The 124,097-nt window shown below is 34.6% G+C and overlaps 7 protein-coding genes across 7 annotated transcripts; 2 read left to right on the top strand and 5 right to left on the bottom strand.

The window, feature by feature from the left end:
* Positions 1 to 13,177: 13,177 nt before the first annotated feature.
* On the bottom strand, positions 13,178 to 13,636 carry LOC128237641 (acetylcholinesterase-like). The gene has a single exon (XM_052953232.1). It carries the CDS (start codon positions 13,634 to 13,636, stop codon positions 13,178 to 13,180), a length of 459 nt encoding a protein of 152 aa, XP_052809192.1.
* A 12,291-nt stretch (positions 13,637 to 25,927) lies between these two features.
* On the top strand, positions 25,928 to 28,041 carry LOC128238361 (bile salt-activated lipase-like). The gene is made up of 2 exons (XM_052954210.1): positions 25,928 to 27,409; positions 27,682 to 28,041. The coding sequence occupies exons 1-2, from the start codon at positions 26,403 to 26,405 to the stop codon at positions 27,971 to 27,973; spliced, it is 1,299 nt and encodes a 432-aa protein (XP_052810170.1). The 5' UTR covers positions 25,928 to 26,402; the 3' UTR covers positions 27,974 to 28,041.
* Positions 28,042 to 33,526: 5,485 nt separating this feature from the next.
* LOC128237053 (MAM and LDL-receptor class A domain-containing protein 1-like) lies at positions 33,527 to 39,266 on the bottom strand. The gene is made up of 4 exons (XM_052952241.1): positions 39,024 to 39,266; positions 37,524 to 37,673; positions 33,884 to 34,009; positions 33,527 to 33,736 (listed from the first exon to the last, which is right to left on the bottom strand). Exons 1-4 carry the CDS (start codon positions 39,097 to 39,099, stop codon positions 33,612 to 33,614), a joined length of 477 nt encoding a protein of 158 aa, XP_052808201.1. The 5' UTR covers positions 39,100 to 39,266; the 3' UTR covers positions 33,527 to 33,611.
* A 2,893-nt stretch (positions 39,267 to 42,159) lies between these two features.
* LOC128237538 (uncharacterized) lies at positions 42,160 to 51,855 on the bottom strand. The gene is made up of 7 exons (XM_052953129.1): positions 51,701 to 51,855; positions 50,166 to 50,324; positions 47,556 to 47,681; positions 47,195 to 47,407; positions 46,731 to 46,878; positions 45,289 to 45,512; positions 42,160 to 44,931 (listed from the first exon to the last, which is right to left on the bottom strand). Exons 1-7 carry the CDS (start codon positions 51,774 to 51,776, stop codon positions 44,549 to 44,551), a joined length of 1,329 nt encoding a protein of 442 aa, XP_052809089.1. The 5' UTR covers positions 51,777 to 51,855; the 3' UTR covers positions 42,160 to 44,548.
* A 9,103-nt stretch (positions 51,856 to 60,958) lies between these two features.
* LOC128237537 (uncharacterized) lies at positions 60,959 to 88,262 on the bottom strand. Its single transcript, XM_052953127.1, has 5 exons — positions 88,223 to 88,262; positions 67,899 to 68,022; positions 64,038 to 64,579; positions 62,990 to 63,148; positions 60,959 to 62,619 (listed from the first exon to the last, which is right to left on the bottom strand). The coding sequence occupies exons 1-5, from the start codon at positions 88,241 to 88,243 to the stop codon at positions 62,482 to 62,484; spliced, it is 984 nt and encodes a 327-aa protein (XP_052809087.1). The 5' UTR covers positions 88,244 to 88,262; the 3' UTR covers positions 60,959 to 62,481.
* Positions 88,263 to 96,724: 8,462 nt separating this feature from the next.
* On the top strand, positions 96,725 to 104,485 carry LOC128237640 (uncharacterized). Its single transcript, XM_052953230.1, has 5 exons — positions 96,725 to 96,809; positions 102,392 to 102,511; positions 103,948 to 104,067; positions 104,296 to 104,419; positions 104,482 to 104,485. Exons 1-5 carry the CDS (start codon positions 96,734 to 96,736, stop codon positions 104,483 to 104,485), a joined length of 444 nt encoding a protein of 147 aa, XP_052809190.1. The 5' UTR covers positions 96,725 to 96,733.
* A 4,024-nt stretch (positions 104,486 to 108,509) lies between these two features.
* Positions 108,510 to 121,790, bottom strand: LOC128237536 (integumentary mucin C.1-like). The gene is made up of 4 exons (XM_052953126.1): positions 121,572 to 121,790; positions 120,320 to 120,445; positions 111,187 to 111,393; positions 108,510 to 109,571 (listed from the first exon to the last, which is right to left on the bottom strand). The coding sequence occupies exons 1-4, from the start codon at positions 121,645 to 121,647 to the stop codon at positions 109,324 to 109,326; spliced, it is 657 nt and encodes a 218-aa protein (XP_052809086.1). The 5' UTR covers positions 121,648 to 121,790; the 3' UTR covers positions 108,510 to 109,323.
* Positions 121,791 to 124,097: the final 2,307 nt, after the last annotated feature.

The raw sequence follows: 124,097 nt of genomic DNA, 5'->3' as shown, positions 1-124,097 counted from the left end.
CAACAACAATAGAAAACTATTTTGACCAATGCAGCTCAGAAGCCACTTGTATGGGCGTAAACTGGAACGCATCCGGCCAAAGGTTTAAACTGAAACAGAAAGTATCAAACTCATACTACATTGAATCCACTGATTGGGCTTGGTACACTCGAAACTGTTTTTAACACTTGGTGTTTAATAAAACATATTTGCTATTAATGATTATGCAAAAGTGTTGATACTTTAATAATTTTAGTTTCTGTTTTCTTGAAATATTGTTTGTTTCGGGATGATAGACATTGAACCTAGTGCCCTTTAAACAAGATTAATCTTAACATTGTGTGGAATAGGTCTGTCTCTGTATTTCCTATTATATTATTGGTTCCTGTATGAGTGCACATTATCGTTGAAATCCCTTGACGATGTCATTTATTAGATCAGGGGAAGACATGTTTGACGAAAAGTTCCGCTTCTAAAGGCAGGCAGTTATTGTGTTTAATAACTTCCTTTCTTGAAATGATGTATTACTTACGCTTTTATGGTATGGGAAGAAACATAACAAAATATTGCGTTCCAGTAGTAGTTTTTAATTGTTGATTTATTTTCGAAGAAAGAACAACTTGATTGTTGTTACGTTCTCAAAAATAATGCAAATACAGTATATATTTTTGCTTTTGAAACAGAGGTCATATTTGTCAAGATAACCTTATGAAACAAGTTTGTATACATATATATATTTGCACAATAACTAGCAGATGTTTATTTCTAACAGCACATACTATTACAAACATAATTCATTAGATAACATTTTTCCTGTACAAAAGGTTTGCGAAGTTAAGGTGACCAGTGGATTATTATCTAGAAGCACTACCAACTGGGCGTTTTTTAAATGTACTAACCTTCACACAAACTACAATTTAAAGACAGTACCTTGCAATTTAAATCAAAGTTTGAGTATTGAGATTGATATAGTCTCTTATGCAATTAGAAAAAAAACAACATGAACCCATATTCAACTGTGAAACATTCCTCTAAGAAAACCAAAACAAATAAAACAAATATCCCCTTTAAAAAAGAATTTAAATTTAGCAATTCATTTTTAATGGCCTTAAGCATTGAAAAAACCAATCAATCCAAATTATGCAAACAATATATAATCTATAGAAGATACATCATACTCTCGTTTGAAATTTAAGCGTCGAAACGATTTGTATAACGATTGTCTGATTAACAAATATCCTATTACAAAATATTACAAGAAACAGAAAACTAAATTGATTTCCGTGACCAATTAAAAGGACACCGATAGAACCTCGACACAAAATGATTAGCATCGGGTTTAATCTGTCTTCACAATTATTTTTTTTTTAAATTTAAATACTTGTGAACTGCAACATAAGCTATCGTATACTGTGTCTGGATATTATATGAAGAACAATGACTCTTCATTTGTATTCATATGTAGTGTAATCCCGAAAGCATTTATGCTGCATTTGCAATAAGCAAAATATCCAGAACTAAAAACGTTATTGTCTCTACTGCGAACAGCACTCCGTATGGCGTGGTTTCCTTGAGTGCTTTACGCAACTGGTTAAGCTTCACCAAAACACGTCCAACTAAAATCCCAATGCTTCCGAGCAATCCGCCGATATAGTCGTCTCGAAGGTCGGTAAACATATTGCTGAAAACTTTTTTACCAAGAACTAATACGCAGCGTTTAGCAGCCACGAACAATACAGTAAGAAGGATAATCTCACATACAGCCAAAGTCATGTTTAGGATTACTTCGCCTCTAAGGCACCATTCCTCCTTTCCTTCATTGAAACAGATTAAAACGTTCAATACAAGCTGCACTACAAACGCGACACATTTAATGATTGAAAACGCAAGGAAGATGTACGCGCAGTATTTTAGTGTGCTTAGGCAATCCCTCTTTTGTGATAGTGTAGTCGAATTCCCGCCATTGATGTCTTCGTTTTCAATGGCTGCCTTGATCGTTTTTGTATTGTCAATGGTTTGGGTATAGTTTATAAAATCAAAAACAATTCCAGCGATAGAAAAAACAGCCCCTGCCACTACGATGGATATAAAAAGCCGATTCATATCTAGAACTAGACAATGCGTTAAAAGACAACGGAGTGTAGAATGGAAGTCCGTTTTCTAGACAAGTCGAAAGTTTACGCAGGGCTTTTCCTGAAATGGAAAGTAGAAAAGAAATCTAAATGTTAAATTATACATAAAAAATACAGCGAGGATCCCTTCGACTATTTCTACTATAATCTCAATTTTTAAACTTAAACTTAGCGACTCACCAAAAATGAATTCCTAAAGTATTCTTATCACCACAAAACAACCGATAAGAGCACTAACAACAGTTTGACAATGACGGTATGCACATATTATAATGAATAGAAAAGGGGTCTTATCAATGTGATAAAGAGACGAACAACGCGTTATGGCACGGCAAAGGCGACATTGTTTTATTGTTGCTTTGTTTCAATTCTTACTCTTAGACTCATTCCACTTGAATGGCAAACATTTTACCGGGGCAACACCGAAATACCGTAAAAAAATAATAACACAATGACTACCAATTGTTCTTTCATGAAACGGGTTTTACTAAAATGTGATTATGGTCTGATCTGGTAGAACCAGTTTTTCATTCACTGTCATGTTAAGAAAAAGAAAACAACACATATAACACTGAGAAGTCACTTCCGAATTAGTGTTATGTACCGGACAAGGACATTATTATGATCATTTTGGTATATTTTTCTATTTAAGTTTTTTTTAATTAATTGTACATTATTAAAAGTCTCTGTTTAAAAAGCAATATCCTGCATTTACTACCTCGTGTTATGTCTACGTTCTACCGACCTAGACGGGTACGACCTCTGTTGTCGGGTGTTTACAGTTAACATTTTATATCAAAGTATTTATTTCTTGGTCGAGTAATATTGTTTTTTTATATCACCGAATAATACATATTTAATCGTGAAGTTATAAATTTTTCTAACATTCTGCATTACAAATTGATACTTGATTACATTGTATATCAAAACTTTGCTTTAAGTGTTCTATTGTGTCGTAAACTTCATTTAAATTTATGACATTTGATATTTCTTTTATAATCAAATATCAAAAGATTTGTTTATATATTAAGCGTATCGAAGATAGGAATGAAATCGTTAAAATATATTGATAAAAAGAGAATAAACAAAAAAGAAATGTGTTCGAATGCTGATTATCTTCATCTTTTTTAAAAGCTTGATGATTTTCTTATTTTTTTTGTTTTATTGTAATAAAAGAATATTGCAACAAACAAACTACCTGTGAAAAATGTTTTGGAACTTGAACAGGATGGCTATCAAGCAGTATGTTCTAACAAGTAGGTTGGACTCTCCTCTTACATGAACAGACAGAAATGTGTGTGTAGGCGTACTTATTCATGTTCTGGTATACAATATTAGACATTATTATTCTCGTTTGACCTATAAACAAACCGCCCTTCCTTCGGTCCCGACAGCCATGGGCGAAGCAAAATATTCATACTTATTAACTGTTGTTTTCTCATAAAACTGATAACCGTTTTTTTTTCAATTTGGTTCTTTGCTTGTTCTTAAAATTCATATTAGTTTGCAAACAAAATGAGAACCAATCCCAATTTTAGGTTTTTCCGGTTTGGTTTCTAGTGTTTTCATCACCACATTGTTTGTTTGCGAATTTAATGGGAACCAGTCGGCTGACATTGATAATTATATTTTTGTTAAACTTTTATTTTTGTCAATTAAATGAACATATATTTTTCATTCAAAGTAAATTATAGATACATGTAACGATTTTTTTAAAAGGGGGGTTATCATTTTAACATGAACTTTGGTAATGATAAAAATGGCTTCAAGAGAAGTTAATCAAAAACAAGAAATAAACAACGGCCTATTTAGATGGGACCGGAACGGTAGCGTTCGCAAGTGTGGCGACTACAGCTCAGTAGGCTTTGCAGGAAAATACAGCCAAACCAAGAAAAGGAAGAAACGACTACGACGAAAACAAGGAGAAAAGTGTCTTCCATAATTGTGCGTAAAATAGTGCCAAATAAGAAGACCATCTTAAATATGGTGAATGACCCGAATGACTACAAAGAATTATTCTTTAACATATACTCAAATAACAGACCGTATGATAGAACGTTATTACGATACCGGATATTGTAAACCTACGTCTAAAGAACCACGCCAGAGAGGAGTGGCGTCATGTCATATGAATGGACGAGACGTACATCCATTGACATGATTTGTCGTCAGTGGGCTGACAAGCCTACATAAGTACTTGGAGCAAATATAAAATGCTGGTCGTTATGCATGCTGGATCAGAATATGAGTGAGCAAATTTGATACTGACGTTGAAGTCATAAAGCGGCGATTATCAGGTCAACACGAACTGTAATATTACCAAACAAATGGTTGCAAGAGAGGTATATCCCGCACTTGCCACCGAGCAATAAGCTTTTGAATTATAACGTCCCCTTTTGCAGAAATCTAAATACCAATGTACCTAAATCCACTGATTTAAACTAGATATGTGATACAATTATTTTCTTAACTTGATAAATAGGTCTGAAGATAAAAGTGTGAGGGCAGAAAGAAGTTAAAAACTATCACAAATTTAAATCGAGCTTTCCATTTAATTTATACAATTCTTTCATAAGTCTAAACTGATAAGGCCTCACTGTAAATATGGAGGCATTATCAGTTTAGACTCATTAAGAAATTATATGAATTAATATACATGCATATATGTGCAGACAGAGTGTAGACATAGCTGATAAACACCTATATTTCACCTAAATTACTAACGTAGCAACAAGAAATGTATGTATCGCTTAAAATCAACAGCACATTTTGATAATAACAACCGTTTATGGTCATTTACAATTTACAATTATTTGAGCAGCAAGTTTGGTATAGAAGGTAAATAGATATGAAAGTCATTTTCATAGTACTTTTTATTTTGAGTTAGTGCCTTTCTTCATATCTCCTGTTGGTCTTGTGTGGCAGCTGTTGTTTAGATTAAGTAGTAACTTATATCCATAATCCGTAAACCTATATTACATAATCATATAATACGTTTTATATCTTTATATTGATTTGTTTATGGTTGCATAGCAAAGCATCATAACCCTTTTCAATCATGATGATGGTAAAAACGTTATTGTGCACTAACGTATGTATCGATACCTACGTTATCTGTTTTTCTCACTTCAGAATGGTGAAATTACGTAGTGAAGTTAGAAGGCCTATATGGAAATGCAAAAGGCGAAACGTACAGAGTTCCTAGAAAAGGAAAATTCAGCGCCAGAATAATGTACCTGCAGAACATAAATAAAGGAACCGACTAAGGAGGCTTAAAAATCATCAGCAACAAGAAAGAAATAACAATGCCACTGCTGAGACGAATAGTTTTGAAACATTTAACACAGAAAGTGAGCATAATAGAGAGCAGAACGATGAACCCGGACCAAGTGTCCTAATTTGGAAAGAATAATCGTGAAATTGCCAAACGTATAAAAGTGTATAAAGACAACTAACACATGTGCATTGAGTAGAGCACATAGAACAATCCTTGATATTAAATGCTGATGGTAGAAAAAATAAAGTGTAAGAAAAGAGCAATGAGTGAAAGAATCGAACGCATATCTAAGAAAGCTACACTAACTCAGTCAGACACGAGCCACTTTAAACCCAAAAGACTTACAGTTTTACACCATCTACAGTAACGGAACCAAACGAACATGTTAAAAGTGATTGCAACAGTGAAAGAGTTGCAGAGAGAATGAAGAATGCCAAACAGATGTTCAAGTTGCCTTAAGCAAACGAATGTGTCTGGTGCGATGCTGATGACAAACTGTGTGTGAAAACAATACAGCCATCTGGAAAGTCAATGCAGCTCTTTAAGCTGAATCCTGATGAGAAAGAAAACATCTCAAAAGATGGAAGGATGATGATTTGCTGTTGGTGATACTTACGTTACTATCAGCCATCGGAACATGTGTAAAGTGTACTTAATGGAAATTGTTTGGTTGTTTGATGTTTCTCTGTTACTGTTAGAAAACCTTTTGAATATTTAAATGTAACTGCGTTCTATTTCTAAATGTAAAATATTCATGGTTGAAATATTGTAAGTCAAATTTAGACATGTTAATCTTTCAAGGCGAATGCAATCTGTCTATATATCTTGAACTTATTTTTTTTATTTTCGCGCAGGTTATACGAGCGTCAGTAGCGATTTTTGGTGAACAGCAAAATAAAAAACCTGTTTCAGTAGCAATAATGCTAAAGCCATGTCTCTTTTCGCAATATTTTATTGTCTAATGATAATTATTTAGCATTATAATTCTACCAGAGAATGGACTACTCTAAAAGTAGACATGGTAAGCAATAGTCAATTAAGATTCGAAAACATCTGTTTGGGCAAGTATTCAAGTTTCCAAACATTATAAACGTATGCATCCATATCTCCGGCGTTATTATTCTTGAGTTATGCCCCCTTTTGACCGAAATATAAAAGTCGATTGATGACGTTCAATCGTTTTCAAACAAATTTGTTCGTTCGTCATAAAACTTAAGTTTTATTTAAATGGACGATTAAGGTATTCTAGTACTTAATGCTACCTTCACTTACAACGATTTTCTTTCTAATCCTTATGACACAAATGCGTAAACGTACACAGATCCTTACGCTTTTGCCATTTTTATAAATGACTTAAGATTGGTTGCGTGTAATAACGAGTCATTTACGGTTTATTACGAGTTATTGCGCTGTATCAACGGCAAGAATCTGCCGTTAATTCCGTTTCTACGGATAAATACGAGCTAGATATGACATTTTACGAGCTTTTTATTGATTGTTACGAGTGTATTACCGAATGGTACGATCCATCTAAGTTTTAAAATGTAAATTAAGACCGCTTTACGTGTTGTTACGAATAGTTGCGAGTTGGTTACGAGTGTTTAGGTTGCATTATGATTTTTAAGAAAAGAATGCAATTCTCTCTTTATCATTCGACAACTGACATCAAACAAGACAACATGCCATATGAGAAAAACAGATTAAGGTTATATCAATGATTTCTACAATTTCACCTCTGAAGAGGACTGTTCGATTTTGCAGCTTTTTTACCTTTCCTTATCGTAAAGTATGTATTCGTTACGTACTCATGACTACACTTAAAGTGCTCGTATTAACTCTCAATAATCCGTAAAGCAATTGTTACACGTCGTGAATAAAATTGTAAACATCACTTAAGCACTCGTAATAAACCGTTAACAAAGTGTTGACGAGACATTTACGGATTACTGCGATAAATCTATGGAGGAATACGTGTTGTTTCGATCGGAACGATACCTACTGATTTTACAAGTTGTTTACGAGTTATTACGGAAAATATAATCCGTGGACAATCGCAAGAAATCTTTTTACATGTTAAAAAAATTACCCCCGGATCCTCATGATTGTCTGCGAGTAAAAGAAATTGTGACGATTTGTGACGAGTTAATATATAAATATATATAGAGAGAGATAATTTATTTCCTGTAAAGAGACATGACATATCATAATCAGAACATAATACAAAGAAACATATAGAACAAAAAAATACATAAATTATATACAACAAACAAATATATCAGATAAAAATGATAGCTATAAATATTACATTTATGTATGGTACTAATATATAGTGAATAAAACATTGATTTGTAATTTCATTTACCTTTCCCCATTCTACGACGTCTTATTGGTATTTATACGTTTACATACTTTATATTTTTTTTGTTTATATTTTTAATTTAAACCGTGCAAGCCAAAAATAACCTATACGACAAAAAGTCTAGGTCATCTTCACGGGAGTTATTTATTTGTTGTATCCGTCTTTATACATGATCTTAATGTATTTCAGTGCCGCTTTGAAAGCCTCGACTCAAACGGTGTCCTCTATAGATAGCTGGGGAAAACCAGTTAAAAGTTCGAATAATTGCTCATCAAGTTTAAGATGGCTGCACTAAAGAAAAACTTTGGCACTAAGACATTTACATTTACATAACGCATATCCATAAATTGTTTCTTAAAGAGCCCGAGATTTTACAAAACAGTATGTATTTTGTGTAAAACCATTTGTTCTGTAACTATTTCACATTCTTAACACAAAACTTCTTGAAAAATATTCACTAATAACATTCTACAATTTTACAGCTGGTCTCTATACATGTTACTAAACTGACACATTACACAAGGTTTCATATTCACAATACGCTAACTTAAACAATCGTAGGTTCATATCGTTTTCCTGTGATATTTTGAAATCGGTTACTACATTTGTAATAATTATAGGCACTTGTATATAAGGCCCGGATGCAAGTGGTTTGCAGTTCCGTAATCAAAGAAGTATTACTAGAATAGTAGGTTACTGAAAGTTTACACTATATAAGAAATGAATTGCGGGCTTGATTTCATTATCGGGGTATGAACGCAATTGGGCTGGTCAAAGTGTGTGGAGTCCGAAGAAGGACTCCACACACTTTAACCAACCCAATTGCGTTCATATCCCAAAAAAATGACATCAAGCCCGCAATTTATTACTTATATTTACACCAATATTTCATTTTTTCATTCAAAAATTGTTAAAAAATACTTCATTTCATTTAAGAAAACCATTTCGTAACCCTTTTTACCCATTCTGTAAATAGAACGACTCAACTTTAACTGGAAACATTTTTTTCTAATTACGTCACAATAACGCTAAAAAAGAACAACCACTATAAATCACCTTTAAACGTAAAATTGAAACACTACATGTTGATATCCACTAATTGTTAAATGTTATCATCACTTCCCCAAGTCTCAGTTAAACATTATCAGTTTCAATCCCTAAATGTTCAATAAAGCAAATTAAGCTGTGTTATTTACATTGTCTATGTATACACCGGTAGCACTACAACCTTCCTAGGTATCAACCCCGGTTCACTACTTGAAACCACACTCTGATTGGTCGGCTGTGTTTTCTTTCGGCTAGTTTAGCTCTGGCTGATCTCGGTCTGCTCCGATAAGTTGATGACTGGCCACGTGATCGGGTTCGCCACGTGCACTAATAGCACTGTTAATCGGAGTACCTGAAATCAATGACTGCGAAAGTGTCTGCGAATATGTCAGATTACTGATGCTACCAGTCGTCTACGTAAGAGTCTTAGTTCATGTCATAGAGTAAATCACTGACTAGATCGTACGTATTACTTTCCTCTGATCATCTTCTAGCCCATATATAGTCACATTACAACGTTTCTCCCTTGCTTGTAGGTCTATGAGCTTATATGTTAAAGTTGTTATTTTATCGTCATTCTGCTCAATTTTGTGTATCACCTGTTCAAGGCTGGCCTCTACCTGTATCACAGAGTTTTGAGCTTTTCCACAGTGTCGATTTTTGTAAATAGAACATTTAACTTACTGTCTGTACTCATGGTCTGGAAAGAGTACAGTTCGACACTACCTTTATCTGCACGTTTACGCTTCGGGTTCCTCTTGTCGCCGACGACCCGCCATTGTTCTCATGCTCTTTCTCCCGCGCTTGAAAATAAATCCTGGCTCTCCTGGTATTGTGTCAAATCTAATTCACTGAATTCCATTGCCTTAGATTCTATTTCACTTTCAATCAACTTGATTTAGATCCACTTATTAAATTAATTTTTCATTGAAAATCCATTTTTCACTACAGGTAAAAATTCCAATGTGTACTGTCTGCCATATTTAATCCCTTATGAAGCGAAAGGGCACATTATGTTTTATTCGCGTGCCTTCCTGCGTTCAAACAAATGCTAAAAGGAGCACTCAATGTATTTTTCTCGTCGTTTGTAGCACAATTTAAATAAATGATCAAAGCTTATCAATATCTCGCATTTTCTAATTCTTTTAAAAAGATAATGAATTATTTGATAAATGCTTATAAATACATGTTAGACAAACATGATATAATTTGTTGAAATTAACGCGTTACCTTCTGATGTTTCTGTACGCGTGTCGTTGCCACTGTCATTATACCAATGCATAACAGGTTTTTGATTGTCAGTGGTAATGTTTGCGATTTCTTCAACAAATACACCATACACAATATCCGTTAGCGTGATGATAGTGTTTTTTCGATCATGCATTAAGGCCTTTCTCTAACCGTACATAAAAGCGCCGAACGTGTTGAAAGGCTGTTAGCGCGACATGCCTGATTTTACTTTTTTACAATTCTCGCAGGCAATAACAATTGAGTCCAAAATATTTAAAGTGCCCCCAAACTGTTACTAAGTGCATGTCATTAACTAAGGATAGGTAATGTAAACTGTTCTTATACCATAAGCTAGTTTCATATCATTAACTGATACATCTATATGTACTAGGTTATATCATAATTGCTTTCATCTCCCAAGTTCATTGCTAGTGTCAAGTCAATTAATTGAAACCCGATATTGGCTAAGGACGTTTTCAATAGTTTTAGTAGGTTAAGTTAGGCACTATGTTTTAGCTAACAGATTCCCATTTTATGTGTAACTATCTATACTTATATATTCTTATCTGATCCGCAAAAAGATTTATTTCAGAACCTTCGGCTTGCTTTCAAATTCACATGAACGTTTTAATCTTCTGAACGCATTTAATAAGGTGGCCTTTTATTCGCATTATTTTAAGCCGCATAACAGTAGATCTGATACCTGATTTCGATTTGCGGTACTCCTGTCTTTAAGCCTGTGTCCTAAAGCTCAAAATAGCCATACTGAAGCAATCATCACATGATAGTTAAATAAAACATTTCGCACTGTTTACATCTGAGCATGTAGGAAAAGTTGTACTGGGGAGTAAAATATCAAGTTAAAAAGCTATTTTTATTTATGCTTTCATGTGGTAAATAAACCTATATAAATCATACGTCATGTATATTTTACTGTTTTAAGGAAGGCAAATAACGTTTTGATATAACTCACTTTGAAACTGTCAGTGCACAGAAATCTTCTATACGATATCATGACTTCTTTTCCGGAATAGCTTGTCTCTGTCAATAATTATTGCGCTTTTGCAAAATAATACCAGACAACCTGATTATACTAGCATATCAAGCACAAAACTGTCGCTTTCAGTAACAAAACAATTTTATTTAAAATCGTAAACATAGAAAGTTCAAATTTTTTCACACGTGATTGTTCGTCGCGTGAAATTATTACTTTCGGTATTCGATGATGCAATATTTCAATGAAAACAACATGGACAAACCCAGGACTCGAAAATTACACAAAACAAAACCATGTTCAGAGGCATAAAGAAAGAGACTAAACGATAGGTTCAACAACAGTTGCCACAATAACCACAACCACAAGCAATAACCATACCAATCACCAACATCACAACATCATCCGCCACAACAATACCCAACACCACAAGCAAAACAAGTACAACACTTATCACCACAATATCACACACACCCTCACCTACACCAACAACCACGAGCAAAACTACTATCACACCAACCACCATTACAACAACACCTACCACCACCATCACCACCACATCTATCAAAACCTACTACCCCACTTCATCGACGACATCAACATCTTTGATCATAACAACAATACCTCCGGCGTCTACATAAATCGTTACTCCATGTGAGAATACAGCTACTTTTCAAGCAAATGCGAGTTTGGCTTGTACCAACGGCACATGCCAGTGTACAGACTGGCTTCATCGTGGCCCTTCCTTGGACATGTGTATGACAGGTAAACTTATTAAATAATAACCCTTCTTTTGAAAGTAAGGGCAAATGATTTTTTGTAAAACAAGAGTATCGATTGAAGCGATTGATGCTCCACAAACACCAAATTTCAATAAAAAGGAAACTATTGTTATACAATTTGCTAGTAGAAGGTGAAGGTGAATGGTTGTAGCATCATTATACACAAGTTGTTTTTTTATAACATGCATAGACATTGGCATGTTTGGGAATAAAATTTTATGGTAAATTTAAAATAATGAAATCAAACAGCAGGAATTAAAACCCATTAATTTCAGCAGAAGAGATACACTGCTTGAATATGGAACTTTAAACATTTTTAATGGCATTCATCTTTATTCAAAGAAATTGTCCAAAAAAGAACCCATTTCAGAGAATATCAGGTTAAGAGGAGATAATTTAAATATGCATGGTAGAATTATGAGTCTTTGGTACTGCACCCATTATCGAAAAATATCAGGTTTATGAAATAAAAAGGGAAGATAGATAAAAGTATGAAGGTTCTTGTGCACTGCATTTCCTATCATTGTCGGAAACCGGTTGGTCAGGGAAGGGGGAAATGGAACATGAAGGACTCTCCGTCCTGGCCGGAACCTCCTGCGTGAAGAAGGAAATTTCCACAGCAGGAATACCAAACTGAAGATCTCCATGAATATGTGCGTACTGACGTCGTAGATTTTCGTAATTATACGGATCTTTACAGTCTGTGTTTTCAGAAGCGATTAGCGGAACTACTTTGATCGAAAAATGACCAATTACGAATGAGGCGTCTGGAATTAGGCCAACAAAATCTGAAATGTTTCCTGGAAGCCTTCGTTATCTCCCCTAGTACTGCTTGGATATACCACCTTCGTACTGATTAAACTCGTTCATGAAATCAATAGTTCGGAAAAGTCAATTTCTTCGATTTTTCTGTCTGATGAAAGATTTTGCAACTCTTTAGGAACATATTTGATAAAGTCATTGGCAAGAACAGGATCAAAGTTGATATATGCAAGTCTTGTTACATTAACATTCCGATCAATCACAACTTCCATCAGTTTATCCCTGTCTTAGACATGACATAATTCCTGCATTACTACTTTCCGTACAATTCACCCTCTCTGCTGTAGCATTTACCATGTACGTTGTATCGCTTGTATATTTAATGAAACTCAAAGACCCAACACCGCTCTCAGATATTGCCCTTTGGAATATATTTCCATTATTACTCGGGGACATTGATCGAAGAGCAACACCTATAACCCCTGCAGAATCCCCGAATATCATGGTTCGCTCCCCGAGTCTCCTCCAAAATATCCTGTGTTTTCATTTACCCATTCTAGTGCAAGTCGCTGATCTCAGAATCAAAAAATACCCGGGCATTTTTCATCCATGGTGTTAAGGATTTCCAGCGACCCGACTCTTTGATTCAACGTTAACATAATTGACGAGTTTCTCTCCGTTATATGTGTCTGCAGAGCTTGAAATGAAAGCACCTCCATATATAAAGACTATGACAGCGCGTGCCTTGTCAGGAGCTGGGGTCTTGTCCGGAACCCAGATGTTAAGGTACAGACAATCTTCGTCCTCTTCTCCTACTTTTGCATTGTCCGGAAGGAATATTTGTTGACACGTGCTCTTGTAAGCAACTGCTTCGTTTGTTGTCGCGCTTAGATTTCCGTATGAAACCGGTTTTTTCCATCGTAAATTGCCGACTGGTGGTTTAGCATACGGAATACCAAGGTACTTTTTAAATGAACATTCTACTCCTTCAATATTAATTGTCGGGTACGGGGTTGTGACGATACGATGTTTAGCTTGTGAAGATGGGACTTGAACCTCAGAGAAGGCAAACATTTACCATATAACAGGTTGAATCTAAAAATGATGAATACAATGTTAAATTGAATCTATCGTTGCAACGCCTCAGTGTGTTTTTTCAGGTGCGTGAAATGCATAGTGGAGAAGTGTTTAACAACAGTTAGAGTTCAACGTACTAGTTACTTTAAAATGCAAACCAATTATAAGCTTAAAATGCATAATGAAACGTTTCTTCAAAAGTGACAAACCTGTGCATACGAGACCTGGTGTTTAATGTTAATCTTGCCTATTCAAGACATACAGAATTTATTTATGAAATATACTTGTTAACAATAACATAACATATCATAACATAACATACAATAATATAACATAACATAACATAATATAACATAATATTTATTGTAGTACAAGATCTTCGGCCCAAAATACAATTGTCAGAGATGTATACAATAATGGTGACAAGTTATACAATAATACAAACGAATCATGAGACGCATTATGTACAGAAATAAATGCATGCCCTATTTCATGATCGTGGTAGATTTTGTTAACATATTTATATACATAAAATATCAATTCAACATTTACCAAACAGTGTTTTTTGGTCAAGGAAATGTTAAACAATTACGATTTGCACTCTATATTGTAGTTGATTATTATGATGTCACATATTTGATCTTAAAATGTACTTAAGAATAGGCTTTACCAATTCTTAATTTCATCGACATTAAGAGAAACAAACTGCATATGTTGCGTGAGCGACTTGCCGTTTCCCTTTACGTAGTTGAGAGTAAAATACACACACATACATTTAACCAATCAAATTATACTTGGACTGTATCAGTTAACATGACACAAAATACATACTTAATGGATAACTTTGTACAAATCGTGTCCAATTCCACCTTTCCTTCAGAAAAATACCCTTTTCTTAGAAACTTTCCGTTGCACAAAATATACAAAACTTAAAATATAAAACTATAAAATCCAAATTATACTGTTGACAATTAAACAATTTTCACAAACTATGTACTTTGAGTATCATAACGAGACAATATAAGAAACAATGTGCACTTGAATGATAATGTGCATTTTGTGGTTTCTTTCCGTTTGAGCCTTCGTCTTCTCTCCCTGAATTGGTCCTTCATTCGATATAGCCATAGCATGAGATTATTGTACCAAATGGTTAATTTGTTCTATCAGCATCCATACTGAATCATATTCATCAAAGTTCGGAACATATACTCATAAATATGCCTTCTTTTAAGAGTTGCACAATGCATATCCTAATATAGTAAAACAAGAATTGGAAAGTTTAATAATTCCCTCCAAATATTGAATTCATGAAACATCACGTACCGGTAAAACGCATAGACATCTATCAAGGCAATTGCACAATGTTTTTTTAGAATATGTTAGGAACATATAAACTATTTAACAATACAGTATCATATGTTAATTAGTACATTTCAGACCCAAGTTACTGGCATTATTATCTATTCCGAAGGATAATAAACGCACTTTAGTTGATTTCATTTATGTTGCCCTATAAGACCGTTACGACCAATCATCATGTTAGACACAGAAGATCTACAAACTTATGCACAGTTTCGGGTGTACCACTCCCAGCCGGACGACCCCATATAGTAGGAAGACGGAACTTCCTGTTTCAACCTACATCGTTGCGTGGATGCGCTCCAATTAACGCCAGTACAAGAGGGACTAGCGTTACACTGGTTGAAGCAATTCTCCAGGGTCGTTGGGCTTATATCTAGGATATGATATTCGTCCACATGATCTTGCTTGCTCGCCGGGTATAGGTGTCGCCAAACAAAGAGGGACAAACTAGAAGCAAAACATTTTTTTGTTTAAAATTATGTTACTTAATACAATAATAGTTTACGAATTTTAATCATGACCCAATTTCTTAAGGCTTTATCATTTTTTTAAGCTTACGGTGACGATTATAAGTGAGGACATTTTCTTCAGGGGGCATACAATATCTGCAATGTTGTATGCATAAAGGTATGATATAACTTAATACCAAGTGCCCGGAACTGTTCCAGGATGAGCTCTTTAATTTTTAGGCTAACCCTACGTCAATATATGGTTAACGTCTGAGTAAAGCAAACAAAAAACTGATTGTATATTTTAAATTAAGTCCAATACATAATCAGAAGAAAACGTATATGAATATCTTAGAGATTAATATACTTTCTGTTGAAATAAAATTTCGCCAAATTCTGGACTATTTAGAATTTATAAATGGGGTTAAATTTTAAAGTAAGTGAATTGTTTTAGGAATATCATGACATACTTTTTATTGTTTTAATCAATTGCATTGAACATGGACATGAGTGAATGAATGGTTGTCATAGACGTGAGACGCGAGTAATCGTATTATGTTCCAGCCCGCAGTTTATGTTTTGTTTTACTTTGACATATATAAGGAAACTAGTATCTTATTACCTTCAGGAACACAAACATGTACCCAAACTGCCAATAAAAATTGACACTTGTATTGTTGTTTTCTTTTTTATTTAAAGGATAGTTTGCTATGGAATATCCTGTGTTCGTGCAACGTGCTATAATTAAGATACATGTAGAATGCTTAGCATTTTGACAATATGATTCAAAATACTAATTATATGCCGTTCGCTGCTCTTATTACGATATGTTTGAAATACAGTTACCTAAGCCATTTTCTTTTGAATTAGATATTTAATTTATAATCTTATTATTCACGATGTCGTCCCTCGAACCGATAAGTTTCTAATTCATAGAGTTCTATTCACCGCCGTCTTTAACAAAGTGACTTTGTCATTGGAAGGGGACGAGTGTGAAACACAGAAGCGTTATTGGTTTTAAATCAGTAAATTATGTAACAAACTAAAATAAGTGCGTACAGACGGAGATTTACTGGTTCAGATGTTTCACCTAAAGCACTCTGCCCTTGGTCTTGATTTGAAACTAGGCATCTGTGTTTTCATCTGTAGTTGCGCCCGGACTACTCAAAGAATAAATACCAGTTTCTAAAATACGTCTAAAGATACACAGACATTAACCAATATTGTTGTTAATCACTCAACGTCCATTAAAGATGGACTTTAACAAGTATTTGACAACATCTGAGATTTCTTTCCGGTTTAGGGATTTATAAATCGCTGCAAGTTTTTCTTGCGTAAATAATATCACAGAAAAGTACTAATAATCGTTTATTTACATTTGATAAGAAACGTACATTTTAAGGAATGACCAATAACAAACGTTAACCCTACAAGGTGAAATATAAAGGGTGACAGGACCTACAGAATGTAAGAGAGAGACGGGAGTGAAATGTTAATTCGCCACATTTGTTTCCACGGAAAGTCCTTCATTCGTACATGCCTAAGCATTTGAAGATAATCCATAACGTACCTGTTGTGCAAATGTTCGATCCCGGGTCATATCGAAACCAGTCTGTACACTGGCACGTACCATCGATGCAGTCCGAATTCGCTATAGCTGTACAATATGCTGAAGACGCACATGATGTAACTTTGGACGTAAATAATGCATCAGCAGTAGTAGTTGTGGAAGTGGTAGTGGTAGTAGTAGCAGTTGTTGTTGTCGTTGCTGAAGTTGTTTAGATATATAATTAAAACGAACTGATATACAGAGAGTGCAATTGGGACTAAAAATGTGTGGAAATCAAAGCAACGTTTAATGACAGCTGTTTAAATGAGAACGTCATTTTCGTACAATTTACATTTATTGACAACCGTTGCAAAATACAACGTAAAATTGTACAGCATCTGGAACGATTTAAAGTTAACCTTATTTGCTGACCCATACAAAAACGATTGGATACTGGGATGGTATCCATAAAAGAAATGTATAAGTGATTTTAACCTTAAAGTATGTTGTTTTTTCAAGTAGGTCAAAGAAAATAATGTATTTTGGAAATTCTTCATTTTTTATTTCAAATGACTAAAAAGATACAAAAAGTTAGGAAATCGACTTTAGTTAGGAAATGACTTAAGAAGTTTTATGAATACCGCCCCTGGTTTCTAAAATAGTAAGTAAATACATTAGGTGCTTTATTGTTACCTTCCAGCTGGTAATAAAATCCATTGCGGCTAGGGCAGCCAATGGCATCACGAAGAGTTCTGTCAAAAATGTAGCAGTCTCGGGAAGCTAAATCATAGAATAAACTTCTGCAACTGACTAACTGATTGCATTCAGTTGCACAAGACTGCTTATTTCGTTTGCTTACAACGTAAATCGATTGATGTGAACATAAATGTCCATCAAATGCAGGATTCCTTTCAAACTTATTTTCTACAAGGATCAGATTTGTTGATTGATCGCAGTTGTAGTGTAGTGGTTGTTGACCAGAGCAGTCATGCTTTTTACCTGTGGAGTTTAAAATTGTCATTATCTTATCTAAACAAAGTTTTTTGCCTTTAAAACTATAAAAAATGGAAGTATAACTAGTATAATACTGAAAGTGATCAAAAGTGGATTACAAAAGGATTTGCTTGTGTGTTTTTGAAGTGTTAAACTTTTAAACCATAGCTATACATGTAGTACAGGTAATACAGTGTATACATGTATATAGAGCATATTGGACATTGGATTTTGGACAGTGGTCATTGAGTCTATTGGAGTGATTTGAATTCTTTGTATGTATACAACATACATGTAACAAGATGGGAATAGACATAGCACTCTACCGGGCACGTGTAGGAGCATTTATTCAACCTTGTGCTAAGCTAAAGAAATGCCCGACTGTGTATACTCCGTACTCAAAGTCATCTGACATACACATGATAACTTTTATGTGCTGCAGTTTAATGCTATTCTGGTTTACGTGCGCCAAGGGATTACTGCTGGCAAAGCATCTCATTGAGGAATCGGTTTCAAGTTACGAGCTTCATGACACATGCCCCAGTGGCATCAACAGTGTCACCATTGAGCGTCAATATAAACAAACCAATACATGTCCGATAGTGAGCAATTCCTATTTGTCGTATACCAGTCGTCTTTTGATGTTGTCCTCAGACGTGGACCAGAATCCATGCCCAACCAGTGAGACAGACCTTATACTTTATGATATAGAAGCAGCGAATGCAAACCACGTCACAAATCACTGAAGTAAAAGATGAAATCTCCAAATTACGTCATGATGTTTCGAATATCCAGACTGAACTATGTAATGTTAAATCTATTTGTAGAGATCTAGATAAACGCCAAAAGGCAACAGAAAATGATCTTAAACTATTAAATCCAAAGTTGACGACATTGAATATTCTTCTAGTGTTTTTGAAGCTGACTTAGGCCATTTGGCAATCAGTGATGAAACTAATCGAGACCATATTGACATTATTATGAAGCAAATGAACTCAATAGAGCGCGAGTCGCGTAAAGGTAATTTAAGAATTTTCGGACTAGGAGACGAGGAGCACGAAACATCTGATGATACCAAGTCCAAAGTTATAAATTCTGTGTTGAAAGGTTCCCTCCCTGATGATATAAACTTTGATGATGTTATAACTTTTGCCAAACGTTTTGGAAAATATTCACAGGACTCCCCTAGAATGATTCTCGTAAAGTTTAAAGATCATAATAACAAATTTGAACTGTTTAAGTTTAGAGATAAATTAAGGCTGCATGGTGTCAGAATAGCCAACGATCTTACAAGCTATGAAAAGTTACAATTAGATGATCTTAAAAGGTCTGGTAAAAAGGGTTACTACAAGAAGGGTACTTAAGTTGTGCTTGACAATAACGTTCAACCCCGAGTATTCAGGCGAGCAACCAGGCGTCAAGATCAGCAGGTACAGCCACCTCAGCAGGATGACCTGGAGATCCAGCCAGACGCAGAAACAGCTAATGTTATAGACTGGGGGGAGGGGTCAACGCTCATTTGTTCGGAAACTTAACGTGGAAGTTTTGTCTTGGAATATTTGTGGAATTTATACTAAGCTGAATAATGCTGATTTTATACAATATTTATTTGCGTTTGACATCTGTCTCCAAGAAACATGGTGTGTAATGACATTCAACATATTCTACCTGGTTATTTTTGTTATTTTTGCCCTGCGAAAAAATCTTTGAAGGCTGGGAGAAATATGGGGGGTGTAGCATTTTTTATAAAGGATTACCTAACTCAGTATATTAGCCGTGTTTGTGAAGATTTTATTTACGGAATATTGATAGTTATTGATAAAGGTATATTTTGTCCTGATAAACAGATTCTTTTAGTGCCATGATATAATCCACCACAAGTGTCACCATTTTATACGGATAAAACAGTCAGTGGTTTATCTGAAATTGAAACATTGTTATGTAATAGCGAATATAATTTGCAGGCATATGAGTTGTTACTATGTGGGGATCTAAATGCGAGAACTGGTGTTTTAAATGATTTTATTAACATAAATCTAAATATACCAGTGTTTGCTCAGCTGGAATCTATTTTTGAGAACGATGTTATTACAATGAGAATTTCGAAAGACAATACTGTTAATGCTTTTGGAAAAGTTCTCTTACAGTTTTGTATAACTTACTAATTATGCATAGTAAATGGACGAGTTGGGAGTGATAAAGGTGTTGGTGATTTTACGTACTATGGAGGTATTGGGTCAAGCGTTGTGGATTATTTTATATGTAGCCATAGCTTGTATGAGATTTGTAATAATTTCAAAGTAGACGCTAACCCTGAAAGTGATCATATGCCATTAGTTTTGTGTCTTGATAGTATGTTAAAACCAGATGTTAAAGATAAAGCCAAAATTATTTATAGTAGCAAAATTTGTATAGATGAAAGTAGTTATGAACATTACCAAGATGTGTTAAGCCAAAGTATACTTAATGGTGAATTCAAAGCTGTTGATGATATGTTAGAATTAGAGGATTTTGATACTAGTACTTTAGTCTACTTTAGTCGAAGAATTCCAAAAATGTATTTTAAATGTATCGAAAGATTTTGTTAAGCAAATAAGGAAAACGAATAAACGTAAAGTAGGTTTGAACTGGTTTGACAATGAATGTAAAGAACTTAAACGAAACACTTTACGTAGTCTTAGATTGTATAGATCAACAAAAATTATGGCTGATCTGTGTGATTATAAGGTAACGAGGTCTAAATATGTGTGTTTGTAAATCTAAGAAATAACTTTGCCTGAAGCGCATTGGTTTAGATTTAGAGAACTCCATGCCAAATCCTAAGCAGTTTTGGAGTAAAATAAAGCGTTTAACTGGCAGACAAAGAACTGATCCTGATATAAGTGGCGAGGAATGGCTGCAGCATTTTAGGACTTTATTCCAATCTGTTACTGACACTGAAAATGTACCCCCTATTATTGACAACTTCTTTAATAAAGTGGATGGTTCAAATAATGTCATCTTAAACTCCAGGATTGAATCTGATGAGCTAATAAAGGCAGTGAATGACCTAAAGTTAAATGACCTATAGCCGGAGAGCTATTGCCTGCACATTTTAAATATGGTCTTTTCTATTTATTGCCATATATGTTACGTATTTATAACCAAATATTTACATCAGGTCAGTTCCCGAGAAGCTGGACGCTATCTATTATTATACCAGTGCACAAAAAGGGAAGTTGTAATAATCCTGATATTTACAGGGGTATAGCCCTTGTTGATGTATTTAGCAAAATATATATAAGCATTTTAAACAGAAGACTTACCTATTATACTAAAGTTTATAACTCCATCTCGGAGTCGCAAGCAGGATTTAGATACGGTTATAATACAACTGATAATGCTTTTGTTTTATATTCTGTTATAAGCAAGTATTTAAGTACAAAGGGAAAGAAGTTATATGTTGCTTTTATTGATTTTAAAAAAAGCGTTTGATTCTGTGGATAGGGCAAAATTATATACAAGCTTATTTAGACAAAATGTTAAAGGAAGGCTATTGGGTGCTATTCAATCAATTTATGAAGATGTCAAAATGTGTATTAGATGCAAGGATGGAAAAACAGAGTGTTTTGACTGTCCAAGTGGTTTAAGACAGGGGTGTAATTTAAGTCCAGTATTGTTCTCACTTTTTATTAATGAGTTGTATAGTTATATTGAACAAAGTGGTGTGCATGGTGTTGAGCTGTCCCCTTTTGATATTGAAGTGTTTCTACTTATGTTTGCAGATGATGTTGCTCTGTTATCTGATACAGTTGTAGGTCTACAAAAACAACTAAATGCGCTAAACTTATTTTGTGCTGATACTAAGTTGCAAGTTAATACTAGTAAAACAAAAATTGTTGTTTTTAGAAGAGGTGGACAGCTGGCAAGTAGAGAAAAATCAAAATATAATAATGAAAATATAGATGTTGTATCAGGGTTTACTTATGTGGGTTTATATTTTAGTTGTACATTGTCATGGTATAAGATGGCAGAGAATTCTGCTCTAAAAGCTAAGAAAGCTTTACATTGTCTTTTTAAAGGCATTGCATCGTTACCTTTTGTTAAGTCTTCAGTGTTGTTTTTTAAATGTTTGATAATATCACCTATTATGTTATATGGTGCTGAAATTTGGGGAATGACTTCAATGAATGCTATAGAAAATGTCCAAATATATGCATGTAAAAGGTATTTAAATGTATCTTCCAAAGCTTGTAATGATGCTGTTTTAGGTGATCTAGGTCGTTTACCATTACATATATATGCTTCGAAACGTTGTCTTAAATATTGGTTAAAAATTTTGAAACTTCCTGATGATAGATATGTAAAGTTGTGTTACAATATGTTAAAACTGTATGATAGTCTAGGTCATGAAAATTGGGTTAGTGTATTGCGTATGAATCTGTCTAGGAATGGTTTTGGATATATTTGGGAGTCAGAGCAAGTAGTAAATGAAAGTGCCTTTCTTAAAGAATATGTAACGAGATTAAAAGATCAACATCTACAGTTATGAAGTCAAACTTGTTCTGAGAATATGAAACTTAATAAATTTTACATGTATATAATATCGTGTTTAAAGTCAGAATTATATGTGATCTGTGTTACAGTTGATTTCGTAAATGCTTAGCAAATTTTAGATGTTCATCACATCGCATTGGTATCGAAACAGGCAGTCATACCGGAATTAATAGGAACCATAGATTTTGTTTATATTGTAAAAATGTTGTTGAGGATGAATATCATTTTGTTATCAAATGTCCATTGTATAGAGATATAACAGAAGTGTATATACCATCTAAGTATTATGTTTACCCTAGTCTTCACTAGTTCTTTCTATTAATAGCTACAAAACATGAAGAAATTTTGCAAAAATTAGCTATATATTTGTATATTGTTTATATGTATTTATGTATGCATATCTGTATATGGGCCGGAGGCCTTCATACAATAAATATTTTGAATCGTTGAATCGAATTTTGAATCTGTACACTGGTAATATTCCGTGGAATAATTGTAAAATGATCACCAAATTTCGCATTTTTGAACCGTATTTCTTCTTATTGCTTCAAATTTTCAAACTCTTTCACGGATACGCAATTTGCATCAGTACAGAAATGCAATGCCTTGTAAAGTTGTACCAAATATAAACTGGTGTTAAATAGAATATATTTGTATAGGCCACACGTGCTACTGAATTTTTTACAGGCGGTAAGTGTTTCAGGAAGCCACATGCATTTGAACAAAGGCTCCTTTATCTGTTTGATCAATTTAACTTTAAGTAGAATGAACAAAATCTATATGTTACATTACCGTCTGAGAGATTATTTGTTTTGTTGGAAATAGTGTAAACACACTTCCACCAATCGACATTTCCGTCCTCTGATTTGTGACAGACAATTACGTAAAATTATTTCAATTGAAGGAATATAAACCTAAAACACTAAAATCAAGAATTATCATTAGTAAATGTAGGGGTATACGCCTTCGCTGTGACTGCGAATACTATTCAAGAATCAAATGTACATTTTCAAGTTTACAAGATGATCCAATTCCTTTCGGATTAGTATGCACATCTATGTCATTCTACTGTATATGTAAAACAAAAAAATCTCTGACATAATTTGAAGTCATTTCTGATGAGTACATGAATCGAAAATTATTTTGGAAACAAGTTAAACCACACATATATGACTGTCATTAAATTAACTATATCATTTTATATTGCAAAACCAAAAACTATGTGTAAAACAATCTAGTGTATTGTCCTGAAATATTATTAACGAGAAAATGTCTGTCCCGTGTTAATTGAAATTAGCTTAAAATGAAACATGAGAAACAGACTTGCTACAGTACTCTAACCTTACAAGAGTTTTTTTAAATGTCCATGCACATGTCTATATATATGAACAATGGACATGTGAAAGAGTCTCAGCGTAATAGTTTGATTCTTCCATGGTGATGATATATACAGTAACGTTTGTTTTTCTAAAGTGAACAGTCTTCTCTTTTTCATTTTGGAATAGGAAGTTGATAACAACACAATTATTTTGTCTTATAACACTATAAACGTTCTGCTGTATTATTTTTTTTAACAATATTATGATATAGTATTTGATAAACCAATACAAAATTTTGAATCTGAAATGTGCAGTCCATACTTGTCCACAGTAGTCGGTGTTCAATTTTGTTTTAATTTCATTAACTACATGCAAGTTTTATTGTTGCAAGGCAGTGTCATATTGATACCATTAATTTAAGAAATGATAACGTATTGATTTGTTCGTGGGTTAATACTGTATGAATGCAGAAAGGCAAGCTTGCAAATCCATAGACACATGTTACATATGCTTTGCATTGGAGAGCATTTATCGGCAATATTCATCAGGAATGGCTGATAATTGTGACGTCATATATCATTGAATAAATGACTTCGAGCTTATTGAATATAAATTATTATGCAAATCAAGACGACACGTCTCCTGTATACACTGAGGTAATCGAATCGTATAAAATAATAATTGAAGTGAAGTCGTATCTCTGTTTACATACTGTTTTAAAATAGCGTACCGAAGACAGTTGATAGCATTAAAACATTTAAACATTAATGTGAATATTTCGATTTCCTGTTATTTAATCAATATAGTTCGCCAAATGTTTCGAACTCAAATAGAGAAACAACATTCCATATTGATATTAAATTTCTGTGATTATTGCTTTGACATTAACACAATTTCTAGCTGCAGTTGAATATATTTGGTATTGCTGCATACAGTGTATGTAGTATATTAATGTTTACAATTGAACTGGGCATTCCATATATCGTTACATTTTTATAAATGTTTTAAATAATGAAAACGAATGTACACTTTTATGATATATTTAAGAAATATAACACACCACTGAGGGTCATATGACATTATAAGGACCGGCCAGTCAGCCACCGAAAGTGTATATTGACCGAGGCGTTAGCAGAGGTTCATTTACCTTTGGGGGCTGACTGACCGATCCTTATAATGCCATATGGCCCGAAGTGGTGTATTATATTTCTTATATTATACCGAACATTTTTCATTACCATTCAATATTTTTAAAGCGATTTAAATGTGTTTTATTGAACAAAGCTAATAATGGTTACTTGTTTCGTCGTTGTGAAAATTGCAAGCAACACTCACCTGTTTTATGACGTCAGCGGTCCATATTACATTTTTGGCGATGTCCGGACCGGCCAAAATATAATATGGACCGCTGACGTCATTAAACTCGATTTTCATCAAAATACAGTAATATACGGACCGATTGAGTTTATATATACAAAGAAGGGACACATTTATGTGAGGTATAATATACAGTAATAGAGGTGCATCACTGATAAGTATTTCATAAGGATTATAGAAGCGGTTGCGAGTGATTATCATCAATAATGTCAGAATACAAATATCAATCGTTATCACTTAAGCACACATTTGATAAACAGGTTAATGCAATTGAAGATTGAGAAGAGCAAGTCTATGTTCCATTTACAGCCCTTCATGTTTATCACTCTCGCAGATATTTTTCTATTTAAACCCACAAATAGCAACTTGTTAATTTTATATGTAAACCTCAACTGTATGTATAGTTTTCAGTTCTATTTAATATATAAAGCACAATTAAGAACTTGCCACACCAAGGTCGTTTAATTTTTCGACTAAGATCTTTATTTAACCCGTCCTGGTTAAGTACACACTGACTGAATCTAGGGATAAGCTTAAAATCTATAGCATTGTAGTACTTTATACGGAGTGAAAACGTACGGGTCATATTCAAGCACAGTTTTAGAAAAGTTAAGGTTGAATGATACAACGAGTTTAACTGCATTATTCAACGGATCGCCAAAGACACACTAACAATGATTTCCATTTTGATAGCATGTAGCTTGGTTCTTACAATACATTGTGCAGATTTGAATGTATCGACGTCGGTTGGGGTTATTCGCGGTGTTGAAGCGACAATTAACATTGAAGGAATTAGATATTCATTTAAAAAGTACCTTGGTATTCCGTTTGCTAAACCACCAGTCGGAGATTTACGATGGAAAAAACCGGTTTCATACGGAAATCTGGGCGCGACAACATACGAAGCAGTTGCTTACAAGAACATTTGTCCACAAATTCATCTACCGGGCGAAGAACAAGTAGGGGTAGAGGACGAAGATTGTCTATACCTTAACATCTGGGTTCCGGACAAGACCCCCGCTCCCGACAAGGCACATGCAGTCATGGTCTTTATATATGGAGGTGCTTTCATTTGAGGCTCTGCAGACACGTATAACGGAGAGGAACTCGTCAATTATGGTAACGTCATCTTAGTAACGTTGAATTATAGAGTCGGGCCACTTGGATTCCTGAGCACCATGGATGAGAACTGCCCGGGTAATTTTGGATTCTGGGATCAGCGACTTGCACTAGAATGGGTAAATAATAACATAGGATATTTTGGAGGAGACTCGGGGCGAATCACGATTTTCGGGGAATCTGCAGGGGCTATAGGTGTTGCTCTTCAATCCATGTACCCGAGTGATAGTGGAAAGATATTCCAAAGGGCAATATGTGAGAGCGGGGTTGGGTCTGTGAGTTTCATTAACTATACACGCGATACAACGTACATGGTGAATGCTATAGCAGAGAGGGTTAATTGTATGGAAAAAAGTTATGCAGAAATTATAACATGTCTAAGAAAGGTATCATGGAATAAACTGATGGCTGTTGTGATGGATCTAAATGAAAATGTAACACGACTTGAATATATTAACTTTGATCCTGTTCTTGACAACGATTTCATAAAATATGATCCGAAAGAGTTAAAAAAACTTTCGGCAGACAGAAACATCGAGGAATTAGAATTTTTCCGACGCATTGATTTTATGAACGGCTTTAATCAGTACGAAGGTGGGGTATCCATGCAATACTTCACTGGGGGAGATATGGAAGCCTTCCAGCCTACATTTTCCGATTTTGTTGAACTGATTCCTTACGCAACTTTCGTGATTGGTGAGATTCCGATCGAGGTAATTCCGCTAATTGCTCATGAATACACAGACTGGACGGATCCGTATAATTACGAAAATATACGACGTCAGTACGCACATCTTCACGGTGATATACAGTTTGGTTTTCCAGCCGTGGAAACTTCGTTACTTCACGCAGGAAGTTCCAGTCAGGACGGAAGATCCTTCATGTTCCATTTCCTCCCTTCTCCAACCAACCGGCTTCCGACAACTCCCACCTGGCTGCCGGGAGCTGACCATGGTGATGAGTTGGCCTTCGTTTTTGGGCTGCAGTCTGATGCTGGGATCAAACAGTGGGAATTAGACCTGTCCCGTAAAATGATGAAATACTGGTCAAACTTTGCAAAGACTGGGTAAGACGACCTTGACTTGTGATAATACGTACATGTGTCATTTTGTGTAGTAAAAATTAGTTGGCACGAATTATAGTTTTATCATTTACAATAATACATTGATGAGACACAAAATATTTTAGCTATTAATGAAAAATAATATGTGTATTTACGACAAATAAGCAATATATATTTCACACATTTTACCCTGACATCCATGAACCTCTATCTTTCCAGTGACATATTTAAAGAAATTATGAAAACAAAGTTAACATTATGATCAACTTTTGCAGAAATCCAAACGCCGAAGGCCAGGATCTTCTATTCTGGCCGGAGTACACACATTCAAAACAAGAATGCATGTCCTTTGACAAGACCATGGACAATGACTCGGTGGAACAACACTTTTATGCAGAGAAGCTGGAGTTCTGGACAAATGTGTTTCCAACTACCATAAAAGCGCTAGAAGGTGACCGAACTTGTCCTCCCATCGATGGTCCAGTTAACGGTGTTGGAAGGTCTGTGACCAGAACAGGACACGCGATGTTTGTTCTTATCTTGTTGTTTGCTTATGTTCTGTATTAGAATCTAACCCGTCTCTCAGATGCTGTGAAGACGATCGAGTATATATATATTAAATATTTGTAGTTATTAAATGTATCAACCACTCTTGAAAAATAATACTAACGAGATTATCAAGGAAGGCCAAGAGTGTTGAACTTATAATAACTGTCTAAGAATAATCTCATTCAAACCTAGAATATCGTTTTCAAACTTTAGATTTTGTATGTGCTTGCGAAATAGCTCTCTTCTAGAACGTATTCATTATAACAATATGTTCAAGTTGGAAGTGGTTTAGCATAATATTTCACACTCGTAAAGAAGATAATTTCATATTAAGTGTTCATATTATATTTTTGTACATTTGTCACAGTGGAAAGGGCGGCCACGCCTAACACCAAAGCGAACTGTTTATGGCAAAAAGTCAGCAATAATAATAATATGTTATAAGCACTCTCTATCCCCATTCTAAACGCATCATACAGTTCTTGACTGCGACCTCTTTCTATAAACCCAGTATCGGCTTCGGTTTGTCGTTAACTCTTTTTTTCATTCAATTTTAACAATAAAGTTCATTCATCATTGTTCATCTTTGTTCTTAATAAAGTATTATCATTTTATTGGACTAAAAGTCAAACTGTTTCTCATGTTTTGTAATTTCAATAATAAAGTAAATGTTTAACTGTAACGCGTGATTCAGATGTTTAACGACGCTATTACAGAAATATCAACACTAAATACATTCCAAGAACTAAAGAACGAATTCTCAAAATAAAGCTTCATTCCAAATATTAGTGTTCTATTTAATTATCAACTATGAGTAAGACCAGAATGTAAGGTTGAAACCCTCACCGCATGTTCTCTTAGCAAATGTAATGGTTTCATGCTAAATCGTTTGATTTCTGGTTTACAAGGCGAGTACATAAATCGGAACAGTACCTAAATAAGGAAAACCCATTATAAAGTGTTTTTCCGATCAAAATCAGTTATTTACGATTTTATTCAATTAAGACGATTGCTTCAGATACAAGTTCCAACGAACACGATTGTCCGATAAGTAATTCAAATACTGTGATCATTTAAAGTCAATACATGGCACGCGGTGAGAAAGACTTCATGCTTGCCACAATCACAGCACACTGGTACAGCCTGTATTTTACTGAAATCATCAAAATTTACTGACAAAAACGACAAAAAAGACAAGCTGGAAATAACATCAATTATTAATTTACCTAAACAAAATATGGAGTAATAGTTTTAAAAGAATACATGAAAATAAATAACGAATTAAAACTGTTCCATATTTAGGTACTCCCAAGTCGAAATGGCAGTCTTTGATTGTGCGGTGAATAAAGTACTTTTCATGCAGATAGGTAGTATCTTGAAAAATGCCATTTATATCAACCAGCTGGTCTTGAATCCTAGTATGCTGATGGAAAATTTTGTAGTTTTGGTGCAAGTCTAACCAAAATTATATCACAAATAGTGCCGAAAGTGTTCCGATTTAGTTACTCAAAATGTACAGTAGAGATGAATCGTACGACCCAGCAAATAAATGTTTATCGATTGGAAAGAAATAGTCCGATGCCAAATTCGAATAAATTACCGTATTTGGCTTCTTACAAAACACATCTCCAATAACTATAAGAAATAAAATGTGTGCAAAGCTTTAAGGTCGACCAATATGATTTATAATGTACATACTTGTTTGTAAGGGCAAGCCGTTAAGAGAGAAGTTTAAAACAGAAATGTGAACTTTGTGGTCACAAGGCGAATACAACACTTATTATTATGATGGAAGTTTGTACAAGGTATAGTAGCAAAGTTGCATTGTGTTTCCACACTTATTAATATGATGGAAGTTTGTACAAGGTAAAGTAGCAAAGTTGCATTGTGTTTCCACACTTATTATTATGATGGAAGTTTGTACAAGGTATAGGTGCAAAGTTGCATTGTATTTCCATTATGAGTGAGTACAAACTATATTTTGGAACAGGGCGATAATGCGGTGTGTTTGACGTGCATTTCATCACTCTGGGTGCGATTTGCAGTAAACAAGGTGTTAGTTTTGATGTCTGCATTTGACTATGTTTGTCTGATGTTTGTCTGATTATGTATAATCTGTGTTTTTGGAAAAGGTTTTGCTGTAACGTTCCATGCAATAAATATACCAGTCCTTTAAGAAAATGCCTGACACTCCGCATAGGAATATGAAAATGGAGTTGTTTCAAATATTTGTAGGTTCGAGTAAATCAGTCAAATAACCAACAAAAAATTGATTAGGGGAGATGCAACTTTAACCGAAAACAATATTGTGTACAGTTATTAAATTTGTTAATAACTGCGTTAGTTGTTCTAATTTTAATAGACACAGAAGAGAAATTCACGTACATTCTTAGTTGTTACAATAGAAATGAGGTTTCATAAGGTTAAAATACCGTTTTTGCTGCACATTTCTTTCAAAATAACAACGGTATCCTTCGTAAGAACATTTGTTTTGGTATTTCTTAATCATTTTCGGCAAATTATCAATTGTATTAATTATTGTATATCGTATTACGGAGTAAGAGTGCATATTTAAGAAATCATTTTATTTACAAAATATTACACGTTTTTACAAGAATAATGGTAATTCAAAACATTGATGTCTACGTTTCAAACCATTCCGAAGGCCACTTGAATTTATCATCTATGTATGCACGTTGTAATCACAGGGAGAAGCCATCACATAATCATAGGATGGAGGTTCGGACAAGAGATGGTAGTGCACTTGAATTGTGTATCCATCGTTGGAGGGTAAGAAGCATGTCTCCGAATAAGGCGGAGGTTGGTCGTCGGGTTTGGGATGTGTTCCATCACTCTGCAGGGTATTTGCAGTGATAACAGTGTATGCATTGGTTTCCACATCAGATTGTGTTTGGCTGATTTGCTGTCCTGTTGCATCTTTCGAACAGATTTGATAACGATGCAAACAATATCCACAACAACATAGACTGATAGAGAACATTCCTGCAGCTATCGAACTGCATACAATAATCAAAATGTTGTTATTCGTATGACTCCCAGGTTCATCTAAAAATACAGCATAATGTTTAAGAGTTCTGTGAATTAAACTCAAACTTTAACTGACTGTAAATATAAAATGAATTTATAAGAGAATAATCTGTTTTGCAATCTCAAATGAAATACTAAAATATGTGATTACGCCGATTTATTTCTACGGGATCATTTCGGACAATCATCAAATCAATAAATATAATGATTTAATTATCTCCAATCTGTTTGGTTTAAACAATATTTATTTCGATGTAATATTTACAATTAGTTTAGTTTAACAAATTTGAGCATAATCAACGTTAACAAAGACCAAATATGTAATGCATATAAACAACGAATATGTTAATTATGCACAAAACAATAGTGTAAACAGAATTGAGAAGAAAGCCTTAAGGCGTATACTATGTCTCGCTTCTGTAGGTCATATACACTGCTTAGGCTAGTGCGCAAGTTGCGGTGACTCGAATAAATATAATCTTATAGTCGTATTGTGTAAACTATTGTCTGTTTGCATCGCTTCGGGAAAGAATCTCAATCAAATAGATAAAGATTCAATCTTAACAATAAGGTCCACAATGGACACCTCATGGACAACCTATTAGTTAATCTCGCTTAAAGCCAAACAAATTAAGGCCTTATATAAATGAAAGAGAGACACAATCCCTCACAAGACAAGAAACACAGTGACTAGAGTTATCAATGGATATTGGAATACCTTCTTGTAAAGAAGCCGGTGTAGTCGTTGTGTCTGTCCTATTATAGCAGGAAACTCCAACATCATCAGAACGAGTGCAGTCGTTTAAATCATAACGTGAACGTCTACACTCCTCAAGTCTCCTTTCAGACCCATTACATATAACACGGTTTAACCATATCGGCTGTGTCTCAGTGCCACGCTGACCCCATGGCAAACTTAGTATCTGTGCATTATTCCTGCAAAACGAGTAAGTTTATGATAATTCATTATCAAATATATAGGTAAATATAATAACTAAACCTTTTTACAATTCCCTCTTCTTGTTTTAAGGTTATAATACCGCTGAAAATTACGCTAATATTTTCGTAGGAACGGTACTAAAACGCCGGAATGCTGAGGGTGATGGTGCTTTTTTATTCTAATTTGATTTGAACGTATACACTGTTCCGATATATAATACTATCAAATGACGTAGTATTTTAAACAAATATCTATATAGAAGAGTTGTAACTGCTGAACCATTCGTACCGTTGCACATATAAGTAAATGTAATCGTGTGATTTTGGGATTAAGGTAGCACACCCCCAAGAAAAACCTCCACTTGAAAGTGTTAAAATTTAATGCTTTAGCCTCGCTATAGGGAGTAGATAAATACCATCATGCTAGAAAATACACTTTTGCTTTCAGGGAATCTGGAAAAACGTGATTGGTTAATTCGATTAGTTTGTGTTGGCTATTGCGGGTAAATTCATTTGATGCTTATTTGAAAGTATTCTCCTCGAATACCATAGATGGTCTTTCCTATGTATGTGTAGCTTTGATTGATTGCATTTGGGTCATTTTTTTATTAATGAAAATATACTGTGGTGAAACAGTTGGTTTGCTAACGTGTACGAATAGTGCTCAGCTTCAGTTTTTACTTTGTACGAAAGTTTACCATTAATTTGTGTCCACTATCGGTTGGACACCATATATGAAAGCATGGATTGGACATTATGTATGTGAGAATAGATTGGACATCATTTTTGCGAGCACAACTTGGACAAAATGTATGCCTGCATAGGTTGATCACTTTGTCTACTTTTTTAGATTATTTACAAGGGCACCTCCTTCACTTAGGCACATTAATATACTTTATCAACTATTACCAATAGCAATAAATCTATCATCTTTGAATCAATCCCCTGCGAGAATGCCTTTTAAACTCAGCAAATAATATACTATTATTCTTGTCAACCTAACAAACAATGTGATAATCTTGTTTATTGGTACTATATTTGAAACATTTTGACAATTAATCATTTTGTCAAGCTTGTCCTTGTGGTTTTAATTTTATGAATACAATAGGTTTCTTACGTAGCAAATCCTAACATTCTGCAAACAACCGTGGCAAAGAAAATATCGTCAGGGTCCACACAAACAGTCCCCCACTGACCATTTATCAAAACTTCGACTCGCCCGGACATAGGTGTTGGACCGTCTACAAGTTGAATATTTTGAATAACTGAAACGATATGCGAAAATAAAAGTATTTTGTTACAGACATTTTCGAGTATATATAGTAAACATTGGATAGGACAGCGATGGGACACGCTTACAATAGGTTAGCTATGAACTTGTTTAAGGCAGTGAGATCAAAATCAATTTATCAGAGACACACATTACAAAACAATTATGCAAGTATAACAATATGGTTATCAATTATGTCAGAGATCTGAACGCTCAACGCAACGGAGTGATGAACTCACCGAAGAAGTTAATTGAAAAACGTATATAACATGACCTACATGCACGGAAACTGTTACATGGTAAATACTTACAGTTGATATGATTAACAGCAATATCATCTACTGCAACTTTATTGTGGTGGAAATTTTGGGAGAACGCTCTTTCGGCATCAAATGTCACTCAAAATGGCGATTCTATTCCGAAAACATTAATTTGCTGATATTCCCACGTGTCTCTCTTCATATCATTAGATTTCCAGAATAGATGATACTTATCTGATGTATTCAGGAACACTCTAAAATTTCCTGAAAATAATATTTAAATCTATTTGTGGCAATATCCGAATTATTATTGTTTTTTAATCAAATTGGCATTAGAATAATTGAAATACATCGTCGGAATTAAATGATGAGTATTATGGTCATTAACTACTATTCAATACATTCTTGTACCGGCATCGGTGTTTATAAAAGCTTGAAATGAGATAACAACGGGTGTCTTGATCATCACTGCTTGTCTCAACATTGCTCTGTGTCCGGCCGAGTGACGTCCAAATGATTCAATATACGCACAATTATCTGGAAAAGACAATACTTTACCACCAGTTTATTATGAACGTACACGTGTATGGTTGCAGAATGATTTAAAACCGTATACTCCGCAAATCTAGTTCCAAACGAATACCACATTCATGAGAGGTGTATGAATTTCAAGCAACTATCATTTTACAACAATATACTAGCTCTCTTTGAATCCAAGAACGAGAAAGTAGGACTATGGAAGTTTAAAATTGGTTATGGTTAAAAAATCTGTCTACAAGGTCCGTACACGTGCAGGGTTGCAGAATGATTTAATACTTTATACTCCATACTTTGAACACCATATCACATTCATGAGAGGTGCACGAATTACAAGCAACTATTATTTTAAAGTCTAAAGACAAGTAAATGGCATTTCAAATGGCTTTTGTAAACAATTTAGGCGAAACGCAATCGTCTTCACTTGAACAAAAGACGAGCGCAATGCCATGTTGCACCGCAGAGATGACCAAGTTATTCAAACCCAACAGTTTAGAAGGACATTTTGTAAATGTTTATACCTAATTCATCCGTTTTATGCAAATGCATTGTATCAAATGCATGTGTCTCTGTGAATAACCTTTATCTCGATGTATTTACAACTTAGTGTCTACGTCTAGATGGAAAGTTCATAGTTTTCATAGCTTAGTGCATATGATAACGTATTCAAATGTTTCGTTTTATTAATTTATTGATTTGTACAACTTCTTTTTCTTTCTATCATATTTAGCATCATAAGAAGACCATTGAAATTAAAATTTGATAATAAATTTACAGCCGTATGAAAATTGCAAATAAGCATATAAAAGAACTGAATTGTACGCAAGACCATCAAAAGAAAGACCGCGGTATTGCTATCCTGCGCCGGATGTACGAATAAAGCCACTAAGAATTCTTTTCAAGCTCATTATAAATGAGTGCAATGGTACTCAGGGGGATACAGGTATTCCGTATCTGCAATGGTTTAAGTTAGAATTTTTGAATCTTAGCTACAACATGGCGGCGAAACGTTAAAAAAAGATTTTTTTTGGCTTGGGAATTTTTATATATTGTATACATCATGAGGCGCATTCGGTGCTATTATCTCCATTTGTCTCACGGCCTTTCATTTCAAGCTAATAAGTAACGGAATTAAAAACTAATCTGATGTTTTCATTTGTAGCATGTGAGATTTTGATAATTTAAAGGTAATTTTAGCTATTTTTTTGCAATGGTTTATCCCTCAACATTATTCAAATATAATGTTGTTGTTTTTATTTCCTGACGCTTTCTTTACAGTACAAGAGCTTTCATCGTCACTTTTGTTTAACCACCTAAATGTATGTTGATAACAGTTTATCCACGTTTGGGCATCAGAACTGAATACAAGTTGACAAGCATTTATTAGTAATAGCAATTAAAAATAGCGACATATTGAACTTGTGAACTTTTGTAATATAATACTTCCATATGTTAAATGCTTTCTATATACATGTACTTATATATAGGTTCGTCTGTTCGAGTGTTCGTCCCTATTTTACAAATGTTTACGAAATAAGCATTTAATGTTTGCTCCCCCTTGCCAGTTTGACTCTAGGAACAAAGCAATTGGACTGATTAAAATGGTAACTTTATTGATATGAACCCTGCCCATTTATAACTCTACTGTTTATACCAACGGACATCAGTTAAGAATGTTGACTTAATAGTTTATAATACCAGACTTTTACTAAACTTAAAATCTATCATATGCAAATCATGTAACCCTTGTCTTGCGAATTGTTCGTTTGGCATATGTTTCCATGTGCTAATGTGTTAAAGTTATGATGCGTTATATTTTATCAAAACATGCCTTGTATAAAAGACTCACACATAACGAGAATTATATATAAAAAATCATTTAAATTGTAAATGACTCTTAATGTGAGAGTCCTTTTACAGCCCTAGAGTATTTTTCATTTTTGACTACAGGCTGATGGAATGCACACAGCTCCAAGTTTTGAGTTAAAGTTTATTCATTTACAGTAAATCAATACTGCTTTATTAATTATACCAGTCATGATTATAATTGTTTAAGCATTAACTGATTCTTTATGTAGTATTGACTAACGCAAGACAAAATAAGGTAGATTCCTTTTCTATGACTAAAAGCGCATTGATTGAACACCTTAAAATGGTTCATATGGATAACAGTTCACAGAAAATATATTATTAGAAAGTGTCTCATTAGATTTCATATGATATCTTTCGTATCATACTTTTTATTTTTTTTTAAATGTTTTTTTTTTGTGTATGAGAAAACTGTTTGTCACTTTTATTTTGTATAATAACATTCATTAAATGGACTAGACACTAGATGTTACAAGACTTACATAAAATTGACAACATGTGTAAAATTCATAGTATTTTGCATATTAAAGGGACTATACACCAGATTGGCACCATTTTGTCCGTAGCGAATCTCATTTGATAAAATGTTTTAGTCTTTAATATCACAATTGTAAACATTTTATACCAAAATGTAAAAAATAATCGAGTTGGAGACCGGGTTCGAACCGGTGTCGCCAAAATTGTAGTCCAATTTTGTATCCACTGTTCTACGAAGGTTTACCCTAAACAATTGGAATAAGTAAGCTAAAGACCTAACTTGGTAATATTACGTAATAACATCGACTAGCCAATCACGCATTACATTATTATATTGATTTATATTAGGTATACATTACTTATAATATTTTGTAATTGAAAAATACGAAAAAACTGCGAAAAACGAATTATTGTAAACTATGTGGTACTTCGGTTAGTATGTTTAAATGCATTGTACACATCGATACCAAGTTTATGTCAGTTTTCGACAATTTTCTTTTTTTTTCGATATTTCATTATACGGTGTTTAGCCCCTTTAATGTATCAGATCGCTTACGAGATATGCACCTTTTGCATTTTGGGGGCTTTTTCCAATGCGAAACTAATAGGTTTGTCTAGCACGTACATTCCAGAAAGTTTTAAAATAGCGTCGTTTTATTTATCTGTACTTATCACGTGACTTTCACATGCTAAGTATACACACTTCATGGCTTCCCGGAAGAACGGAAAATGGAAGGTGCCGGAATAGAAGCTTTTAAAATAGGTTGACTCAGCTGAAAATGACAGCGAATTGCTAAAATGCTTATTGGCAGCTCAGTGTTCGCTATTTTAAACCGATAAACGGCTGACAGGGCGACAGTGTTTACGTTTATTATTTTAATCTTGAAATGATGTATAACATTGGCAAATCGGGGCTTGTTGTAAGGAATTACTGTATTTGACCATTTCGGGACAAGTCCTTTTAATAAATATGAATAATTAATCATAATAATTCTTTTTTATGTGTTACATGTTAAACTGTGTATTATACTGTTTATCCATATCAAAGTGTAACCACCTAATTGTTATTTTAATTTTGTTTGATTTTATAAACAGTTTTTATCATGGGTCATATTGACTTGAATAAAAAAAATACTTGTATATGTATTATCTTCTTAGAATAATTCACCTGTCGTATTTTGTTGTTGATATCCAATTCCATTTTTGTTGATGTTCCCGTGTATAAAATAACTACAATCTCCAAAGCTCCAGTCAATGTCATCTTCTTCCAGGACATTCCTCCACCCACATGTGCCCGTTTCAAACGAGCAGATGTCGGCTGCCAATGAAATAAAAATATTATCACTCACTGTTGGTTACATATCTAAAATTTAAAGGTGATAAGTTAAATCATATAACTAGTTTAATATAAACACAAATAAATAAAAGAAGGGTGTCACCGGCAGAAGCGAAGCCGTCACCGCCAGGGGCACAGTCGGACACCACGATGCATCAATAACACCATCCTGGACATTTTCTTTCGATGAGGTTTTGTAACATACGACAAAAGCTAAACTCATGGCAAATTTTGGCAGCATTTAAACGCCCATCATAGGCTTTACAAGGGTGGTTTTGGTTGATATCAGCTAATATTTGAACAATATGTTTGTCAGCAGGTTATATCTCTAGGTAGTAGGGTACTGAGAAGGTTTATAACGGCCCAATGCAACCTGATATTTATTGCTTTATTCGTCAATGTGCACAAATATTGTTTATTACTTCAGGAGGAATCACGTGACTTAAATGGGTTCTTGACCAAACTTTCAGCGTTTCCGTTCTACAACATTTCGTCGAGTTGAAATTTTGACCAAGGTCTGCATCATTACAATACAAGCAAATCTAGAACATTTCACAACTGTAAAACCAGAAAATAGAATAGTCTTTAATATGCTTAGATATTTGATCATATTTTTTTGTCCAAAAGTGTTTTAGGAATTAACGTCAATTACTTGTTTGTTTGTGGCTGTGACCCGTGGTGACCCGTGTGTGAACAACATTAAGTCACGTGATTCCTTACTTGAGATAACCATCGAATGAATTGTTTATTTTTCAGACACTATGGTTAGCCTAGCAACCTGGCAACGTAAAGATAGTTGTTAATGCTATTGATCAGAAGACGAGTATCAACAGTAGACTTTAGATATCCATGTTGCTTAAATATCTTGTACAGGTCTTACAAAATAACTGCTTGACATTAAATCGTGTGAGTCATTTTATTTCAGAAAATACACTGTATTAGTTGTTTTTTCTCCAATTTTAGATGTGAACTATGTGAATAAATATAGCGTTTCATTAGGATTTGAAAGTGGCCGTGGCGAATTATATCGTGATATAATTAGCCAACAAAAATTCGGATCATAGCTTACTTTGAACAAGTTGTTAAAATAAATAACATTCATGCACGTTTATACTATATAAGCATTACCTGTGCACTATTGATAACCATAAAAAATCTGAATAATAATCTAATAACTGTTTATCTGGCTGTGATTGGTTGGCGATGTCAAAGAATTCCATGCTCGGTATTTATGCTGAGCAAACCGTTTATACTCGGTAAGCTTCGATATGCAATTGTCTGTTGACAGGTTATGCACAATGAATCATGTTTAAACAAAGGCATTATGCTTACCTTTAATACATTTTGTTGAAATCAGTATAAACACAATCCACAATGGATTTAAACAGTTTTGATATGAATTATCCATTCTATAAATCCCATGTAATAAAATTGTGAGGCGATTCTATATAGAAACACATATCTTAATTTAAACTCAGAAGAATAAACAAAGTTGACACAACTCAGGTAAATATATTGATTGCTAGATTTGTATTTCTCCTCCAATATCTATACGATCCACACCCATGATCTCATTTGAAAGGGTAACCTGATACTCACCGATTCACACAAATAATGCATTATACCACGCATAAAGGTTACACTATACTTGCTCGGGTTGAAAACATCTCAAAAGTCTAAATGAATCATACGTCTTCTGATGCCGATAATTTAACCTTGTTTTTTTTTTAAAAGATTGTAGTTGGAGTTAAGATTAACACATTGAGATTAGTTTGTCGGTTTTCTAGCTACCAAACCGGTGGTCAGTGGTTCGAACTGCATACTAGGTGGATGTTGTTACAGGTAAAATGTCATTCAAAGACTCAACTGTATTTTGATGAGGTATCTCAAGAATTGGACTAATGCGAAGAAACTGGAAAAGGAGAAATCGTCTGGCGTTTGTTCAAATATACATACTCAAGCATTTTGGAAGATATAAAGAAATATCGACATATTTTTCCTTTAAATGTATTTAAAACGTATTCAAATACCTTTGGAGACATCCTGAGGAAATTTACATCAATATAAAAACTACAACTACTTAATACATTGGATTATGCACAAATAATTGATGATTGTAAGAATTGTTCGATATGTGGATGAATAAATTAAGCAAGTCAAGTTTGTCATATCGATAGTTATGTTCCTACATTAAGAAAACAGCCTATCTCAACATAATTTAAATTCTTAGTGCTCGAGATATACGGAAGCATGTTCAAAATAGTCTTTAATATGCTAAAAATAGTCTAGAATTGTTAATAGAACAGTGACTTATAGGTAACTTGAACTGATAGTCGAATTCTGATTTGGTAACAGCTTCTTTGTATGAAGAAATTTAAGCATGATCGTACACGTTATTTAAATGAACTTTCCGAACAAATAAAAGGATGCAGTAATTGTATGGTGCCGTATTGTTTCCATGAACTGTCGGATACGGAACGGTATATATAAAGGTATGGAAGGTATATATGGAAAAATAAATCAAATGAGATATTTCATATTGTTTACATGGGGACACTTGTCATAACACACTATTAGGTAAGTTGAATGACATATATATGCGCATAAGCGCACTCGGGAGAGCCCGGACCATATCCTTTCGAGAGGTAGGTCTTTGTTTGACCAGTGTCGTGAAAGAGTCGCCTATTTTCGGCGTCCCCGCCTTTGTCATGATATGTTTCGTTCGCGAGATGGGTTCAGGTAGGAAACATTGTCTTATTATGCGATGAAAATTAGTTCACCAGTTTTTACTGGCCGCGGCTTTCTGTATGCTACCTATAGGCATTTTGATGCGCATATTTCTGAGTGCAACAGAGAGGGACCGGACCGGGTCCTTTTGCGAGCAGGTTCGAGTGTCAAAGAAAGGCAGCCTTGGTAAAGACTGGGATGCAATTAGTACACCGATCTTAAGTGTCTGCCTCGTCAAGTGTACATATTGTTAAACATGTTTGTACGCATGTTTCTGGGAGGAAAAAGGGCCGTGCCAGTTGAAGAGCTGGGTCAAATGTAACGGGTAAAATCGAATGGCTTGATCAAATTTGAGGTTGAACGGTGGGCAACTTTGTTTTGATCTGGATAATAATGATGTCATTTGTTTCAAGCGTCTGCACCTTCGTGTCTAAGTACATCGAAGCATTTTGCTGCGCATCTTTCGTCAAAAGACTGGACTAGTCCTATTCGCTTTCTGGATAGAATTCTACGGTATTCAACATTGTTTTCACCTGGAACGTAATAAGGTCACCAGATATAATCGTCAATGCCTTCCTGTATATTTACTATTTGGTGCTCATTTATCGGCGAATGCCAAGGAGGATTGGTTCCTATCGCTAATAAACCTTGTTTTTACGTGGGAAGTGAATAGGTCATTGGTTTGTAGCTTACGCGGCTGCCTGTAAATGTTCATATGAGATGTATATTTGCCAACGCATTCGCGAACCGGGAGGATCGATTGTCGAAAGCTTGCAATCTGTGATCGACATAATAAGGTCACCGGTTTTCAGTGCCCGCGTCATCTTTAGCCATTTTGATACGCATTTTTCTGCGTATCCGCGCACCCTAAATCCGCAAGCTACATCAAGGTTCAAAGGTAGGCAATCTTAATATACCATTGGACTTAATAAGGTCGCTGGTTTACAGCATCCGTGTTTTATATACCATATGCAAATATGGGCATAATGGTTCGCATACCTTCTTTTCAACCCGAAAACCTAGAAGGTCCTGGTCTGGTAACGTTCATGTGCTTGACCGAATGGCAAAGGTACGCAATATTCGTGTCCCCTAAACGTCATTATTCACTAGTTTTCAGCATTCGCACCTACTTGTATATGTGTTGTAAAATGTAATTTATGATGCAAAACAATGATAAAAATATTTTCCGATTTGAATGTGCTGCAGCATATTAATTGTGTTGTTTTGTAAACTGTTAGTTAATATTGCATGAACACAGAAATGAAAAGAAAACAGGTCCAAAATTCTCGAAAAAACATAAGCATAACAGGCTTATGTGTCTTATTTCATGAAGCCAAATTATTTGCTGATACTTGACTTTTTTAGATATTAACAAAAAAAAATTTATCATGATTATTTTTAAAATAATTTTTAAAGGGTTCAAAACTCATTAAGATGAGGATATTACATGACTTTTACAAATACTTAAAACATGAGTTAAGCTTGATCCTTTTATAAAAGTTTCGGTAGAGGCCAGGAGTTTACAGAGCGTCAAAACCAGTTTATACCATACGATGAGATACCAAACTTTTCATTCGGGTACTTAATAAATTGATTACGCCCTCGGGTGTATTTTCTTGTCGCTGGTTAATTATTCAATTTAATGTTAGCATCAATATGGATCACAGTATTTCAAATGAGATGACTTCAAAACATCACAAATGGGCTATTTATTTATTTATTTAAATTCACGGTTATCGAGGAATAAAACATATTATTGCAATCAAAACATAATGGCATTCTAAAATTACTAAAGGTTGACTTAAAACATTCAATTAGGAAAGAGAAGGAAAATGGAAAGCGTTTTTTTCAATTAAGAGAATGCATTTCTACGTATAGTAAGTGTTTTCTTATTGCGTATGTCGAGGTGTGTGAACTTACGCTTTTGCAACTTATATATGCCGTTACAGCTACGTTTTTGTATTGCAATCACTTCCGACAGGAATGTTAACATGGCCAAAACACACAAAAAAACGTTCACACGGCTGAAGTTTGGTACTTCACTTTGTAATGACATTGAAATGTTTTAATCACTGTACCTTTGTACACGGTGTCGTTTGGAGCAGCTCCATAAAATTCAAACAATGGCAAGTTGAACAAGACCAAAATCACTGAAATTGCGGATATCCCTTTGGTAACATATATGTCAACGACAAGATCCCTAACAGGATGACAGATCCCGAGATACCGATCTATTGCAACCAACAGTAATATTAATCCAGACATAGCCAAAGTCACATGAAATATGAAAGATGGAAATATTTTGCAGGCTATAATTCACGTTTGAGATATTGCTTGCAAGAACATTTGTCAACAAATTCATCTTCCGGGTGAAGAAGAAGTAGGAGAAGAGGACCAATATTGTCTGTACCATAACATTTGGGCTCTAGACAAGACCCCGCTCCCGACAGGGCACACACTGGAATAACCTTTATATAGAGAGGTGCTTTTATTTTAGGCTATGCAGACACGATTTACGGAGAGGAGCACGTCAATTATGGTAAATACATCTTAGTAACGTTGAATACTAGAGTCGGGCCGCTGGGTTTCTTGCGCACCATCGGTAAGAACTGCCCGGCTAATTTTGGATTCTGGGATCAGCGACTAATTTCCAGTTTTATAGAAACTGAGAACGGTAGTGTTAAGTTTTTAAATAATCGTATGTTTAAATTTTCTGCTACTGAACTTGTTTCTGTAGTTTTTCACATAAATATTGATGTAATAGCAGTTTTGTGAGTGCCGTGTTGAAGCTGTTATAAGTCGCCCCGCACTTACATTTAATGTCGTTATAATTTCCAGTTTTACACATAAATATTGCACTAAAATACAATACCAATTGACAACATAGGATATTTTTGAGGAAACTCGGAGCGAATAACGATGTTGCTCTTCAATTCATGTACCCGAGTGATAATAGAAATATATTCTAAAGTCAATATCTGATAGCGGTGATGGGTCTGTGAGTTTCATTAACTGTACACGCGATACATCATACATGGTTAATGCAATAGCAGAGAGGTTTAATTGTATTGCCAACAACTCCCATATGGCTGCCGAGAGCTGACCATGGTGATAAGTTGACCTTCGGTTTGGGTCTGAAATATAAGCCTGAGGTCAAACAGTGGGAATCAGACCTGTCTATTAAAATGATTAATTACTGGTCAAACTTTGCAAAGACTGGGTAAGACCATGACTTGTAATGATTTGTACATGTGTCATTTGTGTAGTTAATATCAGTTGGCACGAAATCACTTTATTTTCAAAATGCGCAATCTATGGCTTGCTCTTTGTGTATTCATGATGGGATTGTTTTGAAAATAACTTTTTAACAACAAATTACAACTTAATAAAGATTTTCTCATCATTAACAAAAAATTATGTTTGCTCTTATCTTGCTGTTTTGTTTTCTATATTAGGATCAAAAACCGTTCCCCAAATGCTATGAAATCGACTCTTATTATAATTTTGTAAAAATGTTTGTAGTAATTTAATTTTTGGTCATTCGGGATACTGAAATACGCCCCAACATCTCTTGAAAACGAATACTTAAGACATTATCACGAAACGTCTACAGTGTTGCACTCATTTCTGTCTAAGAATAACCTCAGTCAAACCTAGGCTATCGTTTTCATACCTTTGTTGTTGTGTGTGCTTTCGAAATAGCTCTCTTCCAGTATGAATACACAATCATAATAGTATGCGCACCTACTGTCCCCCGACACTGTGTATCGTTCACATTTCTTATTATTTAAGTTTTAAAAATATGTCCTTCATCATTTTCTATCTTTGTTCTTTATGAAGAATCATCATTTTATTTGAATAATAATCAAAATGTCTCTAAAGTAATTAGGATAATTTCAATAACAAATTAAATATTTTTCTGAAACGTATTGAACAGAAATATAACGATGATATTACAACATAGTTAACACTAAATACTATCGATTTACTAAAAACGAGTTCATAAAGTAAAACTTCACTCCAAATTCTAGTGTTCTGTTTTATGTACAAACATACCAGTATAAAGGTAATGGAAAATATTGATATCTCCGATATTTCAAACCATTCCGAAGGCCACTTGAATTCATCATCTATGTATGCACGTTGTAATTACGAGGCGAAACCATCACATAATCATAGGATGGAGGCTCAGACAAGAGTTGGTAGTGCACTTGCATTGTGTATCCATCGTTGGAGGGTAAGAAGCATATCTCCGAATAAGGCGGAGGTGGGTCGTCGGATTTTGGATGTGTTCCATCACTCTGCAGGGGATTTGTAGTGATGAGAGTGTTTGCATTGGTTTCCACGTTATATTGTGTTTCACTGATTTGCTGTCCTGTCGTGACCTTCGAACATATTTTATAACGATACCAACAAAATCCACAGCAACAGAGACTGATAGAGAAAATTGCTGCAGCTATCGAACTGCATACAATAATCAAAGTCTTGTTATTCGTATGACTCCCAAGTATATCTAAAACAAGCAACAGCATAGTGGTAAGAAGTGTTGCGAATTAAATCAAACATTAACTGACTGAAAATATAAAATTTATTTATAAGAGAATACACTCTTTTACAATCTCAAAAGAAATAATAAAAATGTGATTGTTCCGACTTTCTACGTGATCATTTTGGACAATCATCAAATCAATAGCAATAGATATAGATTCAAGCTTACCGATAAGGTCCTAAATGGATTGCTCACGAACAACCCATTAGTTAACCTTGCTTGAAAGCAAAACAAGAGGCCGTAATATAAATGACAGTGAGACAAAACCCCTCACGAGACATGAAAACCAGTGTAAAGTGTTATCGATGAGTATTGGATTACCTCCTCGTAAAGAAGCCGTTGTTGCCGTTGTAGCCGTTGTGACTGTCTCATTATTGCAGGAAACTCCAACATCCTCAGAATGAGTGCAGGCGTTTAAAACATCCGAACGTCCACACTCTTCAAGCCTGCTTTCAGACCCATTACATGTAACACCAATTAACCATATCGGCTGAGCCTCAAAGCCACGCTGGTACACAGTCAAATTCAGTGTCTGTGCATTATTCCTGCAAAGAAACGAGTAATATCATGATGAATCATTATCATTATATCATTATATATATACATATATATATATATATATATATATATATATATATATATATATATATAGGGAAAGTAATAACTTGATCGATGTGTACCCTTCCCTCTCCCCCCCCCCTTGTTGTAAAGACTTCATGCCGCTGAAAATTAAGCTTATGTTTTTCGTAGGAAAGGTATGAAAAACAACGGAATGTAGAGGGTGTTGGAGTTATTTGTGCTAACTTGATTTAAAGTTATACGCTGTTCCGATATTTAATTCTGTTGCGCATATAATAATTTGTCACGATCATGTGAGTTTTAGATTCATCTCAGTTCTTGTATCGATGAACTTTATAGAATCATTTTGATCATAGACTTAAAAAAGTCTCGACCGAATCGATGTAGACAGTAAATTAACACAATATTGCTAGAAAATACCCTTTTGCTGTCAGGGAATCTGGAAAAACGTGATTGTTCAATTCAATTTGTTTGTTTTGTCTATTGAGGCAAACCCATTTGAAGATAACTTGCCATTCTCTTCCTCGAATGTCACGAAGGATCTTTACCTATGTACTTGTAGCACTGATCGATTGCATTTTGGTCATTTTTCATTACAGTGAATTTACTGTTAAAAAGTTGATTGCTACCGTGTACGAAAAGAGCTCACCTTCAATCATTACTGTTGTATGAACGTTTATAAATAACTTGTTTCCACTATTGTTAACGTTTTGAAATGTATTCAAGCATAAGCTTGACACTAAGCATACAAGCATAGGATGGGCACTATGTATGCATGCATAGGTTGGACATTATATGTGAAAGTATGGATTGGACACTATATATATGTAAGAATAGGTTGGGCATTATGATTGCAAGCACAACTTAGCTTAAATGTATGCCTGCATATGCTGGACTCTATGCTGACTTGGCTGGATTGTTTGCAAGTGCATCTCCTTCACTTTGGCCCATTAATATACTATATCAACATTTATTAATAACAATGAATCGATGAATCTTTAAATCCTTGTGAGAATGACTTTTAAACTCAGCAAGGAAAATACTGTTGTTCTGTTAAACCTAACAATGTAATAGTCTTGTTTATATATATTGGAACAGCTTGACAACCAAGTATGTCACGATTGTATATGTAGTTTTCATTTAATAAATGTGGTTTTAATTTATCAATAAAATAGTTTTCTTACGTAACAAATCCTAACATTCTGCAAACAACCGCGGCAAAGAAAATATCGGCTGGGTCCACACAAACAGGCCCCCACCGACTATTTATTAACACTTCGACTCGCCCGGACATAGGTGTAGGACCGTCTACAAGTTGTATATTTTGAATAACTGAAACGATATGCGAAAATAAAAATGTTTTGTTACTGACATTTTCGAGTATGAATATTTAACATTGGATATGACAGTGATGGGGCACGCTAACAAGAAGTTAGCTATGAACTTATTTTAAGGCGAAAAGCTCAAAGTCAATTTATCAGAGACACACATTACAAAACAATAATGCAAGTATAACAATATGGTTATCAATTATGTTAGAGATCTGAACGCTCAACGCAACGGAGTGTTAAACACACCGAAGAAGTTAATTGAAAAACGAATATAACATGGCCTATATGCATGAAACTGTAACATGGTAAATACTTACAGTTGATATGATTAACAGCAATATCATCTACTGCAACTTTATTGTTGTTGACATCTTGGGAGAACGCTCTTTCGGCATCAAATGTTACCCAAAATGGCGATTCTATTCCGAAAACATTAATTTGCTGATATACCCACGTGTCTCTCTTCATTTTATTAGATTTCCAGAATAGATGATACTTATCTGATGTATGCAGGAACACTCTAAAATTTCCTGAAAATAATATTTATAATTATTTGTGATATTTATCCGGATCATAATTGTTTTTTAAGCAAATAGCCATGGAGATCATTGAAATACATCGTCGGAATTAAATGATGAGTATTATGGTCATTAACTACTATTCAATACATTCTTGTACCGGCATCGGTGTTTATAAAAGCTTGAAATGAGATAACAACAGGTGTCTTGATCATCACTGCTTGTCTCAACATTGCTCTGTGTCCGGCCGAGTGCGGTCCAAATGATTCAATATACGCACAATTATCTGGAAAAGACAATACTTTACCAGTTTGTTATGAACGTACACGTGTATGGTTGCAGAATGATTTAAAACCGTATACTCCGCAAATCTAGTTCCAAACGAATACCACATTCATGAGAGGTGTATGAATTTCAAGCAACTATCATTTTAAAATCTAAAGAAACGAAATGGTACAACAATATACTAGCTCTCTTTGAATCCAAGAACGAGAAAGTAGGACTATGGAAGTTTAAAATTGGTTATGGTTAAAACATCTGTCTACAAGGAATTGGAATACATCTGGGATTAATATGTGTCGAATATTTCATGCTACTTTGTCACATGAAAGAGCACTCTGCTGCTAAGAAATAACATTCTTGGTTAGCTGTATTCAAAATTGTGTTGGAGACACCTCGTAAGTGTTAGGCTAGGTTGGCACAGTCAGTACAGCGTCGTGTAAGTGTATCGGCGATCGTGCTATCGTGCCCAGTTCCAACCGCAGTTTTCTTCCCATGTTATCTCTACCTCTTAGATCGATTTTCCATGCATGGCTTGACAGCAGTAGCCTATTAGGCAGGCGAGTGATTTAAAAAATGACAATTTGACTAATTTAGTCCCTATTTGAAATTGTGTTTTGTAAAACGCACTCTTTTGCAGTTTTGGCCAATCGACCTATCCTAACTGTCCAATTCGAGCGCTTCGGTCCGTAGTATATATGATATATTGCGAAACATTTTACAGTTTATACACAAACCCAGTTTTTATATAGTATATATGCATTGTGATGTTTGTGGAGTTTTGTGCTGTTGTTCCATGTTTATTGTTTGTATTTTTATTTGCTTTTGTGTTTTATGTCTTTGGCGTTTACCCAGTGCCATTAAACGGGGTTTATGTTTAAACATTTGGCTACTGAGCTTGTTTCTGTAGTTTTTCACATATGTTTTATTATAGCAACGTTTAAATTGAGATAGTTTTGCAATAGTGTTCCCTTAAAGTTGTTGTAACTGCAGGCGGTTCGTAGATACAGTGTCTAGAAGAATTAGAAAATCAACAAGAACATCCTTTTACAGATTTGAGATTGAACTATTGAAACTGGTCTAACATACCAAGTAATAGAGGCTCTGCAGTAAATGTTATAAACTAGGTGACGAGTAACACTTCCTATTTTTGTCACTTTTATTTTGTATAATTGCATTCTTTAAATGGACTAGACACTATATCTTTGGGGGAAAAAAGTAAATTGTCAAGGACTTACATAAAATTGACAACATTGCGTAAAACGCATTGAATGTTGCTTATTAAAAGGACTATACACCAGATTGGCACCAAAAAGTTTTTCTGTAACCAAACTCAGAACAGTTATTTAATAAAATGTTTTACTCTTTGATGTCATAATTGTAAAATGTTTTACCAAAATGTAAAAAACAATCGAGTCGGAGACCAGGTTCGAGCCGTTGTCGCCAAAATTGAAGTCCATTGTTGTATCCACTGTGCTTCGAAGGTTTATCCTAAACGTTTGGAATATTTAAGCTAAATGTCTAACTTGGTTATACCACCTGATAACATTGACTAGCCAATCACGCTTAAGAATGAATTCTACTAGGTATATATACCTAATAATCTTTTTTAATGGAAAAATACGAAAAAATGCGAAGAATAAATTATTGTTAACTATGTGGTACTTCAGTTGGTAAGTTTCACTGCATTGTACACATCGATATCAAGTTTATCTCAGTGTTTTGACAATTTTCTCTTTTTTTTTCGCTATTTCATTATACGGTGTATAGCCCCTTTAATGTATCAGATCGCTTACGAGACATGCACCTTTTGCATTTTGGGGGCTTTTCCAATTCGAAATTTACTAGGTTTGTCTACCACGTAAATTCCAGTAAAATTTTAAAAAGCGTCGGCATATTTATCTGTACTCATCACGTGACTTTCACATGCTAAGTATACACACTTCATGGCTTCCCGGAAGAACAGAAAATGGAAGGAATCGAAACTGTTGCGAAACAACGAAGACACAGAGCCCGACAGATCAACATCGGTGATGAAATTGATCAATAGAAGCTTTTAAAAGAGGTTGACTCTGCTGAGAATGACAGCGAGTTGCTAAAATACTTATTGTCAGCTCAGTGTTCACTATTGTTAAACGGAGAAACGGCTGACAGGGCGACATAGTGGTTGCGTTTATTGTTTTAATCTTAAAATGATGTATTACCGACCCCCATTAAAGAATCGGGGCTTGTTGTAAGGAATTACTGTATTTGACCATTTGGGGACAATCTGGTATCAAGTCCACTTAATAAATATGAATTATTAATCATGATAATTCTTTTTTATTTGTAACATGTTAAACTGTGTCTTATTCTTTTTACCCATATCAAAGTGTAATCACTTAATTGTTATTTTAATTTTATTTGATTCAATGGTCTGTTTTTATCATGGGTCATCCTTAATCAAAGAAATAACTTGTTTATGCATAATAATATGCTTTGAATAAATGACCTGTAGTATTTTGTTGTTGAGAGACGCTTGTTCCAATTCCATTTTCGTTCATGTTCGTGTGTATAAAATGACTACAATCTCCAAAGCTCCAGTCAATGTCATCTTCTTCCAGGACATTCCTCCACCCACATGTGCCCGCTTCGAATGAGCATATGTCGGCTGTCAATGAAATAAAAGTATCAATCACTGTTGGTAACAGATCTTTAATTTAAAGGTGATAAGTTAAGTCATATAATAAGTTCTATATAAACACACATAAACAAAAGTAGAGTGTCGCCTGCAGAAGCGAAGCCGTGACCTCCAGGGGCGCAGTCGGACAAAATGATGCATCAATTACACCATAGTGGACATTTGCTTTCGATGAGCATTTGTAACATATGACAAAAGCTACACTCATGGCAAAATATGGCAACATTAAAACGCCCATTATAGGGTTTACAAGGGTTGTTTTGGTTGAATCAGCATACATTTGAACAACATGTTTGTCAGCTGGTAATATCTCTATGTGGTACAGTACTGAGAAGGTCAAAAGAGGCCAAATACAACCTCATATTCATCATATTCATTGCTTTATTCGTCAATGTGAACAGATATTATCTTCAGGTTAAAGAATCACGTGACTGAAATGAGTTATTGGCCAAACTTTCAGTGTTTCCGTTCTACAAAATTCAGTCGAGTTGATTTTTTGGCCAAGGATTGCATCATTAAAATACAAGCATTTACAAGTGTAAAAGAAGGAAATAGAATAAACTTCAATATGCTAAGATATTTGTCCTATGTTTTGTCCAAAAGTGTTTTAGAAATTAACGTCAGTTTCTTGTTGGTTGTGGTTTTGACCCGTGATGACCCGTGTGAGAACCCCTTTAAGTCACGTGATTACTTACACTGTACTTTAGATAACCTTCAAATGAATTGTGTAACTGTTCAGACACTATGGTTAGCGTAGCTCCCGGACAACGTAAAGAAAGTTGGAAATGTAATTGATAAGAAGCAAGCATCAGTAGGTAACTTGAGATATCCCTGTTTAAAAAGCTTGTACAAGTTTTACTAAATAACCGTTGGCATTAAATCGTGAGTCTTTTAAGAAAAACAACACTTTATTTTTTTTCTCCAATTGTAAATGTTAACTATGTGAATAAATATACCGTTTCATTGGTAGTCGAATTTGGTTGTAGTGAGTTACAAAGTGATATAATTTGCAAATGAAATTTCGAATTATAGGATACCATGAAGAAGTTTATGAAATAAATAACATTTATGCACGTTTAAATTATATTAGAATTATCTGTGAACCACACAAAAATCTGAAAATGATCTAATAACTAATGCAATTCTTTGATGTACAATCATTAGCCTAGCCTTTGTTTGGTAATCTGGCTGCCGAACAGTGATCGGTTGAACGATGTCGTAGAATTCCATGCCCGTTATCTACGCGGAGCCAAACGTTTATACTCGGTAACACCGGTAAACAATTGTCTGTTGACATGTAATGCACAATGAATCATGTTTTTAAAAACAAAGGCGTTTATACTTACCTTTACTATATTTTGTTGAACTCAGTATTAACACAATCCATAATGGAGTTAAACAGTTATTATATGAATTATCCATTCTTTAAATTCCATGTAATAAAATTGTGAGGCAAATCTATATAGAAGCTCATATCTAAATTTAAACTCGGATGAATAAACACATTTGATAAATTATCTTCCTGATAGTTTATTCGATTCACACAAATGAATTTATTTTGATTAAGTAATCTGATACCCAATGATTCACACAAATATTGCATTCATTATACTGCATATAAAGGTAACCTGTGATATACTCGCTGGTAGTTGTAAACAACATAAAAATCTGAATAAATCATACACCTTTGGGTGCCGATAATTCATTTTTTTTAAAGATTGTAGTTGGCGTTAATATTAACCAACCAATATTTGTTTGTCGCTCTTCTTACTGCTAAACCGTCGTTCAGTTCGAAACCCATACTAGGTGAATGTTTTTACAGGTAAAATGATATTCAATAAAACTCAGTTTTGTTTTGATGAGCTGTTCCAAGAATTGGACAAATGCAGAGAAACTGGAAAAGGGGAAATCTGCTGACTTTTGTAAAAATATACTTACCCGAGCATTTTGAAGAGTGTAAAGAAAAATGGACATATTTTTCCTAAATTTGTATTTTAAACAGATTCAGATACCTTTTGAGATCTATGTTTTGAGGATTATCTTCTTAGATGATATATATCAATAATAAAACTTCAACTACTTAATACATTTGATCAGCATTAACAATTGATGATTGTAAGAATGTTCCGATATGTGAATGATTAAATAAAGCAAGTCAAGACTGTCATATCCATAATTATATCCCCACATTAAGAACACGACCAATATCTCAGACATTGATCTAGCATTTTGGTTCAATGTTTTGGATAGTAATCAAGCAAGTATCCTTCACGCATCTAAAATAACATTGTTAAGTATATAAAACTTTGGATAGGAATTCATTTTTTCTGAATGTTCAGTTTTGACCAATTTTTGGCAGCTAATTAAGATTAATTAATATATGTGAAAATTCTTCCAGCATGCTTTAGAATGTGATATATGCGAAATATGTACGGAACAGAGATATTACTCCCTGCTGTCGTATAAGTCAAGGTATTCGATATTGCATAGGTTTCAGACAATAACTGCATCATATTCTTGAACAGTGTTTTCATTAGTTACTCTGAATTGTATTCAGATAGAGTCGCGATCCCCAATCACAAAAGTACTTGGGGTTTACCTATTAGTTTATTATTGTTTGTTTTAATATTAAGTTTCCTCAAGTCAATGCAGACTTTGATAAGATTTACCATTTACGTTTTTACACAATTCGGGATTGTTGGGATAATAGTGAGGTTGTGCACACAAATTGGTTTAAACCCCCAGTAAATTCACATTTTACTGGCCGTTCCAAGGTGGCAACTAACAATCCTTGATAAACATACCTAGTTTTTAATATAGAATATATGTACTGTGCTATTTTGTGGAGTTTTGTGCTGTTGTTCCATGTTTCTGGTGTGTGAGTGTTTGTTTTTGTGTTCTATGTGTTTGGCGTTTACCCTGTGCCATTTAACAGGGTTTATGTTTACACTCTCGACTACTGAGCTTGTTTCTGTAGTTTTTCATATAAATATTAAAAAGATAAATTAGCATTCTTTCATTATTTTGATACAAAATATTTGGTCAAATAGGATTTTACATTTTAAGTATTAAGCAGTGATGCTGATCAACATAACGCACAAGATAATGAAAGAGTAAAACATTAGAAATTATTAAATTAAAGTCGTGCTATGCAATTCTGTGATGTGGGAAATGAGTTGAGCTTATGATATAATATATGACTTCAGAATTGAGAGATATTGAGGGGAATCGGGACCGACGTAGATTAGTAATTCAGTTTGATCATTTCTACTTACTTTTGTTATGAAATTCGTACCACACAATTTACCACATGCCATGAGTATCAAGAAACACGAACACAAATTAAATTGTCATCTTGGAAACGCGCCAGATCTGATACTTACGTCTGTAAATCATGTATTTGGTGAAATTCATAAAAAAATCGCGTACTCGAGTAGTGATTTGGTACTCGAGTACCCGGATGATAGAGTGAGTACTCGAGTACTCGGGTTCTCGTTGCCACCCCTAATTTTAAGTGACTCCTTCTTCCGATGAATGTATTTCTATACATTTGTGTACGCATGTTTCTGGGAGAAACGGACCGTGACCGTTTGCGACTGGCTGGATTGAATTTGAACGGTGGGCAACTTTGTTTTTATCAGGGGAATAACGATGTCAATTATTTTAAGCGTCTGCACCTGCTTGTATAAGTACATTGACGCACTTTGCTGCGCATCTTTCGGCAAAATCCAGGAAAATATCCATTCGCGTGCTGGATCTAGTTTTAAGGAAGGCAACATAATTTACACCTTAAACGTAATAAGTTCAACAGTTATTAATTGTCCGTGTCATCCTGTATTTGTATCCTGTATTTTGGTGCTCATTTAACTGCGCCTGTCCAGGAGGGTCTGGACCGGTTCCTTCCGAACGCTGGATATATTTGAACGCTAGAAAACCTTATTTAGTCGTGGAAAATGAAAAGGTCACTGATTTGTAGCTTACGCGCTTGCATGTACATGTTCATATATTATGTGTGCATATGTGTTTACGCATTCGCGAGGCCGTAGGATCAAGTGTCAAGGGCTGGCAATCGATGTTCGACATAAATAGGTCACCGGTTTTCAGCGCTTGCGTCATCTTCAGCCATTTCAATGTGCATTTGTTTGCATATGTGCGCACCGTAAATCTGCGAGCTACGTCGAGTGTCAAGGGTAGGCAATCGTTATGTACTTTGGACGTAATTAGGTCGGTGGTTTTCAGCGTCCGTTTCTTCATAATTTATATTGAAATATTGGCATAATGGTTCGCATGCTCCTTTTTCAACTCGCACAGTTTGAAGGTCATGGTCTTGTAACGTTCTTGATCTTGATCGAGTGTCAATGGAACGCAATCTTTGTGTCCCCTAAAGTTTAGCGGCTAAACGTCATTATTCACTAGCATCATTCGCACCTACCTGTATGTATGTATATGTGAGAGGACCAAGATCTGTTTCCTTGCTGGTTCGAGTATAAAGATTGGTTTTGTAATTGTGTCACAGATCTTTTACTTTACTGCGTTTGTTTCAAAAAGGCATATTGAAGCTCATTTTTTTGCGTCGGGTTCGAACTATTTCCGTTCGAAAGCTTGGTCAAGTGACAAGGGTAGCGAATGTTGTTTGATCTGGGACGTTATTAAACAAGCGTTTTCACGCCTTCCTGTACATGTACCTATCGGCATTGTTATGCGCCTTTGCGTTAGCGAGAAGGCCTGGAACGATTCCATTCACGAGTCTAGTCGGGTATCAAGCGAAGGCAACCTTGGTTGGACCAGGAAAGGGATCATTGGTGTTTAGTGCCCTCGCATTCCTTTATATGTACATAGAGACATATTTGTACTCGCATTTTTTCGCATGCGGGCACACTTGTTTAAACTCATCCATGTTTGCTATAACCACTTCCTATACACCAAAGTTGTAATTTGTCTGAGAGAGATAAACAGGTACAGATAATTTAATACATTAGAATTGAAGTTGATACACATATACAGAATGTCTTGTGTATATGTTATTAAGCGTATTGTCTGAAAAGAAAACTTTTTGAAAACGGCTTACTTTTATGCTCACAACACGTACGAACAACAACGGGCATGGTCTTACCTCAATATATGATTCATTTTGGGGTGCATGCTTATGCACCTGTGCGAACTACAGAGGGCATGGGTCGGTTGGCTTCGCTGAAACCGTACGATAAGACTATGCAACCTTGGTTTGACCTGGGACGTTATTAAGCCAAAATGTTTTCAGCGTCCGCACCATTCTCTTTTAGTACGAGTTTTTTTTTCTACCCGGACAAATTCCTTTCGACAGCCGGTCGACTTTCAAGGTTAGACAACCTTCGTTTGATCTTGAATATTGTAATGACCCTTTCTGATAGGGAGCTGGCAAAATTATACACCCTCGGTTTGAAGCAATTAGATCACCGCTTTCCTTTATTCACATGCAAGCATTTCGTTGGGTATGTTTCTGTCTATGTGCGCCCCCGGGAGGGCCTGAATCGTTTTGTTCGCGAGCTAATCGAGTGTCAAGGATAGGCACAACACTCACTCAACAAGAGACGAACATTACCACAAGACTGCTGTTCGCTTACCGCAGATGTATGATGCTTCTGAAGTTGGAGGCACAGCACTCACTCAACAAGAGACGAAAACTACCAGAAGACTGCTGTTCGTTTACCGCATATGTATGTTATGCTTCTGAGAGCGCTCGGAGACACACAACTAGAAAAAATATATGTGTTATGTGTTTACGTAGAATATCACTCAACAATACTCTTAAAAGTGTTATTTTATACAAAACAATGATTTTAGATAAAAAAAAACAACTGCAAATGTGCTGCAGCATGTCTATTGTGTTGTATTGTAACTTGTTTGTTAAGGTTGCTTAACAAACAGAAATAAAAAGAAAACCGGTTTAAATTTCTCAAAAATCTTAAACAGGTTTAAGTGTCTTATTTCATTCAGCCAAATTATTTGCTTATACTTGATTTAACATAACAAAAAGTAGTTTATCATGATTATCTTTAAAATGATTTCTTTTTCAAGTTTCTAAACTTCGTGCCTCAGTGATTCCATCCAGCCTATTGATCAACTATATATACAAGCCAATCAGAAAACTTTCTTAACAGTTTTTATTTTAGATTTAAGTTCAATCTATGTTGCTTATTGAAAACGGCCCCCGGTTAAAAAAGTCGATTGGGGCCAGGAGTTCACTGTCCATTTATCCGGTGTATCCGGTGTATACCATACGCTTAATTCAAAAGACTCCTTAATAAATTGATAACGCTCTCGAGTTCATTTTCTTGTCGCCGGTTAAGTATTCCTTTTCCACTTGTGTTATAACCATACTCATCGATATATTTCACATTGTTTTAAAAACTGTCTTAAATGAGATGACTTCAAAACATCACCATGAGCTTTAAACATGAACACACTGTAACATAAAAGGTAAATCCCAGTAGTGATACACTAACTTATATGAAGGCACTGTTATCGAGGAAAAAACATGTAATTGCAAGCAAAACATAATGATATTCTTATATTACTTAGGATTGACTTGAATCATTCCATTAGGAATGAGAACGCAAATGGAAAAAGTATTTTTTCCTATTAAGATAATGCATTTCCTCCATTAATAAGTACTGTTTTTGCTTATTTTGATAAATGTCTTCTCATTCAACATAAGCATTAATGGTGAAATTTTTGTGAGCATTAAAACACACACTAACGCACTCTCTTGGGCTTGAGCCATTATTTCCGTATTACTACCCTAGTGTTTTTGTCCAATTAAGATCATTCAAGTTCTGCTTTATAAAGAGCTTTCTTATCGCGCGTGTCGGCATAATTCTTGTCGCTTATCAAACATTGGGATTGATGAGATTCACATTTTTGAAAAAAAAAACACAGAACTGAAAAAAATTAAAAGTAACAACAATAAGTCTGCTTTGTTAATACGCAATTCTTAAGCCATGACAAAATTACATGCATCCACAAATAATTATAAAACACTTGCATCGTAAAAAATCTCAATATTAAAGATAAAATAAAAAGATAATTTACTAATACGTTTTCGAACTTTTATCCACATTCTTCTTTAATTTGAGAAACACCTACTCGCACACAAGAATCCATGGTCAGCGTCATGGACGTATTCATTGATTTGCATGTAACTTCATTTGACTCTTAATGCAAAAAATGACGTTTAAATAATTGTTTGCATTCTTGCCTGAAAGTTTGGTTTATCATCGTGTAGATGATAGGATTAACTTCGTTGTTTAGGTAAAAGAAGTGGTTTAACAAAAGCTCCATCACTTTCTTCAAGTCTGATTCATCGTCCCAAAAATGTTTGTCGAATGTATAAGCCAGTCTTAAAACGAAGAAGGGCATCCATGAAAGAAAATATACAGTAGTAACGAGGAAAATAATTTTAGCAGCTTTCAAACGCGAGGATAAGTTTTTGCTTTTGTTAGTTTTATTTGTCTGGGCAATCTCTTCCAGTTTGATATCAGCATCATTTTGGTTTGCTTGTAAACGTGATTCAACATTCAATGATCCGTACAATCTGTCCTGGCTCTTTATTGGTTGAAATGGGCGGTTCGTCACAGAGAGTATTATAGATTCGTCATGCTGGGCGTCCGGTGACAGGGATGCAGGTGATAGTTGAACAGGTGAGGTGTGTGAACTTAAGGATTGTGATAGTTTTGAGTTAAAAGGTAAACGACTTTTCGATCCTGACGTTATGTAAATAGAAGTTGGTTTTGATTCGCACCAAATATGAGCGTTTGATAGAGGCATAACTCTTTTCCGGCTTCTATATGCAGTTACAGCTACGTTTTTGTATAAAAATACCATTGCAATCACTTCCGACAGGAATGTGAACATGACAAAGGCGCCAAAACCCATTAACACGGCTGATGTTTGGTACTTCACTTGATAATGGCATTGAAAGGTTTTAACCATTGTACCTTTGTACACAGTGTCATTTGAAGCAGCGCCATAGAATTCGAACAACGGCAAGCTGAACAAGATCGATATCACTGAAATTGCAGATATCCCTTTGGTAACATGTCTGTCAAAGACTAGATACCTAACAGGATGGCATATTGCGAGATACCTATCTATTGCGACCAACACTAATGTCAATCCAGACACAGCCAAAGTCACATGGATGAAAAACTCAAATATTTTGCAGGTTATATTCCACGTTTGGTTGTAGTTGTTGAACAGTTTATATAGCACATATGGGTGTATAACAAAACAAGCCAGCCAGTCTATTCCAGCAAGTAACACGATAAATACATGTGTTGTCCTCTGCCTCTTTCGTGCGTACATAAAAAAACAACGCTGTTGCCAAATGCACCAACGACCATGAAGACTGTCCTGCTAAGCTCCATGATTGCAGTGTCATAGCATGTTCGGTTCTTGTCCACATAACATGGTGACGCCGTGTTCATGGTTGCAGAATGATGGCCAGAAGTTCCACCCAGCTGCAAAATGTTCAAATGCCTATTCAAATACAACTTTTATCTCCAGTATGCATTATCCATACCGTAAGTTGTATGTTTTGTAGGTCATTGCGAAAACAAAACATTTCTAACCAAAATCCTCATGCGTAATACGTGTTGGATCCCTGTCTTCCAATAAGTTCATTGTCATGTTATAAGGGGTCACATTTGGCAAAACACTGTTAGCTAATGTAAATCTGTGTACACATGTTTTAAGCAAATGTTTAACTTATTTACTTGTCTTCTACACTATTAAATTTAATTTGGGCTGTATATGAAAAGAAATGTTCCTTAGAAGTGAACACTGTGCTTATATGTGTATGATATACTGACATTTATCATAGTTTGCGTTATGTTCTTTTGCGTCATGAATACTAAATGAAATTACAAACTGGAAATAAGCCATAATACCTGAACATAATATAATTTCCACCTTTCAACTAACTGTTTCGTAGCGGTGCCCCTCTTTTATAAGTAGACAAGACTATCTACCTAACATTTTTTCTCAAGAAATTGTGCTACTAGTGCTTCATTAGTGTTTCAAACAAATCATTCATATCAATTATTACTCCCAATAAATATGGTTATCGCTAACATCCGGAAAATAAATGAATAATGAAACAAAGAACCGTATTCATAAGACAACTGTTTTTCCACTTAATATATACTGCCCTTTTTCAAACCTAATTAAAAAGAAAAATTACAAATGTTGCCGTACTTAGTGTTGGTAGAGGTCCGACAAACGGGGAGGAAAGAAAAAGAAGAAAGAGGATTGATATAAGTACTGTTAGGGCGTAACAGTTCCAATATTGAAGTGTTGGAAGAGGGCTTACAACCGAAAAGAGATTTAAAAAGCAGCAGAATGTTAGCACATATCAATTCCTCTATTATATTTAGTGTTGTTAAAGGTCTAACAAACAAAAGGGGAAAGGTTTGTACTTTTAGCTTGTAGAAGAGTTCCTCTCTATCAGACTTAGTGTTGATAGAGGCTTAGCACACGATTAGTGAAGAAGAAAGAGTAGGGGATTGAAGACAGTATTGTTAGCTCGTAACATTTCCTCATCATACTTCGTGTTGGAAGATTTTTAACTAAGAAGAAAGGAAAACAGGAGGGGGTTAATGCTGACCGTACTGCTAGCACATATACGAAGCGAGAAAAGGATGGTATCGATTGATGCACGTACTGTTGGAACGTCATAGTTTTCTATATAGCATACGTAGTGCCGTAAGTAGTCAAAATAAACCAGAAGAGAAGATAAGAAGGATTGCTGACCGTACTCTGTGCACGTAACAATTCCTCTCGACCATACTTAGTGTTGGAAGAGGCTTAACAAACGAGAAGAGAAGAAAGAGGAGGTAAAGAATCGATAAACGTACTGTTGGCACGTAACAGTTCCTCTTTATCATACTTCGTTTTGGTAAAACAAACGAGAAGGAAAAAAATGGGATATACATTTTTCAATAAATCTTTACCCCAAGTAATTCCAACATGCGTTCCTAATTGGACATTATCATAACAATCCCTTTTCATTCAATCGATGTACAACGAATTTTATGTTCTTTAGCATTAATCAATGTGAAAAACTATGATATATTCCTGTAAATTAAAACTGCAGTATTAGTAAAACTCAATATCTTATATTTTGTTTAAAATTCTGTTAAATCAACAATAACAAATAACAATGAAATAACAACTTTTTATGAAATAGCGAAAGAAATTAGAAAATTATTATTAACTATGAAATTGACTTCTTTAAATGAATATTATAAAAGCGTTTCAAAAAAACACCTGGTTAACAAATTGGTTAACTCACTAGATAATTACTCCATTTAACGAGACATCTCTTTACTCTTTAAAATCTTTCCTAATACAAAATATAGTTCATTTCGAATCATTATTGTAATGCTGCAACTGTGCAATCCGTTTCTGTAAAGTGCATTAGATGCATTTGAAACGCTTCTAGAACCACTTATTGTATTGAGGAATATTCCGTGAATCACTTTGGCGATATAATTCTTTGAATGATACACAAAATGGACAAATTGGTCTTTTATCGTGTTGTTCAACTCAACTCAACTCAACTAACAAACCATTTTATTTCACCACATGTTACAGTTAAGCAAATACACGTGGAAATATGATACAGAGTTATACATGGAACAATCAATTTACGGTGGTGGGTTAATGGCGACTTGCTTAGGGTATAAGATAAACAACATATTTGATATCCAAGCGTAGGGGAGGGGGGGGGGTGACATATGCAACATACTTGCTCAAAGATGACAGCTGTACAAACAATAATAACAACAGAAAAAACGTACTTGTAAATATTTTCGTTGGCAAGTTCATTTAAAGTGATTAACTAATTGTTTTACAAAAAAATCCAAAGTTTCTGAGAATATCTGGGTTCTGAACATTTTAAATGTCTCCTAATTCAATACGTTTAGTTAAAATTGCTCTGATCATGGTCTGAAATAAGCAATAATAGTTCAAGTAAAATAATTTTAAGGAACAACTCTGACATGAAAGAATTATATACTATGATCAATGGTATTAAAAAGGTATCAAATATATGAAAAAAATGGGCATACAGATCAAAAGAGGTTTATACATTTGACGAGATAAATCATCTCTTAGCCATCAGCAATTCTGATTTTCTCAAATAGTATCAGCTTACGGCAAGTATATAAAGTAAGATAACAGAAATTGAAAGCGGAATCAGCTGTTAAATATGACATAGTTTCACTTGTTCAAAATTTTGTAAAAGAAAGAAAAAAAGAATACAAATCTCAATTAATAAAACACCTAAAGCAAACCAAGGAAAAGAAGATAAATGGAATCAATTTCTAACAAGTTTCCAGACACATATATGGAATAAAATATCAACATTCTCTTTTGTACCATTGATAATACAATAAGAACCTTCCAGTACAAATACAATTATGGACTTATACCAACAAACAGATACCTGCATCGATGCAAGCGAACACATTCTGTTATAAATATATAGAGACGATGGAAGTTCGTAGAAAAAAATCTAAATAACCTTATTTGTCAAAAGATATATCCATTTCTCTTAATATTGATACAATAAGTTTCGGATATGTTCAATAATCTAATTTTATAATTGTAGTCATCTCAATTGCTTGATTGTGTTGTTAAAATATTTGATGAAGCTTAGAGATATTACTCTAACCTTTACAAATTTTAAAAGCTACGTAGGTTTACCATATAAACTCGAACATAAAATTGCATTTATGAATGACAAATTAACAGTCAACGAGCGAAAATGGAATGTATTAAAAGAAGAATTACATTTAAGCTGTTTTTCTGTATGAGCACCACTTCCACTTATTATATGAACAACGCATGATAACCACCATATCTATGGTTTACATGTATTGGTTATATTATTAATTCTGTTGTGTAATGTGGAAAAAATAATGATAACAATATAAAGATAATTTAACACTTTATAAACGAATTCCTGCTTCATAGCATATCAGCCGTTTCCTGTATCTTTCCTGTATCTCTAGGTAGTTGACTTTTTACGTGTCTTTAGGTTTTGAGACAATATCAAGGGTCTCGATGTAATCAACATTTGCTCATTTCAATGACTGCTTTGGAATTTAACTGTAGCTTTCACAAACTGCAATATTTCAAGTGTTACCACTTTCTTCGTCGCTTTTACTTCCTGAAGATATTCATGGACATATTCGGCATCCGTCCGATTGGCGTCTTTTTCAAGCTGTAAATAAATGCCACATATAGAACGTTCAAATGAATTCTTAATTTCTTTTATTTTTTTCATTATCTTATAAAATATACGCTCACTACTTCTAGCGGCTCCTTGATGGAAATTAAATTAGACTGTACAAAGTTGATACTAAATTATAAATGTAGACAAAAAATGTACTTTTATAATATACTGCCTAAGAATAGAAATATTTTAATATCAATGTTAATAATTGTATCTGCTTAACTTAGAATGATCATTGTGTTACATTTACAATTTATAACATACATCTATATATTTAAAGGACGAAAGTAAAGAAGGAGTGCAGAACCTTCTTTAACATGTCAAGAAATTCACTTATTTAAATGAAACATACATATACCTGATTAAGTTTGATAACAGCTTCCTGGGCACTGCTGTCACTAGCAAGATATTTCGAGTCTGTCAGAAGCGAGTTCAGTGTTGAAAAGTAGGAAGCTAAGTCTGTATCTGTTACCTTCAGATCTGGTGAATGGCGGAGATTACGGCCAATCTTCCGAGACTGAAATTGGAATGTATGAGAGTTTAAAACATTTACGAAGTGGATATGTTTGTGTTATAGTATGGAAATATAAGTTATTTGCAAGTTCGTATTGCCATCTTGAACAAGCAAGAGTGACATCTCTAATGTTCTCTAAAACATAAGACATGTAAAGGGACCTAACTTTGGATATGGGTCACAAGGTTTTTGTTATTCAAATGGGTACTAATGTATTGCAAATAACTATTTTGAGACTGCGTCTCTCTTTCTTAGATATGTTTTATACAACGTACTTGTTTTGCACAGGAATTGTTTTTTTTTAAGTTATGGTGTTTCAATTGTGTACAAGTCCTTTAACAAAATTTTAAATTTATATGACTTTGTTTTCACAAAATTTAATAAGAAGTGTTTATAATATCAAAGTATATATGATATAAATGGATCAAAACAGTTTGAAATATTGATTTAATTGACCTTGTCATCGTGGCAATGTGAACGTTGTTTGTTAAGCGAATTGAAAAACTTTCATCGGAAAGTCTAATATGCATACAGTACAATTACTTGAACGTGCAAGGAGTAAATTAGACGAACGCCGGTTCTTTCAATCTTGTATTTAAGAAACTATCCAACTTCATAAACTACATGCTTTATGTGAGCTTGTCTTTTTGTGAAAATTCATAGCATTTATTTTATTGACAAGTCAGTAATATTTTATAACAAGATATTAAATAAGTTCAAAGAATTTATTCTAAAAATATTTCATTTTCTAAAATGTGAGCACTACCTAATGACATTTAAAAAGTATGGTGGCAATGTAAAATGTTATCAAAATTGATTTAAGCATAAAGCAAACATGTTTTATGTATATATTTGTGTTTAAAGATACTTAGTACGTATACATGGATATTACCTCATATAGAACGTTAGGTTTGCTGGCAACATTAAACGACAGACAACGTTGGCTCTCTGTACAGTTGATCATAAAGTTTATGATTCCATTGAAGTCTGTATCGTCGAACGAGGATACATCTTGGTAGCCCTCCAATGGCATAAAACACTTGGCAACTTGCCAATGGTTTGTACACCACTGATCGGCTTTGGTATTTTTCCAAGATGGTTTACTGTATCTGTGAAAACTCCCTATTTTTTTCCAAAAGGCATTGCATATCTGCGAGGGGCAAGGTCGGAATTTCTTCTGTGATGAGTCATGATATTTGCAATTTCGACGATGTGAGCACAGTCCTTTTGTAGGACATAATAGAAGGTTCTCCGTCAGACAAAGGTTGCATAATGATCCAGGTGCAAGGTTCCGGGCATGGATTATTGAAGAATAAATCATTTGCTGAACGCCAAACGAAACTTCTTCTACGAGGCTCTTCAGACCGGCCTTGGTTGCCCTAGTGGCGTGGAAACATTTCAGCCAGTTCTTGTCCGTCTTATCCCACAGATTGCCTGAATTTGAAGCAATTTGTGGGTCACACGTAATAACGTCACTGAATACCATGCATATGAATTATGAACATATATTGTTCTGCTCTTTGTTGCAATGCAAATACTTTGGCATTGGGAATCTCACCAAATTCCGGTCACAAATTGATTAGAGAAGCACATCGAGCAATCATTGATATTTTTATAATTTTATATGAAATCTTCATAAATAAAATGGTTTTTAGTATAATAGTCTAAAATTTCACAGTTCTATATCTTGATCAAGATATGCATGTGTGTGTATAAGATACGCATTGATCTTCCTTGACATTTCCAATACTAGGATAGAGAATAATCAATCGGAAAACCATTATAAATAACGAAAAATCAAAGGTGAACACACGGAATAAAACTAGATCACAACTAGATTTTTAATTATCATTGTAATCATTTGCGTCGAGTTATTTTAGGAACAAACTACCTTATTAGTGTGATCAAAACGAGCCATGTTGTTTATACTCATAGAAGTGGCTTACAGAAACTCAAAAGAATGCATACAAGAGGATTCAATCTAAGCAAATGTCGTGCTTCCGTGTCATAAAAAAATAATTTTATAAATGTACACAATTCGCATTCTTACAGGTCACTCAATAGTTTCATTTAATATTGTGTTATGTTAGACGTGTGTTACAGCTTTTGCAAGCAATTATCATTAAGAAGAACAAATTAGAATTATTTCTTGCATTTAAAATAGTTCTAGATACGCAGCATATTTGCGTAATTATGTAAATGAAAGGCCATACTACAATATCATACATTACACAGATATGTCAATCGGCCTTTAAACAGTACAATGTTAAAAAGACTGTTAAGCGGGTCTTATTAAAATAGTGACCACTCAATATTTTATTGTTAAGGCGCACAGAAGACCAAGTGAGTGCATTGTACAAAACAAATATTTGACAAGATTTCAAAATGTCGTCTTATGCACTTTCTTCAAGATCTGCATTTTTTCGGAGGAATAAACATGCTGCATCGTGGCAGATATGATTCAAACAGGACGAAATATACTCGATTTATTTTCTGTATGAATAATTTACCAATATTTGAGAGGAAGGATAGTGACACTAAAACCTTTGGCTGTCAAACGTTCGACCGAAATTTAAGTGATTTTCATTCAGAACTACGTTCGACTTATATGTATTATAAGGTGAAACTTACAAAAGAAACACAATGCTTGAAAAAAGAAGTAGTTTGCCATGCTCTTTATCAGGAAAGTGCCAACTGAACATTGTTCAACCCCCTGACTTCAGGTCATGAAATGATGTTTTGTCAATGATGAAGTCAGCCGGGAAAAGTAAAGCAATGTGGACCACAAACGCAAAACTTGTCTCATGCAGGACGTTTGGTTTGAGCTCTTTATGTTTTGATTGTCTGTAGGAGAGGCCGATAGGGAATTGAGTCCGCAAATGTAAGGGATCCGGCATGATGAAGTTGGGGATATATTTGTTTCTTCTTTTAAAATGTCATTAGTTCAGTTGCATATGATTTAAGTGATCATTAACAGTGTCGATGCTTATAAATATAATCACATCGATATTAACATTAGCAACAGTTAAAGATGAATTATTATTATTATTATTATTATTATTATTATTATTATTATTATTATTATTATTATTTATAAATAATTCGTACATCAACATAGATATAATTTACATAAACAAGAATTATTTGAAATTCTTGTGATAATTTTAGTAGTCAAACTATCCTTCGGTTAAACCGTAGCAGATTTAAAACCAGAGATCCACTTACAGTAGCATATCAGGATTCCTATGCCAAGAAGAAACAGTTTAGTCAGTTATGATACAATTATGTTGAAAAATTGTAAACAGAAAAATCATTAAGTTGTCCCATAGAACAATGTTTTCATTAAGTCCATTTAAGGTCAAATACATTCGTGGAAATAAAAACAAAACATTTCATCAATCTTGGCAGTTATTTATAATGAGTGTCAACATTATAATCAGGAACAAATCGTGATCCCCAACACCGTAATGTAATTATAAGTCAGGCAATTAATAAGAAGTCATTTAATAAATTGATGTGTACGTATAATTTCATTTTATTGGATTCATTAGACATAAATCTAAGCCGCAAAATAATATTTTTTCATGATACCTGTAGAAATAATCGCGATGCAAACAATTGTATAGTTCAACAACAAGGTCTGAAAGAGCAAAGAATAGCAAATTCCACTTTTGAGGGGAAGCAGAATTTTAAACAGTGTTGAAAATAAATGTGTTCTTCATTAATAATACATTAACTCATTTGATCGGCAATATAAATATAGTGAAATTGTAAGACAGACATAGGTTCCAGAACATGGTGAAGATTTGTGTGTTTAGACATAGTTTAGAGCCGTTTTTCTGTAATTTGCGTATTCTAATTTTAACGTATACGTATAAACTCCTTCGTACATGTTCCTTTTAAATACCATTTTTATGGTTGCATTTGATTCAATTATTTAAAAAGGGATGTAAAATATTATTGAATAAAACTGTGTACCATTTATCAGAACTGTTACATTTTTTGTTAGTTAATAGAGATATTTTACTGATTGAGATTTGAGATTGGAGCCCGCGACATCTCTACCAATTACCTAAAAGATCATCCCGCTACCTATTACATCTAACTGTTAATCTGACAAGTTCGATATAAATGTGCATCAAAATTATAAGATTTGTTATCGTTCAACAAAGGCTCGTTATCGTAAAACAATGACTTTACAAAATTCACGGCGCACATCTCGTTGTTGGACTTTTCTACCTTAATTTTAATAATAAATTTAATTATTAAAATACTTAAGTTTTCGACCCTACATATATCAAATTTTTAATTTAAACATTATTTTCCTTCCAAATTATTTGATATATATTTAGACTGACCTTGATGTATATGGATTAACAGGTTAAAATGGCAATATGAACTATCAATGGCTTTAACTTTAAAATGTATGTCTATCTATGTTTATCGTCAACTGATTGCTTAAACTCAACTGGGAATTGTTACATACCATTGACTGCATTTTAAGAACACATACGCACTTGCATGAAATATTACAGACAAAGCGTGTTACCTCGGACATACAGTGTCGATAATGGTTGAACACAACACAGCACACTCAGTCCCTTTGTCATAGTTTTCTTTTCACGAAATATGAAGCTGCAGTAGCTTTTAACGATTTAATTCTAGCCTAATACAGACGAATTCCAATCAGACTCTAAATATTGAAATAAATAATATATTAAATAAGTGTCAACAGAGACATATTGAACATTACCGTTAACTATATATCCTTCCAGTTTTGAAAAAGGATCAGCAACAATACGCTCTATCCAATTGGAAAACATGTCAAAGGTCCAGTTTGTGCGCAGTCGTTTTGCTTTGGTTATTCTAGCTTTGACCTGCAATATAAGATAAAGCAAACGTATTCTATAAATGAAGACAACAGGTTTTCTGTGAAGTTTCCAGTTCGGAAAAAAAGGATCAGCAACAATACGCTCTTTCCAATTGGAAAACAGGTCACGTTTACAAACGAAGACAACAGGCTTTCAGTGAAGACATCTAGCAAAACAATACCTGTGTTACACAAAATAAAGCAATGTTCATCAGGTTAAATATAATCAAGCATGTGCCATCTCCTTTCTTTAAATGTTCACAGTACAATCGCAAATAAAGTTTAAATATATTGCATAAACTTTTTTCTTTAAAGGTAGAAAACTGAAAAAATAACACTTAAGTGATTTATCACTTACTAATTAAATGTCGAAAGAATTAAAGCATATCTAAGAGTCGACTTAAAACACCACATTTACCATGAACTAATCTAATAATAGTTTACAATACATTTTACACAATCATAGTAAACATTAAGGTATTCTTATGAGAATTAATAAACTTAAATATATGACACATTAGTTGGTGACATTTCCAAATCTGCAGGTCTTTGTTTCCTCTGATGATGTTGCTTGAATTCTAGGGATGATTGTAGGTGATTCACAGCTTTTTTTTAGATGTGTTAACACCAATGACTATTTACACAAACACTTCAACTAGATAGCACACACACTCAAACACACTGCAAACTTTGCTTGCACTTTTACACTTTAGCATAATCTTGTGATTTTCACATCACCTTGATTAGCCTTTTCACTACAACACTAGCAAGCTTTGAACTTATCACTCTCATCTGCTGGCACTGACTGATTCTCGGCAACTTTCTCAAGATTGACACTTGCATCACTTGATTTATTAGCACTAACTACACTAGGATCACTGGGCACATCATGTTGAACATGCTGAAATTCAGCCGCTGTCGGTTTCAGATGTTGTCGAATTCTACGTAGCATCCATCTGGCGCTGGTTTCGACTATGTAAGAACGTGGCGCCTTATGCTGCTTGATTATTTCCATTATGTCTTTCCATAATTGTTTGTCCGTCATTAAGTAGCTTCAAAGATTAACCTCATGGTTGATTATAGCAACTTTGCTGCGTTCTTGTCATTGTTCATGCTTTTGTAGTACCCCTTTTGCACTTACATATTTCGGTTTAAGGTGTTCTTTGGATGTTTGCAATGATGATTTGAGGCGTCGCCCTATGTATAACTGAGCTGATGATATTTTAATCCCTTCCAGCGGAGTATTTCTGTGGTCGAGAAGCGTTTTGCTAGGGTCAGGACTTTTCTTTATGATATTTGTATCTGTGTGCACATATCATTCTGAATGTCCGTTTGCTTGGCTATAATGTGGAACTGTTGTTGTTGTGTGTATAAAGTTTCATTCTTCTGCAAATCTCTTGAATTCAGCACAACTAAACTAAGATTTAGAACCTAGCAAACTGCTTTCTTAAGTATGCTATAAAATTTGCTGATGAAAGGTTGTCTTACTTTTCTACTTCAGGCCACTTTGGTTACAGTCAGTAGGTAGTGTTGGCCTTTCAGCTCAAACAAATTAGCTCCAATCTTTGCTGAAGGTCTATCCGGCAAATTACTAGCCGTCATAGAATATTTTCTATTCAGTATCCTATCATTCAGTGCTTGTGATTCACATTTCTCAACAGTTTGTTGTATCTCTGCCATCATTCCAATCCAATACATAAACTATTTAGTTCTTACACTTTACTATGCCCAGTTCAGTCTCGCGCACTCCAGTTAACATCATCTTCCTCTGTGCTCCACGAATGATATTATTATGTCCTTTTTACATGATACCATCAATGACTATCATTCATCTTTCATTGCCAGTACTTCTGTAATATTTCAGCCAACCCTTTCTACCTCTTTTCTTAGTAACTGCATTTCTTTATCATTTCAGTGTCATTTTGAAAGTATTTTTTCTTTTCTCTGACATTGGCAAGTGAGCATTTATTTGTTATTTATGCACTGACAGATCGGGAGCTATTTTCTCTTTAATTTTTAGTATATACAATCTTGACAGTGCACCGAATATTTAAATAGATTATCTATGTTTGTGTTTATCTTCAACGTTATATTTCTGTAGCATGAGCGCAAACCTTCGGACCTGCGGTGCCCCGTCTGTAGTCGACTTTCTGAAAATACTTTCTAGCGGTTTGTGATTGCTTTCAACCAGGAAATATCTTCTATTTAACTGATCATGGAAGTTTTGACATCCAAACACTATGGCAAAAGTCGCTTTTCTATATGTGCATACTTTTTCTATGTGATGTTCACGCCTTTGGAGGCATACACAAAAGGCTTGTCTTTCAGTAGTAGCACTGCCCCAAGACGACAGGAACTATCATCAACATTCTAAACAAAGTCTTCATCTTTTTATAAAATGTTAGTACTGGTGCACCTGGTGCCAATTGTTATTATCATTTAAAACTCTTATTCTGATATGTTCCCTTTTGCCATACTATGTGCTTTTCTAACATACTTTTCGCCTAGTTGCTCCATTTTAACCTTGTCTTTCTACATTATTGGATTTTTCATGGATTGGTGCACCACCGGTGTTTTTTTCTTTCCCTTCTTCTCCCGGTAAACACTCAAGTCAATAAACAAGTTCTCTGTATTTTGTTTTAATTTGGTAGATTCTCATTATCAGTCTAAAATGATCTGCTGTCTCTCCACTGAGAATTGAATGCGACTTTGGTTCATAAAACATAACAATCCACCGTATCCATAATTCCTTTACAATGTATTTATAAGCTGACTATTCGGACAATTAAATGTCTGGAACATTGCCACATGGCCAAGGTTTGATTTCTCAGAGGTTCTTTTCAGTTCAGTTGCTGTAAATCTTTCTTTGACAAAAAATACCATTTTGCTACTGAATCTAATTGAAATTTCAAAGCTACTCCATTGATTGACCAATTCTCAATAATGTTTCTTTATGGTTTTGTGTTCTTTATTTACTTGTGAAAAGAATGCCCACAAATAAAGCATCATAGTCATATTCTTTTCATGCGTAAAAACGTTTATGCGGTGTTTTATATATTTTGGCGTTTTAGATCGTCTCCCGAAAGAGTCCTGGTTCCATACGCCTACTGCCCCTTTGACTTACCCATATCATCAAATAAGCAAACTCCTTCTTTTCGTGGTTCAAACGAAAATAAAATTGAAATAACAGTCTGTCCATGCATCGAGGAGGTCTGCACTTTCAAGTTCATGTTCATCAAGGGAGTTCTACCGTGTATACCCTCCATTTTACCATACGATTTTGATTGATTGGGCTAAGACAATAATTTCTTTTGTACTTCTTCCTATTTCAATCGGATTTACGCATACGTGGACATAATTCATCAGTTGTAGACTGTGTGATGTATTTTCTTAGAGTAGGTATAATCCAGTGCTGAAAGAGCAAATAAAGATGAAAAATTGATAAAAATATTATTGCATATTTGTATTGTTTGATATCTGCTGTGTGTAGAATAAAGGCATAGAAACATTCAACGGTGCAAAATGAGATTTTTGGGTAAAATGTTGAAATGTAAACAAAAATATGATTTTCTGTTTTTATCAAGTTTAATCAATACAAATACCAGAATAACTGTACTCAAAAGATACTATACAGCTCTATAACATACATAATGTCCAGATACATCATCTTTTTTAAAATTTGATTTTTTTTTGGTATTGTAAAACAAAGGTAACCAAAAGCATACATTTCTGGGATTTGTGTCTATCATGATAAGACCTAGCAATAAAAGTATTAGAATAACTATATTTGAAAGATATTATACAACACCACTAATGTTAAGACTCATTTTGTGTTTGCCCAGTGCCACTAAACTGAGTTTATGTTTAAACTTTGCTACTGAGCTTGTTTCTGTAGCTTTTTGCATAAATATCATTATCTATTATAAAATAGCATTTTGGGGTAATTTGTTGAAAAATGCAAACAAAAGTATGATTTTCACGGAATTTGTGTATATATAAACATAAGCATTTGCAATCAAAATACAAGGATAACTTCTTATATATATATATACGTAATTAACTTTAATTAACATACATATACACTATGTCCCTCTCCAACAGACCTAATGGGCAGAATGTGATACTTATAATGAGTATAAGGTTAAAGGGAATTTAGATGAAAGTAAAGATTGTTGGAATCTGCTAAATATCATGATAAATAAGCATTGGAACATCAGATTAACTGTAGCTTATTATCGTGTAACACACTACGTGGTTTCAATACCTTAGGTTTGTTATAATGAAGTAAAATATATATTAAATACAGCAAATCTGGTAATTTTGTTAATTTGACAAATTCATATGTAATTTCCAAAAATTCTCATTTTTATCTAATTGTTGATAAGTTTTAGCCCTCAAAAACGCAATTCACTTAATACGGTGTTTCAATACTAAAGGCGTATTATACTTTTATATATAATCTATTTAATATAGTAATTTGATTTTAAAATTTGACACAATTATTGGCAAATTCCAGAAAATTTCATTTGTTTTTATTCTTTCCAACATTTTACCCTAAAAAGCAAATTTTGCACCATGTGATTCTAAACTTTTAGTATATTTAATGTGGTTCCTAATTTCTGTGCATTGTTTCCCTTATTTTTATAATTTCTGGACAATATGCTGAAATATATATTGTGCCCAAAGTCACACAACAGACAGCAATATACTAGTTTTACATATAACCAAGTATGTGCAATACTTTATATTATTCGAGTTCCCTGCGTCGTCTATCATACATTTGACCTTTGCTATTTTCAGAAATATGTCGAAGTTGAAGTTTGTTTGTTGCAGCTGTTTTAATAAAGGCTTTGATAATAACTGCCTTTTTTAGTTTCTGAAGAATTGCAACACCAGGTAATGCAAATAGAATTAATAGAATAAGTACACAGACTATCATTTAAAACATCTTAGAAAATATACCGTTTCAACTATTATACCCTTATACTTCTGTGCGTAGCCTATCAATCATCAGACCCTCGTTTATTTGTAGAGACTGGTCGACGTCTTAATATGTCTGCAGCAATTTTTGTAAGGCCTAAGTCATTAAAGTCGGTTCCTTTGCAATCTTTGCTTTGAACTGAAAAATTGACAGGATTAGGTAATGCAACACTATTTATTTAAAGCGGTCCAAATCCTTAAATTTAAGATATCTAACAAAACAAAACCCGTTTATCTTCTACATTCATTCTCTGAAAAAGTGTATCATAAAAATTTTATTCATAGAAGGCGGGTGTTTTATGTATACCCATGCTTAAAGAAATATTTTGGGCAAGTACATAATCTAGAGTAATAATGATCCTACATTAAAAATCCGTTTATACCGGTGTTTGTTTTCTTAATATTCCTGCAACAACAGCATTTGTAAATCTTGTTAATGAAGCTTTCAAGCTTGGTTTGAAAATGATCTTACAGTGTTTTATCTCTTTTTTGCACAGTCATTGTTATATAATAATTATAGTCAAGAATAGCATGCAGTTAATAACCGTTTTGATGTTTTTCGATGAAGTTTTGAGTTTTATCAGTGAAATAACCGTGAAATATGATATTTTCAATGCAACCTAAAAAGTGAAAATATCATCTTTAAGAACTATTTTAAATCAATTTTTGTTACTTCCCCTTGATCGAAACAAAACACGTCACTTTTGAACCAGAAAAGGTTGGTAAATAAAATTATTTAAAATTTAAAAAAGTTTGTTAAAACCAATTAAAACAAAAACGGGATTACTACGGTTAGTTGTTAATTAGGAAAATTTTGTTCCTGTTTTTCTAACGTTTTCTTTAACTCTGAAACTAAATGTTAGAACATTTACTTTCATACAAAAACAAATAACAGACAAAATCAAATGCTCGTACATAAATAGGATGGTATATCATCGTTCAAATATCGTTTTGACGATCGTATTTATTTTTACTCATGGTCATAGAAAACTTTAGTTTCTGTGAAACTTGTGAAATAAAATAGATCTTACACAGAAATCAAAAAATAGCCCTGTGTATTCATAATCATAAAGAAGTAAGAAAAAAATATATGGATTGAATAACAATACAGCTTGAATTAAGTACAACTTCTAACCTTTGTTACATTATTAGCGGCTTGCTTTGCGAAGGCATCATGTATGAGTTTCCGTGGGTCCTCAAGAATGGTAATCATCTTGTCCTCGCAGTCGTCTGTTGCCTGTCTGTCCAGCTCATAGTTGACGTCATGCAAGGTCTTTTTCTTTATGTCTCGCATCTGATATATCATATATCAATATCAATATATCATTTTTTTCATGTTTGTTTTTTTATAAGGAAAAACCAAGTTATAATTATGCGAGAGGTGCGTTCCACGGGTGGCGGGGTAGAAAACACACTTTTGAAAAAGGGGGTATTTAGAAAAATGAATTAAAATCCTAATAAAACTCCAAAAGTAATCAAACAAGAAACAGAAAATTTGTTGATTTTAGTGTACGTTCGTTTATCTTTACTCGTGATCATGGAAAACTTCATTACCTGTAACACTTGAAATTATAATAGATCTTACACAGAAATCAACAAATAGTCTCTGTGTATCTATAAATATAAAGAAGTAAGAAACAATTTATGGATTGAACAACAATACAGGTTAAATTAAGTACAACTTCTAACCTTTGTTACATTATTAGCGACTAGCTTTGCGAAAGTATCATGTATGAGTTCCCGTGGGTCCTCAAGAATGGCAATCATCTTGTCCTCGCAGTCGTCTGCACGTCTTGTTCATTATGCCTCGCATCTGATGTATTATGTATCAATATATCATAGGTTTTATTATTTATTTATTTTTAAGGAAAATCTTAGTTTTATAAAAAAATACCCCAAAAACAATATGTCATTGTTTAATTAAAAAACATAGGTAGAAAATAATGACTAAATTAAAGAAACAATCAAATAAAGTAACAAATTTAAGAGAATGTAAGGTTGCCATTAAAATAAAGTTTAGTTTGTATTTATTTGGTTCCATTTTAGGTCATGTAATTGTAATTTGCTCTTTGATTCTGCCAAACATCTCCCTGTTTGCTGTCTTTGTTTGAGATACTTAACAAAGTTGTCAAAAACTTGAACATCCTTTGTTAGGTACCATTTTTTTATGAATAAGAACATTTGATAATAGAAAAAGGAAATTGATAAGCATCACTTTCAAGATGGTTGATATCCTTAATACATATATTGCAAAAACCGCAGAAATTTGAATTGAGAAATTACATTTAAAAATCAATTTGTTTATTGACACAATCCCCTTAACATATATATTCAGAAAGCTTTTTTAATCTGTTATTGGTAGTGAAATAAAGGCGTTTAGATATTGACCTTTCCGTTCTAAATGCATACATATATTTGCCAATTCTACTTTCCCAAGCTCTATGTTTATACTGATGCTTAAAAGTCCTGAAGCGTCCATCTGATTCGGCCCCGTTAGAATATTAAATATCTAACAAAAGAAAACCCGTTTATCTTCTACATTCATTCTCTGAAAAAAGTGTATCATAAAGTTTTAATTCATATGAGACGGATGATCTAAGTGTGCCCATGCTAAAATAAATATTTTGGTCAAATACATCGTCTAGAGTAATTATTATCCTACATTAAAAACCGCTGGTTGTTTTCTTAATATTTCTGCAACAACAGATTTCTTAATCATGTATGAGTTTCCGTGGGTCCTCAAGAATGGTAATCATTTGTAAGGCAATGCTATCTAACCTCATACATTAAGTAGGTTGGATGGTTGGAAACACATTTATAAAGTTTCAATGCAAAACATGATGTATTTGCTGAAATATTGACTGACTTGAAAACCTTAACCAGAATTTCTTAGTCAAATAATAAAGGGCCATAATTTGCATCATGTGTAAAATAGAGTTATCTAACTTGGTTATTTAGGTTTTGTACCGCTTGATAAATTCTAAATGCAAAACATCAATCAAATGGTGAGATGTTTACCTATAACTTGTTAAATGCACAGCTTAACAATATTTCTATGTCGATTCAAACAGGGCCATAATTTGCATTAAATGCAAAATATGGTTATCTCAATTTTTGCGTACAAGCAAAACCTTAACCAAGGTGTGACGCCGACACCGACCCCGACGCCACTATTGACACTGACGCTAGAGTAAGTAATATGGCTCTCCATATCTTTCCAATAGTCTAGCTAAAAGACAGTGCTTTTTCTGAAGAAATTGGTTTAAAGACTCCGTTACTTAATACAAATTAAAGATAAACATTAAGCATTTGCAGATATTAACACATTGATTTTAGATTCAAGCTTTAACACTGGATTATTTCTTCTGTCAGCTTTTACAAGACATTGTAAATCAATTGACTATATTAATTGCCTTGTTGTTGTTGTAATGGAGGATGGTGAAAGTAATTGAACTCCAGATTTAAACGTTTTTTTTTTATATCAATATCAGAAACAAAATGCACAGGTTTTCATTGCAGTAACTGGAATTATAACAGTTATTGCCCGCTCGGGCCGCATTCCGACCATAAATGATTAGAAAAAAACAGCAATCACTGAGACAAATAACAAAAACAAACAACTCTAGCGAATCACAAATGGTGAATGACATTTGAAAATACAAGGCAGCTACATGTACCCCTATTGTAAGGCCAACAATAATGTTCAGGCACTACCCCATTAGATTGATATACCTTGATTTTAAGGCCAGAAACTGTGTGTAGGCACTACACCATTAGTTTGATTTACCCCAATTGCAAATAATTGTGATTATGCACTACCCCATTAGTTTGTCCGCCTCGAATGTAAAGCCAGCAATATGGTTCAGGCACTACCACATTTGACTTTTTTCACCACCCAATAACTTTGATCTGCCTCGATTGAAAGGCCAACAATTATATTTAGGCACCACCCAATTAGTTTGTTCTGCCTCAAATGTAAGGCCTGTAATTTTGTTTTTGTTTAGGAACCAATCCATAACTTGTTCTGCCTCGATTGTAAGGCTTTCAATTATGTTTAGGTACCTTCCCATTAATTTGATCTACCACAATTGTAAGGCCAACAATATTGTTCAGGCAGAACCTCATTAGTGTGTCTGCCTCGACTGTAAGCCCAACAACAATGTTAAGGCACCTCCCGATTAGTTTAATCTGCCTCGATTGTAAGGCCAACAATTATGTTTAGGCACCACTCCATTAATAGTTCTACCTAGATTGTAAGGCCAACAATAATGTTAAGGCACCTCCCCATTTGTTTAAGTTGCCTTGATTGTAAGGCCAACAATTATGTTTAGGCATCACTCTATTAATAGTTCTATCTAGATTGTAAGGCCAACAATAATGTTAAGGCACCTCCCCATTTATTTAATTTACCCCGATTGTAAGGCCAACAATGATGCTCAGGCAGAACCCCATTAGTTTTTTATCCTCGATTGTAAGACCAAAAATTGTTTTTAGACACCAATCCATTCACTGCTCTGCCTCGAGTGTAAGGCCAACAATCATTTTAGGCACTACTTCATTAATTGTTCTTCCTCGACTTTAAGGCTAACAATAATATTTAGGCACGTTCCAATTAGTTTGATCGGCTTCAATCGTAAGGCCAATCATTTTGTTCAGGCACCACTCCATTAATTGTTCTGTTTCGATTGTAAGGCCAGCAATAGTTTTCAGGCAGAACCTCATTAGTTTGTATAATAATGTTCATGCAATCCTACCATAAGATAAATCTGCCTCGATTGTAAGGCAGACAATTATATTTTGGCACAACCCAATTACTAGTTGTTTGTTCTGCCTCGATTGTAAGATCAATAATTGTGATTAGCCATCACTCCATTCACTGCTCTGCCTCGATTGCAAGGCCAACAATAATGGTTTAGTACATCCCCAATAGTTTTTCTGTCTCGAGTGTAAGGCGAACAATAATATGTTCTGCCTTGACTGTAGGGTCAGCAATAATGTTATGCACCTCCCAATAAGTTTGTTCTGCCTCGATGGTAAAGCCAAAACCATTTTTAGGCATCGCCCAATTAGTTTGTTCTGCCTTGATTGTATGACTAACGATACTGTTTAGACACCTCCCTTTTAATTTCATCTACCCAGATTGTAAGGCCAACAATTATTTTCAGACAGAACCAAATAAGTTTTTCTGCCTCGATTGTAAGGCCAACAGTTATGTTCAGGCAGAACCCCATTAGTTTGTCTGCCCCGATTGTAAGGCCAACAATAGTGTTTAGACATCACTCCATTTACTGCTCTGCTTCGATTGTAAGGCCAGCAATAATGGTTAAGCACCTCCACATTAGTTTTTCTGCCTCGATTGCAAGGCCAACAATTATGTTTAGGCACCAACCCCATTTAAAGTTCTGCCTCGATTGTAAGGCCAAAAATAATGCTAAGGCAGAACCCCATTTATTGTTCTGCCTCGATTGTAAGGCCAACAATAATGTTCAGGTTAAACCCTATTAGTTGTTCAGCCTCGATGTAAGGCCAACAATAATATTAAGGCAGAACACCCCATTAATTGCTCTGCCTCGATTGTAAGGCCTCGATTGTAAGGCCTACAATAAAGTTCAGGCAGAACCCCATTATGTTTTCTAACTTGATTGTAAGGTCAGCAATAATGTTCAGGCAGAACCCCATTAATAATGCTCTGCCTCGATTGTAAGACCAACACTAATTTTTAGGCACCAACCAATTAATTGTTCTGCCTCCATAGTAATGCCAACAATGATGTAATGGTGGATTCCGATTCGTTTGATCTACCCCGATTGTAAGGACAAAAATGTTATCAAGGCAGAACCCCATTGGTTTGATCTATCCCAATTGTAAGGACAACGATGATATTAAGGCAGAACCCCATTAGTTTGATCTATCCCGATTGTAAACAATGATGTTGTGGCGGAACCCCATTAGTTTGATCTATCCCGATTGTAAACAATGATGTTATGGCGGAACCCCATTAGTTTGATCTATCCCGATTGTAAACAATGATGTTGTGGCGGAACCCCATTAGTTTGATCTATCCCAATTGTAAACAATGATGTTATGGCGGAACCCCATTAGTTTGATCCATCCCGATTGTAAACAATGATGTTATGGCGGAACCCCATTAGTTTGATCTATCCCGATTGTAAACAATGATGTTGTGGCGGAACCCCATTAGTTTGATCTATCCCGATTGTCAACAATGCTGTTATGGCGGAACCCCATTAGTTTGATCTATCCCGATTGTTAGGTCAACAATGATGTTAAGACAGAACCCAGTTAATTTGATCTATCACGATTGTAAGGCCAACAATTATGTTAAGGCGGAACACCATTTGTTTGATATATTCAGATTGTTAGGACAACAATGATGTTAAAGCAGAACTCCATTAGTTTGATCTATCCCGATAGTAAAGCCAACAATGATGTTAAGGCAGAACCCCTTTAGTTTGATCTATCCCGATTGTAAGGACAAAACTGTTATTAAGGCAGAACCCCATCAGTTTGATCTATCCCGATTGTAAGGACAAAACTGTTATTAAGGAAGAACCCCTTTAGTTTGATCTATCCCGAATGTAAGGCCACCTATGATGTTCTACCCCGCCTAATTTGTTTTCAATAATTTAATATTGTTTTCCTGTTCTGAAACAATATATGTTAATCTGTGGTCTGCATATTTCAGAAGATAATATTTAGATCAATCATATGCATTCATATATGACCTATTACGCAAACGTATCAATTATGTGTAGAAAGAACTTAATGAGTGTCTGTTTACTAATTTCATGGCGTTCGTTTCGAAATATGTCTTCTATTTTTTTTGAAAACAAATCTGTGCATGAGCAGCCGAATATCAATTTACATCAGTAACTTATCACTGCGATACTAAAACAAATTTCAATTATTTAATTTTTCATTTCATGAATCTATGTGTGTACATGTTTCAAATTAAATCGCAAGTTAGCATAATAGTGTAAAATTGCACTGTTAAATAACTTAATAAAGAATGAATGTTCTTGTAAAATACAACATACTGACTGATCGATTTTCACATATCAAAAACTAGAATAGATAAATACATGGTTTAAAATCAATTATAACGACCACAATTAGAGCTATCACTGGTAGAATTTCATACCCCAATACACAGCCCACTTTTAATAAGAAATGTCATTTAGAATCATGTATGTTTCTTGAATTCCTGATGTCGGTGAGAAAGCATCAATTTAGTTAATAGTTCTATAAACAAGAGCCGTCGTAAGACAGCGCACTCGACCACGCCGCTTTGTCTTAGAATACAATAACGATGTAATAATACCAAGTTTGGTCTCTTTATGTCAAACCTAACTGAACTTATTCGATACATAAGGTGACTTTGATGCTGCCCTCCTACCAGCCCACCCAAACAATGACGCAAGTCATTCAAATAACTTGATTTCCCATTATGAAAATGTGGTTAAGAATGTACAAATATGCCTTTCAAAGGAAATTAAAAAAAAATCAGGGGCCATAATTTGTATTTAGGCTTAAAACGGAGTTATGTTTCTTGTTGTAAGATGGACGTTAATGATTATGAATTTGATTAAGTGCATTTAATGAACGGTATAGAAGTATTTTTAATTAAAATCCCAACTTGCCCTTAACTTTAACTTGCCTAAAACTTTAACCTAAGTCAATCAGGGGCCATAACTTGTATTAAGGATATGGAGTTATGTTACCTCATTGGGTGATGGTCCTGAACAATTGTGTGAAGTATTAAGTCAATTAAATAAAGGGTATATAAGTAATTAAACAATATCCCAACCTGCCCTAAAACTTTAACGTAAGTTCCATAGTCAATCAGGGGCCATAATTTGTATAAAAGATAATATAGAGTTATCTAACCTCATTATGTAATGGCTCTGAACATCTGTGTGAAGTATTAAGTCAATTGAATGAATGGTATTGGAGTTTTAAGTGAAAATCCCAACTTGCCCTAAAACTTTAACCTGCCCTAAAACTTTAACCTAAGTCAATCAGGGGCCATAACTTGTATTTAGGATAATATGGAGTCATGTAACCTCATTGTGGGATGGTCCTGAACAACTGTTTGAAGTATTAAGTCAATTGAACAAAGGATATAGAAGTTATTAATAAATATTCCAACTTGCCCTAAAACTTTAACCTAAGTTCCATAGTCAATCAGGGCCCATAATTTGTGTAAAGAATAATATGGAGTTATCTAACCTCATCATGTGATGGCCCTGAACAACTATGTGAAGTATTAAGTCAATTGAATGTAGGGTATTGGACTTATAAGTGAAAATCCCAACTTGCCCTAAAACTTTAACCGGACGCCGACGCCGACGCTGGGTCTTCGAATAGTCGAGCTAAAAAGAATTATGGACTATTACATCTGTGGTATAAGACACGCAATTTTATTTTCAATTTCTAAGAGCACTGCACATTTTTTAACTGACTTGACTGCTAAGTTGACCGATGTTGTATTATTGTTGGGAGAATTAAGGATCATGTATTGACGATTAAATATAGCCTTCAATTATATTTGTTCAATCAGTGTATGAAAAATGAGTGGCAATATTGTTATATGGAGAGAATAAAACATGTATAAAACGATTCACAGGGCAATAACTATAAAAAAATAACCCGAAATAATATCTCCCTTGCACAGCAATTCTTCTCAACATAGTCAATATGTTTATGCAGTTTGAGGTCAATACCGGAAAACATATGGAGCTATGGAAAGAAGTAAACATTAGTTTAACAAGAATCAAAGGGCAATCACTCTAAAAGTACAACATTGTTTCTTATGCACAGCAATTCTTCTTAGTACAGTCAATATGTGTCTTTTAAATTTGAAGTCAAAAATATAAATAAATATATGATGTTATTGCAAAAAGTGTACTTGTCAACAGAAAAGAATAGTATAAAAATAGAGTTATCAAATAATGTAATTGATATCCCCGCATGCCGAAGTGTCGGCGATGGTGCCTTGATCAAATAATGAAAGAAATGAAGTGGATCAGGTGTCACGTAAGGTTAACGTGCCGCATAATTGTCAGTAATGAACAGATATGAGACAGAGTGAAAACAGTTGGTACTTTTATAATTCACAAACTTTAATAAGAGATGTTTGTCAAACACTATCCCCCCCCCCCTGAGCAACATGTTGTCAGGATCATATGGACAATTGAATGAAATATGCATGGACCGAAATGACAGCTGATTTGTCACTGATATTGGATGCCGTTAAGGCAGTTTTAAGATTTTGACCATTCAAGTGTGAGGATAGAGTGTGTTATGACCATGATCTCTGACTCTATGACCTCAAAATCCATAGGAGTCATCAGATGGTCACCAAAAACCTAAATGTCAAGTTTGAGGACCATGGGTGCAGGCATTGTCAAGTTATCACTCGGACAATCTTTTATCATTCAATGTCACTGTGACCTTGACGTTTGACCCTATGACTCCTCAAATCAAAAAGGGTCATCTACAACTCAGGCCCAACATCCATGTCAAGTTTGATGATCATAGGTTCAGGCAATGTTGAGATATCACTTGGAGAAGACTTTTTTGTTCAAGGTTACTGTGACCTTGACCTTGGCCCGATGACCCCCCAAAACAATAGGGGTCATCTACTGGTCAGGCCCAACCTCCAAGTCAAGTTTGAGGGCAATGAATGCATGCATTGTTAAGTTATCACCAGGACATCCTTTTATTATTTAAGGTCACTGTGACCTTGACCTTTGGCCCAATGACCCCTAAAATAGATTGGGGCCATCTACTGACGAGGCCTAACCTCCAAGTCAAGTTTGAGGGCCATGGGTGCAGGCATCGTCGAGTTATCACTCGGAAAACCTTTTACCATTCCAGGTCACTGTGACCTCGACCTTTGGCCTCAAGACCCCAAAAAACAATAGAGGTCATGTACTGGTCAGGCCCAACCTCCAAGTCAAATATGAGGGCCATGTGTGCAGGCATTGTCGAGTTTTAACTTGGACAACCTTTTGCCATTCAAGGTCACTGTGACCTTAACCTTTAGTCCAATGACCCCCAAAAACAATAGGGGTCATCTAATGGTCAGGGCCAACTGTCATGTCAAGTATTAGGGCCATGGGTGCAGGCATTGTCGAGTTTTCACTCGGAAAACCTTTTACCATTCAAGGTCACTGTGACCTTGACCTTTGGCCCAATGACCCCCAAAAACAATAGAAGTCATCTCTTGGTCAGGTTCAACTTCAATATCAAGTTTGAAGACATTGTTAAGTTATCACTCGGACAAGCTTTGGTCTACCGACGGACCGACCGACCGACCGACCTACATGACTGTGCGAAGCAATATAGCCCTCTCCTTCGCAGGGGGGCATAATCAGTTAGACTTATAACGAAACTAAGTGCAAAAGTTTGCTGTGACCTTGACCTCAAAGGTAAGGAAACCGGTCTTAAGGGAACCACGCCCTTATTCTATTGTGGTCACTTCTGTAAAGTATTTTAAAGTGTATAAGAAAGATATGAACATTAAGTTCAGAGAATTGCTGTGGCATTGATCTTAAAGGTAAGACCACGGGCCTTGTGCGTCAATCATCCTTATGTTACGATGGTCAATTCTGCCAAATAATTAAAAAAACACGACTATAAAAACGGGACAGATCAATGGACCACACTATGTTCAGAGACTTGATGTGACGTTGAACCTGAAGGACATGGGTCTGTGCGTGATACATTCTCATGATATGCTTATCACTTCTGCAAAGCCAATTCAATCATGAATCGAATGAGAAGGATATGGACCGGACAAAAACAGAACCGACCGACGGCCCACTCTATGTTCATATTGTTGCTGTGACCTTGACTTCGTTGTTAGACGTCTTATTTGGGACACGTGGTCACTTCTGACAAACAATTTTAAAATCGACATTGTATGACACAGATATGGACCTTGCACGAACTATACTATCAGTTAGGCTCATACAGCAAAACATATAAAGATCTTGAAGGTAGGGACACCGGTCTGAATGGCGACGAGCTCTGGTATTATGGTTGTGAGTTCTGCCAAATAATTTTGAAATTCGATATTGAATGAGAAAGCTATTGACCGGACACATATTATTATCAGTAAAAACGGGACTCACCGACAGACCATACTAAGTTCAGAAGGTCGCTGTGACCTTGACCTCGAAGGTAGGGCCATGGAATTATGCGCTACACTTTCACATACTATGATGGTCATTTCTTTGTATTATTTCTTTTTAATCCGACATTATATGACAATGATATCGAGGGTTCAAAGGTAAAAGGTGCCAACTTCCAATATCAACATTTGAAGAAAAACGGAAAAAACGAAAATATTGAAATCCCTTTGTCTTCCGTTAAGTCTATGGTCTTATTTTGCCTAGTCTAACTGGAATGACTATTGCTTGTCATGTTGTGAACGTTAGAAGACAAGGTATACAGTAAAACACATTATATTTGCATTTTTGTAAAGAGACAAATCCCATTAGATATAAATGTGTGGGGGAAAAGGTGCTAAATGTAGTTGGCACTGTTCAAATGCATTTCTGCAAGAAGTAAAAGGTGCCAAGTACAGATATCACCTTTTGCCGCTATAAGATTTCATCAAGTTTGAGAATTTCTAGAAGCGAAAGGGGCCAAATGCAGTTAAAACCTTTAAACAATTCAGGAAAACCAGGTAAATTACTGTAATGCTCATTAAAAATATTATTATACATGTACCTTAAGATAAAATAACAACCAATATATTCATGCGGTCCCTTTATTTAGACGATTAATGCATTTTGTAACACAATAAAAAAATGAGGTAAACTTTAACAGTTAAGTATTTTACATATTTCTTTTTAGTGTCTGTTAAACTTGAAGTTCTAAATTGTACGCAGATAAACTTAAATATTGAAAAATTGATGACTTAATATCAGATAATAAGCAAAACTGGATATGCATTGGTAATCAAATCATTACCTATGTCTCTTTTCCTTTTTTAGACAATGAAATAATGTTTATCATACAGTAATAATGATGTACACAATTAAACAGATATGCTGTTTCCCAATAAATAATTTCCATTGGATAGAATGTGCTTTTTCAGCATTTTGCTTTGTTCACATATCCTTTTTTGTCCGTTTCATATCAACTGCTCATAATCTCTAGTATGTTTTCCTCGTTTTTTTTCCATTCTTTGTACCTGGTTTTCGTACTTTGTTCAACAATAAATTCTGCAGAAATATTTTATATGACACAAAACTCACTTACATTTGCACACCTACATTCCATGGACCAATGTAACAGCTCTCTTGTTTCAGAACTATGCTGTTACTCAATGAAATAAAAACTTAAAATACATTGCACTCACAATTTTATGGATCCATTCTACTAATGGCTTATCATTAAGGTCACCGGAACTATGACCTGTAACCTAGTCCATATCTGTGTTAATTTGATGCTTTAAACCCCTGTCGGCGTTTCGTCTTGTACATTGATTTTGTAACACCTTCCATCAAATTTGCATAGACCATCTCATTTTCTTAATGTAATAAAATGAAAACCCCGTTCGAAGGCACTATAATATTATTGGTCAGTTCTGGTACTCGTTTCAGAATCGATGGACGTTTTTCTTCCACGACCGTTCATATAATGATATGTTTATAGTATAAAACACTTTACAATTATTTCAATATGTTTACTGCATACAACATATTGAATTAAAGAGCATTGCTTTTACAATGAGTTATGACATACGTGTCAACTTATTCTCCAGTACTGGCTGACCAGTCAGACCACTCATTCTCTACCATCTACACAAGTTAAAGATATTTGATTTGTTTTGAAAATTGTTTAGAGACATGCACTGCTAAGAACTTAGTTTTAAGACAACACAATCTCTATTATTTTGAGACCAATAAGTATATAATAACTAATCAACGAAGAATAGTAAAACAATTCTTATCAAATAATCAAAGATCATGAGTATGCCAATTAAATATTTATAAGTACTGGTATAACTTTATATCAATTATTATTGCCTTAGAATATTAGAGGAAAATGATAACAAAACAATTGATATAATCAACGATCAATGCAAGTAAAGACCAATTTTAACCCTGTTGTGCAACTTCATTTTTTATTTTATTTTAATGTAATTAGTAGCCTTCTTGCATTTGTATTATATATAAACGGTACCTTGAATCTAATAAATTTTAAATGCTATTGCGGTATTATTTAGTATGGTTATAAGATATAAGCCCACTACAACATTCGTTCAAGTTATATAGAAAAGTCAAATAAAATAGGCGTTTGAATATTAACTTAGTTAATACAATAACACAAATACTTTAACCTTAGTAGTCAAATCAAGCATCCCAACATTCATAAACATGAAGATAATTTTAATGATAATTATCATTCATTTTCTAGTAGTTAACCCAAGCTTGACCGGTACGATAAACAATTAGCCAGAAAAGTTCCTGGAAAAAGGAGATAACTGATTGTAGCACCTCTGTTGTTGAATAAATACAGCCTAATTATATTGGTAAAAGGTGAAGTTCGCACCTTTTTCCACTGTAAAAAGTTTACATTTTGTTGGGATGAATGTACCAACTGTACTTGGAACCTTTTACCTGAACAAATTTTCCCTGAAAGTAGTTAGCTCAATATAATTCTATCAATTTTGCCCATATAAGGAATGAACTTGAACTAGAAAATTTACCCACATATAAAAGGTACCTTGACTGTTTGAAAAAACACAAAATGTCATATTTGACCAAAATTGATGGTGGCACCATTTACCTTTGAACCCTCGATATGGAACGGACACGAAACATAATCAGATAGGCTTATTCGGCAAAACATATTAAGGTCAGAAGGATGCTGTCACCTTGACCTTTAAGCTAGGGACACTAGTCTTGTTAGAGACACATCCTCATGTTGTTGTGGTCACTTCTGCCAAATGATTTAAAAAAAATCAACTTATGAATGAGAAAGATATGGACCGTACACGAACATTTATCATTAAAGTTCATATATCAAAACATACAAAATTAAGAACATTGCTGTGACCTTAACCCTAAAGGTACGGACATGGGTCTTGTGCGCGAAACATCAATATGCTATTGTGGTCACTTCTGCCCTCCAAAATCCGACCATAATTGAAATAAATATGGACCAGACAATCTGTAAAAAATAAATAAGTTTAAACTAAAAACGGACCAAGAACACCGCACCATATAGAAAATATTCACAAAAGATTTACAAGGTTTACTTGTAAACAAGATGATCCCATCTTTAAACTAATGTAACAGTTTTACAGCCCTTGATTTGTTGATATATATATTTCCTTAAAATATGACTCAGTTGAAAACATGATTCTATTTTACAAACAGTTACTTGATTAAGTAATTATAAATGAACTGCAACATAATTCAGTTTCAACCGTTTTTCTTTTTTAGTAACAGTGACCTTGATTTTGACCCAAAGGACCCCAAACGCAGAGCGGCAATCTCATTAAAGATATACATAAACTCTTTCTTTATACCAAGCTTGGTTACTTAATGTCATCCCTAAATAAATATAATCAGTTGTATAGGTGAGTTTGACGCCCCCCCCCCAAAAAAAAAAAAAAAAAAAAAAAAAAAAAAAAAATGTAAATGTACTATGTAAAAATATGGATAAAAATAGGTAAAAAAATAATAAAAAAACAAAAACTAAATAACCATAACAAAAAAAAAAATGTTTCTTTTGCACAGCACGTCTTCAAAACACCGTCAATAAGTGTTTTAAGAAGGAACGGACGGACGGAAGGACAGACGGACGAACGGCCGGACGGACAGACGGACGGACGTATGAACGAACAGACCGGACAAGTCAATTTCTATAAAGCCGCTACCACTTAGTGATTCGGATATAAAACTATACATTGAGTCATGGATTGAAATTCTTTCAACAAAACGCCTTATCGTAAGCAGTAAAAAAGGCCTGAATGTCAGTGGAAATAACCTAAAATCTACTTGTATGTGTATAGGGAAATCGGAAGTTAAATGATACTAAAAACACTGTCTTTAAATTTACTTTTAAGACGATTAATGTCATAACACATTAAGTTGCTATTGTTTGATGACCTACCGATATAAAATTTTAATCTGCCAATATAGTAGTTACAATAAGTAAGTAAATAAAACCAATTGATTTACCTTAAAGTTGCCACATTTCATTAATGTCCGCCATATCAGGTGAAAGGAAAGGGTTATTTTCAACTAAAACATCCGGTTTTGTGACCGATGTATGTAACGGTTACTTCGTTTTCTATAGACAGTGCACAAGCGATGGAGAAATATTTTATGAAGGCGTTAACATTATAGCCAGGCATGCATTATTTTTGTCTTAACATTTTAAATTTCTAATATGATTTGCTTTATGGCTAAGGTTAAAGTTTTGAAACGCCAACAATATATGGACATTTACCGCGACAAAACATACACACTTTACTTATAGAATACAATAAAAAAGTGTAAATACAAGAATCCTGAAATTTACGGTTAGTTAATACAACAGTTTGTGATTTTAGTTGTTATGTTCTTTGTCTTTGGCGTTTACCCAGTGTCATTAAACCGGGTTTATGTTTAAACTTTTTGCCACTGAGCTTGTTTCTGTATTTTTCGCATAAATATTGTTAAGAAAATTAGTGTTTTTCACCCATTCTTTCAAAGGGGTCAGGGCCTTTCTGATTTATTTAAATGCGTTTTCGATTAAAGTTTTGAATAATTATCCATTTTATTCAGTAATTAGAACAATACAATCTCGAAAAAAATGCAGATAAAGAAAGTGCCATGTAACTTAATTTGTTAGTCAAACGTATATTTGTTTTATTTTAGAATGGTTCTGCGCGAGATTCAACGTTAACAAAACGCGCAAATGTATAAGGGTTTAACGTGTTTTTAAGGCCAAAATAATATTTAGGAACAACCCCATTAATTTCTCGACAATTTAACATATTGTAGCACAACTTTACCGTGCGTGTGTGTTATTTTGTACCTACAATGTATGTAAAATTGTACGAATCATGTATGTTATAATGTACATGCCATGGTTTTCATAGTGTACCTACCATGTACATAATGTTATACCTACCATGCCTGATATATCATACGTTCCATGTATGTCATAGTGAACCTTTCACGTATGTCATAGTGAACCTTCCACGTATGTCATATTGTACCAACAACGTATGTCATATTGTACCTACCATGTATGTCATATTGTACCTACCACGTATGTCATACTGTACCTACCATGTATGTCATATTGTACCTACCACGTATGTCATATTGTATCTTCCACGTATGTCATATTGTACCTACAACGTATGTCATATTGTACCTACCACGTATGCCATATTGTACCTACCACGTATGTCATAGTGAACGTACCACGTTTGTCATATTGTACCTTCCACGTATGTCATATTGTACCTACCACGTATGTCATATTGTACCAACAACGTATGTCATATTGTACCTACCATGTATGTCATATTGTACCTACCACGTATGTCATATTGTACCTACCACGTATGTCATATTGTACGTACTATGTATGTCATAGTGAACGTACCACGTATGTCATATTGTACGTACTATGTATGTCATAGTGAACGTACCATGTTTGCCATATTGTAGGTACTTTTGTCATTTTATGCTGTTGTTTGTGTTGTTTTCTTTCTTCACTTTTGAATGTTATCCATTACCATCTCATTATTTGAAGGCAATAAATAGTAAAGCTTTTTTCGCGAATTTAACCCGTGTAAACTTCTTTTATACCTTTGTTAGTGTTTGCGATTCATAATGTCCTTAAACTTCACCCAACGTTCGTCTGTCATACATTTAACCCGCGTTGACGTATCAACTTCCTTTCCCGAGTAGCCAAGACTCATTGTAATATCACGTGTCTAAACTAAATCCTCACCAGTACGCCCATCACAAATGAGAAAACATTATGAACATTAATTTTGCTGGGAATGGATTTATGTAATTAGTCAATTTGCATGATCAATTCATTTGATAATGTTTGTTTTTTTATCATTGAATGTATTTGAATCCTTCAGCCTTCTTTCACATTATGTTTTTAATGTATCCGCCCCCTTTTTAATCACTTATGTTGAATGTGTATACAACATTACCCGGTATTTGGAATCAAATGCGAATATTCCACAACAGTATTGCTAGCCAAATATAAAACGAATGAAACTTACTTTTGCAATGAATATATCCGAATTTAAAATACCATTGGTTGTTTATTGTGCTTCAGTCTATCTATATCAGTCATGCAATTTGTTATCAGGTGGGATATGGATAAATTATATAGCTCGTACACCAGGTCAGTCTTATGAGGCGTACGTCCTAAGATGCGTCTTGTAGCCTTAGCCCTAACTCTAAGTTTTCATCGACCGTGTTTAGGCGGTCACCTCAACATACCCATAACGATAATTATAGGATGTGTTATACACATGTTTTTTTTTGTCTTGTGACGTTGTGTGCGTTTAATTTTGTGTTTGAGTCTTGATTTAATAAAAGGCTAAACGACCCTATAGTTTCCATTGTTTAAGGAAAATTAAATACACTTTATTCTTTTTAAGGCATATGACTACCAAAACGACTAGTAGCTACATATAAAAGTTAATGTACATGTCATAAAAATAGATACATGACTATTTATGCTAAGGATAACCTTGGACATGAAGAAAATTGATATATATGCTATATACGTCCATAAACTTGAACGCCCTTTAGGTGCATATAAGTTTTGGTTAAAAAGTACCATACATAATTATGTTAGATAAATAGGTCTATTGATCTCAATGGACACGCAGACACGCAGACTTTTAACATAAAGGCTATAAAGGACTGTACACATGTTTTCAATACGCTACAAATATCCATGGACATGTTGGGAATATAGGTCCATAGAAATGTGTGTATGCTTTCGTAATGCATAATCTACTACCAAGTAATATATTCCTTTAAACTGCTTTCGTTTTCACTATGAATTCGAGGCGTATCCGCCCCCTTTTCAGGCTCGTATTTTAAAAGTGCTTCTAAATAGTTACCACTGTTTAAAATCAAATGCAAATGATCATTATCACCATTGATATGAACATATTAAGTTTTTTAAACCTACTTTTGCACTGAACATCTGAACATATCCGCGTTTACCAAACCTCTGCTTTTCATATTTTTGTATCAATTTAGATAGTTGCAGTTCAGTCACGCGGTTTGATATCAGCTTTGGTATCACGATAAACTATCATTTTAAATAAATACACATTTGGTTTATATACTATATAGCCATTAAATCATTCTTAACAATGCTGAAAGACTGAATGGTAGGTAGGCTGGGATTTATATAGGTTGCGTCTTGATATCATGGTCATACTATAAGTCGTCGAAATTTTGTCTAGGTACATTTACGCGTTATTCCTTTGAAAGGAATGGTGATATAGGTAGCACGTTGTTAAGTAAACGTGCAGTACATGATATAAAAGTTTGGCTGAAATAGTCAATACACACCATCAAATATATTAGAATTATGTAACTATTATAAAATGTGTGTAAACTTTGACACAAACACGAATTGAAAATCGTAGGCATTGGAAAAATGCTGTAGACAGTAAATGGGGTTTATGTTTAAATTTTTAGCTACTAAGCTTGTTTCTGTAGTGTTTCATATAAATATGACGGAAATGTTACTTGAGGTAGTAAGAACAGATGCTTTGGGCTGATTCTGTTAATTTTAGTTGATTCCTGACCATGAAATCTTGATTATTTTTAAGGTTTTTATAATTATTTGTTCTATATATTATTTTGTTGTATTGCCTTTAAATTAAATTCTGGCCCCGAAGAAGCTTGCAAGTTGATGGGTGTTGAAACATGAAGCTTACAACCTAATGCCTCTAACAGTGTTCTCGCTCATGTCTTGGCTTCTTGTATCGATCCTTATACAACTCTTTACATATTTCATTCTGTGTTCAAGTATTAAATCATTTATGAAAGTAAAAAAAAACAAGAACGATCCCACTTAGCGGAAAAGCGTTAGCAATGCTACTTGCTTGTTGTCTTCAGTGTATAATGAAACAGTTTGTTTATGCATGTATTTCAATAAAAATATGAATGTCTTGATGTTTTTGGTTTTTTTTTCAAAATGATGCATTTATCCTTGAAAATCGATGGCTTGCACATGTAAATTAATTTTCAGATGACTCAACGCTGTTGCCATATTTCTGATAAAAAGAGACGATCAGCCTTTGTAACAAAACAAATGAGCTTGTTTTTGACCTTCTTTTAAACCAATCAAATCGCATTCGTATTGACAAAGCCTGCACTGGCATGGCTGTTCAGTATTGGCCCAGCCGGCTTTGGCATGGTTGTTCTGTATTTGCCCAGAATGCTTTGGCATGGTTGTTCAGTATTGGCCCAGCCTGCTTTGGAATGGTTGTTCAGTTCTGGCCCAGCCTGCTTTGGAATGGTTGTTCAGTTCTGGCCCAGCCTTCTTTGGCATGGTTGTTCAGTATTGGCCCAGCCCGCTTTGGAATGGTTGTTCAGTTCTGGCCCAGCCTTCTTTGGCATGGTTGTTCAGTATTGGCCCAGCCTGCTTTGGAATGGTTGTTCAGTTCTGGCCCAGCCTGCTTTGGAATGGTTGTTCAGTTCTGGCCCAGCCTTCTTTTGCATGGTTGTTCAGTATTGGCTCGACCTGACTTCTTCAAATATTTTACGTTTTCAAATCATTTGGAAGGAGAGAATAGCATATACTAGTCGCTTTTATTTTTAATAATGTTTTTCTTTATTTGTTACCAGTTTTAGTACAATGATGCTTTTTATTATGAAACTCCATGATCACACAGTTTTAAACCTTTTAAGGCAGACTGTATGTGAAGCTTTTGGTTTCTAACGATGACTGCATCGTATCTTTGAAAAGTTTTTGCAGTAGGTGCTCTGAATTGTTTCCCTCCGTCTGCAGATAAAGTTGGGATCTCTAATCATTGAAGTACTTGGGGTTTACCTTTTCGTTTTTATTATTATTTGTTTTATTGATAAGTTAATGCATACTTTGATAAGATTTATCTTTTGCGTTTTATCTTTATTAAGAATTGTTGGGATAAGAGTGAGGTTTGTGCACATAAACTGGTTTAACCCCCCAGTAAATTTACATTTTACTGACCATTCCAAGGCGGTACCTAACAATTCTTGATAAACATACCAATTATTTAATTTAATAATAATATTTATATATATATATATATATATATAGTATTTATGCACTGTGCTGTTTGTAGAGTTGTGTGCTGTTCTATGTTTCTTATTTGTGAATTTGTGTTCTATGTCTTTGGCGTTGCCCATTGCCACTAAACCGGGTTTATGTTTAAACTTTTTGCTACTGAGCATGTTTCTGTAGCTTTTTGCATATATATTGGCATGGTTGTTAAGTACGGACCCAGCCTGCATTGACATGGTTGTTCAGTATTGGCCCAGACGGCTTAGGCATGGTTGTTCAGTATTGGCCCGGCCTGCATTGGTATGGTTGTTCAGTATTGGCCCATCCTGCATTGGCATGGTTGTTCAGTACTGGCCCAGCCTGCTTTGGCATGGTTGTTTAGTATTGGCCCATCCTGCAATGGCATGGTTGCTCAGTATTGGCCCAGTCTGCTTTGGCATGGTTGTTCAGTACTGGCCCAGTCTGCTTTGGCATGGTTGTTCAGTATTGACCCAGCCTGCTTTGGCATGGTTATCCAGTATTGGCCCAGCCTTCATTCGTATGGTTGTTCAGTACTGACCCAGTCTGCATTGACATGGTTGTTTAGTATTGGCCCAGCCTGCATTGGCATGGGTTTTTACTATAGGCCTATCATAAGGGGCATTTGTCAACATGTATTGTAAGCTCTGGTTTAGGCACTTTATGAGTGTGATTTGTAATGATCTTTTTTAGCGTTTAATATGAGCAAAAAATCAGGAAAACTTCATGACACCCTATTCATTGGCACAATAACATTCATAAAATCGATCCTAGTGCATAAAGTAGAGCAAATCAAATTCTAAAATTCGTAACGAATCAACCATACGTCAATTTAAAAATACAAATATGTGAATGATTTGCTAAAAACCAAGATACGATAAAACAAAACTTTTAAAATCTAGATATTACGTTTTCAACATTAAGCTCCATCAGGTCATGAAAGTACAAAATAGGGTTTAATATAGCATCCTTTCATAACTAAGCTTTCAGTCCTTTGATTTTTACAAAGATTTTGCTAATTCATGTTATCTTTAAAACCGTATTTGGAGAACACGTTTTTGGCTGACTCGGAGTGTTTTGGCATGTGACTTCATTTTCTTCAAATATTTTTATCCCCCGCCTTGAAAAGGCGAGGGGATATAGTAATGGTAGGCGCGATTACGTGTGTGTGTGCGTGCGTGTGTGCGTGCGTGCATGTGTGCGTCCGTCCGTCCCACATTCATTTCTTTGCATCTCCTCTTACATTTCTCATGCGATATCTACCAAACTTTCACAGATTGATGGTCATAAAGTGAAGCAGCGCAAATTGTCGGGCTTTTCCGATTCGACCATTTTTGAAAGAGTTATTGCCCTTTGCTTATTTTACATTTAAAATTGGTTTCTTCGCAACTTCTCTTACGTTTTCCATGCGATTTCTACCAAACGTTCACAGATTGACGACTATATAGTGACGCAGCGCATATTGTCGGGCTTTCGCGATTCGGCCATTTTTGAAAGAGTAATTGCCCTTTTTTTACATTTAAAATTGGTTTCTTTGCAACTTCTCTTACATTTCTCATGCAATTTCTAATAAACTTTCACAGATTGATGACTATATAGTGACGCAGCGCATATTGTCGGGCTTTTGCGATTCGACCATTTTAGGAAGAGTTATTGCCCTTTCTTAATTTTACGCATTTTTATTTTCCTGAGAAACTACCCTTACCATTGATTGGCTTTCGTTACAAAAAAATGCCCCCATGAGGCGGGGGATATAGCTGTCTGTGACCGCTATTGTACATTTTCAAATCATTTGGAAGGAAAGATTAGCGAATACATGTCGCTTTTATTTTTAAAAATGTTTTCCTTATTTGTTCCCAGTTTTACTACAATGATGCTTTTTATTATGAAACTCTATGATCACACAGTTTTAAACGTTTTATTTTATAAGGCAGACTGTGTGGGATGTTTACAGTTTCTAACAATGACTGCATCGTATCTTTGAAAAGTTTTTGCATTAGGTGCTCTGAATTGTATCACTCCGTCTGCAGATAGAGTTGGGATAACTAATCAATGAAGTACTTGGGGTTTACCTATACGTTTATTATTATTTGTTTTATTGATAAGTTTCCTCAAGTTATTGCATACTTTGATAAGATTTACCTTTTGCGTTTTATCTTTATTAAGGATTGTTGGGATACGAGTGAGGTTTGTGCACAGAAACTGGTTTGAACCCCCAGTAAATTTACATTTTACTGACCGTTCCAAGGCGGTACCTAACAATTTTTGATAAACATACCTAATTTGTATATATATATATGCACTGTGCTGTTTGTGGAGTTTTGTGCTATTCTTCTATGTTTCTTGTTTGCGATTTTGTGTTCTTTGTTATTGGCGTTTGCCCAGTGCCACTAAACCGGGTATATATTCTGTTGCTGCATGGGAGAGAACGGGTCGTTTACTGCAAACAACTTGTCATAGTTATGTTGATTACTACTTAGTTGCATAAACTATTAATTAGTTAAAGTAACACTCTTATTCAAAATCGATACATACATATGTATAACAAACATAAATTTTGACCTTTAACTTCTGACTAAATAATGAGTTTATGAGAAATATTACTATTTCATAACAAGATGTAACCGTGTACTAAGTATTATATAGCAGAAAACGCAAAAATATTAAATGATTGGTGAATGGTAAAAGATTTACTGTGGTCTACTTTAGTTTTATAAGGTAGAAATACCTTGTTTTATGCTCATTTAAAGATGTTTTCGCAGGAACGAATTAGAAGTGATCAACGAAATAATATTCACTGAATCATTATAAAAATAACTGGAACGGATTTGAAGTGATCAATGCAATAATATTTACTGAATTATAATACAAATAACTGGCACGGAATTGAAGTGATCAAGGCAATAATATTCACTGAATTATAATACAAATTACTGGCACGGAATTGAAGTGATCAAGGCAATAATATTCACTGAATTATAATACAAATAACTGGCACGGAATTGAAGTGATCAAGGCAATAATATTTACTGAATTATAATACAAATAACTGGCACGGAATTGAAGTGATCAAGGCAATAATATTCACTGAATTATAATACAAATCACTGGCACGTTTGAAGTGATCAAGACGAGATAAAATGTTATCGTCGTCCTGTGAGATGGTTGATTTAAGTAAACCCGTAAGCCCTAATCAGATAGGAAAAATTGAGAATACAAACTAACCGAAATTCGTATGTGTCAATGTGGCATGTATTTAAACGAGATAAGCAAAACTGACCTGTTTAATCGATAACCCGGAAGAACTGTTCAAAGTCCTTAAATATGAATCTTCATTTTATCATTTGTCAGATATGGTTGTTACCGTAGTTGGACTCTACTTATCATGTGTTCAAACTCTATAGCACAAGTTAAATAATATGATGAAGTTTTATATAAAAATTTTGAATTCCGTGTGGATAGTGCTGATACTTAACTTTACAAAAAATGTAAAAGGTAAGGACATACATTTTGGTTATATTGTATTAAACGATAGTTTAAAACAAAGCATTACATTCCCATAAATGTCTAGATGTAAACTACTTTAGTGTATGTTTTCCGTACAGAGTTATGAAACAATGAAATATTTAGTGAACTGGAGTTTTATATATCGGTAGGTTATTCCGTCTGTGTTGACAAATTAGCTCAATTGGTGGCGTGTCTCGGTATTTAAAATGCCGATAGCGGACTCGAGCCAAACACTAAGCTCCATCCTTCTTTGATTATGAGCTTTTGGTGAAAATAGTTTAGAAAGTTCTTTTTTTAATACAGGTTTATTAAGCCCAATAGCCCATGAGAAAAACAAATAAACAAATAAACATATGCAAATAACATAGCAAGTGGAACATCTGAGGATTCTGTTGTTTAGATACGAGCTTTTAGAACAATACATTTTCAATAAAATAAATTTGAAAGGTAAGGGTTCACATTATAGACGTAGAAGGTGTTTATATACGTACACATATAAACAGTGCAAACATAGTGCAATCTATGAATCTGAGACAAGTCAACTTTTTACACATTAAACACATTTCAAAGACATATATATCAACCCTTCAATACATACTTACAAATCAATGTTTCGATTTTCCAATACATAATATAACAACAAACTGACAAATAAAAGTGATTTACGAGGAGTTAAATTTAATCATTGGGCTTGGGCCAGTAATATTAAGCAATGCATCTTTTACGAAGTTCAGTATATGAATTACATAATATCACTAAGTGGTATTCATCTAATTCATGTTATACACTTCCTGTCTTCACGAGAGATACAGTTTGGACGATGCCATCTACCAGTGTCAATAGAAAGATTATGAAAGGAAAGAAAAACTTAGTCATTGATGAATTTAATTAGTATATAGGTTACATTTTAGACTTTGCTGAAAGCCGAAGGAAACACTAGATGTAAAAAGTGCTGTGTTGAATTTTCAATTTTGACATTCCATTTCTGTACATTTGTGTTACACAAACGTTGTTTAAATTCACAAACAAAACCATGTGCATTACCAACACCATGCGCTAGCTATATCTAATAAAATCTTTATTATGACAATACATGTTGAAGTAATATAACCCGCGACAAGCAATGTGGAAGCAGATCCACATAAGTTTTAAAACTTTCGTAAATAATTGTACAATACTTTAAGTTTTCACTACTTGTAATCTTTAACCAGTACTTTACAATTTTGATTTACATTTGTATCTTTTGTAAGCTCATTTTAATCTACTGAGTAACCATAATCAGAATCATTTGAAAACAATGCTTACCAGAAGAATGCGCTTGCAATACTCTGTAAGATAACGTTCAATATTATTTGGTTTATAAACACCCGAAACTTCACTGGAGTAATTAAAAATGGGTAAAATCAGCTTTTCAACAATGTCGAGGCGATGTTTCATGCTAACAATAGGAAACTTGTATAAATATGTTTTTAGTTTAAAAACAACTCTTTTTGCAAGAGTTATTTTACTATTATTAAAAGAACCACCCGAGGAAAAGACAACACCTAAAAAGACAGAGACCTGACTGTCTCAAAACGAGACCTGACTATCTCAAAACGTTCCCCAATGAAGGTGAACTGTAGACTCCTTGGCAAAATACCACCCTTTCTGAGAACAATTATATTAGATTGCTGGACATTTATTTTGAGTTTCAATCTTCGACATTAATAATATAAAATATCTAAACGTATTGCAAGCCAATCATTGTTCAGAAAATACCATAATGTCGTCAACGTATAATAAAACAAACGTGTCATGTATATATCAATATCATTAAATCCTAAGTACTAAATGCTCTTCAATGTCACGGAGAAACATTGTGAAAACAAGGAAGGAGACAACGATTAACCTTGACGAACGCCTGAAAAGCACGAAAACTCGTCGATTAACTTGTTGTTGAACTTAATACTAGATTTAAGACTTGATTACACACTTTTAAGAACATCATTTTATAGCGAAAACCAATGTTTAACAGTTTAGAATAAAGACTTTTGCGTCAACACAATCAAAATCTTTGTTAAATCTATGAAGCTTCAATTCAGATTTATACCCCGATTTTTAATATATGTAAATAATACCATGTTAGACGAAGATATTATCAGCAGTGCTCATTCCACTGCGAAAACCGGCTTGAGATTCGATGTAAAATCTAAATATAAAAACATTGCGTGGGACATTGCTTATCAAAAAACAAAGTCTTCTTTTCCCAAATTTTTACTTTTGTAGTATTCCTGTACATCTTTGGAGTTATACTTTCTTTGAAAATATACCAAACATATTTAAAGTAAATTTCAAAAAAAATATGTTCAGAACTTCTTATTTAGCGTAAATAGATGTTTGAAATCATAGTTTATCGGTAAGCCCTAGATCATTATGTATTGTCGTTTTACTTTAAATGGGACTAGTATATTGCAACAAAATAGGTAATTCCAAAAAAATTAATATTACAATACTTGCTGTTGTATTGTTTCTTAATACCTTCTTCATCTTTAATCGTCAATAGTTAAGTGGTTAGACTACGTGATTTCTACAAAAAACTACACGAATCACGATAAATGTTTGGTTTTACTACCATTAGTGTCAACATGCTTCGGCTCTAAATAATTTTTATTTCCTGTGATTTTATTGATACAAGCTATTTGAGGGTACCAATATATTTCAGTGAATTTGTTTGTATCAAGATATCAAATTGTAGTTGTATGTTGAATCTACTAAAGACACTATGATACCAATTTATGAAGCTCTATTCAATGCTGTTTTTGACAGTGGAATTATCTATCCCACAATCTTGGCAGAAAGGTATTATTAGACCTATATACAAAAATAAAGGGTCAACCGAGGACCCGGCTAATTATTGACAAATCTGTATCTTGAGCTGCCTCGGCAAAGTATTCTCGTCAGTTTTAAATGAAAGACTGAACAGATATAAAAAAAACCCGGATAATCTCCGTGAAACTCAAGCAGGTTTAAGATAATCAAATTTCAAGACTGATCACATATTCACTCTAAATTTCCTTATTTTCCTACATGAGACTCTAAAGATAAGCTATTTATAGCATTTGTAGATTTTCTCAAGACTTTGACTCAATCTGGCACGATGGTCTCTACCATAAACTCCTATTTAACAAGATTAACGGGATTTTTTCACAGCCATAAAGTGTATATATGAAAACGTCAAAACATGTGTAAAGATAGACAAAAAGTCATGTTATTTCAAAAGTACATGAGGAGTCAAACAAGGCAATGAAATAACCCCAGTGCTTTTAGTCTATACTTAATTGATCTCGAAACATATATACGCTCAAACACAAACACAGGCATGAAGATCGAGAGTGAAACGATGACAAATTTCTTCAACCTTCTAATTCTACTATATGCTGACGATACAGTCCTTTTTGGTCCCAATGAAAAAGACCTCCAAGATACACTTCATTTTTTCAAAAAATATTGCAAACAATGGAAACTAAACATTTACAAAACTAAAAAAAAAGATTTTTTGGTGCCAGAAAAACAGATGAATTCCGTTTAAGAAAAGATAAGGATATAAATGAAATTGTTAAAAGCTATACATATTTCGGAACTCTTTTCTCTAGTACTGGAAGCTTTAAATCAGCAAGACAACATATAGTTAACCAAGCAAAAAACCAATGCACTTACTATTACTAAGAATACACAATCTTGATATTCGAATAGACTTACAATTAAACTTTTTGACAGCATTATTCTACCAATACTTACGGATCGGAAATTTGGGTTTTTTAAAATATTGATTGTATAAATAATAAAACTTGTAAGAATCCACTTAAATATAATTATACGCTTCGAAATTATAAAATTTTAGTAAAAAAACTCTCCAAAATTGATATCGTCATGTCATCACTATATGCTACATACGCAACTAAAGTCACTAAACGATGTAGGACTACCAAATGTTTGACCCCAACAAGCATCTATAAACCTTAAGTCGATTGGCAAATTGACCAATTTAAACAGTCCTGGCATGCAAACATATACAAAAAAAAGCATTTTTTTAACCTATTCAAAATATACACTGAACAAGCCCCCTGCCCAAAGATCTTGAACATAAATGATGCTCTTTCTTTATTAAGGTTCAGATCTACAAACCACAAACTAGCTGTTGAAACAGGTAGATGGCAAAGCACATCCAATGCCTATAACTAAAGAAAGTGTGATTTCTGCTCATTAGCCATTGGCGATGAATTTCAAACGCTACTAGTCTGTAAAAAAAAACAAAAAAAACAAAGAATTAAATACATCTCACTACCACTATTTTTAACCGTCCTAATATTGTGAAATATAAGCTATTTCTGACAAGAAAAGATAAAGACACTCTCGAAAATGTATGTAGATGAATTCGAATAATACTTAAATCATGCAAACGAATTTAACAATACCTCGCATCATATCTTAATATCAAAAATAAAAAAAATATACAAATAACACAACACCTAATTGAAAGAAACAGTAAAAACTAACCCTTCATATTAATCCTTAGCTTTCTCAGTCGCCGATGGCCAAATTTACAACCAAAATATTTTTTCATCCATCAAATTTTTCCCATTTATGTATTCGCACTAAACACACAGAAAACGAGGAACAAATACTATCTCCACTGGCGGTACGCTTTGTTTACTCATTCGCCGTTTATCATTTATAACTGCAACCTTATTTGCTATGTTTAACTGATTATTAACCCAAATGTCTAGTATTGTAATACTAATACGAACACCCCGATCTCCTCCGGCAATGTCTTGCTAATACAAGTATATATCTATTACACTAATTATTAATTGATACTCACCCTTGAAAGGTATTCGTCTCCATATCGTATTGACTTTCAGTGTCATTATAATATGTATGAATTGCCTATTTCTGTAACAAAATTTATATTACCTAATATATGATTACCTTCACTTGTGTGATATGCAGATTACGATCTGAATACTACTATCACTCTGATTTACATTGTACTTGTATGTTTTCACGAAAAAAACCAAAAGCCAAACAGAGCTCCTGGTTTTTTATTCCGCTGTCTGAATAACATAGTTGACACGGTGTGATAATGCTCTATTTTGTAGACGGGATAAAACAACAGTGGCCCTGCTAAGCTTGTATACACGTTCATGTATAGCTGTTATTATGTTACGTACTATTAATCAGTTATTTCGAATTCCTACACCCGATTGTCAAACATTTAACTTGCGTTTTAAATATGTCCTATTCATTTTGTTGCATACATTGTAACCTGAATAAGTAAATAAAACGAGTTTAGGGTTGAGTTGAGGTACGGCAATGTTTCGGTTAATTATATTCGTAATTCCAATAAAAAGTTTACAACTAATTACAGCGAGTATAATTACTGATTTAATATGTTGTATTGATGTTTATTTTACTATTGTGTAGTCAAAGACTAATTATAAGAAACAAATCTATCACAATATTAACGGTTATCCTATTCTTCAATACTTATAAACTATATGTATTAATAGTATTTATACGTTTTTATTCAGCCGGTCAGTGCTCGTTTGAAGTGGAGAGATGTGGTTGGGGATATATTCAAACAGTTAATAGCTTCGACTGGAGTGTTGGAGACTGTAACCGTTTGACACACAAGATCACAGACAACAAAGGTATTAGCTGAAGTATATAAATGTATGCTAATTCTGCTCGAACCGAATATAACACAGATATTTGTAGATTAAGTAAAAGCGTATTTTAATTGTTTGATTTCACGCTTCATTAAATTATTATTACAACTCAATTTCCATTCCTTAAATGAAATGCGTTTAGCAATTGCGAGTTTCATCCGATGAACGCATCATTTTCGGATTGAGTCAGCAGCGCCTTAAGATTATATGAGAGCGATGTCTTTAAATTAAATTGTATACGTTCTTTTTAGGAATGAAGAAAAAACAATATTTCTCTGGTCTATTATTCACAATTGATAATAAGTTGGTTGATTTATTCTGAACAACGTAAACGATTGTACGAGATATGCGATAAATCATGGCTCTCTAAATACCTCTACAACAACTTATACACTTAGATATGCCGACTCTTTCATTGCTCGGGTTTATCGATTCCTGTGACTACAAGTAGTATCAGCATGATAGTAGCATGACCCCTACTCTGAGAAAACACCTGACAAGTTGGAAGCACTCGATTCTTCATTGTTATACGTGTACTATTCGAACAAATCACATTTAAACAAACATTTTGCACGTGCTAACCTTTTAAAAGGAAACTAAATTCATTTTCGTTTTAGTAATTTTGACACTTTCCAAAAACGTACAATAATCTCTGTTCTTCCAACAAGGACGCGTGAAAAACGCATGAAAACGAATGGAGTTTCTGGTACCAACTCTTTGTTAAGGCGTGAAATCCCTTTCGCATGCATATTTTAGTTCCAACATATAAACACTAAACGTTCCAGCGACATAATTATCAAGTTTTGGAAAATGAAACTGTTTACCCTCGCAATCGAGTTAAATCCATTCTGTGAGCACGGTTAAACATATATGTACTCTTCTTTTTGTTCCAACGCACCTGTTAAAATGCCTGCATATCGCGGTAAGCCGCATCGCGTCTACATGTCGCATGCATTTTTTTCGAAAGTTTAACGTGTTAGCAGCAGCTACCGGTATATATCGCTTGCAGAAAACGCGCATTTGGTCGTGTCTGAACGTAGTTGGGCTGGTTGAATTACGTGTTCATACCCTGATAATGCCATCGATACCGCAATTCCTTCCTTAACAGGTACAGTATTGAGTCATAAAAACATTTAACTCGGTCTGAATAACTTTTGCTACATGAATTTAAGTAATCGCTTTTGTTTTCGAACGTTTATATGGGTAAGTGTTTGATGTATGAATCTTGGTATATAGCTTGGGGTCAAATTCAATTGTGTTGCGTAAACGACCCTCATAACATAAGACACACATTTGTATGTTATTTAATTGTCTTTAGACTCCAAACTATAGTGTTATACATGCAAATATACATGTCCTGTCTATGATAGTCCTTTGTACTGTGAATACATCTCAAATAGCAGTTACTTATTTTCCAGTAAGTTGTGCGCATATCGGACTTGGACTGGAGGTGGTAGAACGCAGAGCACTGTTGAGGCTACCTCTGAACCTTACTTCTGCTGTTATCTCATTTCAATTTTTTATTAACACTGGTGCTGGTATGACTCGTAGTATATGACTATATATAATTAAAATAATAATAATAATAATAATAATAATAATAATAATAATAATAATAATAATAATAATAATAATAATAATAGAATGATAATTACGATGATTTGATCAGTCTTGTATTTCTTTTTTGTTTTTATGTACATACCCATCGGGTCCGATAAGAAAACTAACTTTTAATAATGGCACAAATGTTTAAACATGTTTTTCAGGAGGTATTAAGATGTACCTGAATACAGCAAGTTATGAAGAGCAGTACTGGAGTTCTTATGGAAGTGAATATAATAAGTGGATACATCTGTCTCTTTGCTTCTTCGGAATACGTCAACCAGCTTGGTTGATATTTGAAGCCAAAAGAACATTGACCACGGAATATGACCTAAACAAACTCTTGGTAGGTGATATTGCTGTTGAACAAGCCTTCGACGTCCATGCTTGTTACCGTGTGTATATCTTCAGCGGTATTCAACAATGCAAAAGAAAGAGGGTCTATAGTCATTTAGTCATTATTTATCTAGTATAACACAGATCTCCATTCATTCATGCATGTAATGGTATCACTTAGGGCTTAGCAAATCTTACGAAAGAAATATTTACCGGATTGTATCATTTATATTTTTTTAATTATGTTCATACCTATTACAGCCTTCCGTACAACTACACCGTTTATGGCACATATCGCTACAGGTAAGACTAAAATTATAAAGGTCCCTTCTCTATTTTTTAATATTTGTCAGTATTATAGATAACACTGGTATAAATCATAGAAATGTACTGTTTTACTCATAGATTCAAATTGTCATGTGATGTTTCTTGTATAAAAAGTATTCATCAGCAAAACATTCGTGGTCACATGATTACTGTATGGTCTTCTATTCGTTTATCCTGTGTGATCTCGATCAGTAAACACATGGTTAATAGTAAGATCTGTAGGGTGCAGTGTGTGTATACCACTTGATTAATTGCGTCATAAATGCTACGTCGGAAGGAAATATTTTGCCTCGAATTAAGACTTTAAACAAAGATAACTTTCCTATTTCTTCACCATTTTAAAGGAACTATAGCGCAGTCTATCCCGCTTACAGAGCCCCGCCTTTGGTATTTTACCAGAGTTTGATTGAGAGTGTAGTTTCTTAAAACACCTCGACAATTATTTTTGTTTGCAATACGGCCGTCTGACGGAGCACTGTCAAAACATTATTTTGGAAACAGGTTTGTCGAAGTGTTTGATAAAACTAATCATTATCGAACTCTAGAAATAAATCGAAGGCGTGGCTCTTTACGCGGCTAAGACTGCCCTTTGTTTCATTTAAAATGGTGTACTTAAAGAAAAGTTATCGTTGATTTAAGTCTTCATTTTAAGCAAAATATTGTTTTTTGACGTAGCATATATGACGTAATAAATCACGTGGTATACACACACTGGGGTAAGAACATGGCAGGTCTCGATCCGTATTCATTTCTGTTGACACGTGGTCAATGATAAAGCTGCTAGGCCTATCACCGTGTGCCCTTTATTGACACATGCTTGGTGATCAGGCTGCTAAAACTGAACCCTTAATGCACCGATTCTTGTACCTTTGCAGACAATTGGTAAATGTCATAGACAGCTATTGCTAAATGATCCGTGCACCTTTCGCAGATGCCTGGTTAATAATTATAGTGCTATTCATATTTCGGAAAAGCCTCTATTCATGCGCATTTCATGGAAACGTGTTTAACACTTAAGATGCTAGGATTGTTCCTGGAAGGTCTCGAACTGTGTGCTTTTCGCGGATATGTTGTAAATGCTTATAATGCTATGGCAATTACTGTTAGTCCTCAATCCGTGTGCTTTTCGTTGATAAATGGTTAATGCTTACACTCCTATGCTTATTCGTGCTTGACCTCAATCCATGCACATCTCGTGGACAAAATGCCAATGATTAAGCTGCCTGGACTTCTCATAGAAGGTCTCGAACCGTGTGCCTTTTGTGAACACATGATTTATGCATAGGCTACGAAGATGATTCTAGTAGCTCTTACATTACTGATAGTGTAAATTCCCCTCAAATAAGGCTCATTTATTTGAGATTCTTTACTTGGGCTAATGAGGAATAATTTATTGATCACTATGCATAATAATTGCGCAGAAATAAAAACGATCAACCTTATTATGTCTTATCGTGCGGACAGTAAATCATATATAAATCTCATCCTTTTTATTTCACAATAAATATTCGATTCAATTTGCAGCTGATTATTGTTAAACGACTTTAGGCTGAAACAGTTTTATGACCGTATAGCAAGGTTTTTCAAAGGACCTAATACCGACCGTTTATTTCCATGTATCTATATTTCTTTGTTTCTTTTTTAACTAGATTGTATTTAACAGCTATCTTAACAACTACACCATTAACACTAGGACATCTATCGCTACAGGTTAGAACACACCTATAGAGGTCATGTATTATCTTTAATTTATAGAAGTAAAGTGTACTCTTAGCAGTGATGAAGGAAATTACTCTTGCGTAGGCAAGTCAAATGTATTGTTTTATTTTTAGATCAAATTTGTCACGTGATGTGCGTGTATTGCCTTGGTCCATGAGCCTTCCGTATAAGCCTAGTTCATGCTAAAGTTGCTATCCATGTACCGTTTGTGGATACTTGATAAATGATAAGCAAGTCAGCTATTCTTGATCCGTTTAGTCCTCGATCCATGCGCCTTTCGTGGACACGTTGTTATTGCAAAACCAGATTTTGTTCAAACGTGCTTAGGCTACTATGCTTGTTCGTGTAGTCCTCGATCCATGCGCCTGTTGTTTACACGTGGTAAATGCTTAGCCAGCCAGCTTAACTTGGTTCTGTTTGTCTCTGAGCATTAGGCCTTACTTGGACTCGTGGTAAATCCTTAGCAAGTCAGCTAAAATTAATTCTGTTAGTCCTCAATCCGTGCGCTTTTTGTGAACTCGTGGTTTATGCTTCTAATTTCGTTCTTGTAGTTGTTACATAACTGATACTGTTATTACCATTCCAAATACATTGACTTGCTTGAGATTCTTAACATACAAAAAGTTATTAAATTAATTAATTTATTAATTAATAATTATCTGTATCAGACTATATGAGCATTCTTTCAACTAAATAGGAATCGTTCGTATTTGTCTGATCGTGCAGCCAGTGAAGCTTTTTCAATCAATTTTACTTTTGATTTCACAATGAATAATTGTATACAATTTGAAACAACTTTTTTCAGATCTATCTGAATCAACAGTTGGCTGGAAATCTACAAATACTTACACACCGAGAATAATATACATTTCAATGGCGGCAGTCATTTTCTGCAGTATTATTTGTTCTTTTGCATATTGCCGGCGAAGATGCAAAATATTTCGTAAGTCGTCCACACCACAGCAAACCGGACAAACACTGTTAAATACAGACAGTCATACAACACAACAACTGCAGAGTGATATAACACAGTCCGAACCTGACGGTCCACCTCCAACTTATCCCGAAACATGTGTCTTAGCCTCCCATGGTGGACAAACAGTTCAAGTGTCCTACCATACAGTGTCCGAACCTCCACCATACGATGTTGTGATATCAGCCCCTTGGCTTTACAATGTTCATACTTAGAGGATCCATTTGAGTGACCGGGAAATTCGTTGAAACGGTGACATGAAATTTATTAGATCTAATCTTCAAAATGCGACTTTGACGCTACGCAATAATTTTAATAATAAATTGCTATATTTGAATTACAAAAATATATAATAATTCATCGCGAATATTTACATGTTTAAATATATTAAAAATAAATATTATAATATTAGTATATATATTTAAATATATTACTTTATATATAAAAATCTTTTTTTATGAAAACTGATGGTTGTTCCATTTTGCGAAGTATGTTATGAATCAAATTACACAAATGATATAATTTATAGCATTTCAGGTACAAGACATTTGTAATTCTATCCTTCCGTGATAAATATCCTCACCTTAGCACATTTCTGTTGAACGATGTACAAAACTACATCATAACTAATAATGATAACAATTTAAAGATGTCCACAAAGAAATTGTTTTAAGTATTATAACATTTTTTTAAAAGCAAAATGTGCAGTTGTATGATAAAGCGCACTTTGCAGGTCATTTCCGTTCATACGTTCTTCCTGTGTCCGTAAAGGGTCCTTTCTTCTTTAGACCCAAAGCGTGATTTACTGTACCAAATGGTTAATTTGGTCTATCAGCATTCATACCGAATCATAGTCATCGAAGTTCGAAATGTATACTCATTAGAATGCATTTTCTAGTATTTCCGCAATACAACTCCTAGTCTAATAAAACATCAATAAGTTGCTTGAATTTCTCACATTTCCTAATATCAAATTCCTGCAACATCCCGTACCGGTGAAACGCATGGACATATTTGAAGGCAAAGACATAATTACTTTATTTGCCTCTGTTAAATATCATTTTTCAGTAAAATATTACACTCAGTTACAAAACAGTCTCATAAAACATGTTTAGATCTTGACTACAATATTCTTTAGATAATTCTAGCAAATTACTAGCATTACTATATATCGCGCCTCCAACATAAATAAACACAACGCCATCGGTCCAGGAATGGTTACACGGTGATCCCATATTTTTTCATATAGGGTCACCAATTTTATATCGTACCATAATGGCGTCTTTTTCAATTTCGATGAATATTCCGATGTATAAATAAAACATTTAAACATGTAATCAGGTTGCCGACGTGATTTATACGTTACGGGTTAAGTAGGTGACCCGCTTTGGGATATACGTAGGAAACCATATTCGTGTTCGAGCTTCGCTCTCACCTTATATGATTTCCTTTGCCCCGTATATTCCATATCGGGTCACCTACTAATCCCGTAACTTATAATATTCCGAGATATCATACACGTACTTTAGTTGAGTTTCTTCCATTGGCCATATTAGACCGTAACGACCAATCAACATGTAAGACACAGTACATTTGAGCAGCAGAGTCAAACGAATCGTCATTGGTTGTTCATGAACGAAAGCCGAAAAACATCCCGTCAAGTCATGATCATTACATTTACAACAAAAAAATACAAAAATCAAGCGTGCAAAACATTGTAACATAATTATTTTCATATCTATATTAAAAATTTTCCCCAAATGCGTGCGACACAATAGCGCAATATATGGATGACCAAACACATGGATACATCCGTGTGACAAGTTCTGTGAACCTATTATTCACAGTTTCGGGTGTACCACTCCCAGGCGGACGACCCCATATAGTAGGAGGACGGAACTTCCTGTTTCAACCTACATCGTTGCGTGGACGCGCTCCAATTAACGCCAGTACAAGAGGGACTAGCGTTACACTGATTGAAGCAATTCTCCAGGGTCGTTGGGCTTATATCTAGGATAATGATATTCGTCCACATGATCTTGCCTGCTCGCCGGGTATAGGTGTTGCCAAACAAAGAGGGACAAACTAGAAACAAAACAATTTTTTGTTTAAAATTATGTTACTTTGCACAATAATAGTTTACGATTTTTAATCATGACCCAATTTCTTAAGGCTTTATAAATTTTTTAAGTTTACGGTGACGATAATAAGTGATTTTTTTTCAGGGGGGCACACAATATCTGCTATGTTGTATGCATAAAGGTATGTTATAATTTAATACCAAGTGCCCGGAACTGTTCCAGGATGAGCTCTTTAATTTTTAGGTTAACCCTACGTCAATATATGGTTAACGTCTGAGTAAAGCAAACAAATAACTGATTGTATATTTTGAATTAAGTCCAATACATACTCAGAAGAAAAATTATATGAATATCTTAGAGATTAATATACTTTCTGTTGAAATAAAATTTCGCCAAATTCTGGACTATTGAGAATTTATAAATGGGGTTAAAGTTCAAAGTAAGGGAATTGTTTAAGGAATATCATGACATACTTTTTATTGTTTTAATCAATTGCATTTAACATGAACATGAAAGAATGAATGGTTGTCATAGACGTGAGACGCGAGTAATCGTATTTTGTTCCAGCCCGCGGTTTATGTTTTGTTTTACATTGACATGTATAAGGAAACAAGTATCTTATTACCTTCAGGAAGACAGACATGTACCCAAACTGTCAATAAAACTTGCCACTTGTATTGTTGTTTTTTATTCAAAGGATAATTTGCTATGGAATATCCTGTGCTCGTGCAACGTGCTATAATTAAGATACATGTAGAATGCTTAGCATTTTGACAATTGATTCAATATACTAATTATAATTATGCCGTACGCTGCTCTTAGTACGGCATCTTTGAAATACAGTTTACTAAACCATTCACTTTTGATTTAAATAATTAATTTATAATCTTATTATTCACGATGTCGTTCCTCGAACCGATAAGTTTCTAATTCATAGAGTTCTATTTACCGCCGTCTTTAACAAAGTAACCTTGCCATTGGAACGGGACGAGGGTGAAACACATTAGCGTTATTGGTTTTAAATCAATAAATTATGTACAAACTAAAATAAGCGCGTACAGACGGAGATTTACTGGTTCAGATGCTTCACCTTAAGCACTCTGCCCTTGGTCTTGATTTGAAACTAGGCATCTGTGTTCTCAACTGAAGTTGCGCCCAGACTACTCAAAGAATAAATACCAGTTTCTAAAATACGTCTAAAGATACACAGACATTAACCAATATAGCTGTATATCACTCAACGTCCGTTAAAGATGCACTTTAACAAGTATTTGACAACATCTAAGTAAGCGAATAAGGTAAGCATGGAATTCCATTCTGAGATTTCGTTCCAGTTTAGGGATTTATAAATCGCTGCAAGTGATACTTTTCTTGCGTAAATAATACCACAGAAAAGTACTCATAAGCGTTTATTTACATTTGATAAGACCGGGACGTTTTTAGGAATGACGATCCGACCAATAACAAACGTAAACCCTACAAGGTGAAATATAAAGGGTGGCAGGACCTACAGAATGTACGAGAGAGACGGGAGTGAAATGTTAACTCGCCACATTTGTTTCCACGGAAAGTTCTTCATTCGTACATGCCTGAGCATTTGAAGATAATCCATAACGTACCTGTTGTGCAAATGTTCGACCCCGGGTCATATCGAAACCAGTCTGTACACTGGCACGTACCATCGATGCAGTCCGAATTCGTTATAGCTGTACAATCTGTTGAAGACGCACATGATGTAACTTTGGACGTAAATGATGCATCAGCAGTAGAAGTAGTTGTGGAAGTGGTAGTGGTAGTAGTAGTAGTTGTTGTCGTCTTTGCTGAAGCTGTTCAGATATATAATTAAAACGAACTGATATACAGAGAGTGCAATTGGGACTAAATATGTGTGGAAATCAAAGCAACGTTTAATGACAGCGGTTTCAATGAGAACGTCATTTTCGTAAAATTTACATTTATTGACAACCGTTGCAAAATACAACGTAAAATTGTACAGCACCTGGAACGATGTAAATTGAACCTTAATTGCTGACCCATACAAATACGATTGGATACTGGGGCGGTATTCATAAAAGAAATGTAAAAAGTGTTTCTAACATTAAAGTATTTTTTTCAATTAGGTCAAAGAAAATAATGTATTTTGGAAATTCTTTTTATTTTATATGACTAAAAAGATAAAAATAAAAGTTAGGAAATCGACTTAAGCTAGGAAATGAAGTTTTATGAATACCGCCCCTGGTTTCTAAAATAGTAAGTTAATACATTAGGTGCTTTATTGTTACCTTCCAGCTGGTAATAAAATCCATTGCGGCTAGGGCAGCCAATGGCATCACGAAGAGTTTTGTCAAAAATGTAGCAGTCTCGGGAAGCTAAATCATAGAAGAAACTTCTGCAACTGACTAACTGATTGCATTCAGTTGCACAAGACTGCTTATTTCGTTTGCTTACAACGTAAATCGATTGATGTGAACATAAATGTCCATCAAATGCAGGATTCTTTTCAAACCTATTTTCGACAAGGATCGGGTACACTGGTAATATTCCGTGGAATAATTGTAAAATGATCACCAAATTTCGCATTTTTGAACCGTATTTATACTTATTGCTTCAAAGACTCTTTCTCGGATACGCAATTTGCATCAGTACAGATAAATGCAATGCTTTGTAAAGTTGTACCAAATATAAACTGGTGTTAAATAGAATATAATTACATAGGCCACACGTGCTACTGATTTTTTTTTTACATGCGGTAAGTGTTTCAGGAAGCTACATTCATTTGAACAAAGGCTCCTTTCTCTGTTTGATCAATTTAACTTTTAGTAGAATGAACAAAATCTATATGTTACATTACCGTCTGAGAGATTATTTGTTTTGTTGGAAATAGTGTAAATACACTTCCACCAATCGACATTTCTGTCCTCTGATTTGTGACAGGCAATTACGTAAAACAAATTCAATTGAAGGAATATAAACCTAAAATACTAAAATCAAGAATTATCATTGGTAAATGTAGGGATATACGCCTTTGCAGGGACAGCGAATACTATTCAAGAATCAAATGTACATTTTCAAGCTTACAAGTTGATCCAATTTCTTTCGGATTAGTATGCACATCTATATCATTCTACTGTATATGTAAAACAAAACAATATCTGACATAATTTGAAGTCATTTCTGATGAGTACATGAATTGACAATTATTTTGGAAACAAGTTAAACCACACATATTTGACTGTCATTAAATGTAACTATTTCATTTTATATTGCAAAACCAAAAACTATTTGTAAAACAATCTAGTGTATATGTCCTGAAATATTTTTAACGAGAATAGGTCTGTCCCGTGTTAATTGAAATTAGCTTAAAACGAAACATGAGAAACAGACAAGCTATAGAACTCTTATGTTACAAGAGTTTTTCAAATGTCCATGTACATGTCCATATATATGAAAATTGGACATGTGAAAGAGTCTCAGCGGTATAGTTTGATTCATTTATGGTGATGATGTATACAGTAACGTTTGTTCGTCTGAGGTGAACAGTTTTCTCTCATTTTGGAATAGGAAGTTGATAACAACACCATTATTTTGTCTTAAAACAGTATAAACGTTCTGCTGTATTAAAAAAACAAAGAGTTTAACAATTATGTGATACAGTATTTGATAAACCTATATAACATTTTCAAGCTGAAGTGTGTAGTCCACACTAGTACGCAGTGTTCGTTGTTTAATCTAATTTTATTTTTTATGAACTACATGTATGATTTGATGTTGCAAGGCAACGTCATATTGCTAACATCATTCTAAGAAATGATATTCATTAACTTGTTCGTGTGTTCATACTGTATAAACGCAGAAAGGCAGGCTTGCATATCCATAGACACATGTAACAAATGCTATATATTCTTATATTTGCACTGGAAAGCTATCGGCAATATTCACCATGAATGGCTGATAATTGTGACGTCATATACCAATGAATATATGACGTCGAGCTTATTGAATATAAATTATTATGCAAATCAAGACGACACGTCTCCTGTATACACTGAGGTAATCGAATCGTATTAAATAATAATTTAAGTGAAGTCGTATCTCTGTAAATTGTTTACATACTGTTTTAAAATATCGTACCGAAGTCAGTTGATAGCATTTATGTGAATATTTTGATTTCCTATCATTTAATCAATATAATTCGCCAAATGTTTCGAGCTCAAATAGAGAAACAACAATCAATATTGATGTCAAACTGCTGGGTATTCTGTGATTATTGTTTTGACATTAACACAATTTCTAGCTGCAATTGTATATATTTGGTACTGCTGTATACAGTTAATGTAGTATCTAAATGTTTACAATCGAACTGGGCATTCCATATGGCGTTACACTTTTATAAATGTTTTAAATTATGAAAACGAATGTACACTTTTATGATATATACAGTAATAGAGGTGCATCACTGATATGTATTTCATAAGGATTATAGAAGCGGTTGCGAGTGAGTGTCTTAATAATATCAGAATACAAATATCAATCGTTATCACTTAAGCAAACATTTGATAAACAGGTTAATGCAATTAAAGATTGAGAAGAGCATGTCTATGTTCCATTTACTGCCCTTTGTGTTTATCACTGTCGCAAATATTTCTCTTTTTAAACCCAAACTAGGACAGGTATAATTGTATTTAAGGCATTTTAAGTGGAATATAGATTTGTACACTACTAAACTTATAGGAATGTAATTGGGTGGTTTAACAGTGGCCGGTTTATTAAAGAAGTTTATTCAATACTATTGTATTTGTAGAAACGTCACAAATAGCAACTTGTTGATTTTGTCTATAATCTTCAACCTTATGTATAAGTTCCATTCAATATATAAAGCACAATAACAAACATACCACACTAAATTCATTTAATTGTCGATTAAGATCTGAAAGAGTGAAAACGTACGGGTCATATTCAAGTACAGTTTTAGAAAAGCTATGGTTGAGTGATACAACGAGTTTAACTGCATTATTCAACGGATGGCCAAAGACACACTAACAATGATTTCTGTTTTGATAGTATGTAGCTTGGTTCTTACAATACATTGTGCAGATTTGAATGTATCGACGCCGGTTGGGGTTATTCGCGGTGTTGAAGCGACAATTAACATTGAAGGAATTAAATTTTCATTTAAAAACTACCTTGGTATTCCGTTTGCTAAACCACCAGTCGGAGATTTACGATGGAAAAAACCGGTTTAATACGGAAAATCTGGGCGCTACAACATATGAAGCAGTTGCTTACAAGAACATTTGTCCACAAATTCATCTTCCGGGCGAAGAAGAAGTAGGAGTAGAGGACGAAGATTGTTTGTACCATAACATATTGGTTCCGGACAAGACCCCCGCTCCCGACAAGGCACACGCAATCATGGTCTTTATATATGGAGGTGATTTCATTTCAAGCTCTGCAGACACGTATAACGGAGAGGAACTCGTCAATTATGGTATCGTCATCTCGGGCTGCTTGATTCATGAGCACCATGGATGAGAACTGCCCGGGTAATTTTGGATTCTGGGATCAGCGACTTGCACTAGAATGGGTAAATGATAACATAGGATATTTTGGAGGAGACTCGGGGCAAATCACGATTTTCGGGGAATCTGCAGGGGCTATAGGTGTTGCTCTTCAATCCATGTACCCGAGTAATAGTGGAAAGATATTCCAAAGGGCAATATGTGAGAGCGGGGTTGGGTCTGTGAGTTTCATTAACTATACACAAAATACAAAGTACATGGTGAATGCTATAGCAGAGAGGGTTAATTGTATGGAAAAAAGTTATGCAGAAGTTATAACATGTCTAAGAAAAGTATCGTGGAAGAAACTGATGGAAGTTGTGATGGATCTAAATGAAAACGTAACACGACTTGAATATATCAACTTTGATACTGTTCTTGACAACGATTACATAAAATATGATCCAAAAGAGTTAAAACACTTTCGGCAGACAGAAACATCGAGGAATTAGAATTTTTCCGACGCATTGATCCCAAAGATTCAATAAACGCACAATTATCTGAAAAATATAACGCTTTAGCAGTGTGTTATGAACGTAATATTGTATGGTTGCAGAACGCTTTAAACGTTTTACTCCACGCATCAAGTTTAGCATCATTTTGGATTCAAAACAGGTGCATGAATTACATGAAAGTAAAAGGTATTTCAAATGGCGTTTATAAAAACCTAGTGAAACGCAATCTTCTTCTTAAGGCAACAAGTAAAACAAATGGACTTGTACGCGAGAACATTAAAAAGCCCGCACATTTGGTATCAATGACAGTGCTTTCGTGTCCAGCGCCAAGGTGAAATATAGGAAAATATTTTGGGTGTACGACAAGGAAAGTGCCTAAGTCCTTTCTAATATTCTCTATGTCATAATGATTTGTAATATGAGGTGTTCCTTTACGGAGCAAAAGGCAAAGACGTTTCTTTGTTAAAATTATTATTGTTGATGTATGTAATGTCATTCTTATTTTTGCACAAACTAGTGTAGATATTCAACTGAGGTACTATACATGAACACTGTGTTAAATGAAACCTTACTGTCAATTAAGATTAAGCTAAAATAATTGTATTAAAAAAAACTGGTAGAGTACCTGACATTTAACAGATTTATCATCGCAACGTTTGAATTGAGATAGTTTGGCAATATTTTTCCCTCAGAGTTGTTTCAGTTGCAAGCGGTTCATAGATACAGAGTCTAAAATTATAAACGGGTCAAACTCAAAAAGTAATAAACGAATTATAGAGACACTTAAATTCTCAATTATAAGAGTTGATCATGCTCTTGACGGATTTGATTGGTTTTATGCACGCCAGTTTTAGAAAAATAGTTCATACCATGTTTACCATGCCTCTTGTGCATAAAACTATCTACACAAAATAACTTTCCCTATGCGTTATTAGGTAGGCTTGATTGTCATCGCTTTGCATAACATTTAGTGTTAAATATGGTTGAGAATTGTACACTGTTAAGATAGAAAACCTGAAAAAGTTATGTATTATGTCTAACAACATGACTTTGAAAAAAATCCTAAGGTGTACACTCCAAAAAGGATATCTTTGTTTCGAAATATGCTATGTTACTTTGGCATTCACGGCAAGTTAGGACAAGTGGTTGTTAATGTAAAAAAATCTTTTTTTTTTTCAAACAGTGTGTCAATAGTACGTTTATTCACAATTGGTATAGCAGAATAGAACAATCAACAAGGGCCTCCTTTTACAAGGTTTTGCAAATTTGAGATAAGCGATTATCTGAAGCTTGTTAATGTTGAAAAATATAGAATTGCACTAACAAGATTGTAAGTGTAATAATATAGACTAACTATTGAAACTGGAAGATTGTCTAACATGCCGAGAAATAAAGAATCGGTAGTATATGTTTAAATATAAACTAAGTTTCCTATTTGAATGCAAGTAATATGAGAAGTATATAAAGACTTAATATACAAAACACTAAGCATGCTCAAATGTATTCTATGTTACGGGTCAATAATGTTTGTATACATTATATATATTTGTTTTCAACCTCATTGTAAATGAGAGCCATGGTACTATTATTTTGATATCAGTATGTAATCACAAATATGATTTATTATTAATGGCAATTGTTCACTATACAATGATTATTACCAGAACTACTTAACTTATAACCCATAGCATGCAATTTTTGAAACTCTTGTCTTGCAAATTGCTCGTTTAGCAGAAATATCCAAGTGTTGATGTGTTTTGATTTTGATACTACTAAAACAATGTAGACACAAAGCCCGACAGATCAAGGGATTAAATTGATAGACAGAACCTTTTGAAATAGGTTGACTCTGCTAAAAATGACAGTGAGTTGCTAAAACGCTTATCGACAGCTTTATGTGTGAAACGTTAACATGATTTGCAAGGTGATCGGAAAAATCAATCCGCGCTGTTTTAAACATGGGAAACCATTATGCGCTATTTTTAAACTGTAACAGCGCATGATTTTTGCGTTTGTTCTTTTAGTCATGTAAAATGATGTTTTGTCGGGCTCATACTATCTCTCATTGGCACTTCTAGGCTTGTTTAGAAATAACTGCATTTAGGGACAATCTGGTGCCAAGTCCCTTTAATAAACACGTGTTATAAATCATGATTTTTAGTTATTATTTGATACATGTTAAACTGTGTATTAAACTGTTTATCTATATCAAAGTTTAAACACGTTATTGTTATTATGCCCCCCTTCGAAGAAGAGGGGTATATTGCTTTGCACAGCCATGTCGGTATGTCGGTCGGTCGGTCCGTCAGTAGACCAAAGCTTGTCCGAGTGATAACTCAACAACTCCTAGACGTATGGTCATCAAACTTGACATGAAGGTTGGGCCTGACCAGTAGATGACCCCTATTGTTTTGGGGGGTCATCGGGCCAAAGGTCAAGGTCACAGTGACCTTGAATGGTAAAAGGTTGTCCAAGCGATAACACAACAATGCCTACACCCACGGCCCTCAAACTTGAATTGGAGGTTGGGCCTGACCAGTAGCTGACGCCTATTGTTTTTGGGGCTCATCGGGTCGAAGGTTAAGGTCACAGTGACCTTGAATGGTAAAAAAATGTCCAAGTGATAACTCGACAATGCCTGCACCTATGGCCCTCATAATTGAATTGGAGGTTGGGCCTGATCAGTAGCTGACGTCTATTGATTTTTGGGGTCATTGGGCCAAAAGTCAAGGTCACAGTGACCTTGAATGGTAAAAAGTTGTCCGAGTGATAACTCAACAATGCCTGCACCCATGTCCCTCATAATTGAATTGGAGGTTGGGCCTGACCAGTAGATGACCCGTATTGCATTTGGGGGTCATCGGGCCAATGGTCAAGGTCACAGTGACCTTGAATGGTAAAAAGTTGTCCATGTGATAACTCGACAATGCCTGCACCCATGGCCCTCAAGCTTGACTTGGAGGTTGGGCGTGACCAGTAGCTGACCACTTTTGTTTTTTGGGCTCATCGGGTCCATGGTCAAGGTCACAGTGACCTTGAATGGTTAAAGGTTGTTCGAGTGATAACTCAACAATGCCTGCACCCATGGCCCTCAAACTTGACTTGGAGGTTGGGCCTGACCAGAAGATGACCCCTATTGATTTTGGGGGTCATTGTCCAAAGGTCAAGGTCACAGTGACTTTGAATGGTAAAAGGTTGTTCGAGTGATATCTCAACAATGCCTGCACCCATGGCCCTCAATCTTGACTTGGAGGTTGGGCCTGACCAGTAGATGACCTCTATTGAGTTTGGGGGTCATTTGGCCAAAGGTCAAGGTCACATGTACCTTGAATGGTAAAAGGTTGTTCGAGTGATAACTCGACAATGCCTGCACCCATGGCCCTCAAACTTGACTTGGAGGTTGGGCCTGACCAGTAGATGACCCCTATTGATTTTAGGGCTCATCGGGCCAAAAGTCAAGGTCACATGTACCTTTAATGGTAAAAAATTGTCCGAGTGATAACTCGACAATGCCTGCACCCATGGCCCTCAATCTTGACTTGGAGGTTGGGCCTGACCAGTAGCTGACCCCTATTGTTTTGGGGGGCCATCGGGCCAAAGGTCAAGGTCACAGTGACCTTAAATGGTAAAAGGTTGTCTGAGTAATAACTCAACAATGCCTGCACCCATGGCCATCAGACTTGACTCAGAGGTTGGGCATGACCAGTAGATGGTCCCTATTGATTTTAGGGGTCAAAGGTCAAGGTCACAGTGACTTTGAACGATAAAAGGTTATCCGGTGATAACTCAACAATGCCTGCACCCTCAAGCTTGATTTGCAGGTTGGGCCTGACCAGTAGATGACCCCTATTGATTTAAGGGGGTCAAGGTCATAGTAACCTTGAAAGCAAACTTGACAATTCCTGGACCTATTGTCATCAAACTTGACATGAAGGTAGGGCCTGACCAGTACATGACTCCTCATGACTTTGGGGGTCATCGGGCCAAGGTCAAGGTCACAGTAACCTTTAACAGAAAAAAGTTAACCATTCTTCTCCCAGTGATACCTCAACAATGCCTGAACCTATGATCATCAAACTTGACATGGAAGTTGAGCCTGACCAGGAGATGACACTTATTGATTTTAGGAGTCTTTGGGTCAAAGGTCAAGTTCACAGTGACTTTGAATGCGAAAATGTTTCAAATGATAATTTTACAATGCCTGCACCCATGGCCCTCAAACAAGACTTGGTGTTGTGTCACCTGTAGATGACCCCTTATGATTTTAGGGGTCATCGGGTCAAAGGTCAAGGTTACAGTGACCTTGAACGAAAAAAGCTTGTCTGTGTGATTTCTTGTCAATGCCTGCACCCATGGCCCTCGAACTTGCCTTTTGATTTTTGGTGACCAGCTGATGACTCCTATGGATTTTGAGGTCATAGAGTCAAAGGTCATGGTCATAACACACTCTATCCTCAAACTTTGAATGGTCATAATCTTAAAACTGCCTCAACGGCATCCAATGTCAGTGACAAATCAGGTGTCATTTCGGTCCATGAATATTTCATTCAATTGTCCATATAATCCTGACAACATGGCGCTCAGGGGGGCATAATGTTTGACAAACATCTCTTGTTTTAATATGTATTAAATGTTTGATAATTGGTCATACCAACCTTTATCAAAGAAATAACTTGTATATGTATCATTTTCTATGAATAATTGACCAATCGTATTTAAATGGTTTGATATACTTGTACCAGTTTTATTTTCGTCCGTGTTCGTGTCTATAAAATGACTACAATCTCCCACGCTCCAGTCAAAGTGATCTCTTTCTTGGACATTCCTCCACTCACACGTACCCGCTTTAAAAGAGCATCTGCCGGCTGCCAATTAAATAAAGTTTTATCAATCACTGTTTGTGAGAAACAACCCTTTTTCATGTTGTTTCGTCCAATATAAAACTTATCTCAAAATATAAAGGTGATAAGTTTAGTCATATAATTAGTTTTATATAAACACAAATAAACAAAAGGTGTCACCGGCACAGACAGAGGCGAAGCAGGGACCTTTACGGGCGAATTCCGACACCATGGTGCATCAATAACAAAATACAATGTAGTGGACATTTGGTTTCGATGAGCTGTTTTTGTAAACTAAGACAACATCTACAGTCATGGCAAAGTTATCCAACGTTAATTATAGAGTTTATTTGGGTTGTTTTGGTTGAGATCAGCATACACTTTAAGATGTTTGTCAGCAGGTATTTACTCTAGGTACTAGGGTACTGATATGGTTTAAAGAGGCCTAAAACAACCTGATATTTATTGCTTCATTCGACAATGTGAGCAAACATTATTTATTACTTCAGGATGAGGACTTACACGAAGGGATCTCACATGGGTCATCACGGGTCACAACCGATGTAAACAAGTTAGTAGCGTTAATTTTTGAATAACCTTTGTTGACAGAAAGGATATGTAAAAATGTCTCAGCATAAACAAGACTACGCTTTTTTCTGCTTCTACACTTGTGAATACTTTTGAATTGCTTGTATTTTAATGAAGCAATCATTGGTAAAAATTTCAGCGTTGCATCGTTCTAAAAAAATCCGTCAAGTTGACATTTTGGACAATGGTTTCATTACCCGTGGTGACTCATGTGCGAACCCCTTTCAGTTACGGGATTTCTTATTCTGTACTTGAGATAACTATCAACTTAGCTGTTCAAATTTTCAGACACTATGGTTTGGCTTAAACGCAGAGATCCTAATGGTACTAAATTCTTGCCTATAATTACAATGTACATCAGTGTATTTGGGAAGATACATTATGTCATTTTTCTCTCCCATTCCCGACGTAGAATGTCTTAATTAATATATGATGTCGTAGAATTCCTTCCTCGGTATCTACGAGGAACTAACCATTTATACTCGGTAAGCACCGATATAAAATTGTCTGTTGACATGTTATGCACAATGAATCATGTCTAAACGAAGGCGAACATGCTTACCTTTACTATATTTGGTTGAACTCAGTATAAAGAGTATCCATAATGAAGTTAAACAGTTATTATATGAACTATCCATTCTATAAATCTCATTTCAAGTGTGAGTCGATTCTTTATAGAAACACATATTACTTTATTCAAACTCAGTACAATAAAAAAAGTTGACACAACTCAGGTAAATATATTGATTGCTAGATTTGTATTTCTCTTCCAATATCTATACGATCCACACCCATGATCTCATTTGTAAGGGTAACCTGATACTCAACGATTCATACAAATAATGTATTACACCACGCATAAAGGTAACACTATACTCGCTCGGGCTGAACCCATCTCAAAAGTCTAAATGCATCATACGTCTTCTGATGCCGATAATTTAACCTTGTTTTCTTTTAAAAGATTGTAGTTGGAGTTAAGATTAACAAATTGAGATTAGTTTGTCGCTCTTCTACCTAACAAACCGGCGGTCAGTGGTTCGAACCGCATACTAGGTCGATGTTGTTACAGGTAAAATGACATTGAATGAGACTCAACTGTATTATGCGGTGTCTCAAGAATTGGACAAATGCGAAGAAACTGGAAAAGGAAAAATCTACTGTGTTGTTCAAATATACATACCAAAGCATTTTGGAGGATATAAAGAAATAATGGCCTAAATTTCCTTTGTATGTATTTAAAACGTATTCAAATACCCATTGAGATATCTTTTTAGAAGTTTAGAATATTTCGGAAATTTATATATCAATATCAATACTACAACTATTTAATGCATTCTATTATTCATAAACAATTGAGGATTTTAAGAATGTTCCGATATGTGAATGAATAAATGAAGCAAGTCAAGTATGTCATATCCATGCATAATAATCCCACATTACAAACACGGCCAAGATCACAAACACCCATCTAGCATTTGGTATAATGTTATTATGTATAAACAAACATTAGGCTTGTGATTTGTTTTCATGTATACCTTACGTTTTATCAAAGATGTTCACCTAAGAAGTACATTTTCATGAATTTATATCAATGAGTTTGGTTCAGTTTAAAATCGCAATCATATACAGCTGTTTATTGTATATAAAAGCTCAATATCAAGACCACTAAAGATAAGAATGAAGAATATCGCTGACATTGAACGTCCTGAGCTATAAGAGAATAATGCCTTCTTATTTAACAAAGAACGTTCTTGTATATGACCAACACCCTGTTTCTACTATTGATTGTTGTGTAAGGGCTTATCTCTACAACTGAACGTTGTATAAGGGACCAATGCCTAATCTCTGCCATTGAGCGTTGGGTAAGGGGCCAATGCCTTATCCCTGCCATTGAGCGTTGTGTAAGGAACAAATGCCTTATCTCTGTCATACAACGTTGTATAAGGGTCCAATGCTTATCTCTGCCTTTGAGCGTTGTATAAGGGACAAATGCCTTATCTCTACCATTGAGCGTTGTATAAGGGACAAATGCCTTATCTCTGACATTGAACGTTGTGTAAGGAACCAATACCTTATATCTGCCATTGAACGTTTTGTAAGAAACCAATGCCTTATCTCTGCCATTGAACGTTGTGTAAGGGACCAATGCTTTATCTCTGCCATTGAACGTTTTGTAAGTGACAAATGCCTTATCTCTACCATTGAGCGTTGTGTAAGTGACCAATGCCTTATCTCTACCATTGAGCGTTGTGTAAGGAACCAATGCTTTATCTCTGACATTGAACGTTGTGTAAGGAACCAATGCCTTATCTCTGCCATTGAACGTTGTGTAAGTGACAAATGCCTTATCTCTATCATTGAGCGTTGTGTAAGGAACCAATGCTTTATCTCTGACATTGAACGTTGTGTAAGGAACCAATGCCTTATCTCTGCCATTTTACGTTGTGTAAGGAACCAATACCTTATCTCTACCATTGAACGTTGTGTAAGGGACCAATTCCTTATCTCTACCATTGAACGTTGTGTAAGTGACCAATGCCTTATCTCTACCATTGAGCGTTCTGTAAGGAACCAATGCTTTATCTCTGACATTGAACGTTGTGTAAGGAACCAATGCTTTATCTCTGCCATTGAACGTTGTGTAAGTGACAAATGCCTTATCTCTACCATTGAGCGTTGTGTAAGTGACCAATGCCTTATCTCTGCCATTTAACGTTGTGTAAGGAACCAATACCTTATATCTGCCATTGAACGTTTTGTAAGAAACCAATGCCTTATCTCTGCTATTGAACGTTGTGTATGGAACCCAATGCCTTATCTCTTCCATTTTACGTTGTGTAAGGAACCAATGCCTTATCTCTACCATTGAACGTTGCGTAACGGACTAATGCCTAATCTCAACCATTGAGTGTTGTATTAGGAACAAATGCCTTACCTCTACCATTGAACATTGCGTAACGGACCAATGCCTTTTTCTACCATTGGGCGTTATGTATGTTATATGCGTTTTAATAAAGATTTTGATCGTAAGTTGAAATTATCTTAGTGTCATAGTTTCAGTATTTTAATACATATTTGAGTGAATTGA

The sequence above is a fragment of the Mya arenaria genome, chromosome 6, assembly GCF_026914265.1.
Source record: "Mya arenaria isolate MELC-2E11 chromosome 6, ASM2691426v1".
Lineage (NCBI taxonomy): Eukaryota > Metazoa > Mollusca > Bivalvia > Myida > Myidae > Mya > Mya arenaria.
This window is presented reverse-complemented; position numbering and strand designations above follow the sequence as displayed.

What these genes read in the sequence shown, in the direction of transcription:
- LOC128237641 (XM_052953232.1), bottom strand. Translation starts at nt 13,636, where the DNA reads ATGTTTGCCTTCTCTGAGGTTCAAGTCCCATCTTCACAAGCTAAACAT.
- LOC128238361 (XM_052954210.1), top strand. Translation starts at nt 26,403, where the DNA reads ATGGATGAGAACTGCCCGGGTAATTTTGGATTCTGGGATCAGCGACTT. An exon ending in TCAAACTTTGCAAAGACTGG is followed by an intron (nt 27,410 to 27,681) that starts GTAAGACGACCT and finishes CAACTTTTGCAG; the next exon opens with AAATCCAAACGCCGAAGGCC.
- LOC128237053 (XM_052952241.1), bottom strand. Translation starts at nt 39,099, where the DNA reads ATGGATAATTCATATCAAAACTGTTTAAATCCATTGTGGATTGTGTTT. An exon ending in TTCAACAAAATGTATTAAAG is followed by an intron (nt 37,674 to 39,023) that starts GTAAGCATAATG and finishes TTTCATTGGCAG; the next exon opens with CCGACATCTGCTCGTTTGAA. An exon ending in TCAACAACAAAATACGACAG is followed by an intron (nt 34,010 to 37,523) that starts GTGAATTATTCT and finishes TGTCTTTTCCAG; the next exon opens with ATAATTGTGCGTATATTGAA.
- LOC128237538 (XM_052953129.1), bottom strand. Translation starts at nt 51,776, where the DNA reads ATGGATAATTCATATAATAACTGTTTAACTCCATTATGGATTGTGTTA. An exon ending in TTCAACAAAATATAGTAAAG is followed by an intron (nt 50,325 to 51,700) that starts GTAAGTATAAAC and finishes TTTCATTGACAG; the next exon opens with CCGACATATGCTCATTCGAA. An exon ending in TTTTATAAACACCGATGCCG is followed by an intron (nt 47,408 to 47,555) that starts GTACAAGAATGT and finishes TATTATTTTCAG; the next exon opens with GAAATTTTAGAGTGTTCCTG.
- LOC128237537 (XM_052953127.1), bottom strand. Translation starts at nt 88,243, where the DNA reads ATGAAATGTGGCAACTTTAAG. An exon ending in TGAAATGTGGCAACTTTAAG is followed by an intron (nt 68,023 to 88,222) that starts GTAAATCAATTG and finishes CTTATATTGCAG; the next exon opens with GTCAAAGCTAGAATAACCAA. An exon ending in GGAAGGATATATAGTTAACG is followed by an intron (nt 64,580 to 67,898) that starts GTAATGTTCAAT and finishes CTTCAAATTCAG; the next exon opens with GCAATCTGTGGGATAAGACG.
- LOC128237640 (XM_052953230.1), top strand. Translation starts at nt 96,734, where the DNA reads ATGATGAAGTTTTATATAAAAATTTTGAATTCCGTGTGGATAGTGCTG. An exon ending in CTTTACAAAAAATGTAAAAG is followed by an intron (nt 96,810 to 102,391) that starts GTAAGGACATAC and finishes GTTTTTATTCAG; the next exon opens with CCGGTCAGTGCTCGTTTGAA. An exon ending in TTTTATTAACACTGGTGCTG is followed by an intron (nt 104,068 to 104,295) that starts GTATGACTCGTA and finishes CATGTTTTTCAG; the next exon opens with GAGGTATTAAGATGTACCTG.
- LOC128237536 (XM_052953126.1), bottom strand. Translation starts at nt 121,647, where the DNA reads ATGGATAGTTCATATAATAACTGTTTAACTTCATTATGGATACTCTTT. An exon ending in CACGGACGAAAATAAAACTG is followed by an intron (nt 111,394 to 120,319) that starts GTACAAGTATAT and finishes ATATCTGAACAG; the next exon opens with CTTCAGCAAAGACGACAACA. An exon ending in GTCGAACATTTGCACAACAG is followed by an intron (nt 109,572 to 111,186) that starts GTACGTTATGGA and finishes TTTTGTTTCTAG; the next exon opens with TTTGTCCCTCTTTGTTTGGC.